The 126997-nt window shown below is 45.0% G+C and overlaps 1 protein-coding gene across 2 annotated transcripts; it reads left to right on the top strand.

Moving 5' to 3' along the window:
* Positions 1–267: 267 nt before the first annotated feature.
* Positions 268–75319, top strand: LOC143984011 (uncharacterized). 2 transcript variants are annotated; one of them, XM_077484268.1, is made up of 18 exons: positions 268–494; positions 4610–4705; positions 11951–12072; positions 15899–15951; positions 20643–20695; positions 27318–27448; positions 30965–31011; positions 32140–32195; positions 39180–39208; positions 49815–49855; positions 51257–51315; positions 56333–56361; positions 57324–57370; positions 60369–60412; positions 62859–62884; positions 66976–67030; positions 68954–69056; positions 71740–75319. In XM_077484268.1, exons 1-18 carry the CDS (start codon positions 381–383, stop codon positions 72738–72740), a joined length of 2106 nt encoding a protein of 701 aa, XP_077340394.1. In that variant the 5' UTR covers positions 268–380; the 3' UTR covers positions 72741–75319. The 2 variants fall into 2 exon arrangements, with proteins under 2 accessions (XP_077340394.1, XP_077340395.1); XM_077484269.1 differs by having other exon boundaries at positions 270–494; positions 56336–56361.
* Positions 75320–126997: the final 51678 nt, after the last annotated feature.

A 126997-nucleotide genomic window follows, 5' to 3' on the forward strand; every position in this document is an offset into this window, starting at 1 on the left:
AAAATAGCACAGGACACTGTGCTCTTCCATGTTTGTTTTTCTGGGTGGGGATGAGCTAAGTGGATGTGAAAGGACACGTTTGTTTACTTCTGCCTGCCCACTTTAATGCAGCTTCTGATCGGGTCTGCCTGCAAAAATGACCCCAGAAAACGGAGAGTTTCTGCTGCATCTGCCCGCACTGATCACACCTAGACAGGCACATTATTATACAAGCCTCCTCGCAGCCTGAGGGGACACAGAGGAGCCATTATCACATATTTTAAATCTGGAACGAAACTGAAAGCAAAGGGGCGGGAACTTCCGGTTGGCGCCAGAAGAAGCCGTGCTCGGTGCTGTGCGTGGTATTATTCTTGCTGTATTCTCGTTGCTGTGTTTTCATCATGGTAAAATCTCCATACAAGGTGTGTGCGTTCTGTGGGCAGACAGGTGGAGGAGAGCTGGGAGGTCTGCAGAACACCAGTGACAGGACTATCCTCGCTCACTATAATTGTCTGGTAAGTAACTTCTTCGTGCTCCTAATATCCACCATGTCTGCCATTGTTCCAGTCTCCGCACTGCCCTCACTGTCATGCATGTTCTAGATGCCAGTGTAGTCACATTGTGTAACACACACTGCTTCCTATTTCTATACACCAGTAATGTTTAGTAAATTCAGACTTAAAATAATGATTGTTTTGTATGTGGATCATTGCAATCCAGAAACGTGCCTTTTTGGAGGGAATTCAGTAAAGCTGCTGCATCGCTTTTCAGGAGTTAGTCACACATGCTGGGGCCGCAGCTCACAGCATGGGGGTAGGGATGAGCTCCGGCGCATTCACACACTCCATGTGCAGAGCCCGACAGGAAGTCGCCGCAGCGCTGCGCTAATCACAGGCAGTGAGACATTGCCCGATCTCTACAGCCGCGCATCGGGGAAATGTCTCGCTGCCTGTGATTAGCGCTGCGCTGACTTCCTGGCGGGCTCTGCGAGTGTGGTTTGCGAACACGTCTGACCTCATCCTTACATGGGGGTCTGGTGCGTCCCTGATCACCGATTCCAGGTGTGAGTCTGGTCTGAGTTTTTGCCTGATTCTGACCAGAAGACGCACAGGAGCCTTTTTAAATGCGGACCACTGCTGCCCCGGAGCTGTGTGAACTCCATTAACCACTTCACGACCAGCGCATGACGATGTACGTCGCCCCCCCCCCCCCTTTTTTTTTTTTTTTGAAGGGGGATATCTCGGTAACAGCAGCAGCTGCTGCCACAACTGAGCTATCCATCTCTTCAGGTGCTGGTTGTATTTACGATAATGGTGGTCTCGGCGGCGGAAGCACCGCAAGATCACAGTTATTGGCGGCGGGAGAGGTGCCACCCCCTCTCCCTCCACCGCTTACCAGAGCCGTCGGTAGCGGCGAAGACGATCGGGTCCTGCCTGGTGCTTGGTAAGGATACGAATGAGGGGAAGATGGCCCCCACCTGTCTCAATACCATAGCAGGGTGGAAGCAATGTCAAAACGTCACTTCTGCCCATACCTCTTAAAGGCATATTTATATATAAAAAAAAAAAGTCAATGTTATTTTTTTCAAATTGCTTTTTTATTTTTTTGCATTTAAAGAGGAGCTCCACCTTTTATTTATTTATTTATATATATATATATATATATATATATATATATATATATATATATATATATACGTCAGCAACTACAAATAATTCAGCTGCTGACTTTTAATAAATGGACACTTACCTGTCCAGGGTGCCAGCAATCTCTCGGCTGCCCCCGCCGCCATGGCTGGTCCCCGTTGTGTTCTGGGAAACACACAGTTCCCAGAACACAACGGGGGACAGAAAGTAATTTATCTGCGGATATTCTGCAGCTGTGCCTGGAAGTGGGTGCAGATACCTGTTATACAGGTATCTGCACCCCCCCCCCCCCCTGAAAGGTGCCAATTGTGGCACCAGAGGGGGGGGGGGGAAATCCGATGAGCGGAAGTTCCACTTTAGGGTGGAGCTCTGCTTTAAGTCCAAATATGAGATCTGAGGACTTTTTGACCCCAGATCTCATATTTAAGAGGACCGGTCATGCTTTTTTTTTTTTTTTTTTTTTTTTTTTTCCTATTACAAGAGATGATTACATTACAATAGGAATAAAAGTGACCACTTTTTTTTTTTTTTTTTACGCCCCGACGAGCTTGCGCGCAGAAGCGAACTCATACATGAGTAGTGCCAGCATATGAAAACGGTGGTCAAACCATACGTGTGAGAAATCACTGTGATCGTTAGTGTGAGAGCAATAATTCTAGCCCTAGACCACCTCTGTAACTCTAAACGTGCAACCTGTAGAATTTTTTTTTAAAATGTTGCCTATGGAGATTTTTGAGGGTAAAAGTTTGACGCCATTCCACGAGCAGGGGCAATTTTGAAGCGTGACATGTTGGGTATCAATTTACTTGGTGTAATATTTATCTTTCACAAGATTTAAAAAAAATTGGGCTAATTTTACTGTTTTTATTTTTTCCAAAAAAAAAGTGCGCTTGTAAGACTGCTGCACAAATATTATTCTCTATGGTAATTTTCTAGCCAAAAAATTGTTTTAAACATGTAAACGCCAAAATCTCAAAACAAGGCTGGTCTTTAAGTGTTTAAGAGCCAGTCACACTCTTCTGTGCGGAAACTTGCATCTATGTGGTCCCAGCCTTAACGCCTTGGTGCCGGTGTTGCATCAGATTCTGTGACCCATCAGATTTGGTAACAGAAGTGACGTTACCAAGAAAATGTGCTTGCATCGCATGTGCAATGTGTTCCAGCATGGCCGCTGTGTGTTCCAATAGGTTTCCTATAGACATGCACCACAATTTCGGCTGAAAATTGTGTTATCAGCATTCGGTTGACAGCAGAGCTGCAACTAACGATTAATTTGTCTGTCGACTAATCTATCGATTATTTTTTCAATTAGTCAACGACTATCCACTTATTTTTTTTATTTTTTAATGAATCTAGTGTTTTGTTTTTTTTTGATTAGCTAATTAATCCTTTGGATAACCTTGAGAGTATTGTCTGGCATGGAGGGATGGCTGCTTCCATCCGACCTCTTCCCTCCACTACACAGATCAGTACAGAGAGGGGAGAGAGAAACCGGCGCCATGTCATGACGCTGGTTTATTTACAAGTGATCGCTCCGTCGGAGCGATCACATTGTAAACGTCTGGGTGTAGAAAGATGGCCGCTGCTTCGGAGCTAGGCTCCTAAGGCTGAGACCGCTGAGTGTAGATACTACAGGCAGTCCCTTCTAGGTGCTTAGCCAAGAACCATAAATCGTGTCCATAGGAAAAAAGGAGCTCCAATGGTGAAGTATGTACTACCAATCAAACTTTATTCTAAAAAGGACATAGTCCTGGGTACTCGCATTTGATCATACAATTCATAGGCAAGAAATGGCATAAAACGAACGAGCTCCACGCTCGTACTCCAGACGTCACTTCCGGTATCCTCCTAATCCAATCCTACGCGTATCGTCACTGATCATGTGACTTCGTCTGTTAAGACCCCTGATATCCCACCAAAGCCCCCCAAAATAAAAAAAATGTAAAAAAAAATAAACCACTGACAGTTCACATGTAATTAGTGCTGCTTATTGGTGCCACTGTCGCATGACATAAAAAAAAAGAAAAGTATCGGTACTTGTACTCGGTCTTACAAAAAAGTGATATCTGCAACCCTAGAGATTTTTAAGGGTCAGTTTGTCACCATTCCACAAGCCTGCGCAATTTTGAAGCGTGACATGTTGGGTATCCATCTACTCGGCGTAACATTATCTTTCGCAATATAAAAAGAATTTGGGCTAACTACTGTTTTTTTTTTATTTATTTATTTAATTTTTTTATTGCATTGGTAAGACCGCTGCACAAATACGGTGTGACATAAAGTATTGCAACGACCACCATTTTATTCTCCAGGGTGTCTGGAAAAAAACAGTTTGGGGGTTCTTAGTAATTTTCTAGCAAAGAAAAATCTGATTTTAACTTGTAAACAACAAGTTTGAAAAATAGGCCTGGTGCTTAAAGTGGGGTACCCCCTAAAAAAAAAAAAAATCAAAAGTCAGCAGCTACAAATACTGCAGCTGCTGGCTTTTAATAATCGGACACTTACCTGCCCCAGGGTCCAGCGATGCGGGGGAACGAAGCCCCCCCTCGCTCTCCGCTCGCGGCGCCGTCATGCATACTGTGGGCACCCGGCTGTGGCTTCACAGCCGGGCACCCACTGCGCATGCGCGAGCGGCGCAGGGCGCCGTGATACGCCGTACAGTCACCTGGGACACATGACAGATCCCAGGTGAATGTGCGGCGCGAGGGGAAGTGATGTCACCAGCCCGGGCAATGAAGAAGGCAGATTACGAGGGACCCCCTAGCAACCGGTATTTAGAAATGAGTAAAAATTTTATTTTTTTTGCCAATTATTTTTTTTTGATTTTTTTTTTTACAAATTTTAAGTAGTTTTAATTTTTTGGTGGCAACACCACTTTAAGTTGTTAAAGCAAAACGATTCCAGTTCCAAATGTTTTAGCTTGCTTTGTTCATATTGTTAAAAAAAAAAAAAAAATGTCTTCAATGTGTTTGTATTCGTTTCAGATTTTCTCACCACTTGTGTTTACAACTGACTCAGAGGATGATCCGAAATTTGTTATTTCGTCTGTGCTAGCAGAGATTAAAAGAGGAAAATCACTGGTATGACCTTTTTATATCCATATATACGCATACACAAATGTAGTACACAGTATAACTAAAGGAAAAACCTTTTTGTTTTGTAATGGAGAAGCATTAGAACCCCCCCCAGTTTGTATTGCTGTCTGTGCCCCCAATAGGGAATTCAACCTCTCTATTTGTCCTGTTTACCATTATTATTGAAAGTAAAAGAAAATCCCAGATTTGCCCCAGAAAAGTAATAGAGGGGAAATCTTCTTCTAATCGGGACACTAGTTCTGGTGACCTGGGGGTCCCCAAGGAACTCCCTTATTTTACAGGGATTTCCTCTCGCTCCCTGTTTTGGATATACCAGGAGTAGGCAAACTTTTGAGTACAGTGTGCTGAAAAATGTTTTGAAAGAAATTGAGCATGCCGATTTTATAACAAAAAAATAGTCAACTTCACACTCAATCACGAAAAGGATTTTTTTTTTTTATAAAGTAAATGCTGTAAACTACTTTTAGTAGTGAGACATTAACATCCTGCACTCAAGCTTCAGATCAGCCCCGATTCATGCACCTTCACACCTCAGATCACTGTACCCCCATACTCTTATGTTTCACTGCTGAACTCCCCTGCTCTTCTGCCCAACCAATGTACCTCCTTTCTCCCCTGCCCCAACATTGAAGTCCCCCTGCTCTACTGGGCACCAACGCTGTGGGCCTTTGTGCAGGATCATAAGTTGGGCCCTCGCAGCTAAGAAAAAGTGCGTCACTCTGTGCCGCAGGAAAATTTGTGTTATTTTCATTGCACTGAATACTGCCTGTGGCTTAAAGGGACACAGAGTTCAGGAATAATTTCAACAAAGTTCCCAAAAGCTCAACAGTAATTCCACAAATTGTCACCTGATGGGTATTTCACTGATTGAGAGAACCACTTTCTGGTAGTGGCAACCAAGTCATCTTCCAGAGAGTGGGTGGGGCTAGCAGGACTGTGATTGGCTTTAGCAGTGGCCCATGACAGTCCCCCTCCTGGAAATATGGTAGCGCACCCCCCCCCCCGAGCAGAACTGCACCCAATCTCTTCCCCATCATAAAAGCTAACAATGGTAGCTACAGCAAATTTAGAGAACCAAACAATGTTTACCATCTTTTACAATGTGCAGTGCCTCTCCCTCAGTGCAAGTGCGATGTGGGCAACTCTGAAATTGGAATGCATTAGTGTCTCACTGACCCTTTCCTGTGCTGCTGAGGAGGGAGTCGAGGGCTGGCAAAAGAGGCTTCGTGTGCTGTGTGTTGCCTACCCCTGGGCTATGGGAAGGGTAATCTCCCAAATGGGACGCAGATAGCAAAAAATAAACGGGTTATGACCCTCCCTTGTCTATACAAAATGGGGGGGAGTTCTGCCTAAAGTTCTACTATAATGGTTAACAAAGTGCATGTAAAGTTGTGCTCATAAGTTTACATACCCTGGCAGAATTTGATTTCTTGGCCATTTTTCAGAGAATATGAAAGATGACACAAAAATTTTTTCACTCGTGGTTAGTGTATGGCTGAAGCCTTTTATTATCAACTGTGTTTATGCTTTTATAGCACTGATCGCAGTATAATTGTAAAAATGTTTCAAGCGTCTCCCGCAACATCGCAGTCCCAATAAAAAAAAAAAAAAAAAAAACGCTGATCACCGCTATTGCTAGTAAAAAAAAAATTAAAAAATGCCATACGTCTATCTATCCCTATTTTGTTTCGGCCTAAACTGAGGCTATTGTGTCTCTTCCACAAATAACTTCAGGTGAAATACAGGACTCTGAAAACGTGGTGTGGCTGTTACAAGATGCACAATAAGGAGGCACTTGAAGAAAGATGGGCTTCATGGTTGAGTCACCAAAAAGCCATTACTACGCAAATGTCGCAAAGTATCCAGCTTACAATATGCCAAACGGCACAGAGACAAGCCTCAAACCTTGTGGCACAAAGTAATTTGGAGTGATGAGATCAAAATTGAGCTTTTTGGCCACAACCATAAACTCTACATTTGGAGAGGAGTCAACAAGGCCTATGATGAATGGTACACCACTCCTACTTTGGGAAAGAAAAAAAAAGGGGGGGGGGAGGGGGGAATCACTGATGTTTTAGGGATGTGTTAGCTACAAAGGGGCACAGGAAATCTGGTCAAAATTGTTGGCAAGATGAATGCAGTATATTATCCAAAAATACTGGAGGAAACTGCACTCATCAGCCAGGATGCTGCACATGGGACGTACTTGGATGTTTCGACATGACAACGATCCAAAACATAAGCCCAAGTCGACCTGTTATTGGCTGCAGCAGAATAAAGTGAAGGTTCTGAAGTGGCCATCTGTCTCCTGACCTCAATATCATTGAGCGACTCTGGGGAGATCTCAAAACATGCAGTTCATGCAAAACTGGAGGCTTTTTTTTCTAAGAGGAATGGGCAGCTTTACCATCTGAGAAGATAGAGCCTCATTCACAAATACCACAAAAGTTTTCAAGCTGTCATTGAAGTTAAAGGAGGCAATACACGGTATTAAGAATTAGGTTATGTAAGCTTTTGATCAGGGCCATTTGGGTAGTTTCTGTTGTCATGATTTAACCACTTGAGACCCGCGCTATAGCCGAATGACGGTTACAGCGCGGATCTCCTTTGCCGGGACTACGTCTATTGATGTAGTCCCGTGCACGAGCGGCCTGCGCGCTCTGTGATCGGCGAGTCTATGAGACTCGCCTGATCACCGATCCGAGCAAGGGGTCGATCCCGACCCCTTATCATGTGATCAGCTGTCAGCCAATGACAGCTGATCATGTGATATAACGGAGCCGGTAATCTGCTATTATTCCTCCTCGCGTTGACAGCGCGAGGAGAAAAAAAAAGAGCCGATAACCGCGGCCGTGATCGGGACATCAGCCCCCATCACGGCCAGCCCTGCCAGTGCCCACCTGCCCCCTCATCACTAAGCATAATAAAAAAATAAGTGCCCACAGTCCCACCCGGCAGTGCCCACAGTCCCACCCGGCAGTGCCCACAATCTGCCTCAACAAAGGTGCTACACCCCAGTGCCACATATCCGTGCCCATCAGAGCCACCCATCGGTGCCGCCTTATCTGTGCCCATCGGTGCCGCCTTATCTGTGCCCATTGGTGCCGCCTTAACTGTGCCTATTAGTGCCCACCAGTGCAGCCTATCGGTGCCGCCTCATCAGCGCACTTCAATGAAGGAGAAAAATGACCTGTTTGCAAAATTTTATAACAAACTATTAAACACGATTTATTTATTTATTTTTTTTGCATTTTTTTTTGTTTAGCAAAAAATAAAACTCCCAGCTGTAATTAAATACCACCAAAAGAAAGTTCTATTTGTGGGGAAAAAAATGATAAAAATTTCATTTGGGTACAGTGTTGTATGCCCGCGCAATTGTCATTCAAAGTGCATCAGCGCTGAAAGCTGAAAATTGGTCTGGGACTGAGGGGGGTTTAAGTGCCCAGTAAGCAAGTGGTTAAAGAGTAAACACAGATGACTGATAATAAAAGGCCTCAGCCAAACACTAACCATGAGTGAAAAAAAGTTTATCATCATTCATATTCTCTGAAAAATGGCCAAGAAATTATAAATTCTGCCAGGGTATGTAAACTTATGAGCACAACTGTAACTTGAGATTGTTAGTTTAGCGGTGAGTTGGGTGTTTTTTTTTTTTTGTCTAGGGAAGGTTATCACACTAAAGCTGAACTCTAGGCAGGTCCATGCTTTACAAAATTCACTCAATCTCTGTCAGATTGGATGGAGAGCATCTGTGAACAGCAATGTTCAAGTCTTGCCACAGATTCTCGATTGGATTTAGGTCTGGACTTTCGTTGACTGGGCCATTCTAACACGTGAATATGCTTTGATCTAAACCAAAAAAAAAACCTCTGGCTGTATGTTTTAGGGTCATTGCCTTGCTGAAAGGTGAACCTCCGCCTCAGTCTCAATCTTTTGCAGACTCTCTCTACCAGGTTTTCCTCTTCTTATATTGCCCTGTATTTGCCACTATCCATCTTCCCATCAACTCTGACCAGCTTCCCTGTCCCTGCTGAAGAAAAGCATCTCCACAACATGAGCCTACATAGTTGCATGTAGGTGAGGTTGAAAAAAGACACAAGTCCATTAAGTCCAAACTTTGTGTTTTGATTATGTCAGTATTACATTGTATGTCGTTCAGGTGCTTATCTAATGGTTAAAAACTATCGAGACCATCGCCCGTGGAAGGGAATTCCACTCTTCCATTAAAGAACCCTCTACGTAGTTTAAGATTAAACCTCTTATCTTCTAATTTTAGTGAGTGGCCACATGTCTTGTTTAAACTCCCTATTGTCGGGTCACCAGTACGGCATTTGTAAATTGAAATCCTATCCCCTCTCAAGTGTCTCTTCTCCAGCGAAAATAAGTTCAGTGCTCGCAACCTTTCTTCAGAACTACTGTCTCCCAGATCCTTTATTAGCTTTGTTGCCCTTCTTTGTACTCGCTGCATTTATAGTACATCCTTTCTGAGGACTGGTGCCCAGAACTGGACAGCATACTACATGTGCGGCTGAACCAGAGTCTTGTAGAATGGGAGAATTATCGTTTTATCTCTGGAGTTAATCCATTTTTTATTTTTTTTTCCATATTTTCTTAGGCTCAGCAATGGCATCCAATCATCTACTAAGACCCCCAGGTCCTTTTCCATCCTAGATTGCTCCAGAAGTTCTCCCCCATAGCGTATAGATTGCCTTCATATTTTTGCCACCCAAATGCATTATTTTAAAATTTTCTACATTAAACCTCATTTGCCATGTAGTTGCCCACCCCATTAATTTGTTCAGATATCCTTCAAGGTTTCCACACCCTGCAGAGAAGTTATTGCCCTGCTTAGTATCGTCCGCAAATACAGAGATTGAACGGTTTACCTCATCCTCCAGGTTGTTTATGAACAAATTAAATAGGATTGGTCCCAGCACAGAACCCTGTGGGACCCCACTACCCACCCCCTGACCATTCCGAGTATTCCCCATTTATCCCCACCCTCTGGACTCACCCTTTGTAGGCAGTTTTCAATCCATGTAATCTCCCTATGGTTCATGCCAACGTAACTAATTTTGTACAGTAAACATTTATGGGGAACCAGATACGCCACGTCTATGGGCCTTCCTTTATCTAGATGGCAACTCGCCTCCTCAGAAGGTTAATTGGTTTGGTAAGAACGATTCTTCATGAATCCATGCTGATTACTGCGAATACCATTTTCATTTCTAAAATCTTGTGTATATAGTCCCTTATCATCCCCTTCAGGAGCTTTCATACTATTGATGTTAGGCTAACTGGTCTGTAATTCCCAGGGATATATTTTGGGCCCTTTTTAAATATTGGTGTGAAATTGGCTTTTCTCCAGTCTGCTGGTAGTACAATTCCAGTAAGTAGACTTGAGGTAAAAGTCTGGCAATTGACTGAATTCCCCAAGCACCCTCGGGTGCAAGCCATCCGGTCCCATTGATTTAATAATGTGGGCGGCACAGTGGTGTAGTGGTTAGCACTCTCACCTAGCAGTAAGAAGGGTTGCTGGTTCGAATCCCAACCACGACTCTACCTGCCTGGAGTTTGCATGTTCTCCCTGTGCCTGCGTGGGTTTCCGCCGGGTACTCCGGTTTCCTCCCACAAACCAAAGACATGCAGGTAGGTTAATTGGCTTCTGTCAAAAATTGGCCCTAGTATATGAATGGGGATCTTGGATTGTGGGCTCCTTGATGGTAGGGACCAATGTGAGTGTGCAATGTACAGGGATAGGAACATTTGTAGACAACTCAGGTTGAACTGGATGGACTGGTGTCTTTATTCAACCTTACTAACTATGAAACTATGAATAATGTTAAGTTTCCCATGTCTAATTCTAAGCCATGAGGCCAACAGCCATGCTGCCACCACCATATAGCACAGTGGGGATGGTGTGTTCAGGGCGATGTGTGTGTGCAGTGTTAGTTTTCCACCACACATAGCATTTTACTCTTAGGCCAGAAAGCTCATTTTTGGTCTCATCTGACCAGAGCACCTTCTTCTACATGTTTGCTGTGTCCCCACATGGCTTCTCGCAAACTACAAACGATACTACTTATGGTTTTCTTTCAACAATGGCTTTCTTCTTGCCACTCTTCCATAAAGGGCAGATTTGTGGAGTGCACAACTAATAGTTGCGCTGTGGACAGATTCTCCCACCTGAGCTGTGGATCTCTGCAGCTCCTCCAGAGTTACCATGGGCCTCTTGATTAATGCTCTTCTTGCCCGGCTTGTCAGTTTAGGTGGACAGCCATATTTATATGTACATATGGTAGGTTTGCGGTTGTGCCATACTCCTTTCCATTTTTATATGATGGATTGAACAGTGCTACAGGAGATGTTCAAAGTTTGGATTTTTTTTTTTTTTTTTTTTAATAACCTAACCCTGCTTTTAACTTCTCCACAATTTTATCACTGAGCTGTCTGGTGTGTTCCTTGGCCTTAATGATTCTGTTTGTTCACTAAGGTTCTCTAACAAACCTGAGGGCTTCACAGAACAGCTGTATTTTTAAGAAGATTAAAATTGCACACAAGTGGACTCTATTTGCTAATTAAGTGACTTCTGAAGGCAATTGGTTCCCTTCGATTTTAGTTAGAGGTATCAGAGTAAAGGGGGCTGAATACAAATGCATGCCACACTTTTCAGATATGGTATTTTATTTGTTAAAAAAAAAAAAAAAAAAATTGAAACCCATTAATCACTTTCCTTCCACTTCACAATTATGGGCCACTTTTGTGTTTTTTGGTCTATCATAAAATCCCAACAAAATGTTATGTTTTTGGTTGTAATGTGGAAACGTTCAAGGGGGTATGAATACTTTTTAAAGGCACTGTATATAACAGTACTTGTATATATTCTCTTACCTTCCATTATTCTGGACCCTCCTTGATTCCCCTCTGTATTTTATTAAATTTTTTTCCCACGAGTGGCCCAAATTATATTACAACTCTGTATTGGGAGGGCCCAAGCTGCCCAGACTCACTAAATACTCCAGTTCTAATATTGTACATGGTTCCCATTCCCTGCTGCAGTCTAGTTTTAGTAACAGAATATAGTATCTGTCCACCATGTTGCACCTGTTAGCACTGTGATGTTGCCAATTTTATTTCTTCCTCTGTGAGACTTCATGATGATTTTATCAAACTCATATCCCCTTTTTTTTATTTTTTTGAGATTTAATAGCAATTATTTTTTACCTGCAGAAATGTTCATACTGTAAACAACATGGAGCTACTATTGGTTGTGAAGTAAAAAGATGTCAGAAAACTTACCATTATGAATGTGTGGAAAAAGACAATGGCATTCGAGACAACGAACAGTATCAGTAAGTTACATTTTATATTGTGTATTCTTTACTGTTTGGAAACCTCACCTAGGCAGAGCTGTCCATATGTTATGGAAATGTTGCAGTTAAGGTAAGCTCATCACAAAGCTGACCAATTTGTCTTGATCGTTATGATATTAAAAAAATAAATAAATACATTGGCAGAGGTTGGCTTTAGTAAACGCTGTATTGAAATATTGGTAGATCCAAGGATAAAGGTAACTGAAATATGCAAATCTTGACTTCATCTGTTTAGTCTTATGCAGGCCATACATGGGTCAAATTCCAAACAAATTTGCTTTCTAAAATCAGAAATGTTGTCCGTTTTGTGAATTCTATGGTGCCACCATTGATTTCCAAATTCAACCAACCAAGCCTTCATTTTAGCTACAGAAAATCATTTTTGTGGCCGGGAATCTTCTTCTTTTCTTTCCAGGTCACAGCTCATATGCATTCCTTTCTCAATTCTATTTCTCGCACAAATCCTCCCACCATTAATTAGAAATTTGTTAGTTTTTCAAAAAATCTCCAACATGCCCGTTCACTCAAATTCGATGGCCACTCCCATGCCATGTAAGCAGAAAGACCAACCATAGTGTTTTCCGTAGAAAATATTTAATGTTTTATACATATAAATGCACACTTACAAAAACAAGGCTTCATACAGGCGTTCGTTAAAATCAGCAATGGCTGCGGGTGACGTCACGTGATCTCCGTCCGTGGACCAGCAATCTCTATCATCCTCATGCGACGGCCGATTCTTTCTCCGGGCCTTTGATGGCACGGGAGATGCCCCCTCCAATTGCCTATAAGAACGATCAAGCGGTGGAACTGTCGCTATGATCATTCTTATCGTGCACAGAATCGCCTGCTGTAAAGAATATCTGAATGATGCCTGTAGCTGCAGGCATCGTTCAGATATCCCCCGCGCAAGGTCAAGGATGTCATATGACAGGAAATCGCATGGATCCCTGAGGGATACCTCCCTTCCTGTCTGGGTGATAGAAGAACAGGAAGTGATGGGGAATCTCTCCACAGGGGATACAGACGGCAACAAAACCAGAAATAAAATGGCTGCAATTTAACTGTTGAATTTGTCGTCTAGCCGTGTTATAGTGGATTTAATAAATATTAATATCGCCATTTTTTGTTTTGTTTTTTTCTTTTTTGGTTGGTGAGATGTTCCTACCAGCCCTAAAATCTGTACACCATGGGATAAACCAAAGTTCAGGAATATTCCATTCATCCCATTGTTTTTCAAATCTATGTACACTACAAACTGTATGATTGATTATATCAGTTCTGATATTGCGATTTTACTAACCTGACCGCTTATTATGCTAAATAGGAAACCTTCATTTTATTTGCCAATATTAAAGATTCTTACCAGCAAGAATGATTCCTTACATTTAAAGAGCACCTGTCCTTTCAGATCCATCATGTTAGCGGGCATTCGCTCACCTACTGCCGCCACGTCCCTCACCTTGTGTCACTGCTGCATCGCCAGCTGTTCCAAAGTGAATGGGACTGTCGGTGAGTCAACAGCAGATCAGAGGAGGAGCCGCTGCCAGACAGCTGACAGTTGCTCTTTAAAAACTATGATTTAAAATCAAGCCTTTTTACTAGTGATTTAAATCAAATACACCATACAAGTCAACCTCTTTCTTTTATTTTTATTTTTTTGTCAAGGCACTCTTTTTAAAACTATGCACCCCATTCTATGTAAACTATTCTAATAGATTTACGCAGTGTAGCAACATTGACACGTAGGATATCCAACGTTGGAGGTGATTTATTCTTCCAAAGCAAGTACTCTTTTTGCACACTGGTACGGACTAGTATTCCAATGTTTCTCTTCTCCCTCAATTTCTCTCCGTCAGTCAGCTAATATCACCCCAGTGAGAGGGACGTCATTTGTTGTTAGGATACCAGTGTCTATAAGGTCACAATAGTGCATAATTTAAAACTTGTGGCTTTTTGTAACTAAAAGGCAGGCTTGGGCCTCTTTCACATGGGGCGGATCCATGATGATCCGCCCCATGGACATCCGCTTGCTCAGGGGGATCGCTCCATTGATCCCCCCCCCCCCCTAAGCAGGAAGCTGGCAGGTCCGTCCCTGCACAGTGTGCAGGGACGGGCCTGTCAGCGCCGCTCTCCCCTACGGGAGATCGGGTGGCGACGGACCGCAGAGTCTGTTGTCATCCGATCCGCAGACGGATGGAAAAGTACGTTTTTCCTCTGTCACACTTTTTCGGAGCGGGTCGGATGTCAGCTGACATCCGATGCTCCATAGAGTTCTATGGAGCATCTGTTCAGGTATTCCTAAAAAAAACGTACAGGGCGGACCTGAATGAATTGTTCGTGTGAAAGAGGCCTTAGAGCGGGATTCCACCCTAAAGTGGAACCTCCGCTGATCGGAACCCTCCCCCCTCCGGTGTCACAATTGACACCTTTCAGGGGGGAGGGGGGTGGAGATACCTGTCAAAGACAGGTATTTACACCCACTTCCGGGCATAGACTCCCGTGGGAGTCTACGCCATTTCCTGCCCTGCCGCGCTGTCTGCTGGGACACACACGGGTCCCAGTGACAGCGCGGAGATTTCCTATTGCGCGGCGCAACTCGCGCATGCGCAGTAGGGAACCGGGAAGTGAAGCCGATTCGCTTCACTTCCTGATTCCCTCACCTAGAATGGTGGCGGCAGCAGCCGAGGGCCGAGCGATTGATCGGCCTCGGCTGCCGGCATCGCTGGAACCCGGGACAGGTGAGTGTCCATTTATTAAAAGTCAGCAGCTGTAGTATTTATAGCTGCTGGCTTTTAATATTAATTTTTTTTTTTTTTTTTTTTGGTGGAATCCCTCTTTAGGCTTGTTTCATCTGCTGGCTTGTATATAATTTTTGATACATTTTTAGGCATTTTTCCAAGGCACCCTAGTTGGAAAGGTTGGCTTGGTGAATGTGGTGAAGTTTCACTTTACAAAGAATATGCAATCACATGCAAGGGAAAAAAAAGCTGTATTTTTGCTTGCACGTGATTGGATGATGGAAGTCAGCAGCGCTCCCCCATATTCACAAAGCATAGGGAAAATACCTTTTTGGTAAGTGCAATTGTTCTTGTAAAAGTGAACAGCCTAGTTGTCTTTAGTAAAGCAAAAATCTTTAGAAGTGTGGCAACCCATATCCTCATGTCCAAACATGTTTGCCTATACATTGGCCTGATAACCCAACTAAAATCTTTACACGTGAGGCAACAGTCAGTAGTTGGGGAATGCAGTTTTCACAGGCGGTCGGTCAGTGCCCGTAGGAATTTCCTTTATTGCCTATTGATGATAAAATGCTCTCAAATCTAATTTTAAGCTTTTACAGACATACAAATGGTTCAGTCATATGACTGGGCACCATTGTTAGCATAATGTATTCTTCCTTCTCCTAGGTTTATCCTGTTCTAAAAACTGAAAGTTGCCACGCTGAGCATTCAAAATTAAATATAATGGGGGGGGGGGGGGGGTCTGTTATTTGGTGAAACAATTCATGCTGTTCTCCATAGTGCCAAAATGATAATCCAATATCTGAAACTTGTGATATGTATCCAGTATGAGCGGATAAATACACCAATCGCCCAGGTGCACCTCCACCATAAATTGCCTCCTTACTAAATACCAAACAAACAAATTATAGGAGTCAAAAAGGCGCCGTTCACAAGCCCAAAAGGTCCAATCCTCCTGTTTGTGATAGTGAGTGTAATGTCCTTGCTGATATTCTATTCATTTGTCTTGTTCTAAGGTGGAATACACAAATGATCTATGTTTAATGCTCTTTCTTTTATAGTGTCTATTGTTCTAAACATACTCATGAAGCAAACAAGGACGATTCTCTACAAGGTATGTGTTTGTTTTTGTTTTTTTTTCAGTTTTGTATGGACATTCATAAGCTGTGAATTGGAAATACTACATTTTGTGGAATATGCTAACATTTATCGCCATCAAATCACACACGTATTGTTTTTATTTTATGGAAGCTACAAACTTATTTTCACGGTAGTTGTATTGCACTTTTCATAGAACAGACATTTTGTAATACATTTGTTGGGAAAATCGTATTTAGTTTTAAAGTGACACAAGTTAAATTTTTTTTTTTTTCTCTTTATGTTCACCGACCGACACAGCTCCTCTTAGCCATTGGGTTGTTATGCCCACCACTAGGAGAATACTAGGCATTACTTTTTATGTAACACTAAAAACTTTCCAGTTCCGCCCAGAGGGTGGTCCCTTGGGCAACAACCCTCCAGCCTGCCATGCAGTCATCAGTTTTTTTTTTTTTTGCGTAGTGAAGAAGGACCTAGGAACCCTGCGGGCCCATCAGTCCGCGTTTTTTTTATTTTTTTTCTCTCTGCAGAAGCTTGACTTTTTGCGCAAGATGATTGCTCCTGTGATCTGCTGAAGGTGCCGAGATTCGTGGCCAGGACAAGAGATCCGTGGGCAGACGTGTCAGATGAGCTGGTGGCTCCATGGGATCAGTTCCAGCTGATCTATGCCTTTCTTCCACTGGAACTGTTACTACGTGGAAGTCGAGGGGATCCCAGTGATTCTGGTCACCCCAGATTAGCCTCAGCGGCCTTGGTACGCAGACCTAGTGTGCCTGGTGGCAGATGCCCCGTGGCGACTGCTGTTTAACAGAGGACCTTCTGTCTCAAGGTCCGATTCTCAATCCTGCTTTACAATCGCTGGCTTTGACGGCATGGCTATTGAGAGCCAGGTGTTGAGGAACTTGGGTCTGTCGGACTCGGTGATCCCAACTATGTTTAGGGCATGGAAATCTTCTCGGAAGATTTATCATTGTATCTGGAAGGCTTACATCTCCATGTGTGAGTAGAAAGGATGGGACCCGCGCTCCTTTTCTACATCCAGGATCCTGCTGTTTCTTCAGCAAGGAGTAGACCAGAAATTGGCGTTAAGCACAATTAAGGGGCAAATATCAGCCCTGGCTGTCCTTTTTCAGTGACCCCTGGCGTCTCACTCATTTAGTGAGTACCTTTTTTTTTCAGGGGGTGCGACATGTAGTCCCTCCGGTGCTTCCAATGTTACCCCTGTGGGTTCTGAACCTGGTGTTATCGGCGCTTCAAAAACCACCATTTGAAAATATCAGGGAGATTCCCCTGTTGACTCTTTCCCAGAAAGTGGTCTTTCTAGTGGCTATCACATCGGCCAGAAGGGATTCGGAACTGGCGGCTTTGTCATGCAAGTCGCCTTATCTGGTTATCCACAAGGATAAGGTGGTGGTGCGCCCGCAACCGTTTTTCTGCAAAAAATAAATAAAGTCTTGACTTTTCATATCAATGAGGACATTGTATTGCCATCTCTGTGTCCTAAGCAGAAACTCCCTAAGGAAGTGGCCCTTCACGCCCTGGACGTGGTTCGGACTCTAAAGGTGTATTTGTCTGCCACTGCTCCCTATCGGAAGTCAGACTCGCTGTTTTTCGGTGGCTGGTACGAAGAAAGGCATGGCGGTCTCGTCTGCCACCATTTCCAGGTGGATCAGACAGATTGTAGTGCAAGCCTACTCCTTGAAGGGACATGTGCCCCCTTTCCGGTCCCGGCCCACTTGACAAGGGCAGTTGGAACGTCTTGGGCCTTCTGACACCAAGCGTCTGTCGCTCAGGTGTGTAAAGCGGCGATCTGGTCGTCTGTCCACACGTTTACCAAGTTCTACGAGGTAGACGTCAGTGCATCGGCTGATGCCTGTTTTGGCTACAAAGTTTTGCAGGTGGCCGTATAGTTGCAATTGAATATGCAATATATTTTATTTTTTACTCCTTTTTTTTTTTTTATTTTTTTTTTTTAATAAAACGCAGTATCATTAAGTTGATGCGCTGTTGCATTACATTCCGCAGTTTTGGTGCGGTTGTGGGTAGTCAGTCCTGTTGAGGGAACCCTGGTTTTTTGGTGGGTTTCTCCACGCACTGTTTTTTTTCATGGGTAAAGTTTCACTAGCTCCCACTTGCCATGGTGGATGAAGTTTTCTATGCTGTTGGGGACGTCCCAATGGCTAAGAGAGGAGCTGTGTCGGTCGGTGAATATAAGAGAAAAATAGGCTTTTTTTGTACTCGCCGTAAAATCCTTTTCTCTGTAATTCACCGACCAACATAGCACCTGCCCCTCCTTTTCTCTTTTATGTTGTACTGCTTGTTGACATACTGATGACTACATGGCAGGCTGGAGGGTTGTTGCCCAAGGGACCGCCCCCTGGGCATAAATGGAAAGTTCTGAGTGTTACATAACAAGTAATGCCTAGTATTCTCCTAGTGGTGGGCATAACAACCCAATGGCTAAGAGAGGAGCTGTGTCGGTCAGTGAATTACAGAGAAGGATTTAATGGCGAGTACAAAAAAAATCCTTCTTCTCTTCTTTTCTTTTTTTTTTTTTTTTTTTTTTTTTTTTTTTTCTCTTATTAACCCCTTCGTGCCTAAGGGTAAAACCAATTGAAATGCCTAAGCCCAATTTTGCAATTTTGACATGTTGGTAAAACCTGAATGGAAATCTTGGTACGGAAAATGATAGTTTAAAAAAATAAAAATAAAAAAAAACACCAGCAGCATAGCCCAGAAACAATAGTGAGCAGTTTGCATCCCCCCCCCCCCCCCCCCCCTTAAGTCTACCTTAACACCACACACTGATACTAATTTAAAAAAAAAAATTTTACTGACCTTTTTGACCGTGACCCAAACACCTAACCCTGGCACTGATCTAGCTCAAACTTTGATCTAGGTATTTTTTTTAAATTATGATTATTTAAAAAAAAAAAAAAAATTGCACTTTTTTTTTTCCTCTATCTCTGCAAGGACAGAGAGTGATACATTGCATATCTCTCGTCTGTTCAGAGACAGAAAACACGGGGGCGGACTTCAGTGACCAGCCAATTGGAGGCTATTACAGAGGTCAGGTGACCTAAAATTGTACATTCCAGGTCCTGATCATTAGAACAGGGCCTGGGGCTCTCGGTGAGACCCCGTTCTCTGTACTGGGAGCGCAGCACACTCAAAGCACAAAGGGAGATTCACAAATATGGAGCCCCATGGGAAAAAGCCCAGTCCAGTGGGGTCGCATATTTGTACGTTTGGCCCAAAAGGGTTAAAATACCAAACATGCCTATACTTGCCTGCTCTGTGCAATGGTTTTGCGCAGAGCGGCCCAATCCTCTTCTTCTGGGTTCCCCTGCTGGGACTCCAGGCTCCTCCTCTTCGGCAAGTGCTCCCATGGAAAGCCTTTTTCCATTGGGGCACCCATGCGAGTTTGCTCCCATGTCTTCGTCCATTGACGGAGTGGACAGCTTGGTACAACATTTGATTGACATTGACTCCCGCTGCTATCAGACAGTGACAAGAGTCGCTGCTCTTGGGAACATCGCTGGATTAAAAAAGTAATTGGGTGATTAGGGAGGGGGGAATAGGGGTGGGATTCTTCAGCAGAGAAGGTTTTTCACCTTCATGCATAGAATGCATAAAGTGAAAAACCTTAATGCTTTAGAACTGCTTAAAGGCTCCGTTCACATTTCAAAACGTATACGATTTCCAGTGCAACTTTGATTGGACTTCACACTCTTGACCCAAGTTGCATCAAAAGTCGCACCAAAGTAGCGAAGGCATCTTTTCAAAATTGCTGTGACTTTAAAGCAGAGTTTTGCCAAAAATAAATGTAAGTCAGCAGCTGCTGACTTTTAAAATAAGGACACTTACCTGTCCAGGGCACCCGAGACTGCATGTTGGTGATCCATATTATGTGGATTGTCAATGAACTGGTGACTGGAAAACACTGGACCAGTGTTGTCACTTTTGTATCAGTCATGTTTTCAAAGAGAAGCATGGTCATCCTCGACAAGTCACCCAATTTATCACACGGGTTACAACTTTACCAATTTGCCATTGACCCTGTTGGTCTGCCTTTTTGGGTTTGAGTGAAGGACTAGCGTATACGATGGCCCATAGCACCATGCTAAGTATCTTGTTTTTTACTATGCCCGTAAAGCAATTTATCTTGCGTTGGAAGAAACCTCAGGCTCCCTCTTTACAAGCCTGGAAGGGACTAGTGAATGCTGCACTCCCGTTCTATTTAAAAAAAAAAAAATACAGAAAAGTGCACTGTCCCTTTTTTGAATGTGTTTTCCTGCCCTCAGGATATGCGTTTTATCCACCACAAACAATAACTGCTAATTAACCAAAAATATAATATGATCCCCTATAAAACTTGTACAAAGAAATTCTAAAAATGCATACAGCTCATGTGCAACTCACAAAACACAAATAAACAAAGAATGCAATAATACACTAATAAATAAAATGTAGAAGATCCCAATGTGCACATGACATATTCATAAATAACCATTCAAATATTTTTAAAGTGAGTAGTTCAGGAAATCGGCTCATTAAAAGAGAAGTATGGGGTCAACTCTCAAAACCCTCCGCCCCCCCCCCCCCCCCCACCCTAAAGAGAGCTTTGGACTAACTTTTTTTTATTTATTTTTTTGGGAATATGTTAAAAGCTTTTGCACTTTAAACAGAAATGTTTTACTCTTTCAGAAACTAAAAGATCCAAAACATCACGTCGTCCAACCACATCAAAGGAAATGGCGGTAAAAATCATTGTTCACTGTTTTGCACTGTATCTTCTTTAAAGAACCTGTTTTAAAGCAAAACTAAGGTTTTTGGTTTCTCTGTTTTTAATAATGTAAACACTATAACATTGCAAGTTTAAAAATTGTGCAAGCACACTTGCAAAACTGAGAGGAGAGTTGATCAAAACTGGAGCAGGCAGAATCTGGAGCAGCCATGCATGGCAACCACGGCGCCACGGTAGTTCATTGCGAAGTACAAGCCAAAAGCTGAGCATTGTTAACATGTTGCATCCTAAAAACGGGGTGTAACATGTTCCCAAAGGCGAATTTTATCCTTTTAACTCTTCACTTGGTCTAATTCCACCTTGTTCACAATTTGAGTATGGGAGGCCTTGTGATGCAAAATGAAAGTTATCAAGAAAGAGTGGAGATGTGAGAGAGAGAATCCAGGGATTGTGACTGGTAGAGTGGATCGAACACAGGATCTAGGGTATAGCTGTTATTTTGAAGGCACTACATATTCCTCCATTAGCTAAAATGGTAAACCGGAACTTCTCTCTATCAGTGTTGACTATTTTGTAATCCTTATGCTGCTATCATTAGTAAATGGGTAGGAAAGTACACTATATCTACATGTGTTAAACTTTTTTTTTTTTTTCTCTTATATTCACCGACCGACACAGATCCTTTCTTAGCCTTGTGGTTGTTACGCCACCTTTAGGAGAATACTAGGCATTACATGTTATGTAAAACACAGAACTTTCCAGTTCCGCTCAAGGGGCGGTCCCTTAGGTAACAATCCTCCAGCCTGCCATGCAGTCATCAGTTTTATTTTGCCTAGTGAAGAAGGACCTAGGAACCCCTGACTGGCCCGTCGTCCGTCTTCTTTTTTTTTTTTTTTCTTTTTTTCTTTTCTGCAGAAGCTTGGCTTTTTTCCGCAAGATGATGGATTATGTGAACTGCGCTGGCAGGCTGTGTCCTGAGTCCCGTTTCTCATGTCCCCGGAAGGTGCCTGTGAGGCTGTACCTGTGTCCTTTGCAGCGCTGTTCACCGCCATTTGTTTCATCTGTCCTTCATGGTTTTTGAATTAGCGGCCATCTTAAGTGTGGACAAAGGAAAGCCTCCTGGGCTTCGGCAGCCATTTTCCCTGTGAAATGCCTTATACTGGGTGCCAGTGGCCATTTTCTAGCAGCCTGGACACATGATGGTGTGTTTTTTTTTTTTTTTTTTTTTTTTTTTAGCGTCAGCATGTGCCCCTGTGCTCTGGTGACCATTTTCCCTGTGTTTTATGTCCTTATACTGGATGCCGGGTGGCCATTTTCTTTGAGCCTTAGCACATTGCAGAGCTGTTTTAGCGCCATTAGCAGCAGCTTCCACCGACACAGCTGATTCCTCTGCACCTGGGAGCCAACAGACCACAGGCACTACCTGCTGGATAGCGCAGAACCTTTCAGGGTGGTGAGTCCTGCATGAAAGAGCCCCTCAGCCAGCAGCTGTAAGAAGGGTGGGACTGTCACTGTCCTAAGTCCCCTTCAGGTGGCAGACAGGGTAGGGTCAGCATGGCTTCAGAAACTGTTTTTTCTTCCCCCGAAATCCAGGCAATTGCAACCGGTTCGCCTGCAGAATGCGCAGTGCCTTTGGACACCTTGTCGGCGGTCCTCAATTAGTTCGTTGCCAAGATGGAGGCGGTGCGTGGGCGCAAAGGTGCTAAAAAGCGCCCCCCCCCCCCCCTCCAGGGAGAGCTCTGACGCAGACTCGTGCCCTGCTGAGGCTGGCGACCAATGCTCTGTCGTTTCAGATGACGCTGACCAGGACCGCTCGGATAGTGAGGATGAGTCCCCGTCCGGGTCCATGTGCGAGTGTTTGGAGTACCTAGGCTTGCTGCTGGGCTCCTAGGAAGCGAGACCTTTTCTCCCTTCAGACAAGACTCTCAGAGCCGTGGTAAAACTGTTGATGAACTGCAAGTCAGATCCAGGTGAGCGAGTTAGTCAGAGATTCACTGATCTGGTGGCTGAGGTCCCCAGTGCTTCAGTCCGGGAAGTTGTTCCTACCTCTGAAATGGACAGTGATCACAACGGATGCCAGCCTATCCGGCTGGGGTGGAGTGATGGGGGTTCAGTCGGCTCAAGACCTCTGGTCGACGGAGGAATCCAAGTTGCCGATCAATCTGCTCGAGTTGTGTGATCAGGCTATGCTTCTCCACATGGTTGATGAGATTGCAGGGGCATCCTATCAGTATCCAGGCAGACAACGCCACTGCGGTGGCATATGTCAATCATGAAGGAGGAACGAGAAGCTCAGCCGCCGCGCGCATGCTTCGGTGGGCAGACCGACATGTACCGGCCTTGTCGGCCATTTACATCCCGGGAGTGGAGAACTGGTAGGCGGACTATCTAAGTCGCCTGATTCTGGACCCAGGAGAATGGGCGTTGCATCCGGAGGTATTCGGGCTGCTGTGCCTGCGGTGGGGCACACCAGATGTGGATCTTCTGGCCTCCCATCTCAATCGGAAGGTACAGAGATTCGTGTCCAGGACAAGAGATCCTTGGGCAGACGAATCAGACGCGCTGGTGGCTCCGTGAGATCAGTATCGGCTGATCTACGCCTTTCCTCCACTAAAGCTGCTACCACGTCTGCTCCACAGAGTGGAAGTCGAGGGGATCACAGTAATTCTGGTCGCCCCAGATTGCCCTCAGCAGCCTTGGAATGCAGACCTAGTGTGCCTGGTGGCAGACGTCCCCTGGCGACTGCCATTACGAGAGGACCTTCTGTCCGAGTCTCCATCCTGCTTTAACTGCATGGCTATTGAGAGCCAGGTGTTCAGGAACCGGAGTCTGTCGGACTCTGTGATCCCCACTATGTTGAGAGCATGGAAATCTTCTAGGACGGTTTATCAGCGTCCCGGGAAGGCTTCCATCTCCATGTGAGGGGAGAGGCTGGCATCCGCGCTCCTTTTCTGTATCCAGGATCTTGCTGTTTCTTCAGCAAGGTGTAGACCAGAAATTGGCGTTAAGCACCATTAAAGGACAAATATCAGCCTTGGCTGTCTTTTCAGAGACCCCTGACGTCTCACTCATTGGTGAGTACCTTTGTTCAAGCGGTGTGACATGTAATCCCCTCCGGTGCGTCCACCGTTACCCCTGTGGGATCTGAACCTGGTGTTATCGGCGCTTCAAAAACTGCCATTTGAAAATATCAGGGAGAATCCCCTGTTGACTCTTTCCCAGAAAGTGGTCTTTCTAGTGGCCATCACGTCGGCCAGGAGGGTTTAGGAACTGGCGGCCTTGTCCTGTAAGTCGCCCTATCTGGTTATCCACAAGGATAAGGTGGTGTTGGTCTGCAACCGTATTTTCTGCCGAAGGTGGTCTCTGCGTTTCACATCAATGAGGACGTTGTGTTACCATCTCTGTGTCCTAAGGAGGTGGCCCTCCATACCCTGGACGTGGTTCGGGCTCTGAGGGTGTATTTGTCTGCCACGTCTCCCTTCCGGAAGTCAGACTTGCTGTTTGTTTTTCGGTGGCTGGTCCAAAGAAATGCATGGCGGTCTTTTTGGCCACCATTTCCAGGTGGCTCAGACAGATTGTAGTACAAGCCTACGTCTTGAAGGGGCAGATGCCCCCCTTTTCGGTCACGGCCCACTCCACAAGGGCAATCGGAACGTCTTGGACCTTCTGACACCAAGCGTCTCTCGCTCAAGTGTGTATAGCAGCGGCCTGGTTGCCTGTCCACACGTTTACCAAGTTCTACAAGGTAGATGTCAGTGCATCGGCTGATGCCTGCTTTGGCCTCAAAGTTTTGCAGGCGGCCGTATAGTTGCAATTGTGTATGCAATATTTTCCTTTTTCCTGGTTTTTGGGTAAAAACGCAGTACCTTAAGTTAATGCACTGTTTCATTAACCACTTGCAGACCGGACCATTTTGCTGGTCAAAGACCAGACCACTTTTTGCGATTCGGCCCTGCGTCGCTTTGACTGACAATTGCGCGGTCGTGCGACGTGGCTCCCAAACAAAATTGACGTCCTTTTTTTTTTTTTTTTTTTTTTCCCACAAATAGAGCTTTCTTTTGGTGGTATTTGATCACCCCTGCGGTTTTTATTTTTTGCGCTATAAACAAAAATAGAGCGACAATTTTTGAAAATGCATTATTTTTTACTTTTTGTTTTAATAAATATCCCCCAAAAATATATAAAAAAAAAACATTTTTTTCCCCCTCAGTTTAGGCCGATACGTATTCTTCTACATATTTTTGGTAAAAAAAATCGCAATAAGCAATTATTGATTGGTTTGCACAAAAGTTATAGCGTTTACAAAATAGGGATAGTTTTATAGCATTTTTATAAATTTTTTTTTTTTTTTTTTTTTTAACTAGTAATGGCGGCGATCAGCGATATTTTTTTTTTTTTTTTCATTTATTGTGACTGCAACATTGTGGGGGACCCATCGGACATTTTTGGGACCATTGTCCTTTATACAGTAATCACTGCTATATAAATGCAGTGATTCCTGTGTAAATGACACTGGCAGTGAAGGGGTCAACCAGGGGGTGGCAGTGTAGGGGTTAAGTGTTCCTAGGGGTGTGTTACTAACTGTGGGGGGGTTGGGCTTTCATTTAGTGAACACTGATCTCTGCTCCAATCACATGGAGCAGAGATCAGCGTCACTAGTTGCTAGGCAGAATGGAGAAATGCTGTTTACACGTCATTTCCTCCATTCGGCTGCTCCGTGAGACGATCGCGGGGATGTCCCGCGACCGGACTCACGGGGGTCCCGACCAGCGCGCAGCCGGCGGCGCGCTCCCGATGGCAGGGCGGCATTGAATATTGGACGTACCTGTACGCCAATATGCCTGCCCGTGCCATTCTGTTTATGTACATCGTCGTGCGCCGGTCGGGAAGTGGTTAAAGTGGTTGTAAACCCTTACAACACACTTTGACCTACAGGTAAGCCTAGATTAAGGCTTTACCTGTAGGTCCAAGAAATATCTCCTAAACCTACACGGTTTAGGAGATATTTGCCGAAAGACGGGCACTGCTGTCTACGGCGCATGCGCCGTAGACAGCGGCGCACTGAGCCTGGCATCGTCAACGACGCGGATGCTGCGGAACTGCGAGACCCCACCGAGAAGATGGATGCGCCGGACTACAGGGGACACCGGTGACATTGCTGGCTCCTGTGTCAGGTAAGTGACACATAATGGACTACTATGCGATGCATAGTAGTCCATTATGCTTTGCCTTTGCAGGGAATGAAAGTAAGTAAACTCATCAGGGCTTACTTCCTCTTTAAATGCTGCAGTTTTTAGTGCAGTTGTGGGTAGTCACTCCTGTTGAGGGTACCCTGGTTTTGTGGTGTGTGGGTTTTTTTTTTTGTTTGTTTTTTTTCCACGCACTTGTTTGTTGTGGGTAAAGTTACACTAGTTCCCAATTGCCATGGTGGATGACGTTTTTATGCTGTTTTCCCACCCCTTGTTTGGCACTGCTTGGGGACGTCCCAATGCCTAAGAGAGGAGCTGTGTTGGTCGGTGAATATAAAAGAAAATAGTTTTTTTTGTACTCACCGTAAAATCCTTTTCTCTGTAATTCAGACCGACACAGCACCCGCCCCGCTTGTCTGATGACTGCATGGTAGGCTGGAGGGTTGTTACCTAAGGAGCCGCCCCCTGGGTAGAACTGGAAAGTTCTGTGTTTTACATAACATGTAATGCCTAGTATTCTCCTAAAGGTGGCGTAACAACCCAATTGCTAAGAGGAGCCATGTCGGTCGGTGAATTACAGAGAAAAGGATTTTACGGTGAGTACAAAAATCCTTTTTTTTTTTTTGTATCACTACTTCATTTACTTCCTGGTTTTCATGCCTAGGCAAATGAGATCATACATCCCAGGAGTCTTCGTGGGGGGGGTGGGGTGCTGGGGGGTTCTCATCTAAGCACTCTCTCTTTCCTGCATGCCTGGACTAAGGGTAGATGGATGTTCCTTGCTGCAGTCTAGCTTTTAGTATAGACCTATCTTTTCACCATGTTGCACTTGTTAGTGCTGTGGTGGTGTTGCTCTAATCCAGTGTTTCTCAAACTTTTTTTGTCTTGCGACGCGCCAAAAAGATCTAATCATTTTTCACTGCGCACCTCCAAAGATTTTAACAATTTTTGTAATGGAAAAACATATTTTTTACATATAATGTGAAGGATGTGCCTGTTTTTGAGAGCAAATCAGATTGAAGCGAGGCTCCAAAGTCGACAAATGGAATGGTCTCTTGTTATAATTTGAGCGATCGCGTTCTCCCAAGATCTCACACAAGTCTCGCATTACAAAAGGAACCAATGAATGACTGATTGACCGAGATTGCGTTTTTATTTGTTAAATATTTTTTGAACTTTTACGACCTTGATTTACCATTTTAACTTTTCTATATGTTCAAGGTTATAAAACACTAGCAATTTTACTTTATTTATTTTTTGAAAACTCCTATGACACGTCTGCAAATCTCACACGGCACACAGTTTGAGAATCGCTGCTTTAATCTTTTGTTCGTTATAAACCCTTTTTATGATGTTGCAGTTTTTATGGTATATTTTGTTTCTTAGCAATCATCTTCCTCCTTCCCTATTTTCATTTTTTTTTTTTTTTTTAACCTTATTTTGCAGAAATGTTCATACTGTAAAAAAAAGGGAGCTACTATTGGTTGTGTCATAGAAACTTGCCGTAAAATGTACCATTTATTGTGTGTGGAAGAAGACGAAGGCATTTTAAACGACGTTGGAGATGACCAACATGTGTAAGTTACATTTATATTGTGTTGGTGTGTTCTATACTGTTTGGAAAGCTCAGCTAGATGGAGCGGTTTATAGAAGTACTGTATAGGGGTTACAGTAAACTTAAAGCGGAGGTCCACCCTAAAGTAAACCTTCCGCTCATAGGAATCCTCCCCCCGAATCAGGGGGGAGGGGGGTGAAGGTACCTGTACAGTACAGGTATCTGCACCCACTTCCGGCATAGCTATCTGCGGAAAGGGGCGTAGATCTACGCCCCTTTCCGAAAGTCCCCCGCTGCCTGCTGGGAAACACACAGATCCCAGAGGCAGCGGGACCATCCTTATTGCGCAGCGCGACTCGCGCATGCGCAGTAGGGAACCGGGAAATGAAGCCGAAAAGGCTCCACTTCCTGATTCCCATACCTAAGATGGCGGCGGCAGGACCCGAGAGATCGGCTTCGGGTGCCGACATCGCGGGCGCGCTTGGCGGGTAAGTGTCCTTATTTTAAAAGTCAGCAGCTGCAGTATTTGTAGCTGCTGGCTTTAAAAAAAAAAAAAACGGTGTAAATCCCGGCGGACTCCCGCTTTAATATTTAAAGTGCAGTGTTTATCGTAATCAAGTGAAAAATACAAACAATACACGAAATAAGTGATTACAAATGGTGATTAAAAAATAGTCCTTTTAAAACAACCCATACATAAGTGAGTGTGTTTAATAAAAATGGATGAAAATGTCCACAGATGTGCAGAAGAAGGTGATGCCTCCCGCGAATATCTGCAAGGACAGGACAGGCGGACAGAAGCTCCCCAGACATCCAGTGGAAGTGAAGGTAAAAAATGGTCGCTTGCTAAAAGTTATTGGCTTTCAAATGAATGAAAAGCCAGAAATGCTTTAGGGGGTGAACCACAAATGAATCCACACTGTAATACAGCACACTGACTCCCTCGGCTCTTCGACTCCACGCTCGATGTAAGGGGGCATATATGACCTAAGATAATATTCAGTAGTAATTTGTAACAATGACTTTATTTAGAAACAAAACACACTGCACTCTGAAGATAAAAATGTGACATCTCCACATACAGTGGCCGCCGGTCAGAAGGACTGTGAGCTTTTTGTCAAGCTGCAACTTTTACATTACAGAAATGTGTTTTTATCTTCAGAAATGTGAGTGCAATGTGTTTTTGTTTCTAAATAAACTCTCATTACACTATGGGTTCATATATGCCTCTTCTGCACATTTATGGACTTTTTCAGCCGTTTTTATTAACTCTATATTAGTTTGGGTTGTTTTAATGACTATTTTTTTATCGCCATTTGTAATCACTTATTTGATGTATTTTTCACTTGATTATGAGCTCTGCACTTTCTAAATATGTATTTATATTGGTATCTGTTAACCCGTGCCAGTGGCTGTTTTTAATTTTTATCACCTATTCCTTCCCCCCCCCCCCCCCCCCCCGCACAGATTTTTACTGGATTTATTATTTACAGTAAACTAATCACATATTCAACCAATTTTTCCTGATCATTATTATTTTAAACCATTATTTGGCAGAGGTTATCTTCTGTGAAAGCTGTAGTGAAAAAATAATTGGTAGATCAAGAGATAAAGGCAACTAAAATGTAAAAAAAACAAAAAAAAAAACATGAATTGTGTCACTAGTTAAGGACTCAACCAGATGCAGAAAGGATCCCCTAATCTATATGTATACAGCCAAAGCATTAAATGAATCCACTTTATTGTACACACAACACAGACTTTAAAACGGGCACCATTTTGCTTAGACAATTTACACTGTAAATTTTACAGTATCTCGCAAAAGTACACCCTTAACATTTTTGTAAATATTTTATTCTATCTTTTCATGTGACCACACTGAAGAAATGACACTTTGCTACAATGTAAAGTAGTGAGTGTACAGCTTGTATAACAGTGTGAATTTGCTGTCACCTCAAAATAACTTGCAGGCATTCATGTCTAAACCGCTGGTCACAAAAGTGAATACACCCCTAAGTGAAAATGTCCAAATTGGGCCCAATTAGCCATTTTCCCTCCCTGGTGTCATGTGACTTGTTAGTGTTACAAGGTCTCGGGTGAGAATGGGGAGCAGGTGTGTTAAATTTGGCGTTAACGCTCTCACTCCCTTCTACTGGTCACTGGAAGTTCAACATGGTACCTCATGGCAAAGAACTCTGAGGATCTGAAAAAAATAATTGTTGCTCTACATAAAGATAACCTAGGCTATAAGATTGCCAAGACCCTGAGACTGAGCTGCAACATGGTGGACCAAGATCATACAGTGTTTTACCAGGACAGGTTCCACTCACAACAGGGCTTGCCATGGTCGACCAAAGAAGTTGAGTGCATGTGCTCAGCGTCATATCCAGAGGTTGTCTTTGGGAAATGGACGTATGAGTGCTGCAAGCATTGCTGCAGAGATTAAAGGGGGGGGGGTCAGCCTGTCAGTGCTAAGACCATACGCCGCACGCTGTATCAAATTGGTCTGCGTTCTAAAGATGCACCAAGCCCGCAAACAGTTTGCTGAAGACAAGCAGACTAAGGACATGGATTACTAGAGCCATGTCCTGTGGTTTGACTGGGCCGCAGGGCAATATTCAAACTTACTGACCCCAAACACACCTTGAAGACTACCACTGCCTTGCTAATAATGGACTGGCCAAACATGTCTCCAGACCTAAACCCTATTGAGCATCAAACGGAAGATGGAGGAGCGCAAGGGCTCTAACATCCACCAGCTCTGTCATGGAGGAGTGGAAGAGGACTAATAATGGTGGCCACACAATATTGACACTTTGGGCCCAATTTTGGACATTTTCACTTGGGATGTACTCACTTTTGTTACCAGCGGTTTAGACATTAAGAGATTCATACTTGGGTGGATGCAGCATCAGACCTCCCCCGCCACCTCTGCACTAAGAACCAAGCCACCAAACATCAGTGATGGCTCTGTTTTCACTGGTGGCCATGTAAATGGCCACCAGTAAGAATTGAGCCTTGCTCACCGCCTAGACCCCAACAGGCCACAGACCAGCATCAGTCCATGGCCTGGGGGTTGGGAACCTCTGGATTAGGGGACCCTTTCCGCATCTGGTAGAGTCCATAACTAGTGACACAATTCTCAATTTTTTTTTTTTTTTTTTTTTTTAATGCATATTGACTAGGGACCCCCAGATTATCTTTATGGGGCCCTTGAGGTTACTCGGTGTATGCAAATCTTGATTTTTCTTGCTACCTTTTCCTGATGAATATCCCTATTGGTCACTGAGGCTGCTATCTTATAAAGGGTACATAATGATTCCTGTGTGATGAGAAGGTCAAGGGTGTTGTGTGTTTGTTGTTTTTTATAACCTAAGTAACTTTATAAGAGGCACAATTTGGGCATAACTTAAAATTTTAGATATAAAAATTCAATTTTCTGCAGAATATGTTCTTCCTTCTCTAGGTTTGTCCTGTTCTAAGGTGGCATTTTACATAAATGATCATTTTTTACTTTTATTTTTTATTTTCTTTATAGTGCCTATTGTTTTAAACATGCAGAAAAGCACAGCGATACTCCAGAAGGTATGTTTGCTTTCAGTTGATTATGATTGGGAAATTCTGCATTTTGTGGAATATGCTAACGCTTCCCACCACCAAAACGCACACACTTAAATATCACAGAAGCTTTGTTGTACTTTTGCGTAAAATAGATATTTGTTAAAAATAAGTGTGATTTTGCCAACAAATTTATAACAGTATGTATAGCCAACAATGTTCTTGTTTTGGATAGAATATGGAAGGTCTAAACGGTGACCTCCTGACATGCCACGGATACCCTCTTTTTAGAATTGTCCAGCTCCTACTTCCTCTCAGGTCTTTGCGGCACTGGAAGGAAGTTCCCCCCGCAATCTTCTGGACACGTCCCAGAAGATAGCCCAGCCAATCGCAGCACGGCTCGCGCAGTGTGCGCCCAGCTGTGAAGTAGCAGCCGGGTGCCCACAGTAGTGATGCCAGTGTCATGGAGGGGGAGAGGAGCGGCTCTTCATTCGCCCATATGGCTGGGCCGTGGGACAGGTGAATGTCCGATTTTTATTAAAGTGGTTCTGCACCTTTAAAAAAATATTAAAAGCCAGCAGCTACAAATATTGCAGCTGCTGACTTTTAATAAATTGACACTTACCTGTCCCAGGGTCCAGCGATGTCGGTGGCAGATGACGAGCAATCACTCGTCTCTCTGCTGCCCCCGCCACCATCCTCTGTCAGGGAATCGGGAAGTGAAGCATTGCGGCTTCACTGCCCGGTTCCCTACTGCGCATGCGCGAGTCGCGCTGCGCGTCTCTGGTCCGCGTTGTGTCCTGGCATCTGCGGCGGTCTGTCCCGGAAGTGGGTGCAGATACCTGGATTATCCAGGTAACTGCACCCCCTCCCCCCTGAAAGGTGCCGATTGTGGCACCGGAGGGGGGGAGGGATCAGATGAGCGGAACTTCCACTTCAGGGTGGAGGACCGCTTTAAGTCAGCAGCTGCACTCTTTGTAGCTGCTGACTTTTTATTTATTTTTTTTCCGGCGGAACTCCACTTTAATTTCTATGCATGCTGCTTTTACTAAGTTGCATTGATCATGACAAACAGGTTCTTGTTAGTAAACATCTGTTAGGATGTGGCATTATATACGTTTGTACCATAAATAAACCTGTTGTATATTCTTGTAGAGGCGGAATGGTCCGGATCAGAACGTCCATCCACATCATATTCACCCAGACCAACGGTAAAGAAACATTCTAATATCGGTTACGGTTTCTCATTGTAGTTTATCCAAAATAACTTTTCTAAAAGCAGAAGGTTGCCTTGATAAAAATTTGGAGCTCTTTTGCCCCTAGTGCTTGGTTGATTTCATATCCTGCAGCTTGAAAACCACAATTTCTGTATAAACATAGGGTAATGTTTTGCTAATCCTATGAATTTGTAACAGTATTGTATTCCAGCTGGTTGGGTCTGTTGTAGTGTGGAGTGGAGGACCCCAACTGTCTTGGTACATATTGACCAGAGGAAGATTAGGCAAAATGATAGATCTTCATACTCGTACTTATGAACGGCCTCAATTCCGGCTGCTTGTGCTCCACGCTGGTCCTGGATACCTCCGAGCAGCTATTTTGCCCCATTCCACACAGCAGTACTTCATGTACTACATGGCCAGAAGCGCCCAGAACATCCCACGTCCCTGCACAGGTGGACGCCACATTTGGACCCCTTTCACACTGGGGCGTTTTCAGGCGCTTTAGCGTTAAAAAAAAAAGTGCCTGTAAAGTGCTTGAAAGAAGCCGCAACTGCAATCCCAATGTAAAAGCCTGAGTGCTTTCACACTGAGGTGCTGTGCTGGCAGGGCGTAAAGAAAAAAAAAATAGACCTGCAAAGCAGCTTCTTTGCAGCGCTTTTAGAGCGGTGAATATACCGCTCCTAAAGCGCCCCTTCCCATTGAAATCAATGGGAAGCGCCTGAAAAACGCTTTTTGGCAGCAGCGTTTTGTGGGTGCTGACATTGTGAAAAGGCTCTTAAAGCACTTGGGCTTTCACATTGGGATTGCAGATGAGGCTTCTTTCAAGCGCTTCAGACGCTTTTTTAACGCTAAAGCGCTTGAAAAACGCCCCAGTGTAAAAGGGGTCTTCGTGTTCTGACTTACGAAAAAAATGCCACTTACGAACAAACCTACAGTCCTTAATGCGTTTGTAATCCGGGGACTGCCTGTACCACTGAATCTAGTCTGAGATTCATAAAAAAATAAAAATTTAGTGGAAGTGCTTTAAGAGGTAGCAGAGGAGGTAGGTTCAACATCCTGGGTCAGTTAGGCCCCTATTGCTTTACACTGCGCTGTCATTCTAATATTTTGTCCTAGGGAATTTATGCCACTACTTTGTGAGTCAGGAAGGAATTCTATTCTCCCCACCTATAATCAGCGCAGAAAAAACAATGTATTGAATGTTTATGCGGAATACATAGAGCAGAAAGCAGAGTCCACGGACATTGACAGAGAGAAAAAACACGCCTTTTAATTCAGAAAAGGCACAGAAGTCAGAAACAGATGGCCACCTCAAACCTATCAGTGACATGGGTGAAGTGATTTGTGTGTATAGGCCAGTGAGGTGAGAATGGGGGTTTCCAGGCTAAACCTTGGTCTATAGCAGTGATCTCCAAACGACAGCCCTTTGCTTGCCTTTTATCCAGCCCTTTGGGCACATTTCCTCCCACTGATGCAAGACACTATTCTGCCAACTGACTCCCACAATGGGGCATAATTCTTGTTACTGATGACAAAGGGGCACTATTTCTCCTATTGACACCAATGATGGGCCACTATTCCTCCCACTGACCCAAACGTTTGAGCACTTTTCTTCCCCCTAATGCCAATGATGCATTGTTTCCTCCTACTGATGCTAGGATAGTTTCTACTCCCTCTGGCCACAGTCCGGTCACCTTAAAGTTTGAAGGACAGTACTCTTTGTTTAGAAAGTTTGAAGACCCTTGGTCTATAGGATTAGCCTTAGGCCCATGATGTAACAAGTGAATGAATCTAGGGTGCAAGAAACATTTACAGCAGAAAGTCACAACAACGGGGAGAAAAGAGGAGAGCTCATTGGGGATATAAGGAGAAAGTTACTCAGTGCTCATCAGGTTGAAGGCTGAGGATGCTTTTACATAAGATAGTAGGCATGGGAGGATTGAGGATGAAAGTAGACCTTTTAAATCCCAAAGCTGTTTTTAAAGTTTTTTTTGTTTTTGTATTCTTTAAGCCTTTTACCACCAGAAACCTACCAAGTTGAGAGAAGGAAAAGTGGCCTTATTGTTATAGTGCTGTGACAGTATGCAAAATCACCCCTTCCTTTTTATCCCCTGATTACTCTAAAACAAGAAATGTATAGTTCAGTGATTATACTTAGTTTTACCCTAGTACATTTTATCTTTCACTTTCAACTACTTTTGCTTTTAATTATAGATTTTGGTATGTTGCCATTACTCTTGCTGTATTATTTAGAACTTTAACCACTTGCTGAATAGCCACCACAGTTATACTGCTTCAGGGTGGCTCTATTGCATGAGTCTGCATACCGGTACGGTGCTTGGTGTAATAAATACAGTGGCCGCGATGTCCGCCAGGCCACCCGCGATCGCTCCTGAACGGGGATATGCCTGTGTAAATCCCTGTTCTGTCAGGGGAGTACAGTGTGATCGACTGTTCCTAGTGATTGGGAACAGCGATCTCTCTGTACTACCAGTCAGTCCAGTTCACCCCCTCCCTAGGATACACTTAACCCATTGATCGCCCCCTAGTATTAACCCATTCCCTGCCAGTGTCATTTATACAGTAATCGGTGCATTTTTACATTGTACGGGCAGACGGTTTTATGCGGATGGAAAGAATCAATGAGCTGCTACAGCGCTGATCAACGCTATGGTAGTTTATTGAGAACTAAAAGCCAACAGCAGCAAAGGCTGTTGGTAGTTGTAGTCCATTCATTCACAGAACACTGTGAATGACTGACACGGCTGGACAGACGGAGCCCCACATGGGAGCGTTTTCTTTTAGATTGTGGCTGCAAGCTGGGGGAGAAGATCGGGGAGGTGGGGGCTGGTACATTTGTAGCATGTTACAACCTGAACATGGGTATAAACAAAAGGTGAACTTATCCTTGGAAAAAAATGTTTAACTAGTTGCTGACCGCCGGCCGTCAAATGACGGGCAGGTGGAGCAGCTATTGTGGCATATATGACGGCCTTCCATTTAAACAGGGAATGCGCGTGATCGTGCGCGCGCATCCCTCTTCCTTCGGTGGTGGCGTGTCACGGAGACACCGCTCGCCACCGGGGAGGGGGGGTGGTGAACAACCATTGGGCATGGCTGTTTACCACGTGATTGGCTGTGATGAAGTCACGACCGATCACAGATGGTTCCACCTCCACTGTGCATGGCGCAGGCACATTGGTGGCGGTGTGTTCCCAGAAACACTGCTCGTCACTGACGCTGGTAAACAGCCATTGGCTGGCTGTTTAACCATGTGATCAGCTGTGATCCTTTCACAGCTGATCACTAAATGTAAACAAACCGTGGTAACGAGAAGTGTGTGAGGAGATTGCGATAACATCCTGTTACCGCCTACAGTACACATCAAGCACACTGATTGCGGCCCCCCCCCCCCCAATAAAGAGGACCTGTCGCCACCCATTATATTACCTGTCACTCGCAGCCCATCCGAGTACCTATTTGCAGCCCATGTCTCATAGAATATATGTTGGGGTGTTTTTCTTTCCAAAATGGGGTCATTTTGTGGGTAATTTCACTGTCCTGGTGCTCAAGGACCTTCAAATTGTGATGGGTAGGAATGAAATGAGATGTGGTGTTTATGCTCCTAGAACGCCTGAAGGTACTACTTCAATCTTCGGCCTCTGTATGTGGCCAGGCCATACATACTGTATGTGTATGTGTAAAAGTCCTAAACGTGTGGTATCCCCATACTCGGGAGAAGTAGCAGAATGTGTTTTGGGGTGTAATTTTTGCTATATACATGCTATGTGTTACAAATATCTTATAAATTGACAACTTTGTGTAAAAATAAAAAAAAAAAAGTTTTTTTTTTTTCCCCACAAACTTCTGGAAAAAAAAATGAATTGTTCAAAAGACTCATTATGCCTCACAGATTATACGTTGAGGTGTTAGCGTTCCAAAATGGGGTCATTTTATGGGCAATTCCATTGTCCTGGTACTCCAGGGCCTTCAAAAGTGTAATAGGTGGCTGTGAAATTGGATAATTTTTGCTCATAGAACGGCTGAAAGTACCAATGTTGGTGTTCTGTATGTGACCATGCTGTGTAAAAGTCTCACATGTGGTTTCCCCATACTCTGGAAGAGTAGCAGAATGTATTTTGGGGTAAAATTTGTTGTATGACGAGAAATAATGGGTTTGCGCTATGGATAAGCAACCGAAAAATACCATAAAAAAAAAAGAGGGCTGCCACTATCCAAGGTTCGCAACCATAAGTTGGAACAAAATGCAAAAATAAAAATATATAGATAGTAAGGGCACTCTACTCTGATCATAAATCCCCAATGAGAAAATTAATAAATACTACTTCTTCTAAAAATCAAAAGAACATTTAAAGTGCTTCATCTAATAATCTGTGCCAAAAATTATGTATATAAAGTGCATATCAGTAAAGTGCATATGAGAGAAAAAAAAGACTGTATATAGTAAACCAAAACGTTACATAATATACAAAAGGGCACTGATGAATACTGAATATTAAATATTGTACCCCGTGATGAAAAATGGAAAAATGAAAAAAATGGACACCACCGTTGTGTTCAAAATGACAAGTGCATAATATTAAATTACACAAATAAGTGATGCAAATGCTTTAAAACCAGTGTCCATAACTAGCAGTGCTGAAAAATGTGTGTTTGCTATACACTGGTCCAAGAATTTCTGCTGTATGTCGGTCCCAAAACAGCTATTTCTCGTCTCGGGGATATGTTGTTGGAAAAAAACATATCCCTGAGATGAGAAATCTGAAAAATTTAAAGCATTTGCATCACTTGTTTGTGTAATTTAATATTATGCACTTGTCATTTTGAATACAACGGTGGTGTCCAGTTTTTTTAATTTTTCCCTTTTTTTTTTTTTTTTTTTTTTTTTTTTTTTTTTACTTTTTTCATCACGGGGTACAATTTAATATTTAGCATTCATTAGTACCTTTTTTGTATATTATGTAACGTTTTGGTTTACTATATGCCATTTTTTTTTTTTTTTTTTTTTCTCTCTCATATGAACTTTACTGATATGCACATTGCACAGATTATTAGATGAAGCACTTTAAATGTTCTTTTGAGTTTTAGAAGAAGTATTTATTTTCTCATTGGAGATTTATGATCAGAGTAGAGCGCCCTTACTATATCTATATATTTTTATAATTTGTTGTATGCATATGCTGTGTGTGAGAAATAACCTGATATGACAATTTTTTGTAACAAAAAAAAAAAATAATAATAAAAAAATCTTCATTTTGCAAAGAATTGTGGGAAAAAATTACAAATTAAAAAAACTCACCATGCTACTTAATACCTTGGAATGTCTACTTTCTAAAAAGGGGCATTTGGGGGTATTTGTACTTTCCTGACTTGTTAGTGTCTCAAGAAATGAGATACACCTGATGTACTGAAGGCCTGATCAGATGTGATCAATTTTCAGTGATTGGCACCATAATTTGTAGACTCTCTAACTTTCACAAAGACCAAATAATATTCACTCATGTGGGTTATTTTTTACCAAAGACATGTAGCAGTATAAATTTTGGCCAAAATTTATGAAGAAAAATTACTAATTCGCAAAATGTTATGACAAACAAGAAAAAGGCATTTTTTTTTCACAAAATTTACTTTATTTTTATTTATATCACAAAAAATAAAAAAACCCACTAGTGATTAAATACCACTAAAAGAAAGCTCTATTTGTGTGGGGGAAAAAAGGACACAAGTTTCATATGGGTACAGTGTTGCATGACAAATTGTCATTCAAACTATGAGAGCACTGAAAATTGGTCTGGTCAGGAAGGGGGGTGTACCGTATATACTCGAGTATAAGCCGAGATTTTCAGCCTCTTTTTTGAGGCTGAAAGTGCCCCCTCGGCTTATACTCGAGTCGCCGCTGTCTGACTGCTCGATCAGCGTATCGAGCAGACAGACGGCGGACATTAATTTTCAAAAGCCGCGCCTCCTTCTCCGCCTCCGCCTGTGATAGGCGGAACACTGAATTTCCCAGCAGTCAGTGTTCCGCCTATCACGGACATCCGCTCATTCTCATACTACGGACGAGTATGAGAGGATGTCTGTGATAGGCGGAACACAGGCTGCTGGGAAATTGAGTGTTCCGCCTATCACAGGCGGAGGCGGAATTTTGAATTGTAGAATGGCCGCCGAGAAGAGCGGCGATCCATCGGCACGGGACGGGGGAGGCACGGGACGGGGGAGGCACGGGACGGGGGAGGCACGGGACGGGGGAGGCACGGCACGGGGGAGGCACGGCACGGGACGGAGGAGGCTCGGGACGGAGGCTTGGGACACAGGTAGGCTGGACACACACACAAGGCTGCACGGACACACACACACACACACACACACACACACACACACACACACACACACACACACACACACACACACACACACACACACACACACACGGATGGATACACACACACACACACACACACGGATGGATACACACACACACACACACACACGGATGGATACACACACACACAGGGATGGATGGATGGATGGATGGATACACACACACACACACACACACACACACAGGGATGGATGGATACACACACACACACACACACACACACACACACACACACACACACACACACACATGGATGGATGGATGGATACACACACAGGGATGGATGGACACACACACAGGGATGGATGGACGGACACACAGGGATGGACAGCCATGTCTCACCCTCGGCTTATACACGAGTCAATAAGTTTTCCAGTTTTTTGGGGGTAAATTGGGGGCCTCGGCTTATACTCGGGTCGGCCTATACTCGAGTATATACGGTAAGTGCATTGAGGTGGTTAATAGGAATACTTATTTTCTGTTGCATAGGAATGCGTGTTGTAGTGTAATGACTAAATCCTGCAGGAACTTTTCAAAGACACTTGATCATTAATCTTTCTACTATCTTTAAGGTGAAGAGGACACGTACATCTACTCCACGGTAAGATTTTGATTTACATTTTTTTTATTTTTTTTGTCTTCGTAGTGGTAATATCTTTCGCTTTCTGTCCTGGTGACAGAGTGGTTTGGTAACGATGTATTTGTAACCATCGAAAGTTAAAAAAAAATAAAAAAATGGTTTCAGTGAATGATTTAATCTTTTGCCTAGTCGTGTAGAAATCATTCTATGGCAGCCTCAAAACTCCTACTGCATGGGCAGTTTTGCAGATGTGCAGTAACTGGTACAACTTCTTCTCCCTCACCGAAATTGGCCACAGATATTGTAATCTGCAGGTATTTACCTGTAAACTATTACCAAACTTGCCACATGTCAGTAAAAGCTTACCCATGCAAAAGGGCCAATGAAGACAACATCTTTTTTTATTGATACAGATGAGTATGTAAATGTGTATACCATCCAAGTACACTTGTCTACACATTGGGCTGATATCACTTCCACCAGCTTTATCTTTCTGTAACAATAGTGATTGGTGTAAAAAAAATAAAAAAATAAAAATGCAGACAGCTGATTCATGAGTACTATTGGGTAAGGGGCTAAAGCTAACCACCAGCTAGTAGATTTTCAAATCAAAGTTTGTACAAAAGTTCTTAGTGCATTCAACGGCTTGATGAATGTCTTTGGTAGAGCTTCAAAATTTTGCTGGCTTTTAAACATTCCATTTTGGAATGAATGAACTTTACCAAATAAGAACTACACTTAACAACCACTTTATTAGGTACACCTGTTTAGTTGATTGGTAACACAAACTGCTAGTCGGCCAATTGTATGGCAGCAACTCTGTATCTAAATGTGGTAAAGGCGACTTGCTGAAGTTTAAACTGGGCATCAGAATGGGGGTGAAAGGGAATTTGAGTGACTTTGAACATGGCATGGTTGTTGGCAGGCTTGTCTATTTGAAAAACCTGCTGATCTACTGGGATTTTCATGTACAACCATCTCTAGGGTTTACAGAGAATGGTCTGCAAAAGAGAAAATATCCAGGTAGCGTCAGTTGTGTGGAGGAAAATGCCTTGTTGATGTCAAAGGAGAATGGACAGACTGGTTTGAGATGATGGAAAGGCAACAGTAACTCAAATAACCACTCGTTCCAACCAAAGTAGGCAGAGTACCATCTCTGAATGCACAACACATCAAAGCTTGAAGCAGATGGGTTACAGCAGCAGAAGACCACACAGAGTGCCACTCCTGTCAGCTAAGAACAGGAAATTGAGGCTACCAAAACAGACTTGCCAAAATTGGACAGTTGGAGAGGAAAAACGTAGACTGGTCTGAGCCTTGTTTTCAGCTGAAACATTCAGCTAGGGTCAGAATTTGGTGTAAACATGAAAGCATGGATCCATCCTGCTTTGTATCAACGGTTCAGGCTGGTTATGTGAAGGATATTTTGTTGGCACACTTTGGGCCCCTTAGTACCAATTGAGCATCGTTTTAAACACTGCGGCCTACCTGAGTATTGCTGATGGCCATGTCCATCCCTTTACGCTATGGCTCCAGCAGGATAATGCACCATGTCACAAAGCTCAAATCATCTGTACTTCAATGGCCTCCACAGTCACCAAATCTCAATCCAATAGAGCACCTTTGGGATGCGGTGGAATGGGAGATTTGCATCATGGATGTGCAACTGACAATCTGCATCATGCTATCATGTCCAAATGGACCAAAATCTCAGGAATGTTTCCAAAACCTTGCTGAATCTTTGGCACAAAAAATGAAGGCAGTTCTATTGGGAAATGGGGTCCAACCTGCTACTAGCAACCTATTAAAGTAGCCGATGAGTTTGTATACACTATTAGATATTTGTTTCTTCAAGAAAAATATTCCATCCTGCTCCTTCAAATTTTCTGGTCACTGAGGTTGAAAATGATTGTCCACGTTGACCCACTAATGATTAGAAAAGCAAAACATTCTAGTAGCTGTGGTATTGGAGAAAAAACTCAGAGTTAGGTGCTTTTTCAATGTTTTTGCCAGCCAAAACTGCATTTAAGTGCATGGCAGCACACTTTAATGTGTGGCACACTTAATTGAAATAAAAATGTATACTACGCAGGGGTTTTTCTACATCATTATGCACAAATGAAAATGATGTGTCTTGTCATTGGCATCTCTGCTCTTTTGACTGTTGTCCAGCTCGCCTGGCTCACTTGGCTCTTTCAGTCGCAGCGCCCCCTGCTGCACGGCCCAATTCTGGCCTATGGATTAAGTCTCTCCTGGCACCCCAGTAGGAGCCGACCTGACTCCTGGAATGTGATCTCTGTCCCCTCGGCGAGACCCTCTGTCCCTTGGCTTCTGTCTGGGGATCCTCTGACCACTGGGTGAGACCTTCCATCTCGCACACTGGGAGCGGACTCAAAACTGGAAGCTGTCCTCAGACCTGAATATATAACTACCCTGCACACCTTTGTACTCGGACAGATTGCAGATCCCTGTAAATCCCAGACACAAGATTAAAACTTCTGATCCAAAACTACAGAATCCAGGGAAAGCCAAAAATACAGCTTTCTCTGCTCAAACACTAGTCTGGAACATTGCATTAACCCTTAATGCAAATCCTGTGTCACATTTTCCTATCTTCTCAGTGACCGTTCCTCTCATTGTCACATAGTGTATAGCCAGCTTTACAGTAAGCACCTGGAGATGCCTGTATAGTTATGTTATTGTCTAGCACTGCTAAACTCACCCATCGATCAATCAAACAGAAATAACAATAATTCAAACATTTAGGCCCCATTCACACCTGAGCATTTTGTAGCTTGAAGCCTGAAGCTACGAAACTCTAAGGGGAAAAAAAATCTATTTATTCTCTATTCACTATTCACTATTTGGCTAAAATGCTGGTCAGCCGACCAAGCATCCAAAAAAAAAAGCCCTGACTGATCTACCCTTGGCGAGCGGCTCATTGGAGCATCATTAGATATTATTAACCACTTTCAGACCGGACCATTTTGCTGGTCAATGACCAGAGGTCTTTTTACAATTTGGCACTGCACTACTTTAACTGGTAATTGCGCGGTCATGCAATGTTGTACCCAAACAAAATTTGTGTCCTTTTCTTCCCACAAATAGAGCTTTCTTTTGATGGTATTTGATTGCCTCTGCGATTTTTATTTTTTGCGATATAAACGTAAAAAGACCACAGATTTTGGAAAAAAAAATGATATTTTCTACTTTTTGTTATTAGAAAAATCCAATAAACTCAATTTTAGTCATACATGTAGGCCAAAATGTATTCAGCCACATGTCTTTGGTAAAAAAAAAAAGTAAATAACTGTATATTTATTGGTTTGCGCAAAAGTTGTCACATCTACAAACTAAGGTACGTTTTCTGGAATTTACGCAGCTTTTAGTTTACGACTGCCTATCTCATTTCTTGAGGTGCTAAAATGGCAGGGCAGTACAAAACCCCCCCAAATGACCCCATTTTGGAAAGTAGACCCCCTAAGGAAATTGATAAGTGGCATGTTGAGCCCATTGAATATTTTATTTTTTTGCCTCAAGCGATTGTAAAAAAAAAAAAAAAAAATTTTTTTTTTGTCATTCACAGTTGTCACTAAATGATATATTGCTCACACATGCTATGGGCATATGTGAAATGACACCCCAAAATAAATTCTGCTGCTTCTCCCAAGTACGGGGATACCACATATGTGGGACTTTTTGGGAGCCTTTTGATTTCACTTCTCACTACCTATTACAGTTTTGAAGGCCATAAAATGCCAAGATGGCACAAAACCCCCACAAATGACCCCATTTTAGAAAGTAGACACCCCAAGCTATTTGCTCAGAGGCATGTTGAGTCCATGGAATATTTTATATTTTGCCACAAGTTGCGGGAAAATTACAAACTTTTTTATTTATTTATTTTTTTCACAAAGTTGGCACTAAATGATATATTGCTCACGCATGCCATGGGCATATGTGAAATGACACCCCAAAATAAATTCTGCTGCTTCTCCTGAGTACGGGGATACCACATATGTGGGACTTTTTGGGAGCCTAGCCGCGTACGGGGCCCCGAAAACCAAGCACCGCCTTCAGGCTTTCTAAGGGCGTTACAGTTTTGAAGGCCATAAAATGCCAAGATGGCACAAACCCCCCCCCCCCAAATGACCCCATTTTGCAAAGTAGACACCCCTAAATTTAGGGGTACACTAGTGAGACTAGGTAATAAATGGCGGGTGCCCTGAAACTATAAAAAAAATAACTAACCAACCAGCGTCACCTGTAACAGTTATATGGTGATCACTGGTGAAAGGGTTAACTAGGGGGCAATCAGGGGGCTTTATGCGGTAGTATATGGGGGTCCCTGGCGCTATAAAAAGCTGCGGCGAACCTAAATACCTACCTGCCTAACTAGCGTCACCTGTGACACTAATACAGCGATCAGAAAAAATGATCGCTTATTAGGCTGGGTTCACACTGGAGCGATGCGGGAACGCCACAAATCCGCGGCGGGTTCCCGCATCGCATGCCTCCCGGCGGCAGTTCACACTGCCCTATGCGAACTGCTGGGAGTGTCAGTGAAATGTTAATGACACCCCCAGATCAGTTCCCATATCGCAGTGCGATCTGCAAACTCGGATCGCATGGTGTGAACACCCATGTGATCCGATTCTGCTGCGGACCAAAAAAAGGGTCCCGTGCGAGTTTGCGGCGGGTGCGACACGAATTCAGCCATACTATCTGTATGGCTGAACTCGAATCGCACAGAGATCGGATGTGATTTGCACTGCAGTGCGGTGCGAATCACATCCGTTCTCATAAACCGCTGCAATGTGAACCCAGCCTTAGTGACACTGGCGACGGGGGGTGATCACGGGGTTAAACCTTTATTGGGGGGGTTAGGGGGGTACATTAGAACTAAAGGGGGCTAACCCTAACTGCCCTAACAGTTATTACAGTCACAAATGACACCAATGCAAAAAAAATATATAAAAAATGCAATTGGTGTCACTGTGACTGGGGGGGCAGGGGTAATTGGGGGGGGGGGGGGGTGTGAGTGTGCCTGGCATGTTCTACTGTACGTGTAGTGTGTTGGTGCAACTCACCGATCCTCTCTCCTCGGTGCCGGAACGAAAAATACCGACACGGAGGAGAGATTACATCACTTCCTCTCCTGTGTTTACATTACAGGAGAGGAAGTGATGTCACGGAGCATTTCTATTCGTCGGGAGCGATCGCGAGGGGGTGGCCATGAATGAATGGCCGCCCCCTCATCCCGGATCGCTCCCGAACGAATACCGACCGCCGCAGGCACCGGGGGGGGGGGGGCCCGATCGGGCCCACCACCCGCGGGAAGGCAGGGACGTATATAAAAGGCCCATATGCCTGCCCGTGCCATTCTGTCGACATATATCGTCGTGCGGCAGTCGGCAAGTGGTTAAAATTCCACAGGTGGTAAGAGTACACTACTCCCACATGCCAGGAAGGCTAAGGAGCCACGCCGTAGGCAAGGGCCCTCTTTCCGCTCACAAACGGCTTTTTTGTCTGCATGGGGCTTCGGCTAATCTTCCCCAGCCCAACAGGATGACCTCTGACGGACAAAGGCTTCCCTGGAACCGCAAGCCTGCGAGCAAAAGTGCTACCGCATGAAGGTTTGCACCCTGCCCGCAACACGGGTGGAAGGGGTCGCCTTTGGGAGTTTGCAGCCCGGTGGGCCTCTCAGCTGTCCAACCAATGGGTCTGTGATCTGATTTCCTCCGGCTACAAGATAGTTTCTCTCTTGGCCACAAAACAGATTCTTCCCCTCCCAGCATACCCGTAATCCCGGCTCGCCGGGAGGCCCTGTTGGGGGCAATAAGGGACCTGCTGAGTCGTGGGCTGATAATACCTGTTCCGGAGTCGGAACGTTTCCAGGGGTTCTACTCAGATCTGTTGTCCCCAAAAAGGAAGGGGTGTGTCCAATTTTGGACCTAAAGGCCCTCAATTACTTTGTAAAAGTACAGAGGTTCAGAATTGAATTGGTTTGCTCAGTAGTCGCTGCACTCCACCAAGGGTACTCCCTGGCGTCTTTGGACATCCAGGATGCGTACCTGCACATTCTGCTATTTGCAGTTGGGGAAGCCCACTCCCAGTTTGTGGCTCTCGCCTTTTGGCTTGGCATGAGCCCCCCCCCCCCCCCCCCCCCCCCGAGTCTTTACCTTCAGTGGGCAGAGCGACATGTACCGGCCCTATCGGCCATTTACATCCCGGGAGTGGAGAACTGGCAGGTGGATTACCTAAGTCACCAGATGCTGGACCCAGGAGAATGGGCGTTGCATCCGGAGGTGTTCAGGCTACTATGCCTTGCGATGGGGCACACCAGACGTGGATCTTCTGGCCTCCCATCTCAATCGGAAGGTGCCAAGATTCGTGTTCAGGACAAGAGTTCCTTGGCAGATGCGCTGGTGGTTCCGTGGGATCAGTACCAGCTGATCTAGGCCTTTGCTGAAACTGTTACCACGTCTGCTCTGCAGAGTGGAGGCTGAGGGGATTCCAGTAATACTGATTGGGCCCCAGATTGGCCCCAGCGTCCCTGGTACGCAGACCTAGTGCGCCTGGTGGCGGACGCCGTTACGAGAGGACCTGCTGTATCAAAGTCCAATTTGCCATCCTGCTTTACCATCGCTGGTTTTAAAGGCATGGCTATTGAGAACCAAGGTCTTTTGGACTCAGTGATTAGCATGGAAGTAATCTTCTCGAAAGATATCATACCTGGAAGGCCTACATCTCCATGTGTGAGGAGAAAGGTTGGCGTCTGCGCTCCTACTCTATATCCAGGATCCTGCTGTTTTTACAGTAGGGAGTAGACCAAAAATTGGCTTAAAGGACAAATATCAGCTTTGGCTGTCCTTTTTCAGTGACCCCCCCTGGCTTCTCACTCTCTAGTGAGCACTTTTGTTCAAGGGGTCCGACATGTTGTTCCTCCAGTGCGTCCACAGTTGCCCCGTGGGATCTGAACCTGGTGTCATCCGCGCTTCAAAACCGCTGTTTGAAAATATCAGAGATCCTTCTGTTGACCCTTTCCCAGAAAGTTGTCTTTCATAGTGGCCATTACCTCGCCCAGGAGGGTTTCGGAACTGGCGGCCTGGTCTTGCAAGTCGCCCTATCTGGTTATCCACAAGGATAAGGTGGTGTTGCGTCCGCAACCTTCTTTTCTGCCGAAGGTGGTTTCGGCGTTCCACATCAATGAAGACATTGTTACCATCTGTGTCCTAAACTGACACATCCTAAGGAGGTGGCCCTCCATTCCCTGGATGTGGTCTGGGCTCTGTTGGTGTATTTGTCTGCTACGGCTCCCTTTCCGAAGTCAGATTACTTGTTTGTTTTGGTAGCTGGGCCTAAAAAAGGCATTTCCAGGTGGATCAGACAAGATTGTGGTACAGGCCTACGCCTTGAAGGGGCAAGTGCCCCCCCTTTCTGGTCACGGCCCACTCCACCAGGGCAATTGGAACGTGGTGGTCCTTCCGGCATCAAGTGTCTGTTGCTCAAGTGTGTAAAGCGGTGACTTGGTCTACTGCAGGTTTTGACGCGGTCTGTAGGTAGTGACTCCCGGATTGAGGAGCACTTTTTTTTTTTTTTTTTGGTTATAGCAGTTTCTTGCTATTCCCACACTTTTTTGTGAGTGAAGTTTCTGATTCCCACATGCCATTGTGGGTGACGTTTTTATGCTGTTTTCCACCCCTCGGTTTTGGCACTGCTTGGGAAAGTCCCGATGGTATAAGAAAGGAGCTGTCAGTCGAGTGTAGGATTTTATTTTTTATTTTTATTTTTCTACTCGCCGTAAAATCCTTTTCTCTGTAGTTCACCGACTAACACAGCACCCTCCCCTCCTATATTTTTTTTATTTTTTATGTTATACTGCTTGGTGAAGTACTGAGGCTGCAGTAGCAGGCTTGGGGGGTTGTTACCTAAGGGACCGCCCCTTGGGAAAAACTAGAAAGTTCTAGTTTTATTATAACGTATTAACATGTTCTGCCTAGTCCTCTCCTGAAGGTGGCGTAACAACCCGATGATATAAGAAAGGAGCTCTGTCAGTCGGTGAAGTACAGAGAAAGGGATTTTACGATGCGTACAAAAAATCCTAATTTTTCCTTAAACTGCCCACCTAAACTTGGGGTGCGTGTTATACACCGATAAATATGGTATATATCCTGTTGAGAGCACACTATACCCCAGTAAAACGCCATAAAATGGCCAAATTACTCAACGCGTTGTGTGGCAAGTGTAAAATTAGTGCCGGGTGACCTGCTACATCTCCTTTTGGCATTGCCCCAAACTCCATAGATATTGAACGGATGTCCTGGCCACACTCAACCAGGTATTTCAAACAAATGTCCCTCTTGATCCACTAGGTTGCCTTCTAGGTGTACTGGAGGGGGCAATTCCAGAGGGATGGCTTTCGCCAGAGCATTGCTTCAAGCTAAGAAAACAATACTTATTAGCTGGAAATCTGCCACATTGCCAATGGTTAAATCCTGGATTCAACACATGGATAATACTCTTATCATGGAAAAATACATATATCAGCATAGGGGGAATCCTGGGAAATTTGACAGATTTTGGGCCGCTTTGCTAGATACACCAGGTGTAAGCCTCAGAACTGTTACAGAACTGCTTAGATGCTCATAGCTACAAGAGATACCCGGGGACACACCCGCATGGATAACCGACAACCTAGTAGTAGGGAAAAGGCTGAGATGTTAGGATTGCCAGTACATTGGCAAGGATTTGCACTGTATCACTAAAAAGAATTCAATAATGCATCAAAGTAAAGGAAATCAACCCAAATATCCACGCCATGGATATTTGGGTTTGTTTTAGTAGATTTCCTTTACTTTAAGTGTTTGAGTTATTGTGTTTCTGTTTTTGTCACTAATTATGTACAGTCTTTATTCTACAAATGTAATACTTTGCAAAGGGTTCCCAGCTTGCTTCTGGCCATTTTATAAGGGATGGATCACTGATTTGGGTTGGATTATAAAGCAGCGGTATGACCTTACCACAGCCATATTGCTGTTTTTAAAGTGGAAGTAAACCCATGGATTTAAACAGCATGCCGGGAATGCTAACTGCACATTGGCTGTGCTCTCAGCCAAACTATCAAACCATCCAATGGCTGGTGTCATAACAAATCACATGTGCAGCACCATAGCAGTTGAAGATTAAACAGAGGCAAAGATGGCAGCTTCCTTGGCTGAAAACGATAGGGGAGTTTACTTCCACTTTAAAGATTTCTCATCAGAAGTTTTAAAAAGCTTGATAAATTCATAGCACTTGTCTCCATTGAATTCTGTGCAGGGGCTGGTGAGCTGCGTGGTGGGCTTGCTCTCCCACCCCTCCACCTGTCGCTATCCAGCCACACTGGAGCAGGAAGATGAACTTCTGATTGGTAGCGTACAGTGGTAGAGGGTGCACACAGAGCTTGCACAGCCCGCCTCCTATGTACATCTGCATTCCTGCTTGCCATGCAGCCTGTGCTTCCTCTGCTTCCTTTGTAGTGATAAAAGCCTAATCCCTTAACCTCTTGCAGCCTTCAGCTAGTTCAGAGGAGAGGACTGCAGTAGTAACTGGTGACTTGGGTTGTGAATGACCGCAATCAGAAAGCAGCACTGTCACTCACAAGAACACAAGCCAACAACCATTACAACACTAGTCTCTCTTAGACAATTGTAGTAGGTGCCAGCTTGTGTTTTTTGTTAATGGCGGTGCTGCGCTCCAGCTGCCATCACTCACAATACAGATGCTATTGTAGTAGTTATCTCTAGATTATCTGGATGTTGTGGGCCCAGTGTTATATTGGTGCAAGAAGGACTGAGGAGGCCAAACACAAGGGGGACTTCAGGGCATAGAGTAGGGCATGGCTTCACTGCTGCCTGTACATCCTCCAATAGGAAAGCCCATAATTTGGCCTTCTGCCTGGGGTGGAGCTACAGTTGGCACTGACAGAAATAGAAATTGCATTTTATTTTCAAACCACATTACAAACCTTAACTGGAACAAGTGCAGTGTTCAGTACTTTAAGAGTAGTTCTTTAAAAAAAAATTAAACTGTAAACGCAGTGTGCCTTACAACTGTGCTGAACCCTTCACTTGCGTTAGGATTTCGAAGCAAGCAAAGCTTGCATTTAAATGAATGCTAAAAACAGAACCCTCTTCTCTAGTCACAGGATGTTGTCTGCAATGCTCCATACCACATCCTGTATTTCATGCAGAGTCAAGTGTGGAGTAAACCCTGCTGTATCTGCTATTCTTTATAAACCACATCTACTTAATTCTAAAAGCATGGGACTTTTTTCAGCACAGCTGAAACCTGCTCATGCTAATGATTTTAAGAAGACTATAGCTACACCTCATTGCAGTAAAGACTGCAGACTAATATGCATTATTAAAAAAAAAAAAATCTGTTTTTTGGGTCCTGACTGCAATAAAAAATGTACAAAACCACTCTATATTCCCTATAGATTTCAACAAACCAAAGTTCTTGATATTGCTGGGCATTCATATTTGGCATCATGTATTTTTTGCTCCAGGTTGGCCTAGTCCTAAAGTGATATTTTATGTATAATGGTAAATTTTTAATATTTTAATATTGTATCTTTTTATAGTAACTATTCCTCTCCACGGGGGAAAAAAAACGCTGAACAAGGTACGTACTTGCGTGTGTCTGTGTATGATGAGTAAAAAGATAATATTCTTAACCACTGCGTTACTTTGACAATTGCGCAGGCATACAACGCTTTACCCACATACAATTTTTGTGTCCTTTTCCCCCCCACAAATCTGTCTTTTGGTGGGATTTGATTACCCATGCGTTCCCCCCCCCCCACGCTATATGCGGAAAACCTGCAATTTTGAGAAAAAAAAAAACTTTGCTATAAAACATTCCCAGTAAGACCAATATGTATTCCGCTACATATTTTTGGTTAAAAAAAAAAATCCCAATAAGCGTATATTGGTGTGAACAGAAGTTATAGCGTCTACAAACTATGGATTATTTGTCAAATTTTATATATATATATATATATATATATATATATATATATATATATATATATATATATATATATATATATATATATATATAATTAGTAATGGCGGCGATCAGCGACTTATACTGCAATATTGCGGCGGACAAATTGGATAATTAACTGACACCAATACAGTGATCAGTACTAAAATATGCACTGCCACTGTACTAATGACAGTGGCAGGAAAGGGGTTAACGGGGGCGATCAAAGGGTTAATGTGTTCCCTAGGAGTGATTACTAACTGTAGGAGGTGCTTTGACTGGGGGAATGTAAAGATCTGTGCTCCTGCTTAGCAGAAACACAGCATCAGCACATTTCCCTCTCAGAATGGCGGTCTGCCTTCTTTACATAGGCAGAACGACGGGTCTGCCTTTCTCCTGAGCGATCGGCGGGTCCCAGCAGACCCACTGATTGGTCTCCGCTGTGTCTAACCACAGCGGGAACGGGTCCCCGGCGGCACGTGTCCCAAACGCGGAAGTGTCAGATCACGTACTACGTATGTGATCCGGCACAGAGTGGCTGCCCTGCCGCAGTATATCTAAGCAGTTAAAACCTACTGTAACCCAGATTATCATCTTCTTCTTTTTTTTTTTTTTTTTTTGGGTGTATTGCTGGGTGACTGCATACCGTGCATAAGTGTTCTAGGAATTGCCAGTGGTCCACAATTTTGTGGTTTGGTAACAACATATTAGTGGTCAAAATCTTATAATAAAATTTGTGCCTTTTTAAAGATGAAGTATCACTACAAATTTCGAATCCTTATGGAATCCATCAGAAGACCTAGTTCATTGGCACTTGATCCTGTTGTGATCTGTGCTTTGGTTGCTGAGCAAAATAACTTGACAGCTTCTTGGGGGGACACCTTACGGATTTAACATTTGTATTGATACTTTAATTTCTATATATGCTGTTTTTAGATAGTTGTATTGGTCATGCCAAACAGTTTTTTGTTAGTAACCAGCTGTTAGGATATGGCATTATATATCTTTGTACAGTAAACATGTCTTACATTCTTGCAGACACGGATAGCTCTGGATCATCAGAAAATCCATCGACATCATTTGGAACTGGACCATCGGTAAAGAAGGCATTGTAATATTGGTCACAGTTTCTCACTGTATGTTGTTCAAAAGTATTTTACTTAGAGGAGCTCCAGCCCCCCCCCCAAATGTAAAAGTCCGCAGCTACAAATCTACTTTTGAGTGAAACGCTGCTTTTAAAGCAGGAGTCCGCCGGGAGTTCCGCCTTTTTTTTTTTTTTATTTTATTTTTTAAAAGCCAGCAGCTACAAATACTGCAGCTGCTGACTTTTAAAATAAGGACACATACCCGCCCAGCGCGCCCGCGATGTCGGCACCCGAAGCCGATCTCTCGATCGTCTCTCGGGTGCTGCCGCCGCCATCTTGGGTATGGGAATCAGGAAGTGGAGCCTTTCGGCTTCATTTCCCGGTTCCCTACTGCGCATGCGCGAGTCGCGCTGCGCAATAAGGATGGTCCCGCTGCCTCTGGGATCTGTGTGTTTCCCAGCAGGCAGCGGGGGACTTTCGGAAAGGGGCGTAGATCTACGCCCCTTTCCGCAGATAGCCATGCCGGAAGTGGGTGCAGATACCTGTACTGTACAGGTACCTGCACCCCCCTGAAAGGTGCCAATTGTGGCGCCGGAGGGGGGGAGGATTCCAATGAGCGGAAGGTCCACTTTAGGGTGGACCTCCGCTTTAAATACTTTTTATGTTCTTTATGGGTTACCAGACTGCCTATTTTAGCACTTGATAACTGGTGGGGTTTAGCATTTCCACTGAGAGCTTGAAATTAGAAATGTTGAAGACTGAGCGAATGTGAACATAGTAGTAATTCCCTGCGCTGTTGCCCCCCCCCCCCCCCCTTCTTACCTGATAATTTCTGTACACAGCACTGGTCCCTAGAAGTGTACTGACTGATGACAGATCTGCTGACACTTGTCCTTTAGGCATACTTTTCTTAAGATCATTGTCACATTTGTCATTGCCAGGTGTCACAGCGGGCCCCATTAACATTCTTCTATGGGGCCCCATGATTTGTAGCCTATTTTATGCTCTAAACCAAACTTTTTCTTAACAAATGGCCGGTTTGCTGTCCTTCAGACTTTAGGAGGGCCAGACTGTGGCCATTGGAAGTAGAAAATGGCCCTGCATTAGTTGGGATAAACAATGCCCCATCTTTGGTGTCATTGAGAGAAACTGTGCCCCATTGTCTGTGAATTAAAAGCAAGCAGATGGCTGCAGTTTAGAGACCACTACTCTAAACTTTAGTTCTAAAAGGACTTCCCGTTAAAAAGTATGATTAACCACTTTCAGACCGGACCATTTTGCTGGTAAATGACCAGAGGTCTTTTTACACTTTGGCACTGCGCTGCTTTAACTGGTAATTGCGCGGTCATGCAATGTTGTACCCAAACAAAATTTGCGTCCTTTTCTTCCCACAAATAGAGCTTTCTTTTGATGGTATTTGATTGCCTCTGCGATTTTTATTTTTTGCGATATAAACGTAAAAAGACCGCAAATTTTGAAAAAAAATGATATTTTCTACTTTTTGTTATTAGAAAAATCCAATAAACTCAATTTTAGTCATACATTTAGGACAAAATGTATTCAGCCACATGTCTTTGGTAAAAAAAAAGTCAATAATTGTATATTTATTGGTTTGCGCAAAAGTTGTCACATCTACAAACTAAGGTACGTTTTCTGGAATTTACGCAGCTTTTAGTTTACGACTGCCTATCTCATTTCTTGAGGTGCTAAAATGACAGGGCAGTACAAAACCCCCCCAAATGACCCCATTTTGGAAAGTAGACCCCCTAAGGAAATTGATAAGAGGCATGTTGAGCCCATTGAATATTTTATTTTTTTGCCTCAAGCGATTGAATAATGACAAAAAAAAAAATTTTTTTTTTTTTTTTACACAAAGTTGTCACTAAATGATATATTGCTCACACATGCTATGGGCGTATGTGAAATGACACCCCAAAATAAATTCTGCTGCTTCTCCTGAGTACGGGGATACCACATATGTGGGACTTTTTGGGAGCCTAGCCGCGTACAGGGCCCCGAAAACCAAGCACCGCCTTCAGGCTTTCTAAGGGCGTCAATTTTTGATTTCACGCCTCACTACCTATTACAGTTTTGAAGGCCATAAAATGCCAAGATGGCACAAAACCCCCACAAATGACCCCATTTTAGAAAGTAGACACCCCAAGCTATTTGCTGAGAGGCATGTTGAGTCCATGGAATATTTTATATTTTGCCACAAGTTGCGGGAAAATTACAAACTTTTTTTTTTTTTTTTTTTTTTTCACAAAGTTGTCACTAAATGATATATTGCTCATGCATGCCATGGGCATATGTGAAATGACACCCCAAAATAAATTCTGCTGCTTCTCCTGAGTACGGGGATACCACATATGTGGGACTTTTTGGGAGCCTAGCCGCGTACGGGGCCCCGAAAACCAAGCACCGCCTTCAGGCTTTCTAAGGGCGTAATTTTTTGAGTTCACTTCTCACTACCTATTACAGTTTTGAAGGCCATAAAATGCCAAGATGGCACAAAACCCCCACAAATGACCCCATTTTAGAAAGTAGACACCCCAAGCTATTTGCTGAGAGGCATGTTGAGTCCATGGAATATTTTATATTTTGCCACAAGTTGCGGGAAAATTACAAACTTTTTTTTTTTTTCACAAAGTTGTCACTAAATGATATATTGCTCACGCATGCCATGGGCATATGTGAAATGACACCCCAAAATAAATTCTGCTGCTTCTCCTGAGTACGGGGATACCACATATGTGGGACTTTTTGGGAGCCTAGCCGCGTACGGGGCCCCAAAAACCAAGCACCGCCTTCAGGCTTTCTAAGGGCGTTACAGTTTTGAAGGCCATAAAATGCCAAGATGGCACAAACCCCCCCCCCCCAAATGACCCCATTTTAGAAAGTAGACACCCCTAAATTTAGGGGTACACTAGTGAGACTAGGTAATAAATGGCGGGTGCCCTGAAACTATAAAAAAATAACTAACCAACCAGCGTCACCTGTAACAGTTATATGGTGATCACTGGTGAAAGGGTTAACTAGGGGGCAATCAGGGGGCTTTATGCGGTAGTATATGGGGGTCCCTGGCGCTATAAAAAGCTGCGGCGAACCTAAATACCTACCTGCCTAACTAGCGTCACCTGTGACACTAATACAGCGATCAGAAAAACGATTGCTTATTAGGCTGGGTTCACACTGGAGCGATGCGGGAACGCCACGAATGCGCGGCGGGTTCCCGCATCGCATGCCTCCCGGCGGCAGTTCACACTGCCCTATGCGAACTGCTGGGAGTGTCAGTGAAATGTTAATGACACCCCCAGATCAGTTCGCATATCGCAGTGCGATCTGCAAACTTGGATCGCATGGTGTGAACACCCATGCGATCCGATTCTGCTGCGGACCAAAAAAAGGGTCCCGTGCGAGTTTGCGGCGGGTGCGACACGAATTCAGCCATACTATCTGTATAGCTGAACTCGAATCGCACAGAGATCGGATGTGATTTGCACTGCAGTGCGGTGCGAATCACATCCGTTCTCATAAACCGCTGCAATGTGAACCCAGCCTTAGTGACACTGGCGACGGGGGGTGATCACGGGGTTAAACCTTTATTGGGGGGGTTAGGGGGGTACCTTAGAACTAAAGGGGGCTAACCCTAACTGCCCTAACAGTTATTAGTCACAAATGACACCTGCCGGGTGATCAGGGGGTTAAACCTTTATTAGGTAATAAATGGCGGGTGCCCTGAAACTATAAAAAAATAACTAACCAACCAGCGTCACCTGTAACAGTTATATGGTGATCACTGGTGAAAGGGTTAACTAGGGGGCAATCAGGGGGCTTTATGCGGTAGTATATGGGGGTCCCTAGCGCTATAAAAAGCTGCGGCGAACCTAAATACCTACCTGCCTAACTAGCGTCACCTGTGACACTAATACGGCGATCAGAAAAATGATCGCTTATTAGGCTGGGTTCACACTGGAGCGATGCGGAAACGCCGCGAATCCGCGGCGGGTTCCCGCATCGCATGCCTCCCGGCGGCAGTTCACACTGCCCTATGCGAACTGCTGGGAGTGTCAGTGAAATGTTACTGACACCCCCAGATCAGTTCGCATATCGCAGTGCGATCTGCAAACTCGGATCGCATGGTGTGAACACCCATGCGATCCGATTCTGCTGCGGGCCAAAAAAAGGGTCCCGTGCGAATTTGCGGCGGGTGCGGCGGGTGCGGCGAATGGCTGAACTCGAATCGCACAGAGATCGGATGTGATTTGCACTGCAGTGCGGTGCGAATCACATTCGTTCTCATAAACCGCTGCAATGTGAACCCAGCCTTAGTGACACTGGCGACGGGGGGTGATCACGGGGTTAAACCTTTATTGGGGGGGTTAGGGGGGTACATTAGAACTAAAGGGGGCTAACCCTAACTGCCCTAACAGTTATTACAGTCACAAATGACACCAATGCAAAAAAAAAAAAAAAAAAAAAATAAATGACATTGGTGTCACTGTGACTGGGGGGCAGGGGTAATTGGGGGGGTGATCGGGGGGTAAAGGGGGGGTGTGAGTGTGCCTGGCATGTTCTACTGTGTGTGGGATGTGTTGGTGCAACTCACTGATCCGCTCTCCTCCGTGTCGGAACGAAAAATACCGACACGGAGGAGAGAATACATCACTTCCTCTCCTGTGTTTACATTACAGGAGAGGAAGTGATGTCACCGGGGATTTCCATTCGTCGGGAGCGATCGCGAGGGGGTGGCCATGAATGAATGGCCGTCCCCTCGTCCGGGATCGCTCCCGAACGAAAACCGACCGCCGCAGGCACCGGGCGGGGGCCCGATCGGGCCCCCGACCCGCGGGAGGCAAAGGACGTACATATATGTGCTTATGCCTGCCCGTGCCATTCTGATGACGTACATCGGCGTGAGGCGGTCGGCAAGTGGTTAATAATGCTTATTCCATGTCTTAACTCTAGGACAACTAAACTTATTATTTTTTTTTTTTTTTTTTCCCCTCCTCATTCATCTTTTTTCAAGCAGACAAGAAATCGTAACTCCGACCAAAGGTGAGATATAGATTCTGCAAATGATGCCTTTTCTTAGCAATACAGGGTAGCTTTAAAATGAAAACCATAAGACAGATGCAATTGAGTAATGTTTATAACTAGCAATAAGTTGGCTCTTTTTTTTTTTTTGGTCTGTTCCAGCAAATGTGAAAATGGTACTCTGTTTGCATTTAGTGCTAATTTACCAACATGTTTCAAGCACTGGGGTTTCCTTTTTGGGGCTGCAGTGTTTGAACCCATGTCAGGAATCTCGCATTGTAACGTGTTCTCATCTAAATAAAACAAAAGCTGTCAGCTCCTCAGGTTAAAAATTGAATTTTTGTTGCATACATTTGGAAATACAAGTAAAGCATCAAGACACATCTGAAAAGTGTGGCCCCTTACTCTAAACTGTCTGATTTGCCAACTTTAGGACAGATATAGCAATGCAAAAACTGAGAGCAGACTCGCCTGGAGGCAGTCCTTTCCTCAACTCTTTCCCTGCCACTGACATGTCATCCATTGGCAGCAGCAGGAAGTTTTACACAAACTCAAAGCTGCGATATAAAATGTGTGTAAATCAGGCCACTGAACGTGCCACCCCCATCCCTCCCATTCCACCGTGTGACCCCTTCTTGCCATGCTTCAATGTATCTTCTATCCAACCTGCAGACCCGGGATCCACATGGCAGGTGTCGCTGGGTCTCCCCTAGCTACTAAGATCCTGGAAGTGATGAGGATTTTATTACTTCTGGTTTCTGTGGGCTGAGTCCTGCTGTCTGTGTCAATGGACACAGCGGGACTTGGGCGTGTACCCCCATGGAAATCGACTCTCCATGGGGGCGCTCGAAGAGGAGTGGGGCAGAAAAGGAGGATCAGAGCCGCTCTATGCAAAAGCCTTGCACAGAGCAGGTAAGTATAACATATATGTATATTGTATATTTTGGACAGATCTGCTTGAATGTGTTTGTTTTGTTTTATAGTGACTATTCCCCTCAACTTCCAAATAAAAAGAGAAGCACTGCACAAGGTAAGTGTCTGCGGGGGTTTTTTTGTTTTGTTTTTTGAGAGACTTTCTGGCGAATCGGCTAGCATTTACTAGGTAGCATTCACACCACAACACGCTTTAAATGGGCTAGAAATACACTTCAACAAAGTTCCCTTTTTTTTCTTTTTTTTTTTTTTTTTTAACGCAGCACACGCTCACGCACAGAACATTTTATTTTGTGCATTCTGGTGCTCTGCCGCGCACAAACTGGAGAGTGCAAAATCTGGTGCAACTCTGTATATAAACCAATCAGTTTCCAGGTTTTTTTTTGTCAAAGCTTAGTTGAACAAGCTGGAGTTAGAAGCTGATTGGCTACCATACCCATATACATTTTCGGTAAATCAACACCATATATGTGTTTTGGGTGAAATTAACAATGAATGGCAGCACACCTATTGTAGCTGTTTTTTTGCGTTGTGAACAAGTGCTCACAAATACAAACACATTTTATGCAACTTGTTTAATCTAGTTTTGTTATATTTATTTTGTGTTTTACTATACAGAATATATTGACTACTAACAATGCTCCTACATGCCCCTCTTACATTTATTTGAAAATAAATGATCCTCCTTTTTTTCATAGACCGGTTTTAATGTCGTCTGGCTGGGTGACTTCATATTGGCAATCCAATGTTCTAAGCATGGCCAGTGGTCCATAACTTGGTGTTTGAAAAACACTGTGCTAGTAGTAAAACGTAAATAAATTCCCATTTAACCACTTGCCAACTGCCCACAGTACATTTACTGCAGGTGGCCAGTAGGGGCAGGCTGGATCATGCACATGCAATTCATCCTACCTTTTCCAGACACAATGGATTGTGGATCCCGGCTATGCAATCACATGAACACAATGTCAAAAAAGCTTGGTATGCATGAATTTCATTCATAACAGCTCTGTTTCCTGCATAGTGATGCTGTGATTAGTCCACATCTATCACATGGTACCTGGACCAATCACAACACCCTGTACCATGTGATTAGCTTTAGCCGATCACTAGTTATCACAGCTGTCATGTAACCCATTCATGACAGTTGAAAACATTGCTGTTACAATGGTCATCATTGTAACAGCAATCAAAGTGTGGGGGGAAAAAAATCCCCACTCACCCCTAGAGTACTACGATGTTACTCTGGTACAAGCTAAGAGCAGGTTTATATGTTCCACATTGCCATGCCAAAGCTAGCTTCAAAAGAAAAACAGAATGCCAATACATCTAATGGTAAGCTGCAATATATATACATTCTTGTTTTTTTTACATACTGTCACTAGTCTGTGTCCCTGATGAGCGCCACACCAGTCATATGATACTGTACTGCACTGGTGACGGTATGCAAAAGTAATTTTTTTCATTTTCAAAAAAATTGCAACTTCAAATAACTCGCCACGCCTCTTACTAAAGGCCTTAGACTGTTTACTTTGCAAAAAGGGGTCATTTGGGGGGATTTGCACTGTCCTGGCACTTTTGGGGCCTCAAGAAATTAGATGTGGTTAGCACATCAGGATTGATCAATTTAAAAAAAAAAAAAAAAAATCTCTATGGATATATCTCCTTCCTCTCGATGGATATATCTATAGTTTATACCATAGTTTGTAGACGCTATAACTTTAACGCAAGCCAATTAATATACACTTTTTGAGTTGTGTGTTTTTGGTAGTAAAAAAAAATAAAAAAATAAAACTTCATAAATTTAGACCAGAATGTATTCTACTACACATCTTTGGTGTTAAAAAATAAATAAAGACATGTAGCAGAATACATTTTGCCCTAAATTTATGAAGTGTTTTTTTTTTTTTTTTTTTTATATTGGATATGTTACAAAGCAGTAAAACTTTTTGGGGAAAAAAATTTTTTTTTTTTGTTTATTTAGCATAAAATAGACCCAGTGGTGATCAATTGCCACAAAAGAAAGCTCTATTTGTGTGAAAAGATATCAATTTAATTTGGACAGTGTTGCATGGCGCATTTGTCAGTTAACCACTTGCCCACAGGACACTTAAATCCTCTTCCTAATCAGGCCAATTTCAGCTTTCAGTGCTCACACGTTGAATGACAATTACTCAGTCATGCAACACTGTACCAATATCAATTTTTTGTCCCCTTTTTCATACAAATAGAGCTTTCTTTTGGTAGTATTTAATCACCGCTGGGTTTTTATTTTTTGCGCTATAAATAAGACTGAAAAATGTAAAAAAAATAAATGCATTTTTCTTAACATTTTGCAAATTTTGGTAATTTTTCTTCATACATTTTGGCCAAAATGTATACTGCTACATATCTTTTGGTAAAAAATAATCCAAATCTGTGTATATTTTGGTCTTTGGCACCATAGCTTGTAGACTAACTTTCACAATCATTGAAAATTGATCACACCTGAAGTACTGATGGTCAATTTTATTTCTTGAGACACTAACAACAAGCCTGGAAAGTACAAATAGACAAGGGTCCACTGATAGGGTGGCACTGATGGGCACAGATGTGGCAATGCTGGGCACTTGAATAGATAAAAAAAAAAACTGCAGCTTCTCTCTCCTGCTTACACAATTGGTTTGAGCATCGGAGAGAACTGGACATGACGCCGGTTTGTTGACAGTGATTGCTCCATCATTGGATGGAGCGATCACGTGGTAAAGGGCCACTGGGATTGGCCTGTACCCAGATCTGAGGCACCGGGTCCCGAGAATACAGCGAGCATGGACACTCGTATGCGTGTAATTCTGGGAGGATGTCATTGTACACCCTCCCCAAATTATCTGACTGCACTGTAGCCTTCATTCGGCTACGGCCCAGTTGGTAAGTAATTTAAAGGAGCGCAGTGCTAAATGTCAGAAATGGCCTGGTCATGAGGGGGTAAAACATTCTAGGGCTGAGGTGGTTGAAGTTCTATGCCATGCTGTTACCCTGATATTATTTTTCTGCTCTTTTTTAAATATGCCATATTAATGAGCAGTACTTCTAACAAAATGTATTTATTCTTACAGAAGTTGAAAGTAGTTCATCTGCGTCAGAGGATACACCAGTAAGGGTAAGTAATTAAGCTGTTGCATTCTTCACGCTTGCTTAATTCAATGTCAGAGGCTTGCAGGCCTGAAGGCCTCCATACCCAGATGCAGTTATTGTTTGGCCAATTTTCCACCAACACAGTTAATTTTTTTATTTTTGTCAAGCCAGGTGGTGCTTGTAGGGCCATCTATGGCTCAAATTTCATCTGATTCAGCACGAATCACTCAAAGAGCCCTTTCACACTGAAAGCGATCGGCATTGGCAATAAAGTGGTGCTATTCGGCTGCTAGCGGGGTGGTTTTAACCCCCGCCAGGGGCAGAAAAAGGGTTAAAACCACCCGGAAAGCGCAGCTGCGGTTCGGCATTGATTTCAGTGGGCAGGGGCGCTTTAGGAGTGGTGTATTCAACGCTCCAACAGTGTTTCAAAGAAGCTGCTTGCAGGACTTTTTGTGATGCCCTGCCAGTGCGGCACCCCAGTGTGAAAGCACTTGGGCTTTCACACTGGGATTGCAGATGAGGCTTTTTTTCAGGCACTTTACATGCGCTGAAGCACCTGTAAAACACCTCCAGAGTGAAAGGGGTCAAAATACAAGCAGTCTGAGGGCCCTAACACCATTTCTAAACTTCAATCGCTGAAGGATGAACAGACGATAAAACATTTTCTGAAAACAACCTTCAGCTACAAAGTTTTAAGAAAGCGGTTATCTGAACAGTGTTATTGCCAAGCTGCTTAGGGTAATCCTTTTTGCAGATAGGGTAAATAGGTTGTTGAGTTGAGCTTGGGAGGATCTAGCTGCAATCAGGCATATCAATAAAGAGGATGTGGAATTTTTTTTTCTTTTTTTTTTTTTTATATATGTACATCCAGAACATCCATCCCTCCCATAAACATAAAGCTGAACTCAAGTCAGATTCAGATAATTATATCAATACTAGTTGTATATATTTTTTTTTTTTACATTATGTATATGTATTTTGTAAATATTTAATATCTTTTCATGTGACAACACTGAAGAAATAACACTTTGCTACAATGTAAAGTAGTGAGTGTACAGCTTGTATAACAGTGTAAATTTGCTGCCCCCTCAAAATAACTCAACACACAGCCATTAATATCTAAACCACTGGCAACAAAAGTGACAACGCCCCTCAAACGCCTGCTTTTAATGCCAGTGTTAATTTTAGCTTTAACCTTTTATTCCCCTATAGCACTCATTGGTTCCTCCCGCCATAGCCTGTTTCACTGCTGTGACCTGTAGTAACATAGAGATTGGCGGGTAGAAACGCTGTACCTGATTTCCTGATCCCTCCCAAGCTCTGGAGATTTGTTACTGGAAATAAAAGAAAGCTGAGATACTTAAATATTCAGCATCACCCAATACTAAAACATTGGTTTGGAATAGAATAACCATTTCAATACGTTTGAAACCTTGGAAAGCTTCTGATGACAGATGCTTTATGCGGAGGACCTCGGAATTCTCTGCATACTCAGAAATAATATGCTGTGGATCCTACTTCCCTGCAGGAGGCGCCCCATCAGTCCCCCTTTCAGCCGGTACCTCTGTACAGGCTTTCTGTTTAAAAGCTGGAGGATATGTCGGTGGACCACGATAGTGCTCACCAGTGTCTCCACAGCCCATTGACACTACAAGTCTGTCTGTCGTGGTGATTGAAACTTTGAATAAATGACGTGGTTGTGTGGGCATAGCCCTGCACAGTCGAGCAGTTTACAAAAAGCGGCAGTGGGCGTGGGGAGACAAACCCTTTCCCATTGTCATGGGAGAAGGGAGACTGGGAGTAGATGCAAGTGGACATTAAAGCGGAGGTCCACCCTAAAGTGGACCTTCCGCTCATTGGAATCCTCCCCCCCCCCCCCTCCAGCGCCACAATTGGCACCTTTCAGGGGGGAGGGGGGTGCAGGTACCTGTACAGTACAGGTATCTGCACCCACTTCCGGGATAGCTCTCTGCGGAAAGGGGCGTAGATTACGCCCCTTTCCGAAAGTCCCCCGCTGCCTGCTGGGAAACGCACAGATCCCAGAGGCAGCGGGTCCATCCTTATTGCGCAGCGCGACTCGCGCATGCGCAGTAGGGAACCGGGAAATGAAGCCGAAAGGCTCCACTTCCTGATTCCCATACCCAAGATGGCGGCGGCAGCACCCGAGAGACGATCGAGAGATCGGCTTCGAGTGACGACATCGCGGGTGCGCTGGACAGGTAAGTGTCACTATTTTAAAAGTCAGCAGCTGCAGTATTTGTAGCTGCTGGCTTTAAAAAAAAAAAAAAAAAAAAAAACGCGGACTCCCGCTTTAACATTTTTGTGTTCACCCTATATACATGTGGAACATGTAACGCGTTCCGAAGGTGAACTTTTCCTTTAATATAAATGCTTATTGTATGCTTTTGATAAAATGTATTAACAACTGAACCTTTTTTTTTAATTTATTTTGATTTATGTGTTTGGAGCAGAAGATGAAGCGAACCTCTAACCCAAGGTAACATTTTGGTTATTCGTGTTTATTTAAACTATTATGACATTATGAGTGGCTTCAAACTGTAACGATTAATTATTATAACAAATGGCAGTACTTTCCACCTCTGGGGTTACGCACATACATTATATCCTTTTAAGGCTGGTTCACTATAGAAATGCAGTATGGATGCGTTTCTGCATGCAGGTTTTTAATGCAATGCGGTAAACACCCCAACCCCCCCCCCCTTTTTTTTTTCTTCATCTTAACCACTTAGTGGTTAACCACCAGCTCCCAAAGGTTTTACCCTTTTCCTGCCCAGGCCATTTTTTTGCGATACGGCACGGAGTTACTTAAATTGACAATCGCACTGACATGGGACGCTGTACGCAAATGCCCCCCCCCCCCCAAAAAAATAGAGCTTTCTTTTGGTGGTATTTGATCACCTCTGTGGTTTCTTATTTGCGCTTTAAATAAAGGCTGACCATTTCAGGGAAAAAATTTTTTTTTTGCTTTTTCTGCTATAAAAATATTTCCAATAAAAAGGAAAAAATGTAATCCCTTCATAAATTTAGGCCAATATGTATTCTGCTACATATTTTTGGTAACGTTTTTTTCCAGTAAACATATTGATTGCTTTGCCCTAAAAGTTAGTATCTTTAAACTAATAGGTTAGGGACGTTAAAGCGGGAGTCCGCGTTTTTTTTTTTTTTTTTTTTTAAAAGCCAGCAGCTACAAATACTGCAGCTGCTGACTTTTAAAATAGTGACACTTACCTGTCCAGCGCGCCCGCGATGTCGGCACCCGAAGCCGATCTCTCGATTGTCTCTCAGGTGCTGCCGCCGCCATCTTGGGTATGGGAATCAGGAAGTGGAGCCTTTCGGCTTCATTTCCCGGTTCCCTACTGCGCATGCGCGAGTTGCGCTGCGCAATAAGGATGGACCCGCTGCCTCTGGGATCTGTGTGTTTCCCAGCAGGCAGCGGGGGACTTTCGGAAAGGGGAGTAATCTACGCCCCTTTCCGCAGAGAGCTATCCCGGAAGTGGGTGCAGATACCTGTACTGTACAGGTACCTGCACCCCCCATCCCCCCTGAAAGGTGCCAATTGTGGCGCCGGAGGGGGGGGAGGGTTCCGATGAGCGGAAGGTCCACTTTAGGGTGGACCTCCGCTTTAAAAAATAAAAAAAATAATTGAAATATTTTTTTACTAGAAATGGTGGTGATCATCGATTTTTAGCAGGACTGCGACATTGAGGCAGACATATCTGACACTGACACTTTTTGGGGACGCCAATACAGTGATCAGTGCTAAAAATATACACGTCACTGTATAAATGACACTGCCATGGAAGGGGTTAACATCAGGGGTGATCAAAGGGTTAAATGGGTTCCCTATGTGTGCTTTCTAACTGTAGGGGGAGTGATTTGACTAAAGGAAAATGGAAATCCATGTTTCTGCTTGGCCGAAGCATGAAATCTCCATTTTCCTTTCTGGCAGAACAGAAGTCTGCCTTGTTTACATAGGAAGACCACCGTTCTGCCTCTCTACGAATGATCACCGGAACCGAACAGCCAACCGACTCACTGATTGGCTCCTACGGTGTCCTAATCACAGCGGGAACGGGTCTCGAGCAGTGTGCACACATCCCAGAGCCGAAGAAAATCGTGTACAGGTATGCGATTTTGCGCTTAATGGCTGCCCCGCTGCAGTATATGTACGTGGGGTGGTTAAATAATGCATGCAGGGAGAAGGAAAATTTTTGTAGGAATTTTGCGCTTAATACTAAGACAAGATTAGGTCATATGGACGAGGGTGCAAATTAACACAACAGTGACTTTTTCACAGATTTGTAATCTCTAAAAACTCTCAAGCCCGGTACTCGCGTACCTAAAGTTGTCTGCTTCAGGAGGAACTGGACGACTTTTGGTACATGTATACTGCTGTCTGTTCAACAGACCGGCTTCTTTTGAACTTTCTTCCTGGAAAACCAGCATTTGATCAGCCCATCCCTGGTAATTCTACCCAACCTTCATACGTTAACAAACCCAAAACCCAGATAATCTTGTCAGGGCTAGAATTGTAATGTTAGTCAATTCTTTACAAGTTAATGTTTCCTTTTAAAGAGGAAGGTAACTTCCTCTTTATTTCCCTGCAAAGGTAAAGCATAATGTCACTTACCTGAAACCAAAGCCTGCTATGTCACCACTGTCCCCACTAGCAGCGAACGTCCATCTTCACTCCTCTTCCTTTTGGGGCCGCGAACTCCTGCCCTGTGACTGGCCGGAATCGCGTGACATCACTCCCGCATGAACGCGGGAGCCGCCAGTCAAGGCATGACCCCTTTAGAAACAGCACGATCTGCCCTTTCTAAAGTGTGCATGCACCGTAGACATTGGAGCATGGCTTTATTGTAAATATCTCCCAAACCGTGGAGATTTAGGAGATATTTCCAGCACCTACAGGTAAGCCTCAATATAGGCTTGCCTGTAGGTAAAAGTGGTTGTACAACCACTTTAACCTGTCAACAAAATCATTTAATAGAAAAGTTGAAACTGCCCTACTAAAACTCACCAGTGACCTACTAACTGCTAAAACCAATGGGCACTACTCCATACTCATACTTTTAGACCTCTCTGCTGTCTTTGACACAGTTGACCACCTGCTCCTCCTCAGCAAATTACACTCTCTCTTGTCCTCCATGATTCTGCTTTATCCTGGTTCTCCTCCTACCTATCTTGGCGCACTTTGTGTCACAACTCCATCTCCTCCACTCCCCCTTCCTCTTTCTGTTGGGGTACCCCAAGACTCTGTCCTTCGGCCTCTCCTATTCTCACTCTACCGCTTTGTTGGGCCATCTAATAACCTCCCATGGCTTCCAATACCATCTCTATGCCGACGACGCGCAGATCTATCTCTCCTCAACTCACCCCCTCGATCTTCTCACGGATCTCAAACTTACTGAATGACATATTGATATGGATATCACACCACTTCCTCAAACTCAATCTTTCTAAAACTTGGTGTAATCCTTGACTCTGACTTCTCCTTCAGCCCCCATATCCAAATGCTGGCTAAATCTTGCCGCCTTAACCTCTGCAACCTCTCCAGAATTCGACCCTTCCTGACTGACACCACAAAGCAACTTATTCACGCCTTGATTATTTCCCGCCTTGACTACTGCAACTCTCTCCTTAATGGCCTACCCTTAAGCAGGCTATCCCCCCTTCAGTCTATTATGAATTCTGCTGCTAGACTAATACACCTCACTAACCGATCCATAACTGCTGCTCCTCTCTGCCAATCCCTTCACTGGCTCCCCTACCCCACCATGTAAAATTCAGAATGCTAACCATAACATACAAGGACATTCACAACATCGCCCCCATCTATATCCCCAACCTCCTCTCAGATATTGCCCAAATCGTCCCCTCCGCTCCTCCCAGGACCTCCCTGCTCTCTAGCTTCCTTGTAACCTCCTCCCATGCTCACATTTAAGACTTCTTCAGTGCCAGGGAAGAAGCCTATCCCACACCCACTTAACTGTCCCAGAGCCTCCCCCATCAAATCATTCTCTGCAGCTATTACCTTTTGTACCGCCCCTTCCCTTTTTAGAATGTAAGCTCTACGAGCAGGGCCCTCCTGCACCTTTTTTCATTGAGCTGTACTGTAAGTGTTGTCTCCCTATACATTGTAAAGCGCTGTGTAAACTGTTGGCACTATATAAATCGTGTATAATAATAATGTACTACCACGGCGCTCCAAAGTGCCATGGTAGTTCATTGAGAACTACAAGCAGACAGGCTCTAAGGATGTCGGGGGTTCTAGTTCATTCAGACGCACGGAGCTGTGTATCTGAATGACGAGACCGTGTCAAAGCTGGTATGGAGAACTTCTCTCTGCACTGCTACCACAGGGAGAGGAGGTGGCTGCGTGTTTCCCCACTGGAGAGGTATACCCCATGGTGCATAAAGTAAGTGCAAATCTTTCTATTGGTTAAGGTTCTGTTTATTCTTTGCTAAACAAAATGTTTTCATTGGAGTTTGACTGTAATGATCTATCTTGTGAAAAATAGATGACGAAATTATTTTCTTACTTTTTTTTTTTTTTACATACAGGCAGATCTTCAAACAAAACGCGAAGCGTACAAGGAGGACAAAAGATAATTTAGAGGTATGAGCATATGCATACTGCATTCTTTGTAGCCTTATCCTACTTCCTCATTAGGTGGTTACTATAATTATATTTAAAGACCCCTTTCACACTGGGGGGGGGGGTGCGGACGTTATAGCAGCACTATTTGCCCGCTAGTGGCCAAAGAAATGGTTAATAGCGCCCGTGTTGCGTTGCTGAAGAACTTTGCAGGTGCTTTGGCAGTGCTGCCCATTCATTTCAATGGGCAGGGTGTTTTGAGAGCGGTGTATACAGTGCTCATGCACCACCCCAAAGATGCTGTTTGCAGGACTTTTTTTTTTTTTTTTTCCTTTCCTGCAAGTGCACCGCCCCAGTGTGAAAGCACTCGGGCTTTCACACTGGGGTGGCTTGAGAGGTGCTCTTTTTAGCGCTAAAACGCCAGCAAAGCTCCCCAGTGTGAAAGGGGTCTAAGTGATGTTGCTAGAGACCCATTTTTAGATTTTGCCTGCATGTCATCTGTATTACTGTTGAATCAGATCTACGACAAACACTTAAATGTAAAAAATAAATAAATAAATTGCATGGGGAAATTTGAGCTGAACATGTGCATGTGACAGAATCTCAGTGATCATTAAAATGATTGTTAAAGTGCCTGGTATAACCACATAATAGGATGAATGAGGGAAGAAGGACTTGGAACAGGCTAAACCAGACCAGTGAGTGAAAGGGAAATGAGACAATTATGTATAAGCTGCAGGAGAATTGCACCTGCAGTTCTTTTATGCCCCATGCCAGGGGTGTCCAAACGTTTGACCTACCTGGGCCACATTGTAAGAAAATCAGTTCTGTGGGCTTCACATAAAATACACAAAATAAGTAAAAATATCTCTGTTAGTCTGGTATGGAACTGCTGCAACTTAAATCTTGTTGCAAGTACTTTCTGAACTGACATGTTTCCACACAACTGTAGTCTACTGGGAAATGGAGACTCAAGTACACTAACAGTAAAGCTGGGTACATGTTATCCAAATATTGCCTGGTTCCTACTGAAAATTCAGTGTGTGTACACCTGCCTGTCAACCAGGCATGCTAGAAAACCGGCAGCCAATCGGTGCTGGCAGCCAATGGCTTGTGTTAGGATGTTGATCCATCAGGTCTTTTTGTTCAGCCTGCTAGTGAGTGTACCCAACTTCAAGCGTCACTAAACTCGCATCATAAAAACTATCCAATGGTGCATTACATGCTGTTCATACTCGGTTGCTATGCGTTTCATTTTCTGTATTCTGGAAAAAACCTGGTTGATCCTGCTACAGTCTCCCCTTTCTGTCTAAGTCCCCAATGCAGCTAGGGATTTTGCAGAGCAGTGTTGGCAGCTCTGCACATGCTCAGTTTTGAAGAAAGTTTGTTTATCATTCATATTCTCTGAAAAATGGCCAGAAAATCATAGATTCTGCCAGGGTATGTAAACTTATGAGCACAACTGTACATAATAGTTTCCCTTTAAAAGGGCTCCTGGCATTGTATCTCCAAATTTCTTCAGCTCTTCTACTGAATCTTTCCCTTGAGGCTGCATTCACACCTTGGCATTTTCAACTCCTAAAAGCATGAAAAAATGCCTGAAAAAGGCCCAACAAGCAAAAGGCAATTGATTTCAATGGCACCTGTTCACATCTGAGCATTTTGTCACCTGAAGCAAAACTCCTCCAAAAATAACATGCGCTTCTTTGGGTCAAATTACAGGCGTTTTTCTGCCTTTTACATTGGTGACCTGAACAAAATTTGAAGCAAAATCGCTATAATAACGCGTGTCTTTGAAATGCTCAGATGCAAATGCAGCCTCAGTGTTTAAACAAAGCCTAACAACCTAAAGTCACACCAGGGATATCCACTGAACACCTGTATGATTAATACAAATATAAAGTTAAAATATGCAAATTTGAATTTCCATTCATTTATTTTCAGGATCAACAAACTGATGCAAACGATGCATCAAATGAAGCAACCCTTAAGACTACTATGTCGGCATCATCAGTGAAGCCAGGAGCTCGGCGTGGCAGACCGCCTTGTAAGCATACTCACAATTTGAAATCCAGGCAATAGCCGAGATGTATTAAAACCTGTGGGCTCTGCTGGTGTCTATTCACATCAAGAGCACAGAGATTAGCCATGTCCAGCGCAAGTGCTTAGCCAGCTCTCAACACAGCCAACTCTGTCCCTGGCTACCCGTTTGTATGGAGCCTTAGATAGGATATTCCTCACATTGGAAATACCCTGTCACATTCTATTGAGTCTACAGAAAAAGACGTAAAGAGAAATATATCTCCCTTATGAGACACAGTTGGCAAAACAAAGTTGTTTTAACCCTCCCCTTATTAATCCATAATGAAAAAAAAATGTGGGGCTTTAGATATACATTGCCTTAATATTTTTATGACTTTTTCACCTGCAATTCCTTTAACCTACTTGTTACTGAAACCTGGCTTCAGGAATAGGCCTTTCCTGCTGCCCAGACCCAGTGAACAAAAGGGAGATTGATTTAGAATCCTGTCCCCACAAAGCACTTTTCAGGTTCCTACCTCTTGTCTCTGTATCTCTCCTCCTTTTCAAGTTTCTTTGAGGCTTGCTCTGAGCTATCAGCCTCCTTGCCCGGGGGTCACATTTCCTTGATGACTTCTCAGGCTGGCTACCCTACTTTCTGTCATCTGAAAATATCCACTATCATTTTTGGCGACTTCAACATCTGTCAATGTTAACATCCCAATGAAATCTTTTTTTTTTTTTTGACCCAACGAAATAGACGCACACTTCTACTCACTATGACAACGCCCTTGACCTTGTTCTCATCTCACCACTCCTTTCCCCCCTCTGACAACCGCCCTATAATATAAGTTTCATATTCTCCCTCTCCAACCCACTATCCTTCCAACCGGGAAACAGTTACCTGTAGAACCTTTGCCACTTATCCCTTTTCTTTTCAATTCTGCAATGGACTACCTCTATATGGATATCTCACCCCTATCCTGCCCTGACCTAGCAACCTTTGTCTATAACAGTTCACTCTCATCCTCCCTGCATACACTTGCTACAAACAGAATCTGCCCCTGACCACACTACAACCGCAAATGGACAACACCAGAAATCTCAAAGGATTTAGCCATACACTTGAGTAACACTGACATAAAACTTAATCCTGGCATAAGACTTTGCCTTGTACTGAATCCATGCTTCCAAAACAGGTATATTTCTTCACGGTCATGAATACCCTCTCATCCAGTCCTTTCTATGTATGTCTCTACTTGGCCACTCACTGGCCAGGACATTGCTTGTCACTTCAAAAGCAAGACTACAACTACTGGCCAGATATCTTCCCTATCTAACATATCTTGTCTATCGCCACATTCAGTACTTTTCTGTTTATAATCTGTTACAACGGTGGAGGTCAGCAAGCTTTCTAACACCCAACTAACCACCTGGCCCCTGGACTCCATTCCCTCACGACTACTGCAGTCATCCTCCATTTTATTTTTCACCCGCAACACTTCAGATAAACTTCCCTCCTAAAACTCATTAATGACTTACTATCTGATAAAATAAGCAGCCAGTCCTCTGGTCTTTCTTTTTAGACCTTTCTGCTGCCTTTGGTAGAGTTGACCACTTAATCCTCCTTTAACAAAACCCTCAACTCCCTTGCCCTCTGGGACCCTGCTCTTTGCTGGTTCTTTTCTTATCTACCTCACTGCGCCTCCAGTGTCATCTACCACTGTACCACCTCCTTTTTGTGAGTACACCAAGGCTCCAATCTTTGGACCTTTTTATATTCTCTATCTATACCTCCTTCTTTTATCAGCCTCCCACAGCTTCCAACAACATCTCTAAGCAGGTAACGCCCAGATCTACAGTGCATCCAGAAAGTATGCATAGCGCTTCACTTTTTCCACTTTTTTTTTTTTTTTTTTTTATGTTGCAGCCTTATTTCAAAATTGATTCAATTCATGATTTTCCTCCCAAATTCTACAAATAATACCCCATAATGACATTATAAAAGTAGTTTGTTTGAATTTTTTGCAAATGTATTAAAAATTAATAAAAAAAAAAAAACACGTGTACGCAAGTGTTCGCGGCTTTTGCCATGGCACTCAAAATTGAGCTCAGGTGCATTGTGTTTCCACTGATCATGATCAGATGTCTCCAACTTCAGTGGAGTCCACCTGTGGTAAATTCAGTTGATTGGACATGATTTGGAAAGGCACACACCTTTCCCTCAGTTAAAGTGGTTGTATGCCCAATTAATGGCACAACTGTCAGTCTCTTCATGCCAGGGTTCTAGGTGTAATCCTGGACTCTGACTTCTCCTTTTTGCTTCCCATTCAATCGCTGTCCAAATCTTTCTGCCATAACCCCTACATTTCCAAAATATGTCCCCTTCATCAACACCACAAAGCTACCCATTTACTCCCTTGTTATCTCTTGCTTCGTCTATTGCAGTTCCCTCCTTGCAAATCAAACTTTACACAGGCTATCTCCCCTTCAGACCATCATGACTGCTGCTACCAGAGTCTTCCATCTTACCAACTGTTCAGTGTCTGCCACCCCTCTCTGCAAATGCCTCCACTAGTTCCAGCTTACCCAACCATACTGTAAATTTATGGTGTGTGTGTGTGTGTGTGTGTGTGTGTGTGTGTGTGTATAGAGAGAGATCCACGACTTTGCGTGCACTAGTAAGTATAATATATGCTTTTGTATTTCAGCTAAAAAGAAAAGACGGGAATCAGCAAGTAAACAGAAGAAACGCAAAACTGTTGCTTCTGTAGACTCTGAAGACATACAGCAAAGTGATGGAGATGCGGAGACAGAAGAGATGAATGCTCAAACTAGTGGGGAAGAGATAGAGGTGGATGTACAGGCTAGTGAGGTGGAGAGAGAAAAGGTGGATGCACAGGCTAGAATTGCAGACAGAGAAGAGATTACTGCAGAGGTAGAGTCCCACAAGGAAAGAACCACACCACTGAGCCAACATACGTTAAATGACACTTGTATTCCAAGTACTTCGCAGGCACGCTTTGATGTAAATGAATTATATTTTACCAAATTATATGAGAGCCAATGTAAAATAGCTAATTCAATTGAAAGTGGAGTCAGTGAATTTCGTGATTTTGCACAGCAGTTTCAAACATTGTTCAAGCAGTTCTTGGACATCTGTCAGTCTTTGAACCATGGTATTTGTAGCAATCTTACAAATGCACATGAACAGACTACATCAGCAGACATTCACCACAGACCAGATGCTACACCAGATCTATTACCACTATCACATGCTAATTCCCATATCGCACCCTCTACTGATGACAGTGCCAATGATGCTGACACTAATATCGACCTGCTTTCATCAGAAAACACTCCCACCAGCGATGCAAAGGAGCCATCCAGAAAAACTAGTGACCGTGCCAACGATGCTGACCCTAATATTGAAACGCTTTCATCAGAAAACACTCCCGCCAATGATGCAAAAGAGCAATCCAGAAAAACGGATGACAGTGCCAACGATGCTGACCCTAATATCGACACCCTTTCAATGGAAATCGCTCCCACTAATGATGCAAAAGGGCAATCCAGAAAAACGAATGGCAGTGCCAACGATGCTGACCTTACTATCGATGCGATTTCATCAGAAAACAGTCCCACCAATGATGCAAAAGAGCCATACAGAAAAACTCGCTCTTCACTGTCTGGCAAAAGAAAACGCCGCTAGATACCTATGGTCCTAATTTCACAATCTAGTTTTAAATGTATATAACTAATTTTACCATTTTGTTTTATTCCTTGAAGAAATTTACATTTCCAGTTTAGGCTGATTAAAATTTTAAATTTTTGGAAGTTATGCTTCCATTGTGAGCATCACTTCCAATAGTCTGTTAGGACAGATCTATAGCAAAAACAAAAATGCAATATATTGAAATCTACAAGTCCTTAGATGAGGTGGCGGCTATTATTTTATTAACCCAGAAGGGGTTTTTTTTTTTGTTTTGTTTTTTTTTATCACACAAATGTTCATTGTAGATCCGTCTGTCAGTTTTTCAGGTGGATCCAGTTTGTTTTTGAGCAGGTGGATGTAACATGGACAGATGTTTACATCAGATTCTGTTTTATATCCGCAGAAAAGTTTTCTTTCTTTTTGTTTTCAACATTAACCAGGGGTGTCAAAATCAATTTCATTGAGGGCTGCATCGGCAGTATGGTCCCTCAAAGGGCTGGTTTTATCTGGCGTGTTTTACGTACAGTGCAGTTCAGGAGTGCATAATGTACAGTGTGTGCAGATTTTAGGATTGCGTTATGTGCAATGTCCAGGAGTGCTAGGTACATTAAAGTTTAAGGGTGCACTGTGCACAGAGTGCAGGGTTCAGGAGTGTCACATAGAGAATGCAGGGTTTATGGATGCACTACCTATTGAGTTCAGGGGTCCCCTATGTACAAGCGTGCCGGATTTAGGAGTCCGCTATGTACATAGCACAGTTTTCAGGGGTACACCATGTACAGAATGCAGGGTTTATGGGTGTGCCTTGTGCAGGTTGTGCAAACCCAACTACCCCCATCAGTTTCCTCACATCTCTCCATCTGGCCTGGCTCTAGGACCTCCCTGTGTAGGTGGTGCACCTTGCAGGAAGATCGTTCTCTCTCTCTGGAGATCTGGCCCCACTGTGAGCACATGCAGGGATTTGTTATATCCAGGAGCTGCTGAGCAATCCTTGTATACATAGGAGGCTTCTGGGTTTACAATTGATAGGGAACACAGGGTGAGACCCAGAGGTGACAGAATGGAGTGCTGGCTGCAAAACTGGGTGCAAGGGCCACATGACAAGGCCTGACAGGTCAGATTTGGCCCGCAGGCCTTGTGTTTGACGTATGTGACCCAAGCATCTGGTTTTTAAAAAATGGATGTGAACTGGAGACAGATGTGTAAACTGATTTACCTAAATCTGTATTCACAATTGTTTTGTTAGCGCTGAATGTGACTTCAACTGAATTTTTTTTTTTTCTGGTAATCCTGTGAATAGCACACTCCCTGTCCTTTCATGTCTACTCTTTATCTTTAAACTGTATTTGTGAGGGCTGCCATGGTTGTCACTCAGACTGGACTTCAAACCTCTCAACCTTACTTTCATTTCAGTTACATGAGGGTAAGGGGATTAGTAGTTTACAGGAGGAAGACAACAGTGTGCTTTCTGTTCATCTCACAAGAATTCTTCTGTACTTGCTGGAGATTTTCATAGTCTTGAAAATAAAATTGATGGCAGACATCACAGCTAAAGACTGGTGAGCTGCAATATATTGCATTTATGTTCTTGAGTTTAGTTATTTACAGTGTTTTATCTGATTGGGTGGTAGAAAAAAAATGCCAGAACTGCTGGCAGAAAAAAAAAAGCAGCAGAAAAAATGCATCTATGAAGCGTACTGCACACATGTTTATAAGCTTTTTTCCCCAAAACCATGAAAAAATATAAAAATTAAATTACACTTAAAAACTGTTCCTGCGCCTAAACGCTGTGCAGTTTTTTTTTTTTTGTTTTTTTTTTTTTGTTTTTTTTTTTTTGTTTTTTTTTTCTGCTTGAAAGCTCCTCAAAAATGCTCTCGTGATTTTTATTTTTTGGGCTGTAAATGCTCCTCTACAAATATGCCTGTAAAGGCCCAAATGTGCACACACATAGGCTAACATAGTTATGCTTCTACAGAATGAAAGAACTAAAATGCCTGTATAAGCGGAATTTTTTTAAGCCTGGTTTTCATGAGGCCTAATGCTACGTTTAGGTCTTGACATGTTTGTTACTATATATGGAATAGTGAAGGAAATAATCTGCAACAGCTTGAAATGTAGTGCAGGTAGAGCTGTAGATAGGCAGATGTCTCCAGGAAAGTTTTCCCAAGGACATATGAGGTCATTTGTAAAAATTTTAAAGATCATAAATAACTAGAGTAGTTTTATTCGTTGCCATTTTATTTTTTTCCATTGCTTCAAAACGTATGAAATCCTATGCATTTCCACCAAAAGGCACCAAGAAGTGTTATAATTCAGTTGCCTTGTACAGTTGCTAAAAAAACTAAAATGGTTTTGGGTACGTTTTTATGTGTTTTATACATTTTTATATACAGTACACTATAGAATCTTAGTTTTTTCAATTACAAACTTTGTTGATTTCTAATGTATACATTTACTGAAGGTGTAGATAACGTTTTACGTGGTCTTCATGTTACACAGTTCCTTGTTATGAACACATTTATTTTTCATCAGTTACTTTAACTGATTTAACTTTTTAAATAAAATTGTGAAACGCTGCTGTGAAGAACATCATAATAATTTTTAAGGTGCTATAAAGCATTTAGCAGTCGGTGAGATATGTTCTTGCTTCGTTGTATTGATCCTTACGGGTCCTGAGGAAGCGGTTTAACCTCTCAAGCACATACCGTATATACTCGAGTATAAGCCGAGATTTTCAGCCTCTTTTTTGAGGCTGAAAGTGCCCCCCTCGGCTTATACTCGAGTCATCGCTGTCTGCCCGCTCGATCAGCGTGTCGAGCAGACAGACAGCGGCCATTCTGATTCAAAAGCCGCGCCTCCGGCTCCGCCTTCGCCTGTGATAGGCGGAACACTGAATTTCCCAGCAGCCTGTGTTCCGCCTATCACGGGCATCTTCTCATCCTCGTACTACGGACGAGGATGATACGACGTCCGTGATAGGCGGAACACAGGCTGCTGGGAAATTCAGTGTTCCGCCTATCACAGGCGAAGGAGGAGGCGCGGCTTTTGAATTTTACAATGGCCGCCGACTAAGAGGGCACGGGACGGAGGCAAGGCAAGGCACGGGACAGGACGGGACGGGACGGGACGAAGGCAAGGCACGACACGGGACGGAGGCTCGGGACACAGGTAGGCTGGACACACACACACACACACACACACACACACACACACACACACGGATGGAGACACACACACACGGATGGATGGATGGATGGAGACACACACACACACAGGGATGGATGGATACACACACACACAGGGATGGATGGATGGATGGATGGAGACACACACACACAGGGATGGATGGATGGATGGATGGAGACACACACACACACAGGGATGGATGGATGGATGGAGACACACACACACAGGGATGGATGGATGGATGGATGGAGACACACACACACAGGGATGGATGGATGGATGGACACACACACACACAGGGATGGATGGACGGACACACAGGGATGGACGGACACACAGGGATGGACGGACACACAGGGATGGACGGACACACACACAGGGATGGACAGGCATGTCTCACCCTCGGCTTATACACGAGTCAATAAGTTTGCCAGTTTTTTTGGGGGTAAATTGGGGGCCTCGGCTTATATTCGGGTCGGCCTATACTCGAGTATATACGGTATATCAATAGTGTAATGAGCTACTGCATCACAAGGTTTTTAGGTCTTTTAACTGATCTTTAATAAAATAAATTTTTTTATACTTTCTGGATTTTGATATTTGATGGTCACCTAAGGTAGTGGTTCTTAATCCTTTCCTCAAGTACCCCCAACAGGCCGTGTTTTGGGAATTTCTCAGATAAAATAGCTGTCCAAAATACCAAGCCATTGACTGATTTAAAGCACCTGTGCAAGATAAAGGAAAAGCTGCAAACATGGCCTGTTGGGGGTACTTGAGAACAGGGTAGAGTCCCATTACATTTTGATTATTGATGAAATAGAATGAGTCTAGAGATGGATAACAAAAATGGTGAAAGGTTTGGAAGATAAAACATACTGAGATCGACTTCAGGAACTTAATATGTCCTGTCTGGAGGAAAAGGGAAAGGGGAGACATTGAAACCTTTAAATACATCAAGGGAGTGAATAAGGTTCAGGAGGGCAGCTTTTTTTCCAAGAGGAAACCAAAATCAAGAACATGGGGGGACAGGACTTCAAACTACTGGAGAAAAGTTCAAAACTAATCTTAGAAATTAGTATTTTACTGAAAGGATAGTTGATGCTTGGAATAGACTTCCAGAAGAGGTAGTGAGACAGTCAACATTAAATAGCTTCAAACCTGCTTTGGACAAACAGGTTTGCACTCTAAAGTTAACAATAAAATTAACAAAAAAAGAAATTGGCAGACTCAATGGACTACTGTCTTGTTCTGCCGTCACTTTTCTATCTATTTTTATAGATAATGTCTGCATTGCTTCTTCCCTCACACCAATTTACTAAATATTTTTTTACCAGAACCATGGCTGGAGTTCAGTAGTCCAGACTGCCTGTAGGAAGCAGAGACAGAGTTGGCTTTTCCTATCATGTAGAAATGGTCATCTCATACAAGCTTATTCAGGTACCCCAGTCTAAACCACAATAGGTCCAGTAACCATGTTCTGTGTAAGAGGGGTATTTGGGTGACAAGTTATGTGCCTACAAACCCTAGTAAGGTAAATCCATCCCTGACCAAAACTGGTTATAAGCAGTAGTTTATTCTCTGGTCCCCCACACAGGCAAGCAATCTTTCTGGCCTCCAACAATCCCAGTGCTACTCTGGAAACCTACCAGTATAATGGCCATCCCCTTATTCAGCTTTCTGCATACAAGTGATCAATTTTGTTTGGCTAGTCTATGCAGGAGTGCAAGAGCATTGGAGAGTACATTTAAAAAATAAGCGTAATACAGTATTGTTAAGCCATCTTGTTTTATGTTCTTTTATATAAGGATGTATATTTTCACTGTTACGTGAGGGTAAATCTTGATTGATTTTGGCCTATGAAACTTGAAATAAAACGATATTGCAATTACAGCCTTAACCTTTTTTTCAAACTTTTGGGAATATGAATGAATATAATATAATTATTTATTTGTAACTCCTCTAAATACAAAATATTTTGAATTTTTAATTTAATTTTCTGACAAGCAATGCTGTTATTCTTAGTTCACATTCTGTGTATCTGCAGCTGCATTAAGGCTGGGTTAACACTGTTGCGAATTGGATGTGGATTTTCCCCAAATGTCATGAGCCTGTGACCAGCTCTCAATGGAGTTGGTTCACACAGCTCCAGGACGGCTGCGGTGGCGAATTACACAGGAGTCCCGTGCGTCGTCTTATGGTCCAAATTCAGCAAAAATTCTGATCTGAAATGGTGAACAGGATCTTGCCGTATCCCTGCTGTGAGCCACTCCACACAGAGGTGTGAACCCAGCCTAAAACCGCCAACCAGAAAAAAAAAGGATGGCGTCTGCTTCACATACTTGCTTAACGACTTAACCTCGAAGATTTACCCCCTTCATGACCAGGCCATTTTTGGCAATAAAGCACTGCGCTACTTTAACTGACAATTGCAGTCATGTAACGTTTAATGACAAAATTTGTCATTTCTCTTTCGTTCATTGACAGACACAGCTCCCTTAATCTTGACTGTAGGTTTATTACGCCACCTTCAGGAGAGGACTAGGCAGAACATGTGAAAACAGAACTGTACAGTTCCACCCAGGGGGTGGATCCTCTGGCAATAACCCCTCAGCCTGCAGGTTTTTTTTTTTTCTGCCTAGTGAAGGACCTAGGCTCCCTGCGGGACCATCGGTCCTGGGGGGGTTTCTGGATGTTTGTGCAAGATTTTAAGATCCTGTGATTTCCTATCAACAGCCGGCTGGGTGACAGGCTGGATAATATAGATCCTTGTAGTCTTCCTTGCCTGGCCATCGAGCGTGTGCAGGCCCTAGCTATGCGCTGGGTCGGCCACAACATGCCCCTCAGGCTCCAGGGTCGGCCAGTGAGCACAATGCTCCACGGCACACATATGACTGGACTACGGTTGTCTCTGTCAGTGTGCCGTGGCTTGCAGCCACCCCGTACTGCTCAGGTGTAGGTCTGTGGTGGGGCCCCTCAGTCTGTTGGCAGTTAGAAGGGTGGGATTGAGCACCTTGTCTTTAGTCCCCAAGGGTGGCAGATGGGGTGGGTCAGCATGGCGTCGGAAGCTGGTGTTTCTTCCCCAGACCTCCCTGCAATTGCAACTGGCTCGCCTGCAAATAGGGCAGTGCCTTTGGATGCTTTTTTATTGGCGGTCCTTGAAACCTTCATTGCCAGGGTGGAGGCGGTGTGCGGGGGCAAGGTGGGTAAACGGCCCCTAACCCACCCCCCTCCTCCGGGGAGAGCTCTGATTCAGACTCAGGCTCCACACTGACTGGCAGCCCCTGTGTTAATGTCAGGAAGCTGACCAGGACCGATCGGACAGTGAGGATGAGTCTGGAAAAATCGCAAGTTGTAGCACTTATTACTGCTGTGCCAGCCCATACACCTAAGGTGTTTCTGTATCCGACTTCTTTTGGCAAGTTCATATACAAAGGAATGGGGAAGCCAGCAATGAACCTTTTCGGTCCCAAAAAGAATGGGGGTGCGGTACCCCTTTTGAAGAGGGCCTCCTTAAAAAAAAAAAATAATAATTGGCTCCCCCCAGTCGTGGACCCCCCCCCCCAGTATCCAGGTTAAACAAAGTAACTACAATCCCGGTAGAAGGGGCTCCTGCATTTAAGGACCCTACCGTCAGGAGGGCCGAGGCAGTTGCCCGATCCATGTTTACGATGGTGAGGTCAGCGTTTCGACCGGTACTGGCCACGGCATTGGTGTCACAGACCCTTACTGAGTGGGCAAAACTATTGCACTGTGAATGGGAGAAGCAGCAGTCTCCTCCAGTCTGCGTGGAACTAGCAGACCAGTTGGCGCACGGCCTTAAGCATGTCTGTGATGCGGCCCTGGATACACTTCCCCTGCTCTCCAGAGCAACAGTATTGGCAGTGGTGCTGGTCTGCGGACCAAGCGTCTAAAAAAGCCTTGACGGATTTGCTCTTCCGTGGTGAGCGGCTATTTGGAGCCTCGCTGGATGACATTAATGTCACCGGTGGGAAGAGCATGTTGCTCCCACAGTCCAAGAAGGGTAAGGCGCCACACCGCAGGCAATGGCCCTCCTTTTCTGCTCAAAAGAGTCTTTTTCATCTGCCCAGGACTTCAGGTAAGCGCTCCGTCTGACAGAGCGACTGCTGAGGGACAAAAGCGCCCCTGGTCTCGCAAGCCTGTGAGCAAGAGTACTACCACATGAGGGGGCGTGTCCGGATGTAACAGGAGCAGGACGTGTCTCGGGGGAGCTCCACCATCCTGATCCCATCCACATCCATCCTGGGCCCTATACTACAGGAAAAGACTCCACATCCTCTCTGCCTGACGCCTGCTATCCTCTGCAGCAGCCCCGGGGGATATTTCCCTGCACGGCCGCCGATTAAGGAAATACAGGGAGGTATCCGGCTGCCTCCTCTGTAGTGCTGCTGCGATCCTACCTCGCCTCCGGCCCCCCCGGGCTCCGATACTACGCTCTGCGGGTGTGGTGGCAGTGCACCGCGGCGCCTGCACGGCGGATGCCCCTGGGACAGTGTGGGGGCTGGATGTTCTGAGTGGATCCTGCGGAGCTGCTCCAGAGGCCCGCCATCCTCCTGCTAATACCTGGGGACTCCTCTGTTCATCTCCTGGGGCCAATGGTGGTCTCCTTTACCCAATCCAGTGAAAATTTGTGGAGCCTGACCGGCGGATAGTGCCCGGCGGGACTGTTTGGCGCGTCGGACCTCCCGGCCATCTTGAGGCCTATCCTGCATCCATCATCCGCGGCCTGGGGCTCCGCTGTCTGCGGGAGGCAGGGTGCCAGCTCCCTCTACGCCTGCTGGAGGCTCCTGGACAAAGGTTGGTCGGGGAGGGGGCCGGGGGGAGGAGAGTGGGATCCCTTAAAGGCATCATCGGGTACCCTGCTCACCTGGACTCACTCTTCACCCTCATCCTTGGACCTTCCGTGTGGTGCTACCACGTCATAGGGTTACCCTCCTAGAGACTGTCGCTGTGCCCTGGGGGTACCCATACTGCCCTCCCAACCCCCCCGTGTACCCAACAACACATGGACTGGAGTTCAGTAGTCCAGACTGCCTGTAGGAAGCAGAGACAGAGTTGGCTTTTCCTATCATGTAGAAATGGTCATCTCATACAAGCTTATTCAGGTACCCCAGTCTAAACCACAATAGGTCCAGTAACCATGTTCTGTGTAAGAGGGGTATTTGGGTGACAAGTTATGTGCCTACAAACCCTAGTAAGGTAAATCCATCCCTGACCAAAACTGGTTATAAGCAGTAGTTTATTCTCTGGTCCCCCACACAGGCAAGCAATCTTTCTGGCCTCCAACAATCCCAGTGCTACTCTGGAAACCTACCAGTATAATGGCCATCCCCTTATTCAGCTTTCTGCATACAAGTGATCAATTTTGTTTGGCTAGTCTATGCAGGAGTGCAAGAGCATTGGAGAGTACATTTAAAAAATAAGCGTAATACAGTATTGTTAAGCCATCTTGTTTTATGTTCTTTTATATAAGGATGTATATTTTCACTGTTACGTGAGGGTAAATCTTGATTGATTCTTCACCCTCATCCTTGGACCTTCCGTGTGGTGCTACCACGTCATAGGGTTACCCTCCTAGAGACTGTCGCTGTGCCCTGGGGGTACCCATACTGCCCTCCCAACCCCCCCGTGTACCCAACAACACATGGACTGTTCTGCCATCTGTGTTTCCTCCTGCTGTGTTTGTGCCCTGCTGGATGCTTGGACCCTGAGCTCACCCACTCCTGTCCTCTCACCTGCAGGGACAACCCGGGCGCTTGCAGCCCCTTCCAGTAAGCAACAGGCTTTTCACCCGCAGCATCCCCCAAGATCCTCCCTCACCGTGGGGTGAACCTCGGATGGCCCACCCTAAGACCCGCTGTTCTAAATCCGGCTCCAAGATCTACAAGGCGTTCCGCGGCTGTGATGGCATCCGATGCGCGGGAGGCCACGGATTCCGGGGAGGTGGGGGCTCCCACGGGAGCGGAGATCTTGGCAGCTATAACATCCTGTAAAGAAACCCTGACAGCTAAGATAGACTTCTTGAGTGTAGATGTTGGTCTCATCCGCCAGGATATGGATAAGTTCTGCTCGCGTGTCGCTGAGGTGGAGAATAGAATCTCCGTGGTGGAGGATACTGTCCGCTCAGACTCCAGCGAAGTGAGTGCCTTGCAGATTCAGGTGAAGGTGCTGCAAGAATGTGCAATTGATACGGAAAATCGCCTGAGGCGCAACAATATCCGCATACTTGGACTTCCTGATCGGGCTGAGGGCCCTAGGCCCGCTGAGTTTGCTGAAGGACTCCTGTCCACCTTGTTCAACCTGGGGGAGTTGCTGTTAAATTACCGCGACAGGGACCGTATCCTGGCGGCGGCTCGTACCATGCCTGAAATCAAGTATGAGAACACCAAACTTCTATTCTTTCTGGACTTCTCTCAGGAAGTGCAGCAAAGACGCAAGTCCTTTACCGATGTGAGACGCCGGCTCAGAGAAAGAGGAATTTGTTTTGGTCTTCTGTATCCCAGCAGGTTACGAATTACCGATGGTGATACCACCCGCTTTTTTTGACACCCTGGAGGCTGCGGCGGCGTGGCTGGATGCCCGCTGATCATATCTGCTCGGGGGCTTGAAGTGGCTGAACGTGTTCACCGGGGGGTAGCTACGTATCCTTCTTCAATGCTTTGACCCGAGTAGACTCCTGGCAACTTTGATCTTTGTTCCCGGCCCTTTCTCCTCATTGAGTCCAGCTTTGCCCTTGCAGATTGCTTGTTTATCCTGCATCGCGTGATGGAATGTGCTTACTCCTGCCTAAGGAGCTCCACTGGAGGCCACTGAGTTGACCACCCTTTTTGTTTGAGACACACCCCCTGTCTACTTCCCCTCCCCGTTCTCCCTCCAAGACTGGACTGCTCTTTTCTAAATTGGTGCAGACTCTACTGGGAAGGACTGTACCCACCTGTGGCCCATCATCCGGGGGTCTCTGACCTAAAAGTTCTAAAGTTATGGGAAGAAACCCCGCATCGGTTTGTATGGGTAGATGGCCTAGTGTTTTGGTCATCACCCTTGGTTCTTGTGATGTTGGGGTAGGGTTTTGTATGTTCTGTGGGGAGGGTTTTTTTTTGTCTTAAAGCTAAGGTCAAAATATGTGCTGTTCGACTACTGAAGAGTCTGTGTACTAAATTTGGGTTTGCTTCCACCTACTGGTTGTTTGGGATTATCCTGTTCTTGTTTCCCCCTGATGTCCCATGATGGCCTCCTCTGATACCGAGTCGCTAACTATTATTTCATGGAACATCAGGGGACTCAACTCCAAAAACAAGCGCTCGCTGTTATTTAAATATTTAAAATTACATAATCCCCACATAGTCCTGCTGCAGGAAACACACTTGACTGGTAGTAAGGTTCTGGCTCTGAAAAAACCCTGGGTGCAAAGGGCGCTACATGCGACCTACTCCTCGTACTATCGAGGGGTGTCGATACTGATCAGTAAGCGAGTGCCATGTATGATCCATGAGGTTCACTTGGATCCCCAGGGGAAATTTGCTATGGTGGTCTTGAGCATCTTTAATAAGAAATATGTTATTGTTAACGTGTACCTCCCTCCTCCAAGCCAGGTGCAGGTTCTGTATACTTTATATGAGAGGTTGGCTCCGCATTGCCCGGCGTGTGTGCTGTTTATGGGTGATTTTAACGCCACATTGTCCCTTGACCTAGATAGGCCCCCCCCCCCCCACAAGCGACTTTCAATCCTATCTTGGTTCGTGGGCCCTAGCAATGGACTACCAGGAGGTGTGGAGATGGCTTCACCCCCAGGATAGAGCATACTCCTGTTTTTCCTCCACATTCAAAACGTCTGATCTGGCATTTGCAAATGGCCTCCTCCTGGCTAATGTCCAGGAGGCTAGCTACCTTCCCTCCGGTCTTTCGGATCACCACCCCCTTAAATTGATTATCAGGACCACCAAGATAAGGAGTAAAGCCCTTTGGAGGCTACGGCCCCATTGGATCAGTAACGTAACAGTTCACGACAGACTTGCTCCCTCCTTGTAGGACTACTGAGTGCGCAATGTGGGGTCAGCCTCCCTGGAGATGATGTGGGATGCTTCCAAAGCCTACGGTAGGGGTCAGTACATTTCCGCTGTGGCGGCAGTCAGAGCAGAACTTGGGGACAGGGTATCTGAGTTGCAGCACAGGGTTGAGGAGGCTCTAGATCAGTACTCTGCCTCGACGACGGTCCCCAATTTCGAGCACCTCTTGTCGCTCAGGCGAGAACTGCATCTCCATGTCTCGAATACCACCAGGCTGGGTCTACAAGACAGCAGACAGAAATACTTTGAATATGGAGATAAGAATAGCAAACTACTAACTATGCTGGCGCAGAAGGACAGGCCTGTGGCGGTTACACCTGAAATACTCACGGAGGACGGGGTACTGGTTACCTCTCCGGAGGATATTTTATCTGCATTCACCAGGTTCTACACCTCCCTGTATGTCTCCTCACTCCCTGAACGCTTTGACCCTGCACCAATGACCTCATTGTTGGATATGCTGGCACTGGGGTGGCTCTCTGATGTGGAGCGACAGCTCCTTGTTTCAGAGATCACACCAGGGGAGGTCACGATGGCCATTGGGTCTTTCCCGGCAGGGAAGACCCTGGGGCCGGATGGGCTACCCATAGAGTATTATAGAGCCCACGTAGAACTGCTTGCCCCCAGGTTGGCTCAGGTGTATTGCTCATGTCTTCGACAGGGCTCCCTGCCCCCCTCTATGAGAGAGGCACATATTCTTATTCCAAAGCCTAATAAGGACCCCAAACAGTGCGCCTCTTACAGGCCGATAGCACTCCTTAATTGTGATTTAAAAATATTGACTAAAATACTGGCCATTAGACTTAATAAAGTAATCAAATCTCTGATTCTGATCAAACTGGCTTTATGCCAGGTAGGTCCACGGACATCAATATCCATAGACTATATGGCACTAGGACTGTTGCCACTCTTGATATGGAAAAGGCATTTGATACAGTGGAATGGGTATATCTGTGGGAGGTGCTTAGAAGAATGGGTTTCCCCCTGCGGTTTATTGCCTGGATACGCACACTGTACACCGGTCCCATGGCACGCATTAAACTGAATGGCTCCTTGTCTCCTCCGTTCCCCCTGCAGAGGGGCTCCAGGCAGGGATGCCCTCTCTCCCCGGCCTTGTTTGCCCTAGCCATGAAACCTATGACTGAGGCTCTCAGGAGTTTGTCTGTGGTCCGTGGGCTGGCTGGAGGAGAGAGTGGCTCTCTATGCAGATGATCTTCTGTTCTTTTTGAATGATCCGGGTGACTCTTTGCGGGGTGCACTCGGAATTATGGATGCCTTCTCTGTCTTTACCGGGTTGAAGGTGAATTGGCATGAATCTCAACTCTTCCCGGTGGACGAAGGGGCCAGGACCTCTCCATCCTCTACCAAGCTTCAGTTGGTGGATAGGTTTACCTACTTGGGTATTATTGTCTCAAGAGAGAGCGGGGACTTTGTCCGGCTCAATCTTGTACCTGTTCTGGTAGGGATCAAGTCCAAATTGAAGGCGTGGGGCAATCTTCCCCTCTCCCTTATAGGCCGCATTAACCTTCTTAAAATGAAGATCCTTCCCAAGCTTACATACATTTTTAGGAACTCCCCACAATGGCTGACTAAAACCTTCTTTAACTCTGAAACAACTTTTCCTCTCCTTCGTTTGGGGCCCAAGTCCCCTAGATTCAGATATACCCCTCTCACCAGGCCTGTGGGGAATGGGGGGTTGGCTCTTCCTGATTGCCACAAATATTTATTGGCCACTCAGCTCGTAACCGCCCACTGGTGGTTGCGGCCGGACCTGACCAATGCTGCAACGGTCCTGGAGGCAGCTATAGTGGGGTCTCTGGAGGCCTTGCGGGGGTTGATATTCAGGGGGCTGAAAACTCCTCACTGCCTCACCCCTTCTATGCGCACCACTATAAGGGCAGGGAGGCGCTGAGGACACCCCTGCTGAACTCCTGGTCTCCCCACACCTCCCTGTGGCTGAATCCTAACCTCCCGCAGTTCAGTACCATCCCGGACCCACGGGCCAAATGTAAAATACTAACTCTCGAACATGTCCTCACTAACGGGGAACTTACTCCCTTTCATGTACTACGCACTAAATTTAATGTGCCTGCATGCGCCCATTTTTGTTATCTCCAAATAGCTCATGCATATCGATGTCAATTTTTAAGTCAACCGGTCGTGCTAGAATACTCTGAGCTTGAATCCATCCTTCGGGTAAAAGACCTAGAGAAACCCATGTCTCAGATTTATGGGTCCCTGCTGGTTGCTGCAGTCCCCAAGTTGTCCTCCCTCCGCAGGAAATGGGTGGAGGACATACCGGAGTTGGATGACGATGACTGGAGGGAGGTTTGGGATTATCCATTCTCCCCTTTGGTGTCAGCCAGGGACAGATTGGTCCAATATAAAATTGTTCATAGGGCCCACTACACACCTCACAGATTGCATCAGATGTCGCAGACGCATTCCCCAGCGTGCTGACGATGCTCCTATCGGCCAGGAGACTTCATTCACATTTTCTGGACTTGTCCAGCGATTGAATGCTACTGAAAGGAGGTTATGGTGATAGTCAGGGCTACTAAGATCCGTATCCCTTGTGACCCTAAATATCGTCTGCTGGGGCTCGTAGAACAAATGTCGATCCTCAGAGCTAGGAAAACACTCATATCCTTGTTATTGTACTATGCACGAAAGGCCATCACCATGACCTGGAAGCAATCGTCCCCCCCCCCCCCCCCCCCCCCCACCCCTATCAAATTTTGGAAGAACCTGGTGAACGCTAGTTTGCCCCTCTATAAGGCCACCTACTCGAGCAGGGGTTGCCCACAAAAATTTGAGAAGGTGTGGACCTGCTGGTTGGATGATACCACTACGGCAACTGATGTAGTGATTAACCTATAATTCTTCATTAAGGTCATAGTGGGATAATAGGTTGACCCAAATGCTCCTATGCTATTTTATCCTGTACGTATAACACTTAGCACAAAACCTCCTGCAATACCCTCTCCCCACATTTGGGTATAGCTAGTTTAGGTTGTATTGTTTTGACCTGCCCTGATGCGGCCCGTTGCTGCATCAGTAACAGATTGTATGTTAAGAGAATGTGTCCTTATGTGGCCTGTTGCTGCATTTGAAGGTTTGCCCCCTGCGTGGGAAATGTTTGGCCCCTGCATGGCCAATTGGTGTACCACTGAAAACTCAATAAAAAACGATTAAAAAAAAAAGAGTACTACCACATGAATGTTTGCCCCTGCCCGACACACGGATGGGGGGTCGCCTTCGGGAGTTTGCAGCTCGGTGGACTTCTCAGCTGTCCGACCAATGGGTCTGAGAACTGATTTCATTGGGCTACAGTTCCTCTCGGCCCCCAAACTGATTTTTAATTTTTTTTCCTCCAGCATACTCCTGGTTTGCCAGGAAGCCCTGTTTGGGGCAGTAGGGACCTGCTCAGCCATGGGGTGATAGTGCCTGCTCCAGAACTGGAAAGGTTTCAGGGATTCTACTCAAATCTGTTTGTAGTCCCCAAAAATGGGTATATCTAATCCTGGACCTAAAAGCCCTCAATTGCTTTGTGAAAGCACAAAGGTTCAGAATGGAATCAGTTCGCTCTGTAGTTGCTGCACTCCATCAGGGGGTCTCCCTGGCATCTCTGAATATCCAGGACACGTACTTGCATATACCCATATGCCTCAGGCATCAGAGGTGTGGGGGAAGACCACTACTAGTTTGTGGCTCTACCCTTTTGGCCTGGCTTCAGCACCCCGAGTCTTTACCAAAGTATTGGTTCCAATTTTGGCATGGTTGCAACAACGTGGAATCGCAATCGTGGGTTACCTAGACGATCTTTTGAGCAGCTTCCGCCTCAGAATTAAGGGAGGATGTGGCAATCACCATGCAAACTCTACAGGAATGTGGGTGGGTGTTGAACCTCAAACCGTCGGTACTAGTGCCGAATCAGCGCCTGGAGTATCTAGGCTTACTGCTGGACTCCGTGGAAGTGAGTGTTTCTCCCTTCAGACGAACTGTAGACTCTCTGAGGCACGGTGAAGCTGTTGAGGGACCACAGGTGGTCGTCGCTGCATTTCTGCATGCGAGTTCTGGGCCCCATGGTAGCCTCCTTCGAGACGGTAGCATACGCCCAATTTCACACCAGAGTCTTGCAGAAGCAGATGCTGTCCAAATGGGACGAATCTCCGTTATCCCTGGATCGGCAGATTCAAGTGAGCCAGTTAGTCAGGGATTCTCTTCTGGTGGCCCTTCGGTCTGGAAAATCATTCCTGTCTCTTCATTGGACGGTGATCACATCAGACGCCAGCCTGACTGGCTGGGGTGGAGTACAATTGACCCAGGGCCTCAGGTTGAGGGAGGAATCCCAGTTACTGATCAATGTGCTCGAGCTTCGAGCGATCAGGCTATGCCTCTCCACATAGTCGATGAGACTACGAGAGGGTCCAATCATAATCCAGTCCGATAACGCCATGGCAGTGGCATATGTCGACCATCAAGGGGGAACAAGGAGCTTGGCTGCAGCACGGGAGGTCGCTCACATCTTTCGGTGGGCAGAGCGACACGTACTGGCCTTGTCGGCAATATACATCCCGGGAGTAGAAAACTGGCAGGCGGACTAGCTAAGTCGCCAGATGCTGGACCCAGGAGAATGGTCGTTGCATCTGAAAGTGTTCAGGCTTCTTTGCCTGCAGTGGGGCACACCAGATGTGGATCTTCTGGCCTCTCGGCTCAATCGAAATTTGCAGAGGTGTCAAGGACAAGAGCTCCTTGGGCGGACGTGTCAGACACACTCATTTATGCCTTCCCTCCGCTCAAACTGTTACCACGTCTGCTCCGCAGAGTGGTGGCCGAGGGGATTCCAGTAATACTGATTGCCCCGAATTGGCCTCGGCGTCCTTGGTATGCTGACTTAGTGTGCCTAGGGGCGGATGCTCCTTGGCGGGCGGTTGCTGATGCGAGAAGACCACCTATCGCAAGGTCCGATACTCCTTTCTGCTTTACCATTGCTGGTTTTAATGGCATGGCTGTTGAAAGCCAGGTGCTAAGGAAGCGAGGTCTGTCGGACTCGGTAATTTCTACTATGCTGAGGGCATGAAAATCTTCTCAAATATATACCATCGTACGTGGAAGGCTTATATCTCCATGTGTGAGGAGATGGGGTGGCGTCCACCCACTTATTGTTTCCAAGATCTTGCTGTTCTTACAGCGTGGTGTGGACCAGAAGCTGGCCTTGCGCACCATCAAGGGACAGATATCAGCCTTGGCTGTTTTTTATTTTCTTGCAGCGGGGACACAGAGCCATAGTACTTACTATTTGGGTTATAGGGCCACTGATAGGTGGACACTGGCACAGCCTAAGGCAAGTAGTTTATATCCCTATATAACCCCTCCCACTACTGGGAGTCCTCAGTTTTTCCGCCAGTGTCTAAGGTGTTGGTCATGAGTGCTCCACTAGACGCTTCCCTGCTGGGGCTAGCCATGCTGACCGGATCCATTCTGATGTCCTTTCATGGGCTAAATGGATGGTACCCGGGCCTCGTGTCCAAAGAAACAAACAAGCTTTTGCTTGCGGACGCTTCTCTTTAGAGAGCTGGACCCTGGGAGCCAGTACTTTTTGGTAGTAAGGCCACAGAGTTTTTACTGGCAGGGTGCTGTCTCAGGTCCAGGATTGTGGGTAACCTGAGGTCCCCCTGTTCCTGAAGGTTTCCTAAATGTCTCGTAGCCCACTGTGAAGGGTGAAGATTGGGTTTTAATCTCAGATAAAACCCTGCTGCTGGCGCTGAACTATAGCCTAGCAGTGTACATTATTTTGCTGATAGTGCCTCTGCTTTATGCTTCTGGCTAATGGGACCAGGAACTTCTCTAAAGGGGTCAATGTTTTTCAATATAAACCAAATTCATTTCCAAAAGAATGTTATCCTCTGAGAGGGATGCGGCCGGCCAGATTGAGCCGTCAGGGGAAACTGTTGTTGTATAAAACACTTTAATCCCTGTATATATCATACAAAAGGTTTTTTTCTTCTACCATTTTTAATTTGGAAAGATTGATGCTATGATGTCTCTCCATAGTGGGGCTAAACATAGCAGATTCCCATGTAGTGCTCAGGACCCTCTTATTGAGGTGCAGGAGGCTGGGGATCAGGTAGATCTTCCCAAATATTTGGAAGATACTTATTTATCCTTCTGAGGATCCTATTATGGAAGGAGTAGCATCACAAGACAGGTTGCTTGTGTACTCCCTTACTCAACCTTTATGCAGGCTCTTGAGGAACCTACCTCTAACCGAGTTCATTAGAACCTCCCCATCTGCAGATGTTTTTTCCTATTCATGCATGCAAAAAAAAAAAAAGATCATGTATTCTGAATGGGAACATCCGGATAAACAATATTATCCTCCCAAGAATTTCTCCACACTTTATCCTATGGAAGGATTTCTATGAAGATAAGGGGCGGGCGGGTTCCAGCAATTGATGCTGCAATCGCCTCAGTGAGCAAGAATCTCACATGTCCGGTGGATAATGCACTGATGTTAAAGGATCCAACAGATAAAAAGTTGGAACTTCTTTCTAAAAACATTATGTCTTTAGCAAGTTCAGTAGCGCAGCCGGTTCTTGCTGAAATGGGTGTATCTCGGTCCATTAAGGAACAGTTTGTGGAGATACCTGGAATTCTGCCTGATCAGCAGGCCCAGCAATGGGCTGGTGTATCAGACGCACTGTCTCACAGTAGTTGCTATGAAAGACTCTATCATTTAAGCCTCATGGCTTATGCTTGGACTAGTGCATTCTCGCAGAGTTCTGTGGCTGAAAAATTTGTCAGCCGAAGCACCATGTGAAAAGCTTTTAGCCAGTTTTCCCTTTCATGGTGAACGGCTATTTAGAGACGATCTGGATAAGTACATCCAAAGGACCTCTAATGGGTAAAGCTCTCTTTTACCAGTAAAGATGTTCAAATATTTCTCCTTTAATCGTGCTGCCTCTCCTGTGCCAGGGGCATCAGCCTCTAGGCAGTCTTGACGGCCTCAACCGTCAGGTTCAAGGGGAAGTCCCCAAGGGCAGCACCAGGGTCAGAAGAGATCTTGGGGCAGAAAGCCCACAAAGTAGAATGCTAAAGCCTCCTGCTGAAGGTGCGCCCCCCCCTTGTTCAGGTTGGGGGGGAAGGCTCCTGCAATTCTCAAGATCTGGCAGGAACAAAGTCAAGACAGATGGATGGCTTCTCTAGGGTATGATTAGATTTCCGAGAGTTTCCGTCGCCTCATTTTTTCTAAGGGAAAATGTTCCCAAGGATTCAGAGAAAAATAAGTCTCTCTTTCTGGCCTTTGGAACATCTATTATATCAGAGGTTCCCTTAGTGGAACAGGGCACAGGGTTTGGCTCAAATAAAACGGAGAGGTAAAACCCATTCTAGATCTCAAAGATCTTAATCGGCCCTTAAACAGCTGATCCTTTCGCACAATCCGATCGGTTGTGTCCATCCTGCAAGGAGGGGAGTTTTTGGCTTTAATCGATATCAGTAATGCATATCTCCATGTGCCAAATTTTCCCGTTCACCAGAAATTTCTGCTCTTTGAAATATAAAATCATAATGTCAGTTGTGGCCCTACTATTTGGTCTAGCCACAGCACCATGGGTGTTCTGAAAGATTCTGGCACCTTCTTTAGCCAGATTAAGGGCTCGAGGCATAACGGTCCTAGAAGATCTACCCTTAATGGATCATTCAGTCTCAGGTCTAAACCAATGTCTGATCACAGCTGTAACTACCTGGAATCTCTGGTTTGGATACTCAACCTAGGAAAATCCTCCTTAAAACATCAAGGAGATTACAGTACTTGGGGCTGGTTATAGATACTGTACAGAAGAAGGTATTCTTACCCAGACAAGAATCCGTTCCATTCAGCTGTGCGTGAGATCGTTAGGGGAAATGGTGGCCTCCTTCGAGGTCGCCCTTACACGCAGTTTGCACACAAAAACTGCTTCAAAACACCATCCTGTCAGTCTGAAATAAAGATTCAGGCCTTGGTTTTTCCTAATACGTTTGGCTCCCGACGTAAGTCAGAGCCTAAATTGGTGTTTTTTTTTTATTCAGCAAAAGGGAAAATCTTTTCTACCTGTATCCTGGAAAGTGTTAACAGATGGCAGCCTTCTAGGCTGGGGAGCAGCTCTGGAAGAAGATTCTGTCCAGGGGAGATGGTCCGGGTTAGAGGACCTTGCCTATCAACATTTTGGAAGATTCGGGCAGTACGTCTGGCCCTAGAATCTGGGATGGTCAGACTACAGGACTGTCCTGTCAGGTTTCAGTCCAACAAGATCACAGTGGTGGCTTACATCAATCATCAGGGGGGCACAAGAAGTCGTGCAGCCCAAAGAGGTGAAAAATGTTCTAGCTTGGGCAGAACGCAACATTCCTTGCCTATCGGCAATTTCTATTTCAGGAATAAAGACTTGGCAGGCGGACTAATTGAGTTGCCAACAGTTATTTCCGGGAGAATGATCTCTTCACCCTGACACCTTCCTAGCGATATGTCAGAGATGGGGTATTCCGGACATGGACCTATTCGTGTCCAGATTCAACAACAAAGACGACAAATTTGTGTCGAACAAGGGAACCACTAGCAGGTGGAACAGACGCATTAGTCTTCCCATGGGATCAGTTTTCACTGATTTATGCATTTCCTCCAGTTCTGCCACTTGCGGAAGGTCCTTCTCCGCAGGATTAAGCGCTACTGAAAGGAGGTGATTCTGGTGGCCCCAGTGGGTCCCAGAAGATCTTGATTTACCGAGATCATAAAGATGGCAGTAGGAGTCCTATGGAATTTATAGCCAGACCTTCCACAACAATGTCCGGTATTTTCATCCCACCTTACGGACGAAAAATTGAACGAGTTTGACTGTTGAATCCCACCTTATAAAAGATTGTGGGTGATCTCCTTCGGTAGTGTCTACTTTGCTTAATACCAGGAAGCCGGCTTCCAGAATCACTTACTATAGAGTCTGGAAAGCATGTTTCATGGTGTGGATCCAGGGGTTGGCACCCCAGGAAATATGTCATAGGCAGGATCCCTGATTTCCTGAATATGGGATCTGAAATGAAGCTGGCCTTGACTTCTATCAAGGGCCATATCCTGGCCTTGTCGGGTTTGGTTTTTTGTTTTTTTTTCAATGGCCTCTTGCTTCCCACTCTGGGTGCGTAGCTTATTCAGGGGGTAATATGGATTAATCCCCCTATCAAGGCACCTCTAAATCCTTGGGATTTAAAATTGGTCTCATTAGCTTTGCAGAATCGGCCGTTTGAGCCTTTACGAGAAATTCCCTTGGCTTCTTTTGACAAGAAAGATAATCTTTCTGGTTGCCATTTCTTCTGCTAGAAGAGTATTGGAACTAGCGGCTCTCTTATAAAGAGCCGTATTTGATCATGCATAAGGAAGAGGTGGTTTTATGTCCTCATCCTGAATTCCTGCCAAAAGTGGTAACAGGTTTTCATTTAAACCAAGATATTCTTCCTTCTTTCTCCCCAGAGCTTCAATCTAGGGAGGAGAAGGCACTACATTCCCTTGATGTAGTAAGAGTGATCAGTCTATTTAAAGGCTCATGAGGATATTGCCTTTGGGCACAGTATACTGCAGGTTGCAGTATGAGTCCTCTGGCCTCCTGTTTTTTGTTGTCTCCCTCCCTTCAGTTGCTATGGGACATCCCACATAGTAAGTACTATGGCTCTGTGTCCCCTGATGTAAGAAAAGAAAACCAGGATTTTTAAAATGGCTTGCCTGTAAAATCCTTTTCTTTGATTTACATGAGGGGACACAGAGGTCCCTCCCTTCTTGGTATTACTTGGCTACAAAACTGAGGACTCCCAATAGTGGGAGGGGTTATATAGGGAGTACACTTGCCTTAGGGCGTGCCAGTGTCCATCACCTATCAGTGGCCCTAAAACCCACATAGTAAGTCCTATGGCTCTGTGTCCCCTGATGTACATCAAAGAAAAGGATTTTTACAGGTAAGCTGTTTTAAAATCCTGTTTTTTCCAATGACCCCTGGCGTCTCACTCATTGGTGAGCACCTTTTGTGCAAGGGGTTCGGCATGTAGTCCCTCCTGGTGTGACTACCCCTACCTCTGTATGATCTGAACCTGGTGCTATCGGCGCTTCAAAAACCGCCGTTAGTCAACAAGGAAATTTCCCTGATGTTCTCATTCTCAGAAAGTGGTCTTTCTAGTGGCTATTACATCTCCAGGAGGCTTTCTGAGCTGGCGGCCTTGTCTTGCAAGTCGCCCTATCTGGTTATCCACAAGGATATGGTGGTGTTGCGTTCGCAACCTTCTTTTCTGTCGAAGGTGGTTTCGGCCTCCCCTCTCAGTGAGGACATTGTGTTACCATCTCTGTGTCCAAAACCGACACACCTTAAGGAGGTGGCCCTCCATTCTCTGGACACGGTCCGGCCTCTAAGGGTATATATCTGTCTGCCATGGCTCCCTTCCAGAAGTCAGATTATCTGTTTGTTTCGGTGGCTGGTTTGAAAAAAAGGGCTGCTGGTCTCGTCGACCACTATTTCCAGGTGGATCAGACAGATCGTGGTCCAGGCTTACGCCTTGAAGGGGCAGGTTCCCCCCCTTCCCACTCACGGCCCATTCCACCAGGGCAATTGGGACCTCTTGGGCTTTCCATCATCCAGCGTCGGTCTCCCAGGTGTGGAAGGCGGCAACTTGGTCTTCTGTTCACACTTTCACAAAGTTTTACAAAGCTGATGTAAGCGCATCTTCTGATGCCTACTTTGGCCGTAAAGTTTTGCAGGCGGCAGTGTAATGTTGCAATTTGCATTCTTCTTGTTAGAGAAAGTTACATTTTGATTTCCAATGCATTCTGGTGCATATGTTGGCTGCAAGTTCTGATGTGGTTGGTTCAGATGGTGACTTCTTTGTTGGGGAGCACCTCTGGTTGTGGGTGAAGTTATGTTTGCTGTTTATCCCTCATTATGGCACTGCTTGGGGACGTCCTTATGGTCAAGATTAATGAAGCTGTGTCTGTCAGTGAACGAAAGAGGCTGAAGGGTTATTGCCAGAGGGACTGCCCCCTAGGCGGATCTGTACAGTTCTGTTGTTTTCCACATGTATTACATGTTGTGCCTAGTCTTCTCCCTGAAGGTGGTGTAATAATCCTATGGTCAAGATTAATGGAGCTGTGTCTGTCAATGAACTTCAGAGAAAAGGATGTTACGGTGAGTACAAAAATCCTATTTTTATTTCCCACAAATATAGCTTTTGGTGGTATTTGATCACCACTGTATTTTTGATTTTTTTTTAATTTTTTATACATTTAGGCAATTATGTATTCTGTTTTGGTAAAAAATTTAGTTTGCACAAAAGTTATAGCGTACATCTAGTATGATCAAAGTGTTTAAATGTGTTCCTAGGCAGTGGTGGTGTGTGCTGTGTGAGGTGTTTTTTTTTTTTTTTTTAAACTAAGGGATGTGTTGGATTTTCTTTCTCTGGTCGGTGGGGAAAGAAAAACCATCACTTCCACCCTGTCAGAATATAGATCTGCCTTGAGTACATAGGCAGAGGTCCGTCCTTTGTGTCTTCCTGGTGATTTGCAGGTGCATGGGGATATTGATTGGCACCCGCTGACAAACCTGGGGCTTCCCAGCAAAACGCATTGACATCATCCCTCTGAACGTCACCCAAGATTCCCCTACTGACCCTGCCAAAAAGTACCTAAAATGGCCCTATTCTGGGCTAAATTGCAAATATCAATACTTTAACAATGTGTTTAAGACACTAGCTACATGTTAAACTATAAATAAAAGTCAAAAAAACATATTTCTCAATTTACACGAAGGTTAGGTTAATATAACCCAGCCAGCACAGTCCCCCCCCCCCCCCCCTTTTACAGTGCAAGGGAACTTGGACATTAAGGGGAATGCTGCAGATCATGAGGGGGATCTCTGATATAAGGTCTCTGGTCACCAAAGCCCTCCTTATACCAGAGTCCACTGCGCTCTCCTTTACATCAGTTCCCACTTACATCAGGGTCTGCAGCATTGCCCTTTACAACAGAGTTCCCCTTCACATCAGTGTCCACAGAATGCCCCCTTGCACTGTAAGGGGGAATCCTGCAGACTGACATGGGGGGGAGTGACTGGTTGCCAGAGATCACCTTCCGCAGAGTGAATGCACTAAGGTGTGGGGGTCCTGATATAAGGGGGAAACTTTTGTATCGGTACCCCCTTACATTATTGTATTCAAATCTCTCCGCTGGAGAAGATTGAGGAGGATGTGTGCAGAGCAGTGCACTAGGTGTGGAGGAGGAGCAAGCTTATACTCTATATGGTCTACTCTGTCCCCTAGATCCTGGACATCCTTCTGCAACTTGTGGAGGCAGGATTTCATGTCGCATTGCAGATGATCTTAGGGCTGTAAGCATACTTTAAGGGTATTTTCACACTGGGGTGGCATGAGAGGCCGTTTACAGGCTCAATTTTTAGCACTAAAATGCATGAAAACTGACGCAGTGTGAAAGGGATCTTAAGCATGTTTCCAGAGATTGGGAGGTCAGAGTTGGAGAATGCAGCAAAGGAATCCTCAGCAGGCTGGGATGCAGGAGTTGTAAGCTGCTGTAAGCCTGTCTCCATATCTAGTGCTTCATCCTGGGAGTCCCTGCGTGGGCTGGATTCAGCAGGTGGAAGGTGTAGAGACTCCCGATAGCAGTGGGCAGGTGTGTGCAGGGACTCAGAACCCTCTCTGTATGGGCTGCATACCCATAACGTGCTTCGGGAGCTTGCCTGCTTCACTCTTGGGGTCATCGCCATATTGCTGAAGACCAGTGAAGTGCCTGGAGAAAAATATCGGCCAGCTTACCCGGCTGCAGTTGGTCCCAGCGCCTTCATGGCAAAGTGTAAAGGCGCCCACAACTTGGGGGGACAAAACTGCTGCATTGTTGTGTGTAGGGGCTCCGTGGGAAGTGGACATCACTGGCGGCCGAGGAGAGCTCCTTCAGAGAGCAACCATATCAGAGCGCGGTCGCCATGCCCCCGAGGAGGAATGCTGGGGCCTCACTCTTTGGGGACGTCACTGGTTACTAGACACCATGCGGCAGGCGCCTAGCAACCAGTTAGGGCAGTGAGCTAGCGGGTGGTGGATTCACATGTAACAGTTCTTGGCTGGCCCAGGGGTCCACCAGGACAAGAGACAGCGGCGCTGGAGTAGCTTATTTAGGTGGCATCAGGTTGTGGCTGTTAACAGGAACTACGTCCCTGCTATGGTAAAAGTGCAGGAACGATGTCCCCATGCACTCCCACAGGACTCGAGCCCTGTGCCGCATCTCTGGAACAATATCATAGGGCAGATAGGCCGGGCCCAAAAAGTCTGAGAACAGAGGTGCAGAAAATGAATCCCTTCCCCAGCCTAGGTCAGCCAACTGCATAAACTAACATTCTTTAAGCAACCTGCCTACATGTGTGTTGTTTGGTATTTCCCCTCACTTTGTTTAGTAATGTCAGCAGACCAGGAAGCAAAGTAAATCTCTTTAACAGAGCCCTAGATAACAGTAAACGCCCTGAGTGAGATGATGATAATATTTCACACTTTATCCAAAACTAACGTTTTCACTGGACATATACATAAATTAGGAACCAAACTGATACTGCCTGTGATCTCTCTGCTGCTGATCTTTTCCAATAACGGATTTACTATATTTTGTTCTACATTGTCTCTCTATGTTGTGCAAGCCTTCTTGGTAAAAGTAGAGTTTTGTTTCCTCTTGCTGTGTTATGGTGGAGAGTCCTTGGATTTTTCCACAGAGGGTGGATATGTTGCTGCAAGATCAGCTCCATCACCCGCGCATAAACATTTTGAAGTTAGCAGCTTGAAGTTTGAAAGGTTGAGGCTAGCTAGCTATAGAAGATTTTTCAGATTCAGTTATTGGGGCAATGCTCAGGGCTAATAAAGCTTCTACAAATATGACTTACTCCAGAGTTTGGAAAGCTATTGAAATATTTGCCTCTACCAGGTGTATAAATCCTCCTCCGAGTATAACAGACGTTTTGCATTTTTTCCAGTTGGGAGTAGAGAAGGGTTTGGCCTACAGTACAGTAAAAGTACACATCTCGGTTATTTTGGCAATGATAGGTCAAGTGGGCTTCTAATTCTTTTGTTATCCAGTTTGTCAAAGTATTTCTAAGAATAAGACCAGAAATCCATGTTGATGCCTTTAGACCCCCTTCCGGATCCACTACTCACTTGGGTATAGCTATGTTGGATCCCCCACAGTCATATATTGTAGATAATATATTTCCATTACTTATTAGATTTCAAAATCTAGTAAAACCTGGATTAAGCTTCCTTTTATCACTAATAGGTCATATCAATTTAATAAAAATGATATGGATGCCTCAGCTTCTATTTTTTTACATAATGCCCCGATTTGGATACCTATCCGGATCTTTATTAAGATAAACAATATATTTTGGCAATTAATATGGTGGAACAAAACCCCTTGTATCAAACTGGAGACTTTACAGCAGCCATTCTCAACCAGGGTTCCTCCAGAGGTTGCTAGGGGTTCCTTGAGCTGTGGCTGATGAACCACCTTTTTGATGGTGCCTACAGAGTTCAAGGTTCAGCATCACTTAGCAAAGCCAGCAGCCCGACGCAATATATTTTTAGCTGTCTTTAAGGGTGGCATTCTGAGCACCATTTTAAGGGGAACATTCTTCCTATTGACCACCAGTATAAGGGGCATTGTTCTATTGACCCCTGATGAATTGGTTTTAGTAAGGGTTCCTCGAGACCTGAAAAATTATTTTTGGGGTTCCTCTAGGGTTAAAAAGTTAAGAGAGCCTGCTTTACAGCATCCCACAAATGCCGGTGGCCTGGCAGTTCCTAATCTAAGGATATATTTTCTCGCCTCCCAATTACAGCATTTTGCCGGACGGGAGTCTGAACAGTTATACTTTCCTGCTCAACGATTATTTTCTTTTGCATTTAAGGGTCGGTCTCCACTCTTTGTCCTCGATGGTGCAAGAGGGGGTGTCTCTCTTGCTGATATGCCTACTTTGTATGTTAATCTGTAAAGTATGGGATACAGTTAAAAAAATGTTGGGTGTCTCATATCCCACTAGATACACTCCCATATGGGAAAATTATAGACTTTTTCAAATTTCGGCTCTGAGAGGCTTTCAGAGATGGACAAAACTAGGAATAACTACTTTAGCTCAGCTATATCAGAATGGTATACTTAAATCCTTTGAAAATTTGAGGGGAACACCTATATTTCATTATTGTGTATTTTTCACTATTCCCAGTCAGGAAATATGAATATTTGATTGTGCACTCAGTATCTTGCTATATTGCAAGTTAATCACATATTCTTATTTAACCACTAGAGATCCGCGCTATAGCCGAATGACGGCTACAGCGCAGACCTGCTTTCCCGGGACTACGTCTATTGACATCGTCCCGTGCATGAGCAGCCTGCGCGCACCCTGTGATCAGCGAGTCTGAGACTCGCCTGATCACAGTTCGGAGTAAGGGGTCGAGCCCGACCCCTTACCATGTAATCAGCTGTCAGTCAATGACAGCTGATCATGTGATGACAACAGAGCCGGTAATCGGCTATTTTTTCCTCCTCGCGCTGACAAAAAAAAGCCGGTCACCGGCGGCCGTGAGAGGGACTTCAGTCCTGATCACAGCGAGCTGGTGCCAGCTTATCAGTGCCCACCTGCCCCCTGCCAGTGCCACCTAAGTATAGGCAAAAGTGCCACCCACAGTGCCACCTATCGGTGCCCACAATCTGCCTCAACAACAGTGCTGCACCTCAGTGCCACATATCCGTGCCCATCAGTGTCATCTACCAGCGCCCAGCAGTGCCACCTAGCAGTCCCATCTATCAGTACCCCCTCCATGCCACCCATATGTGCCCATCAGTACTGTCTTATCTGTGTCTATCGGTGCCACCATATCTGTGCCTATCAGCGCCCACCAGTGCAGCCTACCAGTGCCGCTTCATCAGCGCATTTCAATGAAGGAGAAAAATTACCTGTTTGCAAAATTTTATAACAAACTATTAAACATGATTTTTTTTATTTTGCATCTTTTTTTGTTTGCTAAAACTCCCAGCTGTAATTAAATACCACCAAAAGAAAGCTCTATTTGTGGGAAAAAAATTATAAAAATTTAATTTAGGTACAGTGTTGTATGGCCGCGCAATTGTCATTCAAACTGCATCAGCGCTGAAAATTGGTCTGGGCAGGAGGGGGGTTTAACCACTTGAGGACCGCCGTATTGCCAATGTACGTCAGCACAATGGCACAGGCAGGCACAATCACGTACATCTACGTGATTGCCTTCCAGCGGGTGGGGGGTCCGATCGGACCCCCTCCCGCTGGTTACGGCGGTCCGATTCGGTCCAGGAGCGCTCCGTGATGAGGGGATGGCCGTTGGTTTTCGGCCACCCCCTCTGGATCACTCCTGGCCAATGAGAAGCTTCCTCCCCTGTGTATTGTTTACACAGGAAGGAGGAAGTGATGTCATTCTCCTCGGGGCGGTCTTTTTGACCGGACTACGAGGAGAAAAGTAAAAGTAAGTGTGCACCAACACTACACTGACATGTAGGTACACACAGGCACACAAACCCCCCCCCGATCCCCCCCCGATCGCCCCCCGATCCCCCCCCGCCCCCCCTCCCCCCCCAGTCACAGTGTCACTGATTGCATTGATCATTTCTTTACTGATCAATGCATTCAGTGTCAGTTGTGACAGTAAAAACTGTCAGGACAGTTAGTGTTAGGTCCAGGGTAGCCCCCTATCACCCCCCAATAAAGATTTAACCCCCTGATTGCCCCTAGAGTTAACCCTTTCACCCCCTTTTGCCAGTGTCACTAAGCGATCATTTTTCTGATCGCTGCATGTGTCGCTAGGTAGCTAGTTATTTTTTTAGGTTCACCGCCAGGTTTTTATATCGCTAGGTACCCCGATATACTACCCAATAATGGTTTTAACCCCTTGATTGCTGCTAGTTAACCCTTTCACCCCCTTTTGCCAGTGTCACTAAGCGATCGTTTTTCTGATCACTGCATCAGTGTCGCTACAGTCGCTAGGTAGCTAGTTATTTTTTTAGGTTCACCGCCAGGTTTTTATAGCGCTAGGTACCCCGATATACTACCCAATAATGGTTTTAACCCCCTGATTTCTGCTAGTTAACCCTTTCACCCCCTTTTGCCAGTGTCACTAAGCGATCGTTTTTCTGATCACTGCATCAGTGTCGCTACAGTCGCTAGGTAGCTAGTTATTTTTTTAGGTTCACCGCCAGGTTTTTATAGTGCTAGGTACCCCGATATACTACCCAATAATGGTTTTAACCCCCTGATTTCTGCTAGTTAACCCTTTCACCCCCTTTCACCAGCGATCACAGTATAAGTGTCACTGGTGACGCTGGTTAGCCAGTTAGTTATTTAGGTTCCCCGTCAGGTTTTTATATAGCGCCAGGGACCCCCATATACTACCTAATAAAAATGTGAACCCCCTGATTGCTCCTAGTTAACCCTTTCACCACTGATCACCATATAAGTGTTACGGGTGACTCTGGTTAGTTTGTTTTTTATAGCATCAGGGCACCCACCATTTATTACCCAATAAAGGTTTAACCCCCTGATCACCCGGCGGGTGATATCAATTAGGTTTTAGGGTCAGGGTCTGCGTCGCCCCAGGCAGCGCTAGGTTAGTGCCAGTACCGCTAACACCCACACACAAAGCATACACCTCCCGTAGTGGTATAGAATCTGAACAGATCAATATCTGATCTGATCAGATCTATACTAGCGTCCCCAGCAGTTTAGGGTTCCAAAAAAACGCATTGTTAGCGGGATCAGCCCAAATACCTGCTGGCACCTGCGTTTTGCCCCTCTGCCCAGCCCACCCAAGTGCAGTATCGATCGATCACTGTCACTTACAAAACACTAAACGCATAACTGCAGCGATCGCAGAGTCAGGCCTGATCCCTGCCATCGCTAACAGGTTTTTTGGTAGCATTTTATATTCAAATCCGGAAGGCAGTGCTTGGTTTTCGGGGTGCCGTGCGCGACTAGACTCCCAAAAAGTCCCACATATGTGGTATCCCCGTACTCAGGAGAAGCAGCAGAATGTATTTTGGGGTGTCATTTCACATATGCCCATAGCATGTGTGAGCAATATATCATTTAGTGACAACTTGGTGCAAAAAAAAAAAAGTTTGTAATATTCCCGCAACTTGTGGCAAAATATAAAATATTCCATGGACTCAACATGCCTCTCAGTAAATAGCTTGGGGTGTCTACTTTCCAAAATGGGGTCATTTTGGGGGGTTTTGTGCTATTTTGGCATTTTATGGCCTTCGAAACTGTGATAGGTAGTGAGGAGTTAAATCAAAAATTTGCACCCTTAGAAATCCTGAAGGTGGTGATTGGTTTTCGGGGTGCCGTGCGCGACTAGACTCCCAAAAAGTCCCACACATGTGGTATCCCCATACTCGGGAGAAGTAGCGGAATATATTTTGGGGTGCAATTCCACATATAACCATGGCATGTGTGAGCAATATATCATTTAGTGACAACTTTTTGTAAAAAAAAATTTTTTTTTTTTTTTTTGTCATTATTCAATCCCTTAGGACAAAAAAAATAAATATTCAATGGGCTCAACATACCCATCAGCAATTTCCTTGGGGTGTCTACTTTCCAAAATGGGGTCATTTGGGGGGGATTTGTACTGCCCTGCCATTTTAGCACCTCAAGAAATGAGATCGGCAGTCATAAATTAAAAGCTGTGTAAATTCCAGAAAATGTACTCTAGTTTGTAGACGCTATAACTTTTGCGCAAACCAAAAAATATACGCTTATTGACATTTTTTTTACTAAAGACATGTGGCTGAATAAATTTTGCCCTCAATGTATGACTAAAATTTAGTTTATTCGATTTTTCTTATAACAAAAAGAAGAAAATATCTTTTTTTTTCAAAATTTTCGCTCTTTTTCCATTTATATCGCAAAAAAAAAAATCGCAGAGGCAATCAAATACCATCAAAAGAAAGCTCTATTTGTGGGAAGAAAAGGACGCAAATTTCGTTTGGGTGCAATATTGCATGACCGCGCAATTACCAGTTAAAGCAGCGCAGTGCGAAATTGCAAAAAGACCTCTGGTCCTTAAGGTATTTATTGGTCCGGAGCTGAAGTGGTTAAGTGCCCAGTAAGCAAGTGGTTAATGATTTATTGGGAGTTATTTTATTATTTTAGTTGTATTTTTACACTGTTTATTTATTTATTTTTTAAATGTAATCACGTTTATTGTGGTCACAAGGAATATAAATATCCCTTGTGACAGCAATAGGCAGTAACGAGTACTCTTTATGGAGAGACCTGAGGTCTATTAGACCCCAGATGTCTCCTGCCATTACAAACATCTGATCACACCAAGATTGGTGTAATCAGATACTGTCCAAATTTAAAAACCGGTGCTGTTTTTTGCTTGTCACTGCCAGTCTTCTATACCATAGAGGTCCTCAGGGAACTTACGGTCCTTGACCAGCTCTCTGGTAAGCCGGCAGATTCGCCAGTTTTCATTCCAGACTCGCGGATGGCACGGTAGAACCCAGAGCGACATGGGAGGGAGTCAGCTGAGTAGCCGCTGCATGTACATGATTTGGCGTTAAGTGCTTAATTATCTGTTGTTTAGTATTGCAGCATTAATTTTGTGGGTATCTGCAGTATGTAAACCTCCTCCACCAGCAGGCAGCAACTAGCAGATATCTGTCTACAGGAATTTAAAGCATTAAAAAACGGGGAACTTTTATATTATATGTATTCTTTTCTCTTGTAATGTACAGAATATGTTTCATAGTTAGTTAGGTTGAATAAAGACACCAGTCCATCCAGTTCAACCTGAGTAATTGTCCCCATCCCTGTACATTGCACACTCACATCAGTCCCCACAATCCAAGGTCCCCATTCATATACTAGGGCCGATTTTGGACAGAGGCCAATTAACCTACCTGCATGTCTTTGAATTGAATGTTGTCAGGCACAGATTTATTTCATAGTGGCACCATCTGCTATTTCCAGGTTTTCAGCTGGTGAATGCTTTAATTCTGAACTATAATCCTAATCTCTCAGCATGATTTATAGACAGTGAGAATTTCAAGGCCTTTTCCCACAACCTTATTTTGACATCATCTTTAAATAGCACTAGACAGGGAGTGATTCCTCTGGTATGATCCACTGCACTTATTTGCACTTTTTAACATCAACACAGAGTGGCTTATTTATAAGGCCTCATGCGCGCTGCAAAGAAGCTGCTTATTTATTTATTTTCTCTGTCTGTTAATGCCCTTCCATGCATACTATAGGCCAGGGGTGCCTTACCGCTGGCAGCCTGCAACCTCCTGCTCTGGGATGACAGGCCAGCAAGCCCAGATTGCAGGTTCCCGACCCGCCATCCCTGAGCATCAGTGTGAAGAATGGAACCAGCACTAGAAGAAGCCAAGCCGCAGTGAGGTGATTGAGGTGCAGGTAAACCGCAGGGCATCAGTGTGTCAGCAGCCTTTGGCCCCTTTCACACGATCAGTCTAATCCAGTCCACCTGTCTGTTTTTCAGGCGGACCCTCCATTCACCTCTATAGACTGACTTGTTTACACCTGTGCCTATCTTCAATCCGATCCACTTAAAACAAAAACCAGAAGGGGATCTGTCTCTTTCCATCTGGGCGGTACGGAGCAGAGGCCCCATAGAGTAGAGTGGGCTGTGCCCGTGTCTTCTCTGCTTATGCAGAGCGGACACAGACCTGTCATCTGCCTGCTCCGCTCATTGTGGCCTGCAACCGGTTACCAAGTCATTAAAGTAGACCTCGTTCTTCATAAGTTTGGGCACCCCTGCTATAGTCGTTTTTAGGAGTTGAGGTAGAGAAGTTTACAGGCATAAAGAAAAACCTCCAAACTTGTGTCCAAAAGATAAATATGTGCATATAAATACTGTATACAATGTACATATATAAAAATGTGTGTCTGTGTGTATGTATATGTATGTATGTATGTATGTATGTGTGTATATATATATATATATATATATATATATATATATATATATTAATATTAATTAACAAATGAAACTTCAGCCCGTATGGATCTGTAGACATGACAGATCCTGACGTGTGAGCCCTAGCTACCTGACCCAGGTACAAACAGGAACACAGATACGATGAGACATGACAACCAACGAAGATGAAAACAGCAACCGGAGTAAGCCAAGAGTGAACAACGCTCCCTCTGAGAAAATATGAGGCTAAAACGCTATCACAAATGCTGGGGCAGAAATGTAGTGACAGCAACACTATGACAGAAATGTTGAAACTGAATTCTGGGGCAGAAACGTGATGACAGAAACGCCATGACAGGAAATCGCCTTGACAGAAACGCTGAAACTTAATGCTGATGCAGAAACGTAGTGACAGAAATCCAGGGGCAGAAACTCAATGACAGTAACACTAAGACTGAAACGCTGAGGCAGAAATGCAATGACAGAAATCCTGGGGCAGAAACGATTTGACAGAAATGCTGAGACAGCAATGCAATGGCAGAAACACTATCACAGAACGCTGTGGCGGAAATGTAATGACAGAACCACACTGAGGCAGAAATTCAATGAAAGAAATCTTGGGGCAGAAATGCAATGAAAGAAATCTTGGGGCAGAAACGCTATGACAGAAATGCTAAGACTGAACGCCGAGCCAGAAATACTGAGACTGAACACTATGACAGAAAATGCTGGGGCAGGAAATGCTATGACAGAAACACAGAGACTGTACGCCGAGACAAAATGCCCGGCAGACCGCAATGACAGAAAAGCTGGGGCAGAAACGCTATGACAGAAAAGCTGAGGCAGAAACGCAATGACAGAAATGCTGGGGCAGAAATGCAATGACAGAAATGCTGGGGCAGAACGTAATGACAGAAATGCTGGGGCAGAACAAAATGACGGAGAGACAGAAATGCCGGGGCTGAATGCTTATGACGGAAATGCAGGGGCAGAACGCTATGGCAGAAATCCTGGGCCAGAAACACTATAACAGAACCCTGGGGCAGATGCTGTGACAGAAATGCTGGGGCAGAAACGCTATGACAGACATTCTGGGGCAGAAGGCTATGACAAACATGCCGGGCAGAATGCTATGACAGAAATCCTGGGGCAGAACACTGACAAAACGCAGAGACAGAACTGCCGGGGCTGAACGCATGTGCCGGAAATGCTGAATATTATGACCGAAAATACCGAGACAGAATGCTGACAGAAATGCTGGGGCAGAACTGCTGAGGCAGAAACGCTATGACAGGAACGTTGAGATTAACTGCCTAGACGGAACGCTGTGACAGAAACCTGGGGCCAAATGCTATGACAGAAAACACTGAGACTAAACGCCTAGACGGAAACGCTATGACAGAAATCCTGGGGCCAAAACGAAACGATAAACACTTGTGACTAAAATGGTGGATGCCCGGGAGGCGTATGGGGATCCCCTCCCCCAAGTGAGTACCGGGAGGTGAACAGGCGGGTGAGCGCCCCCCCCCATGAGAAACCGGGAAGCGTGCAGGCGTCCCCTCCATGATGCATGGCATGGGTTACAGGGAGGTGAACTGGCGGGTGGACGAACGGATGCCCCCACCCATGAGAGCCGGGAGAAGCGGGCGGGGTAGATCCCAGCAAGGTGGTGGGTGGACAGACAAAAAAAACCCCACCTTGTGGGGTAGATCCCAGCGAAGGTGATGGGTGGACAAACACCCCACCATGCGGGGTAGAACCCAGCGAAGGTGGTGGGTGGACAAACAAAACCACCCCGTGGGAAGCAGGCGGGCGGCACCCTCGCGAGATGGAGAGCCCTGGGGAAGTGAGTGAAAGGAAGATGGATGAACGGACAGCCCCCGCCTGAGCACCGGGAGAAGCGGGCGGGCTGCACGCTGGCCAGACGGAGCTGTGGGGAGGTGGAGGATGGATGGACGGGCTCCCCCCCGGGAAAAGCGGGTGGGCTGCATGCTGGCCAGACGGAGCTGAGGGGAGAGTGAGATGGATGGAAGGACGGATGGAGAGGGCAGGCGTCATGCTGGCCAGGTGGAACCGTGGGGAAAGTGGGTGGTGGAGGATGGATGGACAACTTGGTTGGGGAAAAGGTATATGGCATATCCATAGATCAAATTACTTTGCAATCATATTTATCAATTAGAACTTTGAGCCTCGAAGAAATGATGCACATGTATAACATCTACAGTCTCTTCCCTGCATTTCCATGCAGATTATTGCTCCTCCTCTGCATAACTCATGCAGACTTGCTCCTAGGAATCCTTCCCTCCTGCACAAACTTATTCTGTAGCACATTACATTTTCTTGTCACATCCTCTTCTATAATGCAAAAGATCCCACTCTGCTACTAGGCCAGAGGCCTGCAGTACCTCTCCCCGGAGGCCTAGTAGTTTAATAGCATGTGCTGAACGGTGGACTACTGTTCCCAGCTAGCCCAGCTTGCAAATCCTGCGCCCTTGGGCCGCATTGATTTGACACTATTCCCCACAGTCTCTCTTCTGCTCCAGGACTCCTCAATGGCCGTGTAATGATGAGGACTTTATTCATGACCATGTACCGATGAAGTTCCCTCACAGACTCCCTAGCATGTCTCCACATCCAGCACTCCACTGTGGTACACTCCCCGACTTTTCTCTGCCCCAAGTCCATGGTGAAGAACTTAACCGGACCGTACGTTTCCGACACCTTCTCCTGCCCCTCTGCCCCGGGAACTCATCAATGACCGTGTAATGATGAGGACTTTATTCATGACCATGTACGGATGAAGTTCCCTCACAGACTCCCTAGCATGTCTCCACATCCAGCACTCCACTGTGGTACACTCCCCGACTTTTCTCTGCCCCAAGTCCATGGTGAAGAACTTAACCGGACCGTACGTTTCCGACAGCTTCTCCTGCCCCTCTGCTCCAGGAACTCATCAATGACCGTGTAATGATGAGGACTTCACCCATAACCGTGTAAGGGTGAAGTTCCCTCACAGCTCTCCCGGGCATACAGCCAGAGCTATAATGGAATGGTTTAGATCAAAGCATATTCATGGTTTAGAATGGCCCAATGTCCAGACCTAAATCAATTGAGAATCTGTGGCAAGACTTGAAAATTGCTGTTGACAGAAGCTCTCCGTCCAATCTGACAGAGCTTGACCTATTTAGCAAAGAAGAATGGGCAAATATTTCACTCTAGACATGCAAATCTAGTAGAGACATCCCGAAAAAAGACTTGGAGCTGTAATTGCAGCGAAAGGGGGTTCTACAAAGTATTGACTCAGGAGGGCTGAATACAAATCCACGCCACACTTTTCACATATTTATTTGTAAAACATTTTGGAAAACCATTTATCATTTTCCTTCTATTTCACAATTATGTGCTACTTTGTGTCGGTCTATCACATAAAATCCCAATAAATCATATTTACGTTTTTGGTTGTAACATAACAAAATGTGGAAAATTTCAAGGGGTGTGAATACTTTTTCAATGCACTGTATGCAGGACAGAAAACATACATGGGATGCATTTGTGTCATTGAGAAAGTTGTGTAGCTAATTGCATATCTAGTCAAGATTTGACAGCAGTGATAGAAATCCCTTCTGATTTTTGGAGAGTTGGACTTTAAAGTGACAATAAACTCTGGTTTAAAAAGGAAATTATTCAAGTATATATGGTGTAGTATTAAATGCCTGCTATTGGCCTCCACCTCCTCCAAATTCCTTCTTCTTTTTGCTGCTGTGATCACATATTCTGTCAGAGGGTGGCTAAGATTATTCTCCATGGTCCCACTGTATGTAGGAACGTAGCCACCAAACAAAAGCAGTAGGACAAGCAGAGGTTTGGGATCTCACAGAGGACTTTACAAGGTGGCAGAAAAATGCAATCGGAAAGAATAAATAAATTACAGGATCAATAAGTAGTGTATGTGGTGGATTCTTTTTGGAGAACAAGGATATTCTTTAGTGACACTTTAATGACAAAGTGTAATACTGTGCTTTGTCTTTTTGCTATGCATCTTGCTATTGTATTGACCATGATAATGGTGGTACTGCTGCACCTCTTTAGAAAGTAAATATTATGGCAGTGGGATGTAGATGTGCAGCTTTAAAGGAACGTTTTATGGCTCAGCATATCTGGGACGTTCGAAACTCACTGGACACCATTTATTAAATTATGTGCCGGCCACCAATCAGAAAAGTGGAAATAGGATTAAATGGTATGTGCTAACACAGACAGTTCTTATTTCAAGCACTTTGACAATGAAGGTCATTGGTGTAAATGGCTTCCCAAAACTGGAGCTGCACTGCATAAACGTGTCATTATTTTATGGATAGTCGAGCAGTTCTATATTTTCACCAGTGGGTGCCACTGTGACTCTAATTTACTAACAAAGTATGCAGATAAAATGTTTTTGGTTCAATTTGCATTGACTAAAAAAGTCCTCAGACTTTTTGTAGTGAGATACAAATATCTAATATTTAAGTGCAAGTATCGGACTATAAGGCTACAGTGCCTTGAAAAAAAAAGTACTCCTATTCCTTGAAATTTTCCACATTTTGTCATGTTACAACCAAAAACATAAATGTATTTCATTGGGATTTTATGTGATAGGGTAGGGAACCTCGGCTCTCCAGTTGTTTTAAGTCCCATGAGACATTGCAAGACCCTAACAATCACAGGCATGACTCCTAGAGGCAGAGACATGATGGGATTTGTAGTTTCAAAACAGCTGGAGAGCCGAGGTTCCCTACCCCACAAAGTGCCACATATATGTGAAGTGGAAGAAAAATTATAAATGGTTTTCACTTTTTTTTTTTTTTTACAAATAAATATGTGAAAAGTGTGGTGTGCATTTGTATTCAGCCCCCCTGAGTCAATACTTTGTAGAACCACCTTTCACTGCAATTGCAGCTGCAAGTTTGGATGGAAAGCATCTATGAACAGCAATTTTCAAGTCTTGCCACAGATTCTCAATTTTTTATTTAGGTCTGGACTTTGACTGGGCCATACTAACTCATGAATATGCTTTGATCTAAACCATTCCATTGTAGCTCTGGCTGTATGTTTAGGGTTGTCATGCTGGAAGTTAAACCTCCGCCCCAGTCTCAAGTCTTTTGCAAACTCTAACAGGTTTTCTTTTAATATGACCCTGTATTTGGCTACATCAATTTTTACATCAACTGTGACCAGCTTCCCTGTCCCTGCTGAAGAAAAGCATCCCCACAACATGATGCTGCCACCACCATGTTTCACGGTGAGGATGGTGTGTTCAGGGTGATGTGCGGTGTTTTCGGCTACACTTAGTTTTGCTTATAAGCCAAAATCTTAGTCTCATCTGACCAGAGCACTTTCTTCCATCTGTTTGCTTTGCCCCCCCCCCCCCCCACCCCACATGGCTTCTTGTAAACTGCAAGAGACTTCTTATAGCTTTATTTCAATAATGGCTTTCATCTTGCCACCATTCCATAAAGGCCAGATTTGTGGAGTGCACGACTAATAGTTGCCCTGTGGACAGATTCTCCCGCCTGAGCTGTGGATCTCTGCATCTCTTTTGAAAGAAAGGCATGAGAAGTCCCGTTTGCAGTTTACGAGAAACCATGTGGGGGACATGGCAAACATATGGAATAGAATGGAAGAAGGTGCTCTGGTCAGATGAGACTAAAACTGAAGCAAGAAAAGGGAAGCTGGTTCATGGGGAGATGGATTGAGCCAAATACAGGGCAATCTTAGAAGAAAACTTGGAATGGTTTAGATCAAAGCATATTCATGTGTTAGAATGGCCCACTCAAAGTTCAAACCTAAATTAAATTGAGAATATGTGGCAAGACTTGAAAATTGCTGTTCACAGACACTTTCCATCCAATCGGACAGAGCATGAGCTATTTTGCAAAGAAGAATGGGCAAAAAAAATGTCACTCTCTAGATGTGCAAAGCTGGTAGAGACGTCCCCAAAAAAACTTGCAACTGTAATTGCAGTGAAAGGTGGTTCTATACATTACAAATGCACGCCACACTTTTCACATATTTATTTGTAAAAACCTTTGAAAACCATTTATCATTTTCCTTCCACTTCACAATTATGTGCCCCTTTATGTTGGTCTACCACATAAAATCCCAATAAAATACATTTATGTTTTTGGTTGTAACATGACAAAATGTGGAAAATTTCAAGGGGTGTGAATACTTTTTCAAGGCACTGTATCAAAAAGTGTTTCGCGGTGCTAAACCTTTCATTCTAATCATAAATTGCTGCATTTTTAAATTCCAAAAGCCAGTATAAAGAGTAATGGTAAAAAAAAAGAACTTGTGGGTTTAACTAATCATTTATTTTTTTGCACAATTATCCTTTAAGAGGGTGTGACAGGGGGTGTGTCCTATGCCTAATACTTTTTCTAATAGGTGTCCCTCTTTACCATCTTAAAAAGTTGGGAGGTATGACGTGTAATTATGTGCTGTTTTTACTAAGCGACCGTGTTTTTTTTTTTTTTTTCACCTGTCACTGTATAGAGCTCAGTGTTGTTTACAACGCAGAGTTCTCTTTTGTGAATGACAGAGCCTATCGACGGGACCTGGTGAACAATTATTGGCCAGGACCTTCTGATCAGCTTGTGCTGTAACAAATCACAGCACAGTGGGGGTGGCGGAAATGGGCCTTACCCGGAAGCTCTGATCATATACCGGATAAATGATTCAGTGCACAGTGGTTGCCCTGCAGCAGTAAATGTTCACGAGATGGTCCACAAGCGGTTAAGGATGCTGCCAGCTTCACAGCTGACAGCCTTCTAGCAACCAAGGCTGCTAGATTGGGTGGAACCTGATGGGGAAGCTGAGGCAATAGTTCCCCATCAGGTCCACTCTCGCCTTGTAATTGACAGAAGGCAGATGCTATAGCCAATGTCATGATGTCTATTGCCTAAGGAAACGCCCACTGCCTGCTGTCAATCACATGGGGAGCAGACCTGATGGGGTACTAGTGTCTGAAATGAATCCCCATCAGGCTTCACCACCGGTACAAAACTCCCAGCCGCTGATCTATCTGACAGTTGCATTGAGGGTGGAATGCATATACAATCTGGTCTCAGTGCACCTCTATAGTCGCTACACAGAAATTGTTGTAGACAGGTGTATGAATCTATCACCAGCACCCACCAACATGTATCATGTGGAGGCCCATCGGAATTCTGAAGGGTGTTTAGACCATTTTAATGATTTCCCCTGACCTATGTATGGCAGTGGTGTATTTAAGTTTTGTACTGTCCTAGGCCTGACTAAACTCGAGCAACCCCCGATTTAAATATGATCCACCCCTTCCTTTTTAAGACCCTGCCTGTCATCTTCATGGGATGAGGACATAGGGACACCGTAGGGAGGACAGAGGGACGCCTCGGGAAGGGGGCAGAGGGATACCGTGGGGAGGGGACTTGGCATCTTTTAATTTGGGGGGAGAGGTGGGGTAAGGGTATATGTGCTGGGGGTGCTTTGGGAGGGGAGAGGATATGTGCTAGTGGGGGGGGGGGAAAATCAGACCCCCCCCCACTACCACATATCTTCTGCCCTCCCAAATCACTCCCTAGCACATAGCCCGTTAACCCTCTCTCCCCTTCCATCACTCCATGTGTGCATCTGTTATCTTCCCACCCCCTCCTGGTTACCATATCCCTCCTGTGACTGTATACATTACACAGGCCTCAGACCAGCAGCACGGCTCTCTCACTGAAGTTGTGTCCCTCCTCGACGGCTCCTCCTCCTGGCTGTGTACACAGGAACATAGGAGCCGTGGAGTGTGTGCGGATGTCAGTAGAGAGAGAGGGACGGCTGCTCAGAAAAGCCGATCGATGCCGAAGGACCCCCAGGAGCAGATGTCCCAGCCGCCCGCACTAGCGCATCTCCATGGCTAATTACTGGACCTCAGTGCTGAAACTTGTGGCACTGGGATTCAGCTATGCGGCCCTGTGTGCAGGAAGGGGGGGTTCATGCGGGCGTGGTTCCCCCCCCCCCCCGCAAAGTGCCACCCTAGGCCTGGGCCTTGTTGGTCTAGGCCAAAATACAGCACTGGTGTATGGCGTACATCCTATTCAGGGTAAGCCATTGGTTCTCGTGTGCTGAGTTTAGTAAAGTCAATGGATGACTTACAATGGAAGACAGAGACCGATGTACTCTGCTGGGTAATATTTTGGCGTTATAAGTTATAAAAACACACTTCTTTATCGTCCATTCGTATGTTGGACACAGAGCAACCATAATAATGACTATATGGGGTTATACGCCACCTACTGGTGAATGGACAATGGCAGATAGTCAAACAGGAAGTCCTCCTCTATATAACCCCTCCTACACAGGAAGGACCTTGTTTTTTTTCACCAGTGTCTGTAAGGTGGTAGTCACTGATGTGATTCATGTGCTCTTGGAACATACTTGGCGGTCTGGAATGGTTCTACTGAGAATCAAGGACTTCAATCAGATCCATTCAAAAAAAGCTGTCTGCCAAAATGGATGGTACCCAAGCCTCATGGGAAGGAGAGAAGATTCCTCGAGGTTTGCGTGTAATGCAGCTGTACAGCACTGGAACATGTGTAATGGAACCCTGTGCAGTGTTTGTTCTGATCAAGGTGCTATAATGATCCAGGGGAGTGGACCCTACATTAAGGGGGGCCCAGTCATTAAAGGTTCTTTTTATGACAGCCCATTGTGATGGGTGAAGGTTGGATTTATGTTATGTTCAGAGTCGTGCAGCTGGAATGATAAGTCTGCATTTTTGCAGTTTCTCCTAAAAAAAAAAAAAAAAACTGGTCTTCTCCCAGTAGCCACTGGGAGCAGTGTGCTGTTTAATCATGCTCTGCGTACATCTTAGGAGAGAGGGCTGCTGTTTCTTTTCCAACTACTAGAGGGTGCAGACTCGTTCAGTATGGCCTATTTCTATATAGGCAGGAAGTGGAGGGGTGGCCATGTTCACAGCCGGTTCAACAAGGCCTCTTGAGACATAACAGCAGCCCATGGATACTAATGAAGTGTGAGTTTTCACTATGGGTGAAATGTCTGGCCAGAAAAGTCATGATTATATACGGCATACTTACAGTTGTACAGACCCCCCGGATTAGGCAGTAGGTCGATACACCCCTAAACGGGTATCATTGCGCTGTAAGGTGTTGTGTCTCCAGAATTATGGGCATTTGGTCTGCAGGAGCTTACTTTTAGGCTGCTCTGAAGCAGAAAAAATGCTGCATGGGATGCATATGTGCATGGTTAATTTTGCAAAACAAACATGGGGCCAAGTGCAGTTGGGCAGGTGCAGAATAGTATACATGGTTGCAAACTTGTTGCTTAAACGCATGTTTGAATAAACACGTTTTGCATAAATGTTGCATAAGTACATGTTTGAAAGAACGTGGACATCGGTGTACGTGCAGTTGTGTCTCTAGAATAGCATGCATTTGGTCTGCGGGAGCTTAGTTTTAGGCTGTTTGAAGCAGCATAGAGGCTGCATTGGATGCCTATGTACTTGGCTAATCCTGACTATAACTAGTATGGGTCCAGGTGCAGCATATAGTATATATGTTTCATAATGCTTGCTTACTTGCATAGGCACATATTTGCATAGATACGTACGTGCTTGCTTGAATAAACACAAGCTTGCATAGGCACATGTTTGCAGATGGCCCAGCTCACCCGCCCCGTGGCCCCCTTGCGCCCGACAAGATGGCAGCGCTATCTGTGCTTATTTACATTAAACTGTCTACATATGTGCTTATTTACATTAACTACTTCCTGCCCACCATATGACATCCTTGACTTTGAGCAGTGATGATATCTAAATTATTCCTGCAGCTACAGTCATCATTCAGATATCGGCTTTTTCACTCGGCGATTCCCTACACCATAAGAACGATCATAACTGCTGTTCCGCTGCTTGATCGTTATGACATCATGCCCGGTCTCTGCATTCAAACAAACTATGCCGCCTTGGCTGGGAAGCCAAGATTTTTTTTTTTTTTTTTAGGCTTCCCAGACTAGATTTGGGGTCTTATTGAGCCCATATCCCACTGTAAAGAGGACCGATCATGCCATTTTCCTATTACAAGGGATGTTTACATTCCTTGTAATGGGAATAAAAGTGATCAACAACATTTTTTTATTTTTCTTTATCGTACATCATAGGACACAGAGCCTCAAGTAATTACGTGGTGGGTTATGGGCCTACCTTCAGGTATTGATACTGGTATAACCAATACAGGAAGTTGACTCCCATATATAACCCCCTCCTCCTTCCAGTGGACCTCAGTTTTTCCGCCAGTGTCTAAGGTGTTGGTCACGAGTGAAGATATGCTCTGCGGAGCTCCAGGAGGTATCCATGCTGGATTTAAAAAACCTCTACAACCGGATCAAGCCACGCCACTGCGGCCAGAGGATGGTACCCGGGCCTCGCGTTGAAGAACGAGGTGTTGCCTGTAATGCTTCTCTTTGAGAGCTGGACCCTAGGAACCAGGACTCTTTTTGGTCTTGTTTCATTACCAAAAGTTGTCCTGAGGGGTGCTATACAAGGCCCAAAGGAGCGGAACCCCTTTGAAAAGGGCCCCAGTCTTTGAAGGTTTAAATTACACTGCCCACCTGGGTGGGTGAAAATTTTATTTATCTGTTAAATCAGTAGTATCCTGCAGCGAGGACAAGGTAAGGGAAGAAGCAAATGCTTTTTCTCTCTATACACTTTGTATGGCTTAAGATGTCTCCCTTATAAGGAGTAATTTTAAACTTATGCATTTTTCTAGCTGCTCTGTCTCCTATAGCTGTGTGGTCCCAGCAGAGGGGGGGGTTCCTGTTTAAAGACTGCTGACAGAACACACACACACACACACACACACACACACACACACACACACACACACACACACACACACACACACACACACACACACACCCCCCCCCCCCCCCCAGCAGTAGCGGCAGCGCCATCCCCTCCTCCCTCTTGGATCTGTTATTGCAGACCTGCATGCCTTTCGCTCGCGCACTAGGCATAGCTATAAGAAGGGCAGCGGTTGCTGAGGACGCTGAGGGGCGTGTCTATAGGTCACGTGGCAGGATGTAGGCTCTACACAGTGCAGAGTGGGGGAAGGACGCTGAGGACGCCAATCAGGTCCACCTGAGGTTTTTTTTTTTTTTTTTTTTTTACACAGACATTCTCAGTTACAAGTCTCTTAGCAGCTGAGCCGGTCACACCAGGAGACAACAGAGCGCTGGGCACGTGAGGGTATATACTAGGGCATTTCTAGTACAGGAAACTCTATTGCTATTTAGTAGTTTAAGCTGATATAATGGTGACGTTATTTTGCTATATTTATTATTAAGCAAATTGTATTGTGTGCCTCTGCTTTTGTGCCTTGCACCATGTCTTCCAGACCTACCGTAAAGGTACCTAAGGCACCCCCAGGTCCTGGGAATCCCAATCTTGTTTCCATACTGTCATCCTCTTCTGAAAGATCTGACATGGCAAGCCATTGGAAGCTAGCAGTGGTGCAACTGCTTCACACACTTCAGCCCCTGTATACGTGACTGAAGAAACACTTTCCTCTGCCCTGTAGGGCTTAGAAGGAAAATTAGCGACTTTAATCGCATCCTCCATTCACGTGGATAGGAAACGTCCTAGATCCCCCCTCCCCCACCTTAGACTCTTTACAGTTAGTGGAGGGTCCAAAGGAACTATGGGGACAAAGTGAGGTATTACCCTCAGATGATCGGGAAGAAAAACAAACCGATTATTCCTCTGCGAAGGAAACAATACTTGAAGTCTCAACTTCACAATTGGAAGTACAGAGCCTTACATAGATGGTCCATTCCTCCTTCCTGCTACCCCTGAGTTAGCTGAAGGTCCCGTCTCCTCCTTGGGTTCTTTGAAACCTTTACAGCCGTTGCATGCATTTCCTGTGCACCCATTACTAGAAAAGCTTATTTATTCTGAATTGGATCATCCAGATAAGCATTTTTCCCCTCCAAAAAGATTTGCAGGTCTCTCTCCTATGGAGCAAAATACCAAGGCCTCGTCATGAAGAGGCATCTCCCCTCACCAAGGTGGGGGGGGGGGGGGGAGAGACTCCTGAAGTACTCAGAAGTCTGACAAGGGGAAATTCAGGACAGGTGGAATCTCTCCACTGTATCCCTAGGATAAAAGCTAGAATTTCGAGAGTGTCCACTGTCCCGTTTTCTCAGATCAAACGTTCCCAGGGATCCAGGCAAAAGACAATCCCTTTTGCAATCACTAGGCCGATTGTTGGCGCAAGGTGTGATCATACAGATTCCCAAAAAAGAGCAGGGTTTGGGGTTTTAGTCAAACCTATTTACGGTACCAAAACCAAATGGAGATACCAGACCAATTCTAGATCTACGGAATCTAAATCAGTTCCTGAGGATCCGCTCCTTTCGCATGGAGTCAATCAAGTCAGTCGTTTCCATCCTACAGGGGGGAGAACTTCTGGCATCAATCGACATCAGAGATGCATATCTGCATGTCCCTATATTTCCTCCTCACCAGAGGTTTCTGCGGTTCAAAGTAGAACAGAAGCATTTTCAGTGTGTAGCCTTGCCCTTCGGGCTTGCTACAGCACCTCGGGTATTCACAAAGGTTCAAGCCCCACCTCTAGCCAGGTTAAGGGCACAGAGCATAACTGTCTTGCCTTACTTAGACAATCTATTAATAGACCAGTCAGTGGCTCACTTAAAGCAAGGTGTAGCCAGTTTCCTGGAAGGTTTGGGTTGGATACTCAACCTAAAGAAGTCCGCCTTAAAGCCATTGAAAAGGCTGGAGTATCTGGGTTTAATCATAGACACAGCCTGGAAAAGGGTGTTCTTGCCTCCCGCAAAGATCAGCTTTATGCAGGCGCTAGTGAGAAGTAGGGATGAGCTTCGTGTTCGAGTCGAACGTACGTTCGACTCGAACATTGGCTGTTCGTCCGTTCGGCGAAGTCCGAACATTTTGGTCCGTTCGCGTCAAATTCGTGTGGCGCTCCCGGCCAACAATGCACTGCGATGGCGCAGTGCATTGCTGGCTCATGATTGGCCAAGCATGCACTGTGACCCCGCATGCTTGGCCAATCGCTGCGCCAGCAGCGAGGAGAGCCATGATTGGCCACAGGCAGGATGCCTGTGGCCAATCATAGCTCAGGCTGTGTAGTGCACGCCCCACACTATATAAGGCCGCCAGCGCGGCGGCCTCGTGTAGTGTGTTGGCGTCTGAAGCAGTGGGTGTTCTGTGTACCTTCAACACAGTACACACCGATCGTTTTCGGCCGATTTTCGATCTTGCTGTTGTGTAGTGGTTATTGTCTGCGTGCCCTGACCGCAGTATACACCGCTATATTCACCTCACCTATATAGCTAGTGATCGATCTTTTATAAAAGAGCTTGCAGTCAGTAGTGTTAGGAGATAGTGCGTGCTGTCTGCGTGCTCTGTACCCAGTACATACCGCTATATCCACCTACATAGCTGTTCTCTATTTGAGCCCACTTGCCATCTGCAGGAGTTATTGGAAGTTGTGTGTGCCTCCAGCACAGCACAGTATACATCTGTATATACCCCTTTATCTCTGGTGTTCTATAATAAAGGCATCGGCAGGAGTTAGTGGGTGTTGTGTGCCTCTAGCACAATATACACTACCCAACTGCTTTTTTACCCAACTCCCTTCAGGCCATTACCATGTCTGGAAGGCCAGCAAGGAGAGGCAGACAGGCGCGAGCCGATAAAAGAGTGCAAGCAGGCTCTGTGTCTAGAGACAACAGTGCTGGTCGTGGACGCGGTGCATTGTCATCAGCACGTGGCCATGGGACACGCTTGTCCTTCTTTTCGGCAGCTGGACATGTTGAACCGCAACATGCCAATGACTTGGTAGAGTGGATGACCAAGCCCTCTTCATCCTCCTCATCCTCTCTCACCCAGTCTCAGGGTACTAGCAAAGCAGCTGCCAACGCATCGTCTTCCCTCCTCTCAATGTCATCATCAGTGACTCCTTCCCTAGACCCACCACGTCCTCCTGAGGAGTCTCCTGAACTCTTTGAGCACAGTGTTGGGTACATGCTCCAGGAGGATGCCCAGTGTTTTGTGGGCTCTGATGATGACACTCAGCTAGAGGAAGGCAGTAGCGTGAGCGCAGAGAGAGGGGATGCTCAAGAAGGACAGCAATCTGGCAGTCATGTTCCACAAGCTGCAGCATACTGCCAGGTTTGCTACAGCGATGAAGAGGGAGGGGATGATGAGGGCACTGACTCCACGTGGGTGCCTGGAAGGAGAGAGGAGGAGGAGGAGGCACATGTCCAACGAGGCAGGATGCCCTCCGGGGGCCAGCTTAGGGACAGCACACCGACTGAATCACACCGCAGAGCGCTGCCTCTGCGCGTTATTCTAAAAGTTCTTTGGTGTGGGCCTTTTTTGAGACGAGTGCATCAGATCGCACCGCTGCTATTTGCAACATATGTCTCAAGTGTATCTCACGTGGCCAAAACATCAGCCGCTTGGGCACCACATGCTTGACCAGACATATGTTGACCTGCCATGCAGCTCGTTGGCAAGCGTACCTCAAAGACCCACACCAAAGAACAAAGCGGACCTCTCCTTGCTCCTCATCAGCTGGCATCTCCAACTCCACTAGACCTTCAGTCCTCTCTGAAACCTGCTCTGAGAGGAATGAAGGTGTAGAATTAGGTGTGTCACAGCCAAGTGCTTCCGGGAACTCTGCTAGCGGTACACCAACGTCCGATTATAGCAGGCAAATGTCCCTGCCCCAGCTGCTGGACCGGCGGAAGAAGTTCACTCCCAGCCATCCACATGCCCAGCGGTTGAATGCTAGCTTGGCTAAATTGCTAGCACTTCAACTGCTGCCTTTTCAGTTGGTAGACTTGGCCCCCTTCCGTGAGTTTGTACAATGTGCGGTTCCTCAGTGGCAGGTCCCCAAACGCCACTTTTTCTCACGGAAGGCGATTCCGGCTCTCTACCGGCATGTGGAAGGCAATGTCCTTGCCTCGCTGGACAGGGCGGTCAGCGGTAAGGTGCATATTACCGCTGACTCATGGTCCAGCAGGCATGGACAGGGACGTTACCTGTCTTTCACGGCCCATTGGGTCACTCTTCTGGCAGCTGGGAAGGATGCAGGACAAGGTGCAGTAGTGTTGGAGGTTGTTCTGCCACCACGCCTCCAAAATGCTACTTTTGGTTGTGACACACCTCTCTCCTCCACCCCCTCCTCCTCTTCTTCCTCCATGGCCTCTTCCAGTGCTCTGTCCTCAGAACCAGCGGTGCTCCGTAGGCGTTCCAGGGGCTACGCAAGTACGCAGGCAAAACGATGCCATGCCGTGCTTGCGCTGGTTTGTTTGGGGGACAGGAGCCACACTGGGGCGGATGTTTTGTCCGCTCTGCAGGGGCAGGCCGAGAGGTGGTTGACGCCACGCCAGCTTAAGCCAGGAATGGTGGTTTGCGACAATGGCACCAACCTCCTCTCCGCCCTCCGACAGGGACAACTGACCCATGTGCCCTGTGTAGCTCACGTCCTTAACCTGGTGGTGCAGCGGTTCTTGGGCAGGTACCCCGGGTTACAGGATGTCCTGAAGCAGGCCAGGAAAGTCTGTGTACATTTCCGCCGATCATTTAATGCCTGTGCTCGGCTGGCTGAGCTCCAAAAGGAGCTGAACCTGCCCAAGAACCGCCTTATATGTGACATGCCCACCAGATGGAACTCAACATTGGCCATGCTGCAGCGGCTGCATACGCAGCAGAGGGCCATCAATGAGTACCTGTGCGACTACGACACCAGGACAGGGTCAGGGGAGCTCGGTTTTTTCTCACCACGCCAGTGGGGCATGATCAGGGATGCATGCACTGTCCTGTCACCGTTTGAGGAGGCCACAAGGATGGTGAGCAGTGACAGTGCATGCATCAGTGACACTGTACCTCTTGTCCACCTCTTGGAGCATACGCTGCATGGAATAATGGACAGGGCACTTGAGGCAGAACAGAGGCAGGAAGAGGAGGACTTCCTTGCCTCTCAAGGCCCCCTTTATCCAGACAGTGTTCCTGCTGTGCCACCCATCACACAGGAAGAGGATGAGGAGGAGGAGGAGGATGATTGTGTCAGCATGGAGGTGGAGGCTGGCACTCAGCATCAGCAGCAGCAGTCTTGTAGGGATGATTTACAGTCCCAAGAAACACGTGGACTTGTACGTGGCTGGGAGGAGGTAGCTGCGGATCATGTTGTCCTTAGTGACCCAGAGGACTCCGGACCGAATGCCTCAGCTAACCTATGCTGCATGGCCTCCCTGATCCTGCAAAGCCTGCGGAAGGATCCTCGTATTCTTCGGATCAAGGAGAGGGACCATTACTGGCTGGCCACTCTCCTTGATCCACGGTACAAGGGTAAGGTTGCCGACCTTATCTTGCCATCGCAGAGGGAGCAGAGGATGAGACATCTCCGGGAGGCCTTGCAGAAAGGTCTGTGCAACGCGTTCCCAGAGACTGGGAGGTTACAAACTCCTGGTCCTGGACAACGTGTTGCTGAGGCATCGGTCAGAAGGAGCGGTGGAGAAGGTGGCCGTCTGACTGATGCTTTCAGACAATTTTTTAGTCCGCAGCCCCAAGGTATGATCGGTTCCAGCACCCATCGCCAGCGTCTGATTTACATGGTGCAGGAATACCTAGGGGCAAGGTCAGACTTGGACACCTTTCCCACCGAAAATCCTCTGGCTTACTGGGTCTTGAGGATGGATCACTGGCCAGAGCTTGCAAAGTATGCAATTGAGCTACTGGCCTGTCCTGCATCCAGCGTTCTTTCGGAACGTACCTTCAGTGCTGCTGGTGGCTTTGTTACCGATCACAGGGTGCGCCTGTCCACCGAATCAGTTGATCGACTGACCTTCATCAAGATGAATCGGTCTTGGATCACCCACAGCTACCAAGCACCTGAAGCTGATGTAACAGAATAATTTTTTTTGAAATATCACATCCCTTCAAGACTGCCTATGCTGATGCTGAGTGACTGTCCTGTTATGTTGATTGTCTATCCTCTTCCTCCTCCGCTGATATGTTGGAAGAACATTTCTGGTTCTGGTTGATGCCATCAGCCCAATTTTTCTGCCCCTGTTTAACAGGGGCGTTTAAGTACAATTTTTGATGCAATGCTTTGCAGCAGGGCTAATTCCTGCAATAAAACTAGAGTATATGGAAGAGGTTGCAGTGTGGTGGCACCAGCAGCAGTGCCTAAGGCCAAATTTTTCTGCCCCTGTTTAACAGGGACATGTAATTACAATTCTTGATATAATATTTCACAGGAGGGCCCCTTCCTGTGCCCACCCAGAGTAACGGTGAGGACTTATAGTGTTGTGGCACCAGCACCACAACCACCAAAGGTCAATTTTTCTACCACTGTTCAACAATGGCATGTAATTACAATTCTTGATATAATCGTTCACAGCAGGGCGCTCCAGCGCCCACCAAGAGTCACTTTGAGGGCTTACAATGTTGTGGCAAAACCAACACCTTGTTCCGCCATTTCTGCAGAGCATATAGGGCAGGCCCCTACTTTCAAACATCCAATTTACAAACATCTCCTACTTGCAAATGGAAGGAGACAACAGCAAGTGAGATGAAAAAAGATGGACGACAAAACAAATTATACAGGGGTGATAACCCTTCCCTATGTTTTCCAAAAAGCTTAAAAATAGTTTTTTTTGACTGGAGCTACACTTTAAAAATGTACCAGTTGAAAATTACAAACAGATTCAACTTAACACAACAAACCTACACAGTCCCTGTCTTGTTTGCACCGCCTGTATACTGCTGTTCTGAGTATATAGGGCCTGGGGGCCACACGCATTTCCTTTTTTTAATATGGGTACGGGGTTCCCCTTAATATGCTGTAACATTGGGGTGTTTAGCTCAATTGGTAGATGCATTTTTTTAGTTCACATCAGGCAGGCGTTTATGGTTAAGGGCCTGGTAGCCCACGTTTATTATAAGAAAACAAAATATTAGTCCATCCAGAAATCCCACGCAGGGGTCCAAGCTTACATTAAATACACAAAAAATCCAAATGAAAATTCTAGCCCACCTGGCTACTCTTCAGCAGTAGTGCTGCTATAGGTACTTGCTCCGTCCACCAAACTGCTTGGACCCACACAGTCTTAGGCTCCTTGGACGCACACAGCTTCAAGCCCTTTAACACACAGCTTTGGACTCCTTGGACGCACACAGCTTCAACCCTTCAACACACACAGCTTTGGGCTCTTTGGACATGCACACAGCTTCAAGCTACTCCACTCCACCATCCCTCACACTCTACTCCCAACATCCTTTCATTATATGGCCTGTCTGCAGCTGGGCACACACCCTGCTCGTTATCATCCAGACCTGGACACAGGGTTGGAGATCCCTTTTTCCTCCAATTTCACAGGGACAGAGCCTCGCTCTGTCACAATGCGTACAAGACCTAAAGGGGCTGGTAATGGGCAGGGAGGGCTACCCATGCCATTTTTCTCAATGATTTTCAACCATATTGCAGGAACCAGATATAACATTAAAACCGCAAGCAGTTTTAAATGGTTTTATTTCCGTTTAATGTCATTTTGTGCAGGGACTGTTCTAAACACGGGAAACACGTGGCACTTCACAGGCATACTACAGACACCCCCCAGGCACCATATTTAAAGGAATATTTCACTTTTTTTTTTCACTTTAATCGTCATTAAAATCAGTGCTCCCGCCAAAACGGCCATTTTTAAAAACATTTTAGGCATTGACCCATGTCCCCTGGGGCAGGAGCCAGGTCCCCAAACCCTTTTTAGGCCAGTATCTTGCATATTACCCGTTAAAATTAGCACTTTTCATTTCGAACGTTCGAGTCCCATAGACTTCAATGGGGTTCTAACGTTCGTACGAATTTGGGGTCCGTTCGAAAGTTCTGGTGCGAACCGAACCGGGGGGTGTTCGGCTCATCCCTAGTGAGAAGGATCAGGTCAAGGAAAAATCCTTCAATTTGCCTTTGCATGAGGTTGTTAGGGAAGATGGTAGCTTCATTCAAAGCAGTTCCTTATGCCCAATTCCATTCAAGACTGTTTCAGAACAGTATCCTGTCTGCTTGGAACAAAACTATACAAGCTTTGGACTTGCCAATGAGGCTATCCCCAAGAGTGTCCCAAAGCCTCAGTTGGTGGTTACTATCCCAGAACTTACTGAAGGGGAAATCCTTCAGGTCTATTATCTGGAAGGTAGTAACGACAGATGCCAGCCTGTCAGGCTGGGGAGCAGTACTAGAGAAGATGACTGTCCAAGGACGATGGTCAAGAACCGAAAGAACCTTGCCCATCAACAGCCTAGAGATTTGGGCAATGTATCTAGCTCTAAATACCTGGACTTCCAGGTTAAAGAATTGTCCTGTCAGGATCCAATCCGACAATGCCACGGCTGTGGCATATATCAATCACCAAGGGGGAACCAGAAGTCTTTCAGCTCAGAGAGAGGAAACCAGATTCTAACTTGGGCAGAAGAGAATGTCCCATGCCTTTTGGCAGGCGGACCATCTAAGTCGCCAGCAGTTATTCCTGGGGGAATTATCGCTTCACCCCGAGGTGTTTCAAAGACGGGGTGACTCCACACGTAGATCTTCTAGCGTCCAGATTCAACACAAAACTTGTAAACTTTGTGTCCAGGACAAGGGACCCACTAGCATACGGAACAGATAGGTTGGTGACCCATGGGATCAGTTCTCACTGATCTATGCATTTCCCCTGATTCAGTTGCTGCCATGACTTCTTTGCAGGATCAAGCCGAAAAGAAAGTCGGTAATACTGGTAGAAACAACATGGCCCAGAAGGTCATGGTATGCAGAGATCGTAAAGATGACACTGGAGGGTCCATGGCTCCTCCCACTAAGGCCAGACCTGCTATCTCAGGGGCCGATATTCCATCCTACTTTACGAACGCTAAATTTAACGGCTTGACTATTGAGACCCACATTTTGAAGAAACGTGAGCTTTCCAGGTCAACTATCTCTACTTTGATTAATGCTAGGAAGCCAGCTTCTAGAGCTATATATTATAGAGTCTGGAAAGCTTATGCTTCCTGACGTGAATCCAAGAGTTGGCACCCTCGGAGATGTATCATAGGCAGAATTCTTGCCTTTCTACAAATAGGTGTAGAGATGAAGTTGGCCAAGTCTCAGCCTTATCAATTTTATTTCAAAGACCGCTTGCTACGCATTCTTTAATCCAGGGTTTCATGCAGGGAGTACTGCGGATTAATCTGCCAGGTAAATCACCCTTAAGCCCTTGGGACTTAAATTTGTTTTTGTCCGTGTTACAAAAACAGCCTTTTGAACCGTTACAGCATAGTCCTTTTGAGAAGGAAGCTGGTATTTTTGGTTGCTATATCCTCAGCAAGGAGGGTATCAGAATTGGCTGCTCTTTCTTGTAAAGAGCCATATTTAGTTATGCATGAGGACAGAGTGGTGTTACGCCCTCATCCAGGCTTTTTGCCAAAAGTGGTTTCAGGCTTTCATCTGAATGAAGATATTGTCCTGCCTTCATTTTTCCCAAGACCATGTTCCAGGGAAGAAAAATCACTACATTGTCTTGCTGTAGTGAGAGCAGTGAAGATCTATTTGAAGAAAACTGGTCAGAGTCGTAAGACTGATGTCCTATTTATTCTGCCAGACAGTCCTAAAAAAGGACAGGCAGCGTCGAAATCCACTGTCGCTAATTGGATTCGGCAAGTTATAATTCAAACTTATGATTTAAAGGGAAAGATTCCTCCTTTTCAAGTTAAGGCGCACTCTACCAGAGTGGTTGGTGCTTCTTGGGCAGTGCGTCACCAGGCCTCCATGTTTCAAATCTGCAAAGCCCCGACTTGGTATTCAGTACATACATTTGCAAAATTTTATCAAGTGGATGTAAGATGGAATGAGGCAGCAGTATAGGTCCTCAGGTCTGGGGGTTACCCTACGGGTTGTGTCTCCTTCCCCTCAAGTAGCATTGCTATGGGACATCCCACCAAGTAATTACTTGAGGCTCTGTGTCCTATGATATACGATAAAGAAAATGGGATTTTTAAAACAGCTTACCTGTAAAATCCTTTTCTTGGAGTACATCATAGGACACAGAGCTCCCACCCCTCCGTTTTACTTATATTGCTTGGCTACAAAAAGTGAGGTAGGCCCATAACCCACCAAGTAATTACTTGAGACTCTGTGTCCGATGATGTACTCCAAGAAAAGGATTTTTACAGGCAAGCCGTTTTAAAAATCCAATTTTTTTAAAATGTAAAACAAAAAAAAAAAAAAATGAACAAAACAAAAAACGCATATGCAAGTCACGCCCACATTTGAAAAAGGTGTTCAAACCACATGTGAGGTAGCACTGCGAACGGTCAAGCGAGAGCAATAATTCTAGCCATAGACCTCCTCTGTAACTCAAAACATGTAGCCAGAAAAAAAAAAAAAAAGGTAAAATGTCACCTATGGGGTCTTTTAAGTACCAAAGTTTGCACACACTCTTGGAATGGCGCCAATGTTGAAGCGTGACATGTTAGGCATCTAACTACTCTGCATCACTTCATCTTTCACATTATTCAAAAAAATTGGGCTAACTTTACCGTTTTTTTTATTTTTTATAAAGCACAAAAGTTTATTTTTTCCAAAAAAACGTGTTTGAAAAATTGCTGCCCAAATAACGTGCAAGATAAAAAGTTGCAACGACCACCATTGTATTCTCTAGGGTCTTTGCTAAAAAACAAAAAAAAAAATATATAAGGTTTAGGGATTCTATGTAATTTTTTAGCAAAAAAAATAAAAATAAAATTATTTTTACATGTAGGAGAGAAATGTCAGAATTGGCCTGGGTGGCAAGTGGTTAAACTGCAATATGTGCTTATTTGCCTAGGAATATACATATGTGCCTTGGGAT

The sequence above is a fragment of the Lithobates pipiens genome, unplaced genomic scaffold, assembly GCF_037356315.1.
Source record: "Lithobates pipiens isolate NorthernLeopardFrog02 unplaced genomic scaffold, aLitPip1_a1.2 Scaffold_16, whole genome shotgun sequence".
NCBI lineage: Eukaryota > Metazoa > Chordata > Amphibia > Anura > Ranidae > Lithobates > Lithobates pipiens.

Excerpts from the sequence above, each read along its gene's own strand:
- LOC143984011 (XM_077484268.1), top strand. The coding sequence starts at position 381 with ATGGTAAAATCTCCATACAAGGTGTGTGCGTTCTGTGGGCAGACAGGT. Across the intron at positions 39,209-49,814 it reads ACACGTACATCTACTCCACG|TAACTATTCCTCTCCACGGG; the intron begins GTAAGATTTTGA and ends ATCTTTTTATAG. Across the intron at positions 51,316-56,332 it reads CATTTGGAACTGGACCATCG|CAGACAAGAAATCGTAACTC; the intron begins GTAAAGAAGGCA and ends TCTTTTTTCAAG.